At 40.7% G+C, this 107,032-nt stretch overlaps 1 protein-coding gene across 4 annotated transcripts; it reads right to left on the bottom strand.

Moving 5' to 3' along the window:
* Positions 1-21,813: 21,813 nt before the first annotated feature.
* LOC120933403 (zinc finger protein 665-like) lies at positions 21,814-84,675 on the bottom strand. Of its 4 annotated transcripts, XM_040346613.1 has the most exons (3): positions 52,488-53,752; positions 46,155-46,168; positions 21,814-23,379 (listed from the first exon to the last, which is right to left on the bottom strand). In XM_040346613.1, exons 1-3 carry the CDS (start codon positions 53,206-53,208, stop codon positions 21,814-21,816), a joined length of 2,301 nt encoding a protein of 766 aa, XP_040202547.1. In that variant the 5' UTR covers positions 53,209-53,752. The 4 variants fall into 4 exon arrangements, with proteins under 4 accessions (XP_040202547.1, XP_040202548.1, XP_040202544.1 ...); XM_040346614.1 differs by lacking the exon at positions 46,155-46,168 and having other exon boundaries at positions 21,814-23,431; positions 52,442-53,752; XM_040346610.1 differs by lacking the exons at positions 46,155-46,168; positions 52,488-53,752 and having other exon boundaries at positions 21,814-22,612; positions 22,697-23,787.
* Positions 84,676-107,032: the final 22,357 nt, after the last annotated feature.

The following is a 107,032-nucleotide window of genomic DNA, read 5'->3' as shown; positions in this document are numbered from 1 at the left end:
GCACCATCAAACAATGTATTGACCTGGAATAGTGTAGTATAGTTAGAGATATCTCAGCAGCTCCCTCTTCTCCTGACCAGTCTGTAATATTAGTAACTCACTGAGCTCTACCTCATCTTATATACAGTTTACCACCACTCACCAACATGAAGTGATATTAGATTTGCTATTTGTTAATAGGTTTAATTTACCTAACTAAAGGCATGTTTATTACTTCTTATTGAACAGTGCAACAATCCTTTGTTTTCATTGATCATCCCAGTCATTAGCATTTCAATACTGGGAGGGGATAAACAGTATCAGGAAGGATCCTTAAACTAAACAGTATAATAATTGGCTCAATAGATACCAATAACAAATAAAACAATGAATTCAATATTACTGGAAATGCTTAACACATACTTTCTGGTCTTTTCCAAAGATAGATTATTGTTCTATCTAAACACTTTTACGTAACATAGATATGACTTCTTGTAGTAAATAAAAACATTCAGACATACTGTAGAACCCATCCTGACCCCTATTCAGTTGCCCTATGTGAAATGTGGATAAATAATAGATTTAGTATGGTAACACATGGAGAAAAACCTTTGTTGAAAACAACACAGAGCTTACTATTGCAAACCTGAAGAATCACTTGTCATTTTGCTAACCCTCTGGATTAAGTCACTTTCCTATAATATATAACCTATCATAAAGATCAGAATTGCTAATCTGTATATCTACAGATTTTTTTTTATATACGGTTAATTATTTAAATATTTTCTTAACCACTAGTCGACCACCCAACGTCGTTACATGTCGGCTATTTGAAGAGGAATATTGTTGTTATGGCAGTACCTAGCTGCCATAACCCGGTATCCTCTTCTTCAGCAGGCGGTCGGCTTTCAGATAAAAGTGGTCTCTGCAGTGATTTCGCCGCAAGAACACTTTTATCTGTGAAGGAGAGGGGTCCCCACCCACCGTGGTTCGGTGGTATCCGTCGCTTACAAGACCTGTCGGTAGCAACAAAGCCAATAGCATCCTTCCTCCGTTTGGCTGGCTGCTGAGTAATGGGAAGATGGCCCCCACTTAGCTCCATAGCATTGACTGGCAGAAGCAACGTCAAACGTCACTTCCACCCAATGCTTTTAACGTTGTTTTATTTTTTTCAAATTACTTTTTTTATTGCATTTTAGTGTAAATATGAGATTTGAGGTCTTTTTGACCCCACATCTCATATTTAAGAGGTTCTGTCATGCTTATTTCTATTACATGGGATGCGCAATTTTGAAGTCTGACATGTTGGGCATCAATTTACTCGGCGTAACATTATCTTTCACAATATAAAAAAAATTGGGCTAACTTTAATGTTGGCTTTTTTTTTAATTAAAAAAAGTGTATTTTTCCCCAAAAAAGTGCGCTTGTAAGACCACTGCACAAATATGGTGTGACAGAAAGTATTGCAACAACCATCATTTTATTCTCTAGGGTGTTAGAAAAAAAAATATATATATAATGTTTGGGGTTTCTAAGTAATTTTCTCGCAAACAAAACTGATTTTAACTTGTAAACACCAAGTCTGAAAATCAGGGGTTGTAAACTAATTTTTTTTTAAATAACAAACATGTCATACTTACCTCCACTGTGCAGTTTGTTTTGCACAGAGTGGCCCCGATCATCCTCTTCTGGGGTCCTCCAGCAGCGCTGGTAGCTCCTTCCCGCATCGAGTGTTCACCTCGGGAGAAACGCTCCCCTTGGTGGACCCCTGTGCGAGCATGCTCCCGAGTCCTGCTTCTGCGTGTTTTCACACAGAGCAGCGGGACACAGCCTCTCCCCCTGGCGCCCGCATCATTGGATTTGATTGACAGAAGTGGGAGCCAATGTCTGCGCTGCTATCATTCTATCCAATCAAGAGCCAGGACCTCGGGCGTGGCTTGCACGCGCATGGCTATGGACGCTTGAGCTGAGAGCTCCGCAATCCGGACCGGACAGAAAGCGACTACCGGACACCTCCGCAGCCGTACCCAGCATCACAACCCTCCCGAGCCCTGCAGCAGCGATGACTCGCAAGCGATCGCAGGATCGCAGCCCTAGGAACCTGGAAACGTTCTCCTTCCAGCCCCGCCGTAAAATCCAAGATGGCGCCGCCGGAGGAACAGCGAGGCAGCTGTTGGATTTCACGGGCCTCCCTGGCAATCATCCACTTACCTCCGGGAACGCAAAGTCCAGCTAAATCCAGGATGAGGATGGATGTCTAGGACCAGGCCCCAACCGCAGTGAGTACAGGCCTGCATAATGATTCTGCTGTATGCTCTCTGCAGTCATCCATAGCGCAGTTTCCCACAACAGGGCAGCCAGTACTGGACACGACCATGAAGGACATGCTGGTGACTCTGCAGTCCTCTCTCATGTCAAACCTATCATCACTGATGAATACGTTTTCACTAGAAATGAAGCATATGGACAATAGGATGCAATACATAGAACACATAATGGAGGACTGCACTGAGACGGTCAATGAGTTAGTAGATGCTTACACTGAACAGAAAGATGACACCCTTTGGATCAAAGCAAAGCTCGCAGACCTTGAGGACTGCTCCAGACGCAATAACCTTAAAATCCGCGGAGTCCCTGAGTCCGTCCAACCCAAAGAACCGCTTAATTTTGCCAGAAAAATGTTTTCCAGCATGCTCCCTGAGCTTTCCTCAATTGAGCTGACAATTGACCGTATCCATAGACTTCCTAAACCCCGCCATCTCGATGCAGATATTCCCCGAGATGTTCTTCTGAGAGTTCATTTTTTTCAGGCTAAAGAGCAGATCCTTATGAAGGTGAGGGAAATCTCTCCGCTCCCAGCACCTTACTCAGATATCCAGCTATACGCTGACCTGTCCCACTACACGCTGGAGTCAAGGAGGCAGCTAAAGTCCATCACGAAAGCTCTAACTAATCACAAAATCACGTATAAGTGGCAGCATCCAGCGACCATCTTGGTCACCTAAAATGGTGTTCCTCACACTGTCTCCACCCTGGAAGGGGGCCTGAAGCTTCTGCACTCCTGGGGTATTCTCCCGGATCCCCCCCCCGCAACCAACCTGATCTGGCTGGAGTACCCAACATGTTTACCTTTGGTCTCGGCGGAGACAATGCAAAGAAACAACGCCCGGCTCCATGGCACTGAGCGACTATACCTGTCCGGTCTGGTCCTGCGCTCTTGCATTTGCTTTCTGCACTTTCCCCCACTTTTAGTCAGCTGCTCCATCGAGCTACCCGTTGCTGACATACCTGTTCTGTAACTGATCCACTGTTTTGCATTTTTTTTTATTTTGTTTTCTCTTTTGGTCACCCCAATTGCCCTGGGGACACGCAGTCTGACTGTACTATATCTAACGAGCTTTATTCTTGTTTTGCTCTCTGCTTCTCTAGCATCCGGATACTACTTTGATACTGGTACGGCTAAAGGCCCAACTCCATCCGCTGAAACCGCACTACCCAGCTTCCTCAGGTCGGGTATGTCCACACCTGCTATTGTGAGTACTTCCGAATCTCATTTTCCCTGTTATTCCTTTTCCACTTGTTGTTCCATCTCTCCACGAACTATGGGGATCAACATTTTGTCCCTCAATGCCAAAGGGTTGAATCACCCAGTGAAGCGTGCTTCGTTGTGGAAAACAGCACTTGCACTTAACTGTGACGTGTTATGCGTCCAAGAGACACACTTTGCCCTCGATGCTTCCCCCAAATGTCAGCATAGACAATTTCCACATGTATTCCAAGCCTCCTACTCCAAGAAGCAGCGTGGAGTAATGATCGCCATTAGAGACTCTGTTCTGTTTCAACTGCAGCACTGTGTCTTGGATCCGGAAGGGCGGTACATTTTCTTGAACTGTACAATTAACAATGTACCATATACTTTGGTGTCCCTATATGCACCAAATTATGGACAACTATCCTTTATTAGGAAAACTCTGAAAGCGGCCAGGAAGACCCTAACGGGTCATTTACTAATGTGCAGAGACTTCAATATGGTCCCGAATAATATGATTCGGGATCCAGGAAACGTACTCCCGCCTTAGATGCTTTCATATCTGCCAATGATTTGTTTGATGTTTGGAGGTGTTGTCACGCGAGCGAGCGGGACTATACGTTCCTCTCGCCGCATCACAACACCTACTCGAGAATAGATTTGTTTTTAGCTGATAGGAAATTGCTGCAGAAGATTTCCCATTCTATGATTCACACAACCACCTGGTCAGACCTTGCCCCTGTGAGTATCACTGTATCGGACGAATCGTCCCACCCCTCCTCCTACATCTGGAGAGCTAATAATTACCTCCTCAACACTCCTTGCTACTCCACACCCATCCGGCAGCACCTAGAAGAATACTTCTTACTCAACCAGTCCTCAGTGTCTGACCCGCTGGTGGTGTGGAACGCCCACAAAGCAGTTATTAGAGGGGTATTCCTCCAAATGGGAGCCAGGGCTAAGAGGAGGAGAACTCAAAGACTTGACGAACTCACGACCGGCATAGCCTCCGCGGAGGCTTGCAATAAGACTAGTCCCTCACCACACTTACAAGCAAAAAAAATTTCTTTAAGACATGAACTGCGATCCCTAATTCTTGAAAAGCACGAAAAACTATTCAGAATACTCAAAGCCACCTCTTATACAACAGGGAACAAAGCGAGTAAAGACAAAGATCCCATTTCTATATCATCCGCGTACTAATGAGAAACGTCTTAAACCTCAAGCAATAGCAAACGCCTTTAGTACATATTACGAGGATTTATATAACCTTAAAGATGACCCCTCCACCACCCAACCTCTCCCTGATACGATTAAAACATTCCTGGATAGTGTAAATCTCCCATCAGTCACTCCCCCACAACTCTCTAGGTTGAATGACCCTTTCACAATTAATGAAGTATTAGCGGTTATTGACAAACTTCCTTCCTCCAAATCCCCTGGCCCTGATGGCTTCACAGGGGAATACTTTAAACAATTTAAACAGATCCTAGCCCCCACTTTGTGCCAAACGTTCAATTTAGCGGCCAGGTCTGCTTCTTTCCCTGCTGAAATGCTCGCTGCTATGGTGGTGACTCTGCCTAAGCCGGGCAAAGAACCCGTGTCCCCGAAAAATTTCCGGCCTATATCATTGCTCAATATTGACTTAAAAATGTATGCCAAGCTCATAGCCAACAGACTTGAAGGACTTCTCCCATCCCTTATCTCTCCAGACCAATCGGGTTTTACCAAGGGACGCCAAGCCTCCAACGCAACTAGGCGAATTATCAATGTTGTTCACCACGCTGAGGTTACCGGAGTGCCTTATCTGCTTCTGTCTCTAGATGCAGAGAAGGCATTCGACAGGGTCCATTGGGGATATGTCTCGGCAGTATTGACCAGATTTGGCCTCACAGGTAATATACACAACGCGATCATGGCTTTGTATTCTACGCCATTTTTTTTTATTATCTACTTGTTTCCTTACACACTGTATACCTACGCATTAGTACCGCGATAGTCCAACAATGGCCCACAACTCCCCCCTAATTGGCTCTTTGGTTTGGGGACCTCGGAGCCAATACCCTATTTTTCTACGCCATCGGCCCGAGTATTCTCGGCGGATACCCTCTCACAACCCTTTCAAATCTCCAACGGCACGAGACAAGGGTGCCCGCTGTCGCCCTTAATATTCAACTTGGTTATGGAACCCCTCGCGGAAAGTATACGATCCAACAACAAAATCTCAGGTATATCGATAGCAGGTGTAGAACATAAAATCAACTTATTTGCGGACAACGTGATTCTAATGATCACCGACCCTGATCGTTCCCTACCTGAAATACAGAGGACGTTGACCTGGTTTAGTGATGTGTCTTTTTACAAGGCAAATGAGACGAAATCATACATACTAAATTTGGGGATAGACAAACCCACTAAAGAACGGATCAAGGTTCGATTTCCATATGTCTGGGCCGAAAATAGCATACCATATTTGGGGATCCAATTGCCTTCTTCCACGAAAGCGCTGTTCTCCTCTAACTATCTATCAGCTCGCACCAAACTACAAGCAGATCTCACCAGGCTGGCGTCCTTTGAGTTCTCCTGGTTAGGTCGCTTAGTGGCATTTAAATTGTGCCATCTTCCCCAAATGCTATATTTATTTCGGACCATCCCCATCCCTATACCCACAAACTACTTTAACTCATTACAATCCATTTTATAAAAATGTATTTGGCAGGGAAGGAAGGCCAGATGTGGTCACAGCCAATTAGTCAAGCACCGTTCAGCAGGTGGCATGGGGTATGTTAACTTTCACGACTACTACCTAGCGTCCATTCTCACACAAACACGGGAATGGTTTCTAACCTCCCCCTCCTACACTTTGGGGAAAAATAGAAGAATCCTTAGTCTCGCACAACAACCTTTCTTCCTGGCTACTCGCTGCCAACCTAGGCGCTAAATTACCTCCCCGCTTATCTCCGACTATTTTAGCGACTACTAGGGCATGGACCCGCTTCCTTCGGTTGTCCGCAGACCACCCCATACAAGCACTAGTTCCCATCCCTATAGAAGTCCTACGTCATTTGATGATCTCATCATCCCACGCCACTTGGAAAGACAAGGGAGTAACTCACCTATCTAATCTGTTTACCGCTGACAAGATCAAGTCGTTCTCTGAATTGCAAACCGAATTTCATATACCAAACTCTGATTCCTTCCTCTACTTACGCACAAAAATCACTGCCTTACCTCTCTGACACCACGGACTTGCACAATACCTCAACAAGCCTGGATCTACTTTAGATCTCCCAAGGTACATCAAAAGGGTATAACTATGTTTTATCAATTACTTCACTCTAAAATTGCATTCACTAGTTCTACTGCATTGACCAGATGGGAAAAATACCTGGGACAACAGTTCACACTAGATCAATGGGCAAAGGCCTGCAACTCCACCTATAAGGCCACGAGCTGCTCCACGCTTTGGGAGCTGGCATTTAAATACACCTACCGCTGGTATTTGACTCCTGACAGGTTAGCTAAATTTGACTCTTCACTTGAGAATACTTGTTGGAGGGAGTATGGGAAAAAGGGTGACCTACTACACATTCTGTGGGACTGCCCCAAACTTACCTCTTTCTGGCGACTGGTGTTTCACCTGATCTCTGCTGTTATGAAACTGATAGTAGACAAGCAACCGTCCTTGGCATTGCTCTCCTTAACTATAGAACGCTTCCCTAACCCATCGAGGCATATCATACTACACATACTCCTAGCCGCACGCCTTAGTATTACTAGGAAATGGAAAGACCCGGACCCTCCCACTCTTCAAGACGTGATCCATACCACACACACGCATTTCACGCATGAAACAATACTTACACTCCGACATCGTGACAGAACACAGACCCTCCGAAATTGGCAGCAATGGACTGACTGGACTAACTCCCCTGGTCTTGCTGAATCCTTTGATTCTCATCTTTGATTATTCCTATGCCCCCTGTTGCAGATTTGCGTTATAACGCCTGTGTAGCCCTCCGGGGCAGGACCTGCGGGGAGAGGGGGGGCGCCTTCTCGCGGGCGCAGTTTAGCGCCCTCTTGGGGTGCTCGGGGGGAGGCGCTCTCCTCTCCTGTCATGAACATAGGCTTCTCTATTCACCCTGGCTCACTGCGATGGATTATGTTATATGCGTGTTTCCCCGTTTTGCCTATCTATTGCTTTTTCTTGTTTATTGCATTACTTGCTCAGATGTGTGTGCCATGTTTCACCCGTTGCGCCAATTGATGGATTGATGTAATATCCCATATTACTGTCTTATTTGTTGTATACTTCTGAATGTGTGCCATGTAAACCATCCAATAAAAATCTATTGAGGAAAAAAAAAGAGCCAGGACCTCATGCAGAGAGGGAGAGCGTGCATCCGCCAAGAGAATGAAGGGGCTCAGGTAAGTTAAACGAGGGGCTGGGGGGCCTGTCACTGCCAGAAGTTTTTTTTTACCTTAATGCAACACCACAAGGGTTTACAACCACTTTAAGTGGTTAAAACAAAAAAATCACTTAAAATCTCCCAAAGTGCATCTGTGCAAAAAAGTCCAAAAAAATCCAAAACCCAAATCCCAGTTCTCAATCAAAAGGCTGAGACAGCGTGATCCAACACTTCTTAAGCCCCAAACACACTTTCAGTTTTCTTGTGGGTTTTTCTCTTCAGGTTTACCAAAACCATGTAGTGCGAGGGCCTGCCTGAGGGCGGACGGACGGAGAAGAAGACAGGAGAAGACAACGGGCAAGATGCGGGACCAGAAGGCTGAAGGACGGACAGAGAAGATAGAAGAACACGTCGGGCAAAATGTGGACGAGAAGACCCAAGAAGGAAGCAGCGGAAGAAACCCAAAGGAAAGAAGAAAAGAAGATTTTATTAAAAGATTTGTCAAAAACCGGCTACTGTCATTTTTAACACTTTTGGGGTGAAATGGTAGAGGTACAATGTACCCCATTACCATTTCACATAGGGGGGGCCAGGATCTGGGGGTCCCCTTTGTTAAAGGGGTCTTCCAGATTCTGATAAGCCCCCCGCCCGCAGACCCCCACAACCACCGGGCAAGGGTTGTGGGGATGAGGCCCTTGTCCCCATCAACATGGGGACATCCTCCCCATGTTGAGGGCATGTGGCCTGGTGCGGTTCAGGAGAGGGGGGCCGCACTCTGTCCCCCCCTCTTTTCTGCGGCCGGCCAGGTCAACGTGCTCGGATAAGGGTCTGGTGTGGATTTTTAGGGGGACTCCACGCCATTTTTTTTTTTAATTTGGGGTGGAGTTCCCCTTAAAATCCACACCAGACCTGAAGGGCCTGGAATTGATATTTGCCGGGAACCGCACGTCTTTTTTTTTGGTTTTTACGGCGGGGTTCCCCTTAATATCCATTCCAGACCTGAAGGGCCTGGTAATTTAATTTGGGGGAACCCCTACACATTTTGTTGTTTGTTTTATGAATGAATCCCTTTAGAATTGTCAGAGCCGACAATTCATTATAGCCGCGTGTGAATTTTTAAATGACTTTTTTCCTTCTGAATGTCATTTTGTGCAGGGGCAGTTCTAAGTGCAGAAAAAATGCGCTATTTCACATGCTGACATTACACCCCCCCTAGGTACGAAATTTAAAGGAATATTTCACGTTTATTGTTTCACTTTAAGCATTATTAATTTCACTGCTCCCGAAAAAACGGCCGTTTTAAAAAATAAAAAAAGCATTGATACATGTTCCCTGGGGCAGGACTGAGGTCCCCAAACAATTTTTAGGACAAAACTTGCAGATTAGCCTTTAAAATGAACACTTTTGATTTCTCCCATAGACTTCTATAGGGAGTTCGGCGCGGCTTTACATATTACTTTCAATGTGCCGGCTGCTACGCTGGTTCATGCGCCTAATTAAGGCTTCACCCGGAGTACTAATTAACGCATGAACCAGCGCAGCGCACAGAGCATAGTAAATCAGCCCCTTTGTGATGATGTTGTGCTCACAAAGAACAAAACTTTTAAATGTAAAATCTTCCTGATAGTAATCCAAATTCTAAATATATAATCCAGCCGCTTCCCAACCTTCAATGGTGGAAAAGTGCTGTAAATAGCATAGTGTGGATCAAAAAAGTTTTATAGAAAAAAAAACAATCTTTAAGAAATACCTGATACATTTATTATTTGACACAGTCACTTGGATGACATGATAATCCAGATATTTTGCCACATTTAATTCATTGCTTTCTGTATGGTTTTCTATATTTCTAGCTCTAATTTATATTGGCCATTGTTAATGTTCTGTGTTCTTCAAATATCATCCAATGTAGTTTAGTCAAGACAACAAGCATAATTTTGCTTGCAAAACTACAGAATTACAATTACCTGATATTACTTTGTTTAAAAGCAAGCCTATAATTACATTTCACACTTCACATAAAACTGAATCTGGATATACAGGGGTATCAGAGAACCCTTCTTCAACACAACAAAGTTTGATTCAGGGTTCTCTTCCGCTGTGCTTCTGTTTACTTATAGGTAGACTCCCCCTCACCAGAATACACTGATCAGCACTTGCAGCCATTGGCTGGTTTTCCAGCATGACTGTTCGACAGAAGCAAGCCATTAGACAAGCTTCTCTTGAACAGAAAGTACACACTTACAAAAAGTTGTCCGATTCCTGCTGTACCGGCAGATTTTCAATATGTGTGTACCAAGCTTGATTTGTCGTATTATTTGTAATTGACAAGTATCGCTTTCATGCCATTAAAATGTTACTAAACCCACAACAGTAAAATCAGTCTGTATATGCAGTAAATCATGCTTGTTATACACACTAGGGAACCTAAGGGGTTAATCCTCTGCATTGTGTAAAAAAGTCTGTTTGATCCTGTCTTCTCTGATCCTCCCCTTCTTCCACTGACTCCAGAACATGTCTGGATAAGACACAGCCTGTGGAGTTAGGCCGCACATGCTCAGTTTGGTGTGTATTGTTAGAGAGGATTTTTTTCTTGGGAGAGTGCATGTGATCAGCACAGGGCCAATCAGCACTGCCAGGCATGGGCGTCCGCTGAACTTTTTTCAGGGGGGGCATCATTTTAAGGTCACCCATGCTCGGTCCCTTTTTGACAATGACATGAAGGGGAGGGGCTTAGTCATTATCACATAAAGTGCAGGCATGCAAAGGTTTGAGAAACCTGATGCAGCTATCAAGGAACTAGCAACTTTGAATAACAATATCATTAAAAAGGGAGCCCCCCCAGGGAAATAACAACCCCCAGGATCAGTGCCAGTTTCTGCAATAACAATCTCCAGCTTTGCTGTCAGTTTCCACAATAAAAATCGGTAGCATTGGTGTCAGTAGCAATAATAACCCCCCACATCGGTGCAGATTTTTGGAATAAAAACTTCAGCATCTGTACCAGTGTACATAATAATGACCCTCAGCACTGGTGTTAGTTTCTGCACTAAAAACTCCCAGAATTTGGTGTAATTTTCTGCAATAATTGCTAGACATGTGCACAGAATTTTTTTTCGTTTTTTTTTGTTCTGTTTCGTATCGTTCCGTAGGTTCATTTCCGTTCGTTTTTCGTAAGACGCCCGTTTTCCTGTTCGTTCCCGTTCGTTTTTCGTACGACGAGATTTTTTCGTATTCTGATCGTTTCGTATTTTCGTTACCGTTTTATTTTGGTACATGCGGGATGGTTCATTATTCTGTTTAATTCATGTTCGTTACTTGTTAGACAATGATTTTCGTGAATTTTCGTAGTTTTGTACTTTCGTAAATATATCGCGGGATTCGCGGCTCATCCATATTAACTATTGTTAAGCCCCATACACTTGGTCAGACTTTTTTAACAACAAACATAAAAACGATCGTTTTACCGAACGTTCGTTCGTTTTTAAACTCCCTTCAGACGAAAATCCACAGAAAAGTTTATTTGGCTTTTCTGTACTACTGTACTCAGCACAAAAGAGAAGCTGCTTCACTAACTAACTACGCTCACTGCCCATTCAAAAAAAACGAAAATTACATCTTATAACAAAAGATTTGTATTCTGTATTTTGAAACCAAATTACGAACAGAAAAAAGGAATTCAGAATACAGAATACAAATCTTTTGTTATAGATGTCATATGAACATACGAACAGAAAAAGCATTCAAACAAAATACAGAATGAAAATCTTTTGTTAGATGTCATATGAACATACGACTGAAAATCAAAATACGAACAGAACAAGGATTCAAACAAAATATAATTTTCGTTCTTTTGCTGTTTTCGTTTTGTCGTATTTTCGTCGGATCGTTCGTTCGTATTTGCGGTTGTTCGTTATGCAGCTCATTCGTAATCCCGTCGTTTTCGTATTTGGGTGCTTTCATTTTTTCGTATGTACACATTATTCTGTGGGTACGAAAATGAACATTTTCGTACGAAAATAACATTCGTACGAACGGGAATGCACATATCTAATAATTGCCCCCAGCATAGATGGGAGGATATCAGGTTAGACACTTCCCTAGGAAGTTCCTAGGAACAGTAATGGATAATGGCCAACAGGCCCTCTTACCAGACCTGGTGAAACCGCAACAGTGATCCCTCTGGCTGGACGTTCGCTCACTCTGGGTTGCCTGGGGGGACTCTAGTCAGTAGTGTAGCATGCCTGTACCCTGGTAGCGGCTCAGTCTTTCTCCCTCTCTGCGTACAGTGGGGCTCCCTCTTTGGTAGTGTGGGTACAGCTGAGCTCTCTCTGGTGGTGCGGGTACAGTGTGACTCCCTCTCTGGTTGGTGCGGGTACAGAGTGGCTCCCTCTCTGGTTGGTGCGGGTACAGCGTGGCTCTCTGGTTGGTGCGGGTACAGCGTGGCTCTCTGGTTGGTGTGAGAAAGAGTAACCGCTCAGATGATACCAAGGAACCTTCTCACTGAGTCCAAACCATGGGTGCCAGCAATGCAACGATATGCAAAACTGAAGAGGAAAACTAGGACAGCCGCACTCCAAAAAACGTTCCTTTAATTAAAACTGGTCACAAAAATAACATGCCACAGCAAAAGGTAGACAGAAGCTGACGTGTTTCACACTGTATGTCAGTGCTTAATCATAGCTGGTTGGTGCGGGTACAGCGTGGCTCTCTGGTTGGTGCAGGTACAGCGTGGCTCTCTGGTTGGTGCGGGTACAGCAGGGCTCTCAGGTTGGTGTGGATACAGCGTAACTCTCTGGTTGGTGCGGGTACAGCGTGACTCTCTGGTTGGTGCGGGTACAGTGCGGCTCTCTGGTTGTGCGGGCACACCGTGGCTCTCTCTCTGGCTTCCCCCAGCATGAGCACAGTATTCTCTTTTTTCCTCTTGTAACCCCGCCCCCCAGCAGAGTGCTTGCATGCTGGGGGCTTTAGCATGGTGTCTGTGGACACGCAGGGGCCGCCACTCTTAAGGGACTACATTTCCCATGATGCCCCCAGTCCCCAGAATCTTCTGATTGGCCCTCTGCTGTGGTCAATCATGGCTAGGAAAGCAGGAAGCAAGGCGGTGGCATGGCAAATCCAATTAGAGCCGCTCTCTCCCTCTTCTAGCTTCAGCTGACAGAGAGGGGGAGGGGGCGATTGGGGGGATATACAGTACAGCCAGCCCACGGCTCTCCTCTCCCTGTCACAGCAACACTGCTCCATTTACCGGAGAACTCGGCAGCGGCACTGTGACAGGAAGAGGAGAGCGGCGGGCTGGCTGTACTGTATATATCCCCCGATCGCCCCCTCTCTGTCAGCTGGAGCTAGAAGAGAGAGTGGCTCTAATTGGATTCTCTGTGCCGCCGCCTTGCTTCCTGCGTGCTGTTTTTCTCCCCGGGGATCATGCCACTGATTTCTAGGGGGGCAAACGCCCTCCCTTGCCCTATGGAGCGGACGCCTATGCTGCCAGGGGTCCTGGATCCTTATAAGACAGCTCAGTGCAGTATGAAAACTCCTCCTACAATCTTTACTAGCATAGGCGTGCGCACAGGGTGTGCCAGGTGTGCCCAGGCACACCCTAATCACCCTGTGCAGCACAGATTCCCCCTACTGCCCTGGCTCCCCCCTGATTCCCCCCACAGCAATTCCGGGTTCCCTACTCTCCTCTCCCTCCAGCTGTTGCTGTGGGGATGTTTTAGGATGAGTGGGGGAAGGGGCTGGTATATATGTAACATATCGGCCCCTTCCCTTTCATCGTGAGTGATCGGTACTATGCGTTTGATCTTTAGGGTGCACACCTAACGCTTAGGCATCACTTAATTTCGAATTACTCAGTTTGTATTTTACATCATTAGAGACAACATACTGTTATACTCTCACTGTTATAATCCCTGCCAGATAAACTTCTATAGACATAAAAGGATCAGCAAAGCACAGCCTTTGTGCAGCACTAATAAAGAAGGAGCATCTACCTGTCTAATGTGTTATTATGGTTGACCCATATAGTATATTATTACAATGTATGCAATAAAAAGAGGTATTTTTCCAGCCCATAGTCAAAAGACGTCCTGTTTTTAAAGATGGATATCTCAGTAACGGCAGCAGCTGCTGCCACAACTGAGGTATCCATCTTTAGTGCCGACGGTCCTGTACACGATAACGGCAGTCTCCGCGGCAGATTCGCCGCGAGATCGCCGTTATCGGTGGCGGGAGAGGGGCCCCCCCTCCCGCTGCTGTCCCGCGCCCTCCGCCGCTTACCGGAGCCGTCGGTAGTGGCGGAGGGGATCGCGACCATCCGGCAGCTGAGCGGGGACGAGACTGAAGGAAAAATCTCCTTCGCCCGTCCCCCATAGCTCTGCTATGAAATTTTTTTTTTGTCATTTGAAAAAATGACATTTCCAATTTTTTTTTATTTTTTTGCATTTAAGCCCAAATATGAGATCTGAGGTCTTTTTGACCCCAGATCTAATATTTAAGAGGACCTGTCATGCTTTTTTCTATTACAAGGGATGTTTACATTCCTTGTAATAGGAATAAAAGTGATAATTTTTTTATTTTTTTTTATTTCAGTGTTAAAAATTGTAAAATAACTAAAAATAAATGCGAAAAGCAAAAAAAAAATTTTTTAAAGCGCCCCGTCCCGACGAGCTCGCGCGTAGAAGCGAACATATACGCGAGTAGCGCCGACATATGAAAACGGTATTCAAACCACACAAGTGAGGTATTGCCGCGATCGTTAGAGTGAGAGCAATAATTTTAGCCTTAGGCCTACTCTGTAACTCAAAAAATGCAACCTGTAGAATTTTTTAAACGTCGCCTATCAAGATTTTTAAGGGTAAAAGTTTGACGCCATGCCACGAGCGGGCGCAATTTTTAAGCATGACATGTTGGGTATCATTTTACTCGGCGTAACATTATCTTTCACAATATATAAAACAATTGGGCCAAATTTATTGTTGTCTTATTTTTTAATTTAAAAAAGTGAATTTTTTCCAAAAAAAGTGCGCTTGTAAGACCGCTGCGCAAATACGGTGTGACAAAAAGTATTGCAATGATTGCCATTTTATTCTCTAGGGTGTTAGAAAAAAATATATATATAATTTTTGGGGGTTTTAAGTAATATTCTAGCAAAAAAAAATGTTTTAGTCTCGTAAACACTGAATCTGAAAAACAGGCTCAGTAACGAAGTGGTTAAAACATTAAAATTAAATTGGCATTATATAAAAATGGGGTGTACATATTACCCTGTGATGATTTACCCATCCCATATTTCTTCTTGGACCGTATTTGAGGGTTAGATGTATATTGTTTAGGGTTAAAGAGAGTATTCTACTCTCCGCACTGTGGTTTTTGTTTATTTTGTATTATGGAAAATATAACTATAAAATGGTGGATCGCACAAAGGTTAGGGAGGCTCTAAGGCCCTGTACACTCGATCAGTCCAAACTGATGAAAACGGACTGAAGTTCAGTTTCATCGGTTAACCGATGAAGCTGACTGATGGTCTGATGTGCCTACACACCATCAGTTCAAAAACCGATCAAGTCCAACGCGGTGACGTAAAACACAACGACGTGCAGAGAAAAATGAAGTTCAATGCTTCCAAGCATGCGTCAACTTGATTCTGAGCATGCCCGGGTTTGGAACCGATGCTTTTGCGTACTAACCATCGGTTTTGACCTATCGGTCAGGCGTCCATCGGTCCAATTTTAAAGCAAGTTCTCTGTTTCTGGACTGAAGGACAACAGACCGATGGTGCCTACACACGCTCGGTTTGGACTGATGAAACTGAACTTCACTCCATTTTCATCACTTTGGACTGATCGTGCGTACAGGGCCTTACATTGCCAGAGCATCCATGAGATATAACATAGAGGCTCCGCTTGTAACTGAAATATCACTATTGTGACTAACAATTTAACTCGTACTAACATTAAAATATTCAGTCCAAGATAAATTACATGGATCGAAAATTAAATCTTTTTATGCTAATCTAATACTGAAATTATTATTCACATTTAATTTGATGAAACCAGCCTGCTGTTGGAGATGCCCTAGTGCTCCGGCAGGCTTTGTGCATATCTTTTGGGAGTGTCCACAGATTCAGGATTATTGGCAAGAGGTGACTCAATTTCTTTATAGGTTGACCACCTATCCCCCCAAAAGTCAGCATTTGTCTCCTTGGACTGGTGGATACGCTAGCGTTTGCTAGACTGACACATAATCTACTGGGTATTCTCCTATTTTATCCCAGGAAGGTTAAAGGAACTCAAATGGAAGTCAGCTAGGACCCCAACCTTGTCGCCCTGTATGCAATTTGTTAATTATGTGGTATCCCTCTACAAAGCAACATATTTATGCCGAGGATGTCCCAATATATGACAAGGTTTGGCACCTGTGGACTTCCTGAGTATCTACTTGGATTTATGGTGAACTGAGGTCTATGCTTGAGAAGCATGGGCAGTATTACAGGCTTGGATACTAGTGTAATAGCATTTGAAAACTGTTATTCTTGTAATATCACGTTTTGATGAACAGGAGGGAGAATGTTTCTTCAGGTAATGTTAAACCTTGCCATACTCCTAACTGAGGTGGATCTGAGCAAAGTGTGTTTAGAGTTATAAGATAAGTCATGAGTTGTACTCTGTTATGCACATGGTTATGTGCAATTGTTAGCCGGGGTAAGTCCCAATAGCTATGTTTTGTACCTTAACCACTTGCCGCCCACCAATGACAGATTGACGGCGGCAAAGCGGTTGTAGAATCCTGACTGGACTTCATATGACGTCCTGAGGATTCTGAGCCGCTGCGCGCCCCCGAGGCGCGCATCGCGGCGATCATTGTTGCAGGGTGTCAGTCTGACACCCCACAACACCGATCTAGGTAAAGAGTCTCTCACGGAGACTCTTTACCACGTGATCAGCCGTGTCCAACCACGGCTGATCACGATGTAAACAGGAAGAGCCGTTGATAGCTCTTCCTCACTCGCGTCTGACAGACGCGAGTAGAGGAGAGCCGATCGGCGGCTCTCCTGACAGGGGGGTTCGTGCTGATTGTTTATCAGTGCAGCCCCCCTCGGATCGCCACACTGGACCACCAGGGAAGCCCAGGGAAGGGCAAAAAAAGGGGCAAAAAATAAATAAAAGTCTTGCCAAAAAAAAAGCATTAAAAAAAAAAGATGCCCAATCAGTGCCCACAAATGGGCACTGATTGGCACACATGGGTAAATCAGTGCCACCCCACAGTGTCCATCAGTGCCACCCCACAGTGCCCAGTGCCACCCCACAGTGCCCATCCATGCCCAGTGCACACCTATCAGTGCCCATCTGTGCCACCCATAAGTATCCATCAGTGCCGCCCATGAGTGCCCATCTGTGCCGCCTATGAGTGCCCAGTGCTGCCCATGAGTGCCCATCAGTGCCGCACCATGTGTGCCCATGAGTGCCCATCAGTGCTGCCCATGAGTGCCCATCAGTGCTGCCTATGTGTGGCCATCAGTGCCGCCTATGTGTGGCCATCAGTGCCGCTTACCAGCGCCGCCAATCAGTGCCACCTCATCTGTGCCCGTCAGTACTACCTCATCAATGTCCATCAGTGCCATCTCATCGGTGCCCATCAGTGCCGCCATATCAGTGCCCGTAATTGAAAGAGAAAACTTACTTATTTACAAAAAAATACAGAAAAAAATAAAAACTTAATTTTTTTTCAAAATTTTCAGTCTTTTTTTAGTTGTTGCGCAAAAAAAATCGCAGAGGTGATCAAATACCACCAAAAGAAAGCTCTATTTGTGGGTAAAAAAGGACGCCAATTTTGTTTGGGTACAGTGTAGCATGACCGCGCAATTGCCATTCAAAGTGCGACAGTGCTGAAAGCTGAAAATTGGCTTGGGCAGGAAGGTGTGTAAGTGCCCTGTATGGAAGTGGTTAAACACATAATTTATAATAAAGAGAGTTGTCAAAAAAAATTATGAAACGGCAGGAATGATTTGTACAGATACACTTTTTATTTTTTAGACACATTTTGAGTACATCTACAGAATTTAAACATCTTTTTTTATATATTTGCAACTTAGTCATCCCCTTAAGCTTTATTAACCACTTCCCGACCTCCTCATGTACATTTACGTCGGCAGAATGGCACGGACAGGCACAATCACGTACCTGTACGTCCTCTGCTAGACGTGGGTGGGGGGTCCGATCGGGACCCCCTCCGGTAAATGCGGAGGTCGGGTCCGCTCGGGGAGCGATCTGGGACGACAGCGCGGCTATTTGTTTATAGCCGCTCCGTCGCGATCGCTCCCCGGAGCTGAAGAACGGAGAGACCTGTATGTAAACACGGCTTCCCCGTGCTTCACTGTGTCGGCTCATCGATCGCGTCATCCCCTTTATAGGGGAGACACGATCGATGACGTCATTCCTACAGCCACACCCCCCTACACTAGTAAACACATACACAGTGATCCCTAAATGTTACAGTGCCCCCTGTGTTTAACTCCCAAACTGCAATGGTCATTTTCACAAAAAACAATGCAATTTAAATGCATTTTTTGCTGTGAAAATTACAATTGTCCCAAAAATGTGTCAAAATTGTCCGAAGTGTCCGCCATAATGTCGCAGTCACGAAAAAAATTGCTGATCGCCGCCATTAGTAGTAAAAAAAAAAATAAAATGCTAAAAAACTATCCCCTATTTTGTAAACGCTATAATTTTGCGCAAACCAACCGATAAACAATTATTGCGATTTTTTTACCAAAAATAGGTAGAAGAATACGTATCAGCCTAAACTGAGGGAAAAAAAAATTTTATAAATGTTTTTGGGGGACATTTATTACAGCAAAAAGTAAAAAATATTGCATTTTTTTCAAAATTGTCGCTCTATTTTTGTTTATAGCGAAAAAAATAAAAACCGCAGAGGTGATCAAATACCACCAAAAGAAAGCTCTATTTGTGGGGAAAAAAAGACGCCAATTTTGTTTGGGAGCCACGTCGCACGACCACGCAATTGTCTGTTAAAGCGACGCAGTCCCGAACTGTAAAAACCCCTTGGGTCTTTAGGCAGCATTTTGGTCCGGGGCTTAAGTGGTTAAGCAAAACCAATTATTTTCATGGCATTCTCAACATTCTGTGTGTAAAGTAAAACGTGATATATTAACCGCTTTATGACCAAATAACACAGATATACGTCAGCAAGGCAGCTCTTCTGGATCCCATACTAGGCACTTGATCCAGCTTTTTTGGGTAGGGGGTGTGCACACTCTGCTGTGATTAGACACAGCAGATGCCGATCAGCAGGTGTCGGCCAATGGATGACCACTGGCACCCACCAATCATCTGGAAGACACAAAGGACAAAACTCTGTCAATGTAAACAAGGCAGAGTTTTGTCCTGGCAGTGGGGAAATTATGGATTTTTCTTTCCCTGCAAAAAAGAGAATACAATCCATAATTTCCCTTAGTAAAATCGGCACACAGTTTATACCACAACACTGGCTAGGCATACATTTAACACTGATCACTGTATTAATGTCACTGGTTCTCAAAAAGTGTCAGAATGTCCGCCGCAATATCGCAGTCCCGCTATAAGTCGCCGATCACCAGCATTACTAGTAGAAAGAAAATTAAAATGAGAATTCCGGTATATATCCCAAAGTTTGTAAATGCTATAACTATTGCGCAAAACAATCGATATACACTTATTGGGAATTTTTACCAAAAATATATAGCAGAATATATATTGGTCTAAATATATGAATACATTTTACTTTTATTTTTATGGATGTGTTTTATAGCAGAAAGTACAAATATTGTCAGTCTTTTTTTGTTTATAGCACAAATAATTAAAAAAATGCAATGGTGATCAAATACCACCAAAAGAAAGCTCCAATTGTTGGGGAAAAATATTAATTTTTTATTTTATTGGTCTAAATTTAGGAAGAATTTTTTTTGTTGGATATGTTTTATAGCAGAACATAAAAATATATATATTTTTTTTAATTGTCAGTCTTTTTTTGTATAGCACAAAGAATAAAAAAAAACACATTGGTGATCAAATACCACCAAAAGAAAGCTCTATTTGTATGGAAAAATATGAAAATGTTATTCGGGTACAGCGCTGCTCAATTGTCAGGTATAGTTTAGCAGTGCCGTATCGCAAAAAATGGCCTGGTCATTAAAGTGGTTGTAAACCCCATTCATGAAAGTTGAACTAAGCACATATATCTGTAGTGTTTACGTGTCTCTCTCTCTAAAGCTCTAAGGCCGCGTACACACCATCGGTCCAAACTGATGAAAACGGACCGAAGTTCGGTTTCATCAGTCCAAACCGTCCGTGTGTATGCCCAATCAGTCTTTTGTCCTTTGGACCAAAAAAGTTAGAGAACTTGCTTTAATATCAAACCGATGGACCGCTGACTGATAGGTCCAAACCGATGGTTAGTACACAAATGCATCGGTTCAAAACCTGCACATGCTCAGAATCAAGTCGACGCATGCTTGGAAGCATTGAACTTCGTTTTTTCAGCACGTCGTGTGTTTTACGTCAACGCGATCTGCCCCGATCGGTTTTTGGAACTATGGTGTGTACGCCATCAGTCTGCTTCAGTGGTGAACCGATGAAAATGGTCCATCGGACCATTCTCATCGGATGGATCGACCGTGTGTACGCGGCCTAAGGGGTTAGTTTACAAATCCACTTTGCACTACAAGTGCACTGCAAGTGCACTTGGAAGTGCAGTTGCTGTAGATCTGAGGGGAAGATCTGAAATGAGGGCAAAGCTCTGTTGATTTTATCATCCAATCATGTACAATCAAAAATGCTGTTTTTTATTTTCCTTGTATGCCCTCCTCAAATCTACAGTGATTGCACTTCCCACAGGAGTTGATTTACTAAAGACAAATCCACTGTACACTACAAGTGCACTTGGAAGTGCAGTCAGTAAAGAACTGAGGGGACATGCAAGGAAAATAAAAAACAGCATTTTTGCTTGGATTAGATGATAGAAAACAGCAGTTTCCCCTTATTTCAGATATACAGCAACTGCACTTCCAAATACACTTGCAGTGCACAGTGGATTTTCCTTAGTAAGTCAACCCCATTGTGTCGTTTCTCTCTGGTGCTTCGTTCCTCTGTTTTCAGCATGAGTCCCTTCTGACAAGTTCTCCTACACATAACATGAGCTAAAAATTTGTGTTGGGGAGGTTAGAGGGAGTTTAACAGGGATTTTGTGTATTCAGACTACAGCTCGGCATGTTCCTTTATTCCTCTGCCTATGTGGAGGAGGGGTATCCCTTTTCACCAATCAGTTCTCACACGGTGTAATCCCCACCCACCCCTATGTGCTGCTGAAAGAGGAGGATTGATTTTTAACATGATCTGTACTTTCCCAAGAGTGTAGAAAGCTGATGACAGCAAATATACAAGTAATACTTATGTACTTTAGGATTATTTGTTTCATCTCTGTATATCTCCTGAGGCTGTTCACGTTAAGGGGGGGGAATCTTTCGGAGATCAAGTGGTTAAAAATGTTTTATGCTTGTACATGTGCATTAGAATTATATGATTTTAATTAATACAACATTAAGAAGTCAGTTATAGCTTTAAAATCACGAGTCCCTAACATGAGTTCTGAATGGATGAGTACTTGTTTCTTATAATCTAATTTGCTCTATATATCGCTCCCCACCAAAAAAACTTTTGATGTGATTGTAGATTTGGATATGGCTTCTCTCCTGTGTGAATTTTCTAGTGTTGAGTAAGATGTTCCCTTTGTATAAAGAATTTGTCACAGTTTAAAGATGTAAATGGCCTTTTCTCCCATGTGAATCCTCTGGTATATATTAACATTAAAACTATGTAAGAAGAACTTTCTATAATCTGATCATTTAAATGATTTCTCTCTTGTGTGAATCCTTTTATGTGTATTAAGAATAGAACCTTGTGAGAAGCACTTGCCACATTCTGAACACTTAAATGGTTTCTCTCCTGTGTGAGTTTTCTGGTGTTGAGTAAGATTACCATTTTCTGAGAAGCATTTTCCACATTCTGAACACTTAAATGATTTCTCTCCTGTGTGAATCTTCTGGTGTTTAGTAAGAGCAGAACTATATGAGAAGCACTTTCCACATTCTGAACACTTAAATGGTTTCTCTCCTGTGTGAATCTTCTGGTGTTGAGTAAGATTACCATTTTGTGAGAAGCACTTGCCACATTCTGAGCATTTAAATGGTTTTTCTCCTGTGTGAATTCTCTGATGTATGGTAAGACTAGAACCTTCTGAGAAGCACTTTCCACATTCTAAACATTTAAATGGTTTCTCTCCTGTGTGAATCTTCTGGTGTTGAGTAAGATTGCCATTTTCTGAGAAGCACTTTCCACATTCTGAACATTTAAATGGTTTCTCTCCTGTGTGAATCCTCTTATGCATATTAAGTTTAGAACCTACTGAGAAGCACTTTCCACATTCTAAACATTTAAATGATTTCTCTCCGGTGTGAATCCTTTTATGAACATTAAAATGAGAATTATCTGAAAAGCACTTGCCACATTCTGAACATTTAAATGTTTTTTCTCCAGTGTGAATTCTTTGGTGTGTAACAAGACTTGACTTTAAAGAGAAGGACTTGTCACATTCTGAACATTTGAATGGACTTTCTCCTGTGTGAATTCTCTTATGCATACTAAGTGTAGAACCATCAGAGAAGCATATTTCACACTCTGAGCATTGAAAGGTTTTTTCTCCTGTGTGATTTCTGTGATGTCTTGTAAGACTAGAACCTTCTGAGAAGCACTTGCCACATTCTGAACACTTAAATGGTTTCTCTCCTGTGTGAGTTTTCTGGTGTTGAGTAAGATTACCATTTTCTGAGAAGCACTTTCCACATTCTGAACACTTAAATGGTTTCTCTCCTGTGTGAATCTTCTGGTGTTTAGTAAGAGCAGAACTATATGAGAAGCACTTTCCACATTCTGAACACTTAAATGGTTTCTCTCCTGTGTGAATCTTCTGGTGTTGAGTAAGATTACCATTTTGTGAGAAGCACTTGCCACATTCTGAGCATTTAAATGGTTTCTCTCCTGTGTGAATCTTCTGGTGATTAGTAAGATCAGAAATATATGAGAAGCACTTTCCACATTCTGAACACTTAAATGGTTTCTCTCCTGTGTGAATCTTCTGGTGTTTAGTAAGAGCAGAACTATACAAGAAGCACTTTCCACATTCTGAACACTTAAATGGTTTCTCTCCTGTGTGAATCTTCTGGTGTTGAGTAAGATTACCATTTTGTGAGAAGCACTTGCCACATTCTGAACAATTAAACGGTTTCTCTCCTGTGTGAATTCTCAGGTGTTTAGCAAGAAGATCCCTTTTTAAGAAGGATTTGTCACATTCTGAACATTTATATGGCCTCTCTCCGGTGTGAATTCTCAGATGAACATTGAGATTGGACTTAGAAGTAAATATCTTCTGGCACTCAGAGCACGGATACAAATTTTCTCCTCTTTGGCTCATCTTGTGTTAATGTCAATCAGTTTAGCTGTGATTCTTTTTTTTCAACAATAGATGTTCAATTTACAGCTGAGCTTAGTAATTTACCTATATGAAAAATAAAAAGAGATGTTTACACAGATGTTATTATTACCAACAGACTGAGAAGTATAGCTATAAAACTTTACTGATTTTTAGATTAATAATTAAGCGTGCACACTATAGTCCAAAATCCATTCCAGATCCTTCAACACAAAAAAAATGATGTGTAGATCATCCCAAAATATATACCAAACCCTCATATATACATGCATCCTGGCTGAACAGGAAAGGGGGGTATAAGTTTGCACCCCCTCCCAACCTTGTTCCCTCCAGAGGGCTGAAAAATCTGCAGAATTTTTACAATTGACTTTAGTGACATTGAGGTTCAATATCTCTCAATTCCAGAACATTTTGGACTTTTAGGTCTATGTGACTCATCTTGTGTTAATGACAATCAGTTTAGCTGTGATTTATTCAACAATAGGTGTTTCGTTTACAACTGAGCTTAGCAATTTTCCTGTATGAAAAATAAAAATAGATGTTTTCACAGATTTGTAATATCACCAACAGACTGATATGTATAGCTATACAACTTTACAGATTTTTAGATTAATAAGTAAAAGTGTACACTATAGTTTATCATTATGGTGACCATAGCGGGATGTTATTTATAATAATGACTAGTCATGATAAGTACTTATGATCCAATTGTCATTAAATCATAAAAGTTTATTTTTTATTCCAAGTATAACTAAAAGCAAAGCTTTTTTTTGTTTGTTTTAGAGTAAAGATGGATGGGAAAACTGTTTTAGTGCAGTCTGTTTACCTGATAGGGAAATTCACATTCCCTATTTCTCCTGTTTACCATTATCATTGAAAGTGAAAGTAAAAGGAACCCACATTTTGGACTGTCCCTAGAAAAGTAATGGAGGGGACCTGTGCACACCCAAGGAATTCACATAATTAGCAGGGATTTTCTTTAACTTCCTACTTGGCTATGGAACAAAAAGTGAAGGTAAATCTCCCCAATTGGAGAAACATGGCAAAAAATAAACGGACAGGGGTTATAACCCTCCCATCCACCAAGTCAACAGGTTTTCAGTTACCTTTATATGTTACAGTGCTACAGTAAAAAAACTGGGGGACTAATCTGTAAACTTCCAGTTATGTTTAAAGCTGAGTATATTCACTTAGGTTTTTTGTTCATCTTGTGGGTAAAATGAAAAAAGAATAAGTAGATTCTCCCTTCCACATAAGCGAGGTGAATGGAGGAATCCAAGTCACTGCAACATTGTATTCTGACAGTGGGGCTCTGCACTGTGAGAATACACTGATTATCACCTGCAGCCACTGATCACCAAAGGTTTTCTAGCTTGGCCGTTCAACAAAAGTTAATGGGCATAATTCATTAAGCGATATTTTGCCATATCCGAGAATGCGGTAAAATAATGCACAGTGTTTTTTAAAAAACTGTGTAAGTCACAAAGAAACTCTCCTCAACCATTTAAGGACCACCTCCTGCACATATACGTCGGCAGAATGGCACGGCTGGGCACAAGCACGTACAGGTACGTCCTCTTTAAGTGCCCAGCCGTGGCGCCCACATCAAGGTCCCTGAAGCTCCGTGACCATGGGACCCGCGGACCAGATCGCCGCTGGAGTCCCGCGATCAGTCTCCAGAGCTGAAGAACGGGGAGAGCTGTGTGTAAACACAGCTTCCCCGTTCCTCACTGTGGCGCCGTCATCGATCGTGTGTTCCATAATATAGGGAACCACAATCAATGACGTCACACCTACAGCCACACCCCCTACAGTTAGAAACACAGATGAGGTCACACTTAACCCCTTCAATGTCCTCTTGTGGTTAACTACCAAACTGCAATTGTCATTTTCACAGTAAACAATGCATTTTTAATGCATTTTTTGCTGTGAAAATGACAATGGTCCTAAAAATGTGTCAAAATTGTCCAAAGTGTCCGCCATAATGTCGCAGTCACGAAAAAAATCGCTGATCACCGCCATTAGTAGTAAACATTTTTTTTTATAAAAATGCAATAAAACTATCCCCTATTTTGTAAACGCTATAAATCTTGCGCAAACCAATCGATAAACGCTTATTGCAATTTTTTTGACCAAAAATAGGTAGAAGAATACGTATCGGCCTAAAATGAGGAAAAAAATGTTTTTATATGTTTTTGGGGGATATTTATTATAGCAAAAAGTAAAAAATATTGCATTTTTTTCAAAATGGTCGCTTTATTTTTGTTTATAGTGCAAAAAATAAAACCACGATCAAATACCACCAAAAGAAAGCTCTATTTGTGGGGAAAAAAGGAAGCCAATTTTGTTTGGAAGCCACTTCGCATGACCGCGCAATTGTCAGTTAAAGCGATGCAGTGCCGAATCGCAAAAACTGGCCAGGTCCTTTACCTGCCTTAAGGTCCGGGTCTTAAGTGGTTAAAATCATGTGTTATATTTCCGAATTCTGCCTCAAATACCGCATGAAATTGTGTGGTAAGTTATCGCAAGGATCTCAATTGTGCAAGTGTAAAAGTGTAAGGCAGCCAACAATTTAATCATGGCTGGTATGGCATGGCTGCTCTGAGTTGAGGGCTCAAGGTACCCTATGAGATGGGTATACAGCACCATGATTAGTATCTTGGATAAGCGGAACTTCTTCAGGGTATCAGCAGATTTCCTATAAAAGGACCACTCGAGATCTTCTCCTCCTCCTTTTGTGCATTACTTTGAATTCCAGAAGATTGGATTCAAAAGGCTCCATGTGTGCTATGAAATGCCTCCAGAGACAACTCCTGAGTAGAACCTAGCTGATACCTACTCCAGCATGTACTTTCCTGTCTATTTTTTTAAACCAATCACTTACCTCTAACCCAGGATCTGACCATTATCATAGTTATCGCAAGCTTGGACCAGTACTTATTACTTTTATGCAGTATCTAACAACAGTTTTAGTGTTTGCGCAAAATACAGCATACGAACAATAGTGACTTGACATGTTCATTATCACATGCGTTAAATTGTCACGTGACCAGTATAATGCATGAGATAACCTTTAGTGAATTGTGCCCAATATGTCAATTGACTTCTGTTGGAAAAGGAAGGGCTACACACACACATCAAAATTCGACCTCTCCCTGCTGAACTGACCAAATTTTGATCTGTACGCACCCACCTTTACAAAGGCCTGCTGAGAAAATGGAAGTTCAATATGCTGCTGTAAACTAAAGCCTTGTACACACGCTTTTATTTTCGGATGACCGAACATCCATTTTTTGTGGCATGCTAGGCTCATGTCGGAAGTGAAGAGGTTACTCACAATATGAAAATTTTCGTACGACAAAATACAACGTCAGAAGTGACGTAATGTGTTGAATAGTTTTGTATGTGTTCTTTTGCTTCTAAGCATGCATAGTCATGCTCTTATGATTTTCCTTGTACGAAAACTGCACTAATGAAACAAAAATTGGATGTTGAGTTCACATCGACAAAAAATTTATAGTCTGCATATACAGCTTTTATCTGAGGAAAAAGTGAAATTGTCTGTCAAAAGCACCGTACTAACGATCTGAAAATCAGCAGGTCGCTCGTCATACTAATTTTTCCATCCGATTTTCATATCGTTTGTACGGACCTTTAGTCACTGACTAATTTATAGATTCAATTAGGTACAAGTGAATTAATGATATAGGTTATAGAGTGGACATGATGGACTTGTGTCTTTTTTCAACCTCACCTACTATGTACTATGTAATGAGGCTGATTTGCTAAAGTAGTTGAGAATTTTCACTTAAAAATGTATGTGAATATTCACTTCAAATATTCCAACAAATATAAAACAAATTCATGCCCTTTATAAATATCTAATCAAGTGCTGATAAGTATACATAAATTTACTTTTTAAATGATTGGATAATTGAAGTGAATATTCATGCAATTTATAGAGTAGAGATCCTCAGCTCCTTTAGCAAGTAAGCCTTTTGCCTTTCGCAACTAAGCCTAAATGTCTTTTTACACATATTTTTAATCATAGAGAGTTAATCAGAGTAGATATTAGAAAAACATGTATATCTAATCACAACACGTAAAATGCTCTCAATAGAAAAACATCTTTGTATCTAATTTCTGCCTCACTTTCATTCCGATTAAAGTGCATCTAAAACCCAAATTGTATATGTTGCTGCTAACAAGTCTTTCATGTAATTTCCTGCATTAATTTTTTCCAGGCTATATTTTTTCCTTTTTTACTTTGTGATGTATATTTTGATATATTTTGAACGGTGCAACTATCCTTGTTTTTCATTGATCATCCCAGTCATTAGCATTTTAATACTGGGAGGGGATATACAGTATTGGGATAGATCCTTAAACTTAACAGTATGATAATTGGCTCAATAGATACCAAAAACAACTTAAACAAGGATGTCATTGTGAATGGAAATGCTTAGAAATGTTTTGGTCTTTTCCAAAGATTATTGTTTTATCTGAACACTTGTACATAAAATATGAATAGCTTGTTAAAAAAACATTGAGATATAGGACAAATCCTGTACCCAATTTAGTTGCCCTATGTGAAATTTGGAGAAAGAATAGTTTTAGTATGGTGACATATGGAGAAAAACTTTTGATTAAAAAACATAGAGCTTTCTATTGCAAACCTTGAATTGCTTCACTTCAAATATTCACTTCAAATATTCCAGCAAGTTTAAAACAAATTCATAACAATTCTGAATATCTAAGCGCCGATAAAATAGGTAAACATGAATTTTCTTTTTAAATGGTTGGATCATTTAAGTGAATATTGATGTAATTTATAAAGTAAAGATTCTCAGCTCCTTTAGAAAATAAGCCAAAGCCCCATACAGATGATTAGATTTTCTGCAGATTTTTGTCTTCAGATTTACCAAAACCATGTAGTGCAAGGTCCTCCCTGATTGCATACAAATTAAAACTCTTAAGGTTTGACCTCATAATATATGGTTTTGATAAATCTGAAGACAAAAATCTGCTGAAAATCTAATAGTGTGTATGGGGTCTAAGGCCCCATATAGACGAGACGCTGGTAAACTCGAGTTCAGAGGCATTTGGGCATTTTTTTCAACTGCCCCTGAACACATTTAATGTTATCCTATGTGTCCATGCACACATTCACGTTTTTTTGCGTTTTAAAGCAGTTGGGTTTAGGCTCGTTTTTTCAGACCCAAAATTTTGGGTTCAGACGCAAACGTTTTTGCGTTTCAAAGCCTTGGGAGGGTCTACAATGTCTTTGTTATGAACGCTGATAGCCGCAAATGCAGTAAAACGCCGCTAAACGCGGCAAAACGCCGTGAAATACGCGGCAAAAACGGGCGTTTTAAACGTCGGTTTTTGCCTTTGAAAACTTGAGTTTACATGTGTTTGCATTTGCTTCTCGTGTGCATGGGGGGATAAGGCTCCATGCACACTAGCATTTTTGTAAGCTCCTAGAAGCTAAATAGTGTCCATGCACACTACTTTAGGCTATTAGCATTTTTTGAGCTTCAGCTTCTAGGAGCAGGAAAAAAATTGTTTTTGTAGAGTTTCTTGGAGCGTTTTCCAGCAGAAATGCTCCTAACTGCTTCTACAAGCTAGGAAAAAGTTTCCATGTACACTGGGCTTAAAAAAAGTCGTTCTCTTGCAGTAAAATTGCTCATATAGAGCATTTCTGTACAAAGTTTAGATTTAATTTTTAGTTTTGGAGATTTTTACGTTTTTTCTGCCAGTACCGTATATACTCGAGTATAAGTTTTTCAGCACATTTTTTTGTGCTGAAAATGCCCCCTTGGCTTATACTCGAGTCACCTTTTTGCGCCTGATCTCCTCGGATCCGGTACCGGTACCTGGTAAATTTTGCACACATGTAGCACCACTCTTCCTCTACAAGTGTGCAAAGTTTGTTGTCTGGGGGACCTACGGCTGGGGAGCACCGATTTTTCAATGCCGGGCACCCCTTCCATAGACTTCCATGTTAAACGTCAGTCTAGTCATGGACACAGTGAGGCATGGGCATAGTGAGGCATGGGCACAGTGAGGCATGGACACAGTGAGGCATGGACACAGTGAGGCATGGGCACAGTGAGGCATGGGCACAGTGAGGCATGGACACAGTGAGGCATGCACATGGACACAGTGAGGCATGCACATGGACACAGTGAGGCAAAGTGAGGCACAGTGAGGCATGCAGATGGACACCCTAGGCTTATACTCGAGTCAATATGTTTTCCCAATTTTTTGTGGTAAAATTAGGTGCCTCAGCTTATATTCGGGTCAGAAAATTGGAAAGAGGACGGGGGTAACAAACCCCGGGACTTTTAAACGGTGTCAGTAAATGAAGAGAATATAATCAGTACAAAAATATAATTTATTGAATAAATCACATACATAAAAGTGGAAGTGAAAACAACCACAGATTAAACAAATATGCGTTAGTTCAAGGAGGAGCCACATTCATGGCTTGTACATGGTATGCCCATTGCCCAACATGTTTCGCCCCAAACGGGGCTTCATCAGGAGCTTAATACAAGGCATGCCATGGAGCAGCAGATCCAAATACGCAATGAAAGAGGTAATAAAATACAATAAAAGTTAAGGAAGGGAATAGGAGAAACCTAAATTCCCAACTATATGCCTCAAACGAAGGGGCCTCCAGGAATTAATCAATCCCACAGTGAACAGGATGGCTGACTGCAAAGAACAGGAGATCCACAGAGCTTAAATAGTCTCCATGGTCTTCCAAGGCAGAAAAAGCAGTCAGATCTGTTCAGCCTGAATCACTGGAATGATGGAGTGGTGGGAACAACGCTGCAACAGCAGCAATGAGAGTTTCCTGGGCCAAAAAACCCTGTCAGTCAGCTTCCTTTTGTGACTCTACTCTTCAAAGTACACTCTTTCAGCCATCCTGTTCACTGTGGGATTGATTAATTCCTGGAGGCCCCTTCGTTTGAGGCATATAGTTGGGAATTTAGGTTTCTCCTATTCCCTTCCTTAACTTTTATTGTATTTTATTACCTCTTTCATTGCGTATTTGGATCTGCTGCTCCATGGCATGCCTTGTATTAAACTCCTGATGAAGCCCCATTTGGGGCGAAACATGTTGGGCAATGGGCATACCATGTACAAGCCATGAATGTGGCTCCTCCTTGAAGCTACGCATATTTGTTTAATCTGTGGTTGTTTTCACTTCCACTTTTATGTATGTGATTAATTCAATAAATTATATTTTTGTACTGATTATATTCTCTTCATTTACTGACACCATTTAAAAGTCCCGGGGTTTGTTACCCCCGTCCTCTTTCCAATTTTCTGTTTGTTAATTTGGGATGTGGTGTCTTGACATTGATCTCCTATGCCTCACCTAAGTTTTTTATATTCGGGTCAGCTTATACTCGAGTATATATGGTAAGCTCCAATCAGAAACAAGAACCAGAAGGTTTTTTTTTCCTGCCTCTCAGGCTCCATGCACACTGGGCTTTAAAAAAATGCCTGTTCTCTCTGGATTAAAAAGCGCTCATATAGAGCATTTTTTTTCAAAGTTTAGACGAGTTTAGGGGAGTTTTACATTTTTTCTGCCTCCAAGCTCCAATCAAAAATGCGAATGAAAAAAATTAAAACTCTCCTAAACTCGTCTAAACTTTGTACAAAAAATGCTCTATATCATGGGTGCTCAACCTGTGGCTCTCCAGCTGTTGCAGAACTACAATTCCCATGAGGCATTGGAAGCCGCTGACAGTTACAAGCATGACTCTCGAAGGCAGAGGCATGATGGGACTTGTAGTTCCGCAACAGCTGGAGAGCCACAGGTTGAGCACCCATGCTCTATATGGAAGTTTTTTTCTTCAAAAAGAACAGACATTTTTAAGCCCAGTGTGCATGGAACCAAACACCTTTTTTAGCTTTTTTTCAAAATAATCTATGTACAGCAAAAATGCTAATGCTCCTAACTTCTAAAAGCTTCTAAATGCTCCTAAAAGCTACTAAAATTCTACTAGAAGCTGGAACAAAAATGATATTATCAGCATTTTTCATCCAGCATTTTTCTGCCATTTTTCTAGCTTATAGTGTGCATGGAGCCTAAATGTTTTTCACACATAATTTGTAATCTTAGAGAGTTAATCAGAGTAGATCTTAGAAAAATCTATATATATCATGACATCATGACTACAGTATACTTGTTATGGCCAGATCTGTTTCCCAGAAGAATTCTATTTTGTGAGAGACAAACTAAATAATAAAAAAGCATAATTTTATCTACAATTTCTGTTTCACTTTCATTCAGATTGAATTGTATTTAAACACCAAATTGTATATTTTGCTGCTAACAAGTCTTTCATGTAATTCTTGCATTCATTTTTTCCAGGCTATTTTTTTATGGGAATTGTAGTTCATGAACAACTGGGGGGCCATCGTTTTGAGACCCCCACCCTAGATTGTATACTTTTGGACTATTGCACACATTCCCCTCTGCTCATCTCCATAATACATGCATTATAAGAGCAATAATGAAAATTTTAAAAACAAAAGCAAAACAAATATTCTGCTGGACAGAATATATTATAATAATGCCCAAAAAATAGAAACAGAAACCTAGTGCTACCTATATATACACCAGATCAGTACATGAGAATAAAACTCCTCAGCAGGGCCACAGAGAACAATAAAAAGTCTCAAAGACTTTCATCCTACCTCCCCTATTAAAAAATAAAATTCTCCAGAGATACATCTTGAACACTAAATATCAAACCAATAACCAAATTCAAATGCAAATGATGAACAAGGGTAATGTACACAATTAGTGCAACATTTGCTTGAAAATAAAATAAAATAAGTCCGTAACACATTCAAGCTGAAATACATTTGTCAAAGTAACAAGACGTGTGAACGAGTAAATTAATTGCACCATCAAACAATGTATAGATACCTGGAATAGTGTAGAATAGTTAGAGATATCTCAGCAGCTCCCTCTTCTCCTGACCAGTCTGTAATACTAGTAACTCACTGAGCTCTACCTCATCTTATATACAGTTTACCACCACTCACCAACATGAAGTGATATTAGATTTGCTAATAGGTTTAATTTACCTAACTAAAGGCATGTTTATTACTTCTTATTGAACAGTGCAACTTTCCTTTGTTTTCATTGATCATCCCAGTCATTAGCATTTCTATACTGGGAGGGGATATACAGTATCAGGAAGGATCCTTAAACTAAACATTCAGATATACTGTAGGACCCATCCTGACCCCTATTCAGTTGCCCTATGTGAAATGTGGATAAATAATAGATTTAGTATGGTAACACATGGAGAAAAACCTTTGTTGAAAACAACACAGAGCTTACTATTGCAAACCTGAAGAATCACTTGTCTGGTCATTTTGCTAACCCTCTGGATTAAGTCACTTTCCTATAATATATAACCTATCATAAAAATCAGAATTCCTAATCTGTATATCTACAGATATTTTTTTTATATACGGTTAATTATTTAAATATTTTCTTAACCACTAGCCGACCACCCAACGTCGTTACATGTCAGCTATTTGAAGAGGAATATTGTTGTTATGGCAGCACCTAGCTGCCATAACCCGGTATCCTCTTCTTCAGCAGGCGGTCGGTTTTCAGATAAAAGTGGTCTCTGCAGCAGATTTGCCGCAAGAACACTTTTATCTGTGGGGGAGAGGGGTCCCCACCGTGGTTCGGTGGTCTCTGTCGCTTACAAGACCTGTCGGTAGCAACAAAGCCAATAGCATCCTTCCTCCGTTTGACTTGCTGCCGAGTAATGGGAAGATGGCCCCCACTTGGCTCCATAGCATTGACTGGCAGAAGCAACGTCAAACATAACTTCCACCCAGTGCTTTTAACGTTGTTTTATTTTTCTCCAATTAAACTTTGTTATTGCATTTTATTGTAAATATGAGATGTGAGGTCTTTTTGACCCCACATCTCATATTTAAGAGGTCCTGTCATGCTTTTTTTCTATTACAAGGTATGCGCAATTTTGAAGTCTGACATGTTGGGCATCAATTTACTCGGCATAGCATTATCTTTCACAATATAAAAAAAATTGTGCTAACTTTACTGTTGGTTTATTTTTTTATAAAAAAAAAGTATTTTTCCCAAAAAAAGTGTGCTTGTAAGACCACTGTACAAATACGGTGTGACAGAAAGTATTGCAACAACCATCATTTTATTCTCTAGGGTGTTAAAAAAAAATATATATATATATATAATGTTTGGGGTTTCTAAGTAATTTTCTAGCAAACAAAACTGATTTTAACTTGTAAACACCAAGTCTGAAAATCAGGCACAGTCCTTAAAGGGGTTGTAAACTCTCCTTTTTTATTTTTTTTAAATAACAAACATGTCATACTTACCTCCACTGTGCAGTTTGTTTTTCACAGAGTGGACCCGATCATCCTCTTCTGGGGTCCTCCAGCAGCGCTGGTAGCTCCTCCCCGCATCGAGTGTTCACCTCGGGAGAAATGCTCCCCTTGGTGGACCCCTGTGCGAGCATGCTCCCGAGTCCTGCTTCTGCGTGTTTTCACACAGAGCAGCGGGACATGGCCTCTCCCCCTGGCGCCCGCATGAGCCGGGACCTCATGCAGAGAGTGAGAGCGCGCCTCCACCAAGAGAATGAAGGGGCTCAGGTAAGTTAAACAGGAGCTGGGGGTCTGTCACTGCCAGAAGTTGTTTTACCTTGATGCATACCATGCATTAAGGTAAAACACCACAAGTGTTTACAACCACTTTAAGTGGTTAAAACAAAAAAATCACTTAAAATCTCCCAAAGTGCATCTGTGCTAAAAAGTCCAAAAAAATCCAAAACCCAAATCCCAGTTCTCAATCAAAAGGCTGAGACAGCGTGATCCAACACTTCTTAAGCCCCATACACACTTTCAGTTTTCTTGTGGGTTTTTCTCTTCAGGTTTACCAAAACCATGTAGTGCGAGGGCCTGCCTGATTGCATACGAATTGAAACTCTTATGCCCTGTACACATGATCGGTCCATCCGATGAGAACGGTCTGATGTATTTTTCCATTGGTTAACCGATGAAGCTGACTGATGGTCAATCGTGCCTACACACCATCAGTTAAAAAAACGATCATGTCAGAACGCGGTGACGTAAAACACAACGACGTGCTGAAAAAAAAGAAGTTCAATGCTTCCAAGCATGCGTCGACTTGATTCTGAGCATGTGAACAAGTTTCAATTTTTTTAACCGATGGATAAATAACCAATGGCGCCCACACACGATCGCTTTGGTCTGATGAAAACGGTCCATCAGACCTTTCTCATCGGTTTGACCTCATATTAGATGGTTTTGGTAAACCTGAAGAGAAAAACCTGCAGGAAAACTCATAGTGTGTATGGAGCTTTAGATTCAGATGGCTAATGTGCTCCTTTCATCAGAAAAGTTCTAAAAGATTAGTTTCATATTAGAATTTGAATTTTTTTTGACCGAATTCCTAAAAGGTGGATCAAATTTGAAAAATTCTATTAGATTAAAAAAAATCTACTGCATTCGAAAAAATTCTACCGCATTTGAAAAAAATCGACTAAATTTGAAAAAACTACCACATTCAATTTTTTTTTACATATAACCATTTTCCAAAATTTTAATTTCATATAGAATGAAATCGAATTGGAATTGAAAAGATTAGAATAGAATAGAAAACTTAATAAACTAGAAAAACAATAGAACAGAATAGAATCAATTATAATATATATTATATTTTATTCTATTCTCTTGTCTTTCTTTTCTATTCCATTCTAATCTTTTCTATTAAAATTTGAATTAATTTTATACGAAATTCGAATTTCTTATTGAATCAAATGGAATTTGAAGAGAAAAGATTATAAAAGATTAGTTTCATATTAGAATTTGAAAAAAATTTGACCGAATTCCTAAAAAGTTGATAAAATTTGAAAAATGTAATTAAATTAGAAAAAATCTACTGCATTTGAAAAAATTCTACCGCATTTGAAAAAAATCTACCGAATTAGAAAAACTACCGCATTTGAAAAAAATCTACTAAATTAGAAAAAACTACCACATTCGATTTTTTTTATGTATAACCATTTTTCAAAATTCGAATTTCATATAGAATGAAATCGAATTGGAATAGAAAAGATTAGAATAGAATATATTATATTTTTTTTCTATTCTGTTCTATTGTTTTTCTATGCTTTTCTTTTCTATTATTTTCTATTCTATCCTGTTCTGTGCTATTGTTTTTCTATACTATTCTTTTATACTATTATTTTCTAGTATTCGATTCTATGTTAATCTTTTCTATTCAAATTCCATTTCATTCTATACGAATTTCGAATTTCAGGAAATGGTTATATATAGTTTTGTTTAAATGTGGTAGCATTATTTCGAATTTGATAATTTTTTTCGAATTCGGTAGATTTGTTTTCGAATGCGTCAGAATTTTTCGAATGCGGTAGAATTTTTTTCGAATACGAAATGAATCCCGAAAACGAATGTAATGAATGCTACGAACTTAACTAAACTAATTTAATTAAATAACGAATTGAAACGAAACACATTTTTTCATCCTGCACATGTCTAGTGAATAAGCATTTGCACTTTATTTAAATTATTAAATAGAATATTTTTAGTTTCACTCTATTTCACATATTATCAATATTATTTAAGTCATTCCTCATATAAGAAGAGGGTAGATTGTTTCAGTGAATGGCTGAGATTTTTGAATCATATAAAGTCCATCTTTTTTAGAATTAATACATATTTGCTACAAATTGTTAACACAATTATGGATATTCCAGAGCTTTGCGCTGCAAACATATTTATTGCATTATCTACTAGTATTTTATTAGGATTGAGCAGCAGCATTCTCAATTGGGATCCACAATTGTCCAGGTAGTTCTGTGGCGCTGATTCTTCTTTTCTGTTGTGTCCTTTAACCACTTGCCTACTGGGCAATTTTAACCCCTTACTGCCCAGGCCAATTTTCAGTTTTCAGTTCTGTCATAAATTTTTATGACAATTGCGCAATCATGCAACACTGTATTTTTTAAATTGAAATGAAATTTTTATAATTTTTTCACTCAAATACAGTTTTTTTTGGTGGTATTTAATCACCCCTGGGTTTTTATTTTTTGCTAAACAAACATACAAGAAAGACCAAAACAATTTGAAAAACGTTTTTCATAGTTTGTTCTAAAATTTAGCAAACAGGTATTTTTTCTCCTTCACTGATGTGCGTTGATGAGTCTGCACTGATGGGCACTGATGAGGTGGCACTGATAGGCTACACTGATGGCCACTGATGAGGTGGCACTGGCGGTCAGGGATGAGACTGCACTGATAAGCTGCACAGATGGGCACAGATAGGTGGCACTGAAGAGCACTGATAGGCACCCATATGTGGCACTGATAGGCAGCACTGAAAGGTGGCACTGATGAGAAGGCACTGATGGGCCCTGATTGGCAGCACTGATGGGAACGTATTGACAGCACTGGTAGGCAGCACTGGTTGGCATTGATAGGCAGAACTGGTGGGCACTGTTGGGACTTGTAAATGTCGGTTATACACAAGCCGATTATCAGCTCTCCTCTCCTCATGCTGTCAGTGTAAGGAAAGGAATTTCCGATAACCGGCTTGTGTTTACATTGTGATGAGCTGTGATTGGACACAGCTCATCACATGGTAAAGGGCCGCTGTGATTGTCCCTATACCCAATCTGTGATCAGCAGTGTCCTAAGGAATCACAAAGCATGATCATGGGAGAACGTTATGTGACACCCTCCTGGCAAAGTGAGCTCACGCTGTAGCCCTCTTTTGGCTATAGTGTTGGTGAGAGGAGGTTTAATAACATGTTTGATTGATGCCCCAAACCTGCCTGTAAAGTGGCACACTTGTACTATGTCTTAAAAAGAAAGCGACATCTAAGTAGAAGAAAAGCATTTAAATCCATTTGCAGATAATTAGAGGTCTGATCCCCAGCCTGCTTCTGCATGTAAGCAAAGTGGCCAGGGGATCCCAGGGGATGTCATTGAATGTATGGTCAAATTTGTCAGCAAGAAAAACTAAAAAAAGTGAACGTACCCCAACAAAAAAAATAAATCTTACCAAACCCTTGTCCAAGCATGCAGCCTGGCTGGTAAGGCATGCACAGCAGTACTGTGTATGCTAGTCTGTGTATATATACATTTGGGATAGGGACCTTGGATTGTAAGCTCTATGAGGGCAGGGATTGATGTAAATGTATAATATATAAAGTGCTGCAAAAATTGGCATATATTCATTCATGTAATAATATTTACAGGTAAAATTTGCTGAAAATATTTATAAATTTCAGCGTGGTGGAGCTTCAATTACCCTTTGTGATGACGTTGTGCTCACAAAGAACAAACTTTTAAATGTAAAATCTTCCTGATTGTAATCCAAATTCTAAATATATAATCCAGCCGCTTCCCAACCTTCAATGGTGGAAAAGTGCTGTAAATAGCATAGTGTGGATCAAAAAAGTTTTATAGAAAAAAAAGAACAATCTTTAAGAAATACCTGATACATTTATTATTTGACACAGCCACTTGGATGACATGATAATCCAGATATTTTGCCACATTTAATTCATTGCTTTCTGTATGGTTTTCTATATTTCTAGCTCTAATTTATATTGGCCATTGTTAATGTTCTGTGTTCTTCAAATATCATCCAATGTAGTTTAGTCAAGACAGCAAGCATAATTTTGCTTGCAAACCTACAGAATTACAAGTACCTGATATTACTTTGTTTAAAAGCAAGCCTATAATTACATATCACACTTCACATAAATTAAAATGTCTTGCAGAACTGAAGCTGGATATACAGGGGTGTCAGAGAACCCTTCTTCAACACAACAAAGTTTGATTCAGGGTTCTCTTCCGCTGTGCTTTTGTTTACTCATAGGTAGACTCCCCCTCACCAGAATACACTGATCAGCACTTGCAGCCATTGGCTGGTTTTCCAGCATGACTGTTCGACAGAAGCCAGCCATTAGACGAGCTTCTCTTGAACAGGACGTACACACTTACAAAAAGTTGTCCGATTCCTGCTGTACCGGCAGATTTTCAATATGTGTGTACCAAGCTTGATTCGTCGTATTATTTGTAATTGACAAGTATCGCTTTCATGACATTAAAGTGTTACTAAACCCACAACAGTAAAATTAGTCTGTATATGCAGTAAATCATGCTTGTTATACACACTAGGGAACCTAAGGGGTTAATCCTCTGCATTGTGCAAAAAGGCTGTTTGATCCTGTCTTCTCCGATCCTCCCCTTCTTCCACTGACTCCAGAACATGTCTGGATAAGACACAGCCTTTGGAGTTAGGCTGCACATGCTCAGTTTGGTGTGTATTGTTAGAGAAGAATTTTTTCTTGGGAGAGTGATGTGATCAGCACAGGGCCAATCAGCACTACCAGGCATGGGCGTCCACTGAACTTTTTTCAGGGGGGGGCATCATTTTAAGGTCATCCATGCTCGGTCCCTTTTTGACAATATGTATGGATGAATAGGAATGGTGGCGCTGCCTAAGTGTATGCCTGCGTCTGTGTAGGCCTAAAGGTGGTCCACACTGACCAGGGTGAACTGTGGAATAGCCCAATAGTCCCAGTTGGGCTAGGTGGGAGCTACGCTGGGGAGAGTCCCAAAATTCCACAAGGACTTGAGAGCAACGGCTCTGAGGCTGTCAGCTACACTTAAAGTGCTCTGTGGATATTCCCTAATGCTAGACGCCGACAGAGATATACAAAAGGTGTGCTGCTAGACAATGGGATGCCTGAAGATGCCAGAGTGCGCCTGAGTTTAAAACGAGAGGTGCTGCCTCTATCTAGCAGAAATACCAGATATAAAATTCCAAAATATAGGCGGATGCCTGTATGGGAAACAGTGATATAAGACAGGTGTCTTGTACCAATGTGTGCAAATGAAAGATATGTCAGGTTATGAATGGGTGTATACCAGAAACCATCAATAATATAGATATCACAGTAAATAACAGCAAGGTGTGTAGCAGATGCACAAATCCCAGTATCAACAGACCAGCCTGTGATCAAGCCAGGCAAGTATACTCAGTATTGTCCGTGGTCCTAGAATATGGAGGAAAAAACTGGTGGTATATAGCAATCTGTAGCTGTCACATATATAGTCCATACATGTCCATTAAACCATTAAAGCATAGGAAATAGAGAAATGAAGGAATCTTGGTAATGCAATGGGAGTCCGATATAAGAGTATAGATGTGGTATAGAGGTGCTCCTACAACACACTGCGGCGTGGTCCCGGTGCTCCCCTCAGGGTTCCCCACTCACCAGATAGAGGTCCCCTCTTGGGGTGGCGTGCATGTATTGTGGGGTCTTATATCCGTTGCTCCGCTCCAATCCTTTCTCCAGAGAGATATCAGGCTCCCGATGTTCCCAGGACTCTACTTCCTTGTTTCCTCAAAAGAAAAATCCAAAAGCTCCAATGGTGTGATAAAGTATGAGACCACGTGGTATAGCAAAAAGATGTGGTATTTATTGGTAGATAAAAAATATAATATATATATAACCTGCTGTGGGGCTGGTTGCTGCAGCAGTACAAACAATGCCAATGACCACACTACTCCAATAATGGAGTGTACAGGTGAGGGTAAAAAATCATGTTAAAATGTTTATCATAAAATAACAGATGCAAAAAGCAAAAAGCAAAAAACAAAACCAAAAAAACAAAAAAAGGGGAAGATCCGTGGTCTACAGCGAGCAGCGCTAAAGGCTGCAAGTAGCCAGCGTGTGTCAGCACTAGCTTGTCTGTGAGGCCAACGTGTGCTGCCTAGGTGTTTGGCGTGCGCTCCAACCAAACCACCTGCCGTAACCCGGAAGTGACGTAGCACGTGACGTAGCCTGACGTACGTTTCGAAATCTAGTTCGTCTTCTGAGGCTTGTCAATGTAACGTCAGTTCTTGGTATTTATGGGAGTCGCCGGGCCGCAACGTACCACCCACCCACTGTGGGCTCATCCAATGATATTACCCTGTTGGCGCGCAACAGCCAATGGTCGGATAGGATTGATGGGGGCTAGGTACACCCTGGGAGTTAAATATCCGCGGCACGGCGTGTCCCATATACATACTCATAAAAGGAACTATAAAAGGGTATAGTAAATCTATGCAGTATTGTCTAGCAAAACGCAACTGGTGACATCTAATATATGGGGAAAAAGTTTCTGTCAGAGTGTTTGTTAGACTATTAGGGGTGGGGACAAATCCAACCTATGGAAGTATTATTATATGCATACGGAATATACAAAGAGTGTTATAAGGGAGTCAATTAGAGAAATACCTGTGTGCAAAGTAATGTACACCCCTCTGGGTGATCATGAGGTAAGTATTGTCCATGGTTATATGACGGATGTCCCATAAGCTGACAAGAACAGAGGGTAGTATGTACATAAGTGCTAACAGTGCACTAAGAGTGCATATCTATGTACTCATAGTATGAGTCTATGATAGATAAGTGAATAAGCTCATATTTAGAGTGTGTCCTAAATAATAATCAGAAACATATTGTGAACTCAATACATTATTTATCCTAGTGATGATTCTACACGTGATTAGAAATCATAAAGGTAGTGCTAAATGTACTGCCTCTATGTCCTCTGCTGGAAGAAGAGTTATACTGTGTCACATAAGGACATGAGGCACATGGTGTTCAAATACTAAGTGTTGGTATCACACCTTAATAACAAAGGTAATAAGTGAATGACTCTATATAAGAGCTGGTGCTAATAAATAAACACTATTGTGTGTAGATAAAGGTGAAGCCTCTTAGGGCGTGAACATAAATAATAAACTAGATTAACCAGCAATAATATCTGTAAAAGATCCTCAGAAAGTATAGGTAGGAGTAATGAGTGGATAATCAATAAACAGAATAAGCAATAAACAGAATTAGTAGGAAGGTAGCATATGTGAATGCCCCCAAGGGACAGCAGGGGGGGTTTAGGGGTTGGCTAAGAAACAGTTAAGATCTATATCCACATTGAGGCCATGTGGCACCAATGTCCCCAGTCGATAAATCCAGCTCGTTTCGTTTTGCGAAACGGCTATTTCTTTATTCCCTCCCCTCCAGTTATCTTTAATGCTGCCTATGCCATAGAATATGAGGCCTGAAGGGTCCTTATGATGGAACTCCTCAAAGTGCCGATACAGGTGATGTTTTGAGGACCCTTTCCTAATGAGATTAATGTGCTCTCTTATCCTAATTCGCAGTTCCCTGGTGGTTCTACCTATGTACTGCATATGACAAGGACACTCAATGGCATATGTGACATGGGTGGTGTTACATGTAATGAGATTTCGGATCTTGAACACTTTCTGGTCATTCCTCGATCTAAATTCAGTTTTTCTCCGGGGTTGAGGTTTGCTAACTCTGCACGCTAAGCACCTTTGACATTTAAAAAAACCCTTAAGATCTGGGCATATCTCAACTTGTTTTGGGGGGTTGATAACATTGTGTACCAAATGGTGCCTGAGGGTGGGGGCCTTTCTGTAGATGAATGAGGGCTTATTGGGAAGGATTTTGGTTAGTATACAGTCTTCCTTCAAGATAGGCCAGTATTTTTTAAGGATATTTTCAAATTCCTTGTACTGGGAATTAAAACCTGTAATGAAAGGGCAATTATTCCGGCTTTGGCCTGTTGATGTTTTCTGCTTAAGGAGATCTTTGCGATCTTTCTGTGAGACTTCAGTTTGCAATTTTTCCAGGCTTTCAGAGTTATACCCCTTCTCTTTAAATCTACCCACAACGTTTTGGGCTTGCCTTGCATAATCCTCATCTGAGTCACAATTCCTTCTAAGCCTAAGCAGTTGTCCTTTAGGAATATTGGCCTTCCATTTCGGATGGTGGCAGCTGTTGATAGGAATGTATCCATTCCTATCGGTCTCTTTGAAAAATGTTCTGGTGTGTAATGCTGTACCACTCTTATAGATTTCTAGGTCTAGGTATTCAATCTTCTTGGTACTAAACTTCCCAGTGAACTTAAGGTGGAACCTTATGTTGTTAAGATTGCCTAGAAATTCTTGTAAGGCCTCTACTGTTCCATCCCAGAGGATGAGGAGGTCATCAATGTAACGACGGTACATCATGATCTCCTGATGGTTCCCATTGTAGATGTACTCGTCCTCCCATACATTCATCATGAGGTTGGCAACACTGGGGGCATACCGTGCCCCCATTGCCACCCCCTTGGTTTGTACATAGTACTCATTAGCGTACCAAAAATGGTTACACTCCATCGCTAGTTTCAGTCCTTCCAGTATATACTGTATCTGTTCTTGTCTGTATGTGGTCTTTTCATACAGGGCTGTGGCCACCCCAAGATACCATCCTCCTGCTCAATACTGGTGTACAGGGAGCTGACGTCTATGGTGACTAGCACCAGGTTGTCCACTCCCTCTACCTCTCTGAGTTCTTGTATCAGTTGGAGGCTATCTCTAAGGTACGATTTTCCTTGTTTGACCAGCGGTTGCAAGAAGGTGTCTAGGTACTCTCCAAGTCGTGAAAAGATGGAATTGATGCCACTAATAATTGGCCTTCCAGGTGGTTTTGTCATATTTTTGTGGACCTTTGGGGTGTAGTATATGACCGGCGTCTTTATGGAGTTGGAGATGAGGTATTCTGCCTCCTTTCCACTAAGTATTCCTATATCTTTTCCTTTTCTAACATATTTTTCAAGCTTCCTTTGGTATTTATGTTTGGGGTTGCCATTCAGTTTTAGGTAGGTGTTGGGTACTGAGAGAAGGTTCTTCATTTCTTCCTCGTAGTCACTAAGGCTTAAAATGACTAAACCCCCCCCCCTTATCCGCCGGGCGGATGACCACTTCGTGCTTATTCCCGATATCTTTAATAATTTTCCATGTACTTTTGCTCTTCCTATTGATCTTTCTCTCCAGTTTTCTGAGATCATTTTCCACCATTTTTTTGAATGCAATCACACATTGGTTCCCTGGGTTGGTAGGGTTGAAAATGGAGTTATTTTTTAAACCTGTTTGTTTATACCGTGAGTCATTTATCACGTTCTCCTCTTTATTGTTAGCAAAATATTTCTTTAAATTGATTTTCCTTAAAAAATTTTGAAAGTCAATATAGACCTCGAATTGGTCCAGGGGCTTATCAGGGGCGTATTTCAGCCCAAGGTCCAAGATTTTAATTTCCTCTGTAGTGAGGGCTACCCCGCTCAGATTAAAGATGCCCCTACCTAATGGTGTCTTGGCCTTTTGTTTCTTTCCTCCCCTACACCCTCTGGGCCGCTTTCTCTTTGTGGATGTCTCTGTGGTAATCCTCCTGGTTGTACCATCTGTCTGTTGTCCCATGTTGGGTCCCGTTGGTCCATTCGTTGTTGTCCTGTCCGTGGTTCTCGATGGTCGTCCTCTCTTCGGGTATTTCCACGGGTAGCCCCTCGGTTGCCATTCCCCCTCCAGCCTGGATTGTTGTTCATTGGTCTTCCTTGTCCACGGCCCGGGGGTCTGTTTCGGGGCCCTCCCCTGCGAAAATCCCTACTGTCTCTACCTCTCGTATAGGGAGAGGCTCCCCTACCTCTCTGTTGTTGCCCACTATGACGATTCCCTGTTGGGGGGTATCTTGATGTGTCTTCATACTCATCAGAATACTCATCAGAAAGTGATGAGTATCTGTTGTGCGTACTTGGTGTCCGTCTTCTGTTACCCAGGCTCCTAATGTCCTGGTATCTCACTTTTCTTCGTGGTCTTTGTAGGTGCCATCCCTGGTTTGCCGCCACCTGATTTCTGTCTCCCGGTGTATTCATCAGTAGTGGAAGGTTGGCGCCAGGGGTGGGGGAGTCTTCTAGGTTAAGGGATGTTGGATCCATATCACTGGCTTCCATCAAGGTTTCATCCAGATCCTCATTTGGATCTTCCATAGATGCCTGCCATTTGTATACTCTAAGTTCCTTGTAATCGATCACGTCCCTTATAAATTTCTTCTGTTTCTTTGCCTGTATGTCTCCATCATATTTCTTAATGATATCTTGGAGTTCTACCATCTTGTCTTTATAATCTTGTTGGGTTGCATAAGGTGTCAGTAAGCTCTTAATTTCAACAATACTAGACTCGATGATTTTAAGTTTAAAACGTCTTCTACTAATGATCTTATGTAGTAACTCGTTTTCACATTTATTGAAAAACGAGTACCATTCTTCCATAAGCCCTGCATTCTCGATGTTATCGTTTGGGTGTATGTCCCACCTTAATCGTCTCGGGGTGATTTTTTCTTTAATATACATCTCCAATGAGGCAATGTCCCACCACACTCGGAGTTGTTTCTCCATCGTGTGCCTAAGGGATTTCATCAGCCCCTGCATGTCCTGTCTGTTGGTGATGTCTTCCTGGCTGAAAATCCCCCCTACATCTATCTTTCTGTTGCTCATATAACCAAAGATATCCATAGCTGCACGGAAGAGTTCTCACCCTAGGTCCCCAGTTGGGACTATTGGGCTATTCCACAGTTCACCCTGGTCAGTGTGGACCACCTTTAGGCCTACACAGACGCAGGCATACACTTAGGCAGCGCCACCATTCCTATTCATCCATACATATTTACCCTGTCCCCGAGGGGATAGTCTTTTTAGGAAGGCAGCAGCCTTAGACCTCTGATATCCTAGCGCAGGTTTCTTTACATTCCCTTTTTGACAATGACATGAAGGGGAGGGGCTTAGTCATTATCACATAAAGCTCAGGCATGCAAAGGTTTGAGAAACCTGATGCAACTATCAAGGAACTAGCAGCTTTGAATAACAATATCATAAAAAAGGGAGCCCCCCCCAGGGAAATAACAACCCCCAGGATCAGTGCCAGTTTCTGAAATAACAATCTCCAGCTTTGCTGTCAGTTTCCACAATAAAAATCGCCAGCATTGGTGTCAGTAGCAACAATAATAACCCCCCACATCGGTGCAGATTTCTAGAATAAAAACTTCAGCATCTGTACCAGTGTACATAATAATGACCCTCAGCACCGGTGTCAGTTTCTGCACTAAAAACGCCCAGCATTTGGTGTCATTTTCTGCAATTATTGCCCCCAGCATAGATGGGAGGATATCAGGTTAGACACTTCCCTAGGAAGTCCCTAGGAACAGTAATGGATAATGGCCAACAGGCCCTCTTACCAGACCTGGTGAAACCGCAACAGTGATCCCTCTGGCTGGACGTTCGCTCACTCTGGGTTGCCTGGGGTGACTCTAGTCAGTAGTGTAGCATGCCTGTACCCTGGCAGCGGCTCAGTCTTTCTCCCTCTCTGGTTGTGCGGGTACAGCGGGGCTCTCTCTCTGGTAGTGTGGGTACAGCTGGGCTCTCTCTGGTGGTGCGGGTACAGTGTGACTCCCTCTCTGGTTGGTGCAGGTACAGCGTGGCTCTTTGGTTGGTGCGGGTACAGAGTGGCTCTCTGGTTGGTGCGAGAAAGAGTAACCGCTCAGATGATACCAAGGAACCTTCTCACTGAGTCCAAACCATGGGTGCCGGCAATGCAACGATATGCAAAACTGAAGAAGAAAACTAGGACAGCCGCACTCCAAAAAACGTTCCTTTAATTAAAACTGGTCACAAAAATAACATTCCACAGCAAAAGGTAGACAGAAGCTGACGTGTTTCACACTGTATCTCAGTGCTTAATCATAGCTGGTTGGTGCGGGTACAGCGTGGCTCTCTGGTTGGTGCGGGTACAGTGTGGCTCTCTGGTTGGTGCGGGTACAGCGTGGCTCTCAGGTTGGTGTGGGTACAGCGTAGCTCTCTGGTTGGTGTGGGTACAGCGTAGCTCTCTGGTTGGTGCGGGTACAGCGTGACTCTCTGGTTGGTGTGGGTACAGCGTGGCTCTCTGGTTGTGCGGGCACACCGTGGCTCTCTCTCTAGCTTCCCCCAGCATGAGCACAGTATTCTCTTTTTTCCTCTTGTAACCCCGCCCCCCCAGCAGAGTGCTTGCATGCTGGGGGCTTTAGCATGGTGTCTGTGGACACGCTGGGGCCGCCACTCTTAAGGGACTACATTTCCCATGATGCTCCCAGTCCCTAGAATCTTCTGATTGGCCCTCTGCTGTGGTCAATCATGGCGAGGAAAGCAGGAAGCAAGGCAGTGGCACGGCGAATCCAATTAGAGCCGCTCTCTCTCTCTTCTAGCTTCAGCTGACAGAGAGGGGGAGGGGGCGATTGGGGGAGATATACAGTACAGCCAGCCCGCGGCTCTCCTCTCCCTGTCACAGCAACGCTGCTCCATTTACCGGAGAACTCGGCAGCGGCACTGTGACAGGGAGAGGAGAGCGGCGGGCTGGCTGTACTGTATATCTCCCCCGATCTCCCCCCCTCCCCCTCTCTGTTAGCTGGAGCTAGAAGAGAGAGTGGCTCTAATTGGATTCTCCGTGCCGCCGCCTTGCTTCCTGCCTGCTGTTTTTCTCCCCGGGGATCATGGCACTGATTTCTAGGGGGGGCAAGCGCCCTCCCTTGCCCTATGGAGCGGACGCCCATGCTGCCAGGGGTCCTGGATCCTTATAACACAGCTCAGTGCAGTATGAAAACTCCTCCTACAATCTTTACTAGCATAGGCGTGCACACAGGGTGTGCCAGGTGTGCCCAGGCACACCCTAATCACCCTGTGCAGCACAGATTCCCCCTACTGCCCTGGCTCCCCCCTCATTCCCCCCACAGCAATTCCGGGTTCCCTACTCTCCTCTCCCTCCAGCTGTTGCTGTGGGGATGTTTTAGGATGAGTGGGGGAAGAGGCTGGTATATATGTAACTTGTCGGCCCCTTCATTTTCATCGTGAGTGATCGGTACTATGCGTTTGATCTTTAGGGTGCACACCTAGGGTCAGATTCACAGAAGAGATACGACGGCGTATCTCCTGATACACCGTCGTATCTCTTGTCGTATCTATGAGGCTGATTCATAGAATCATTTCCGCATAGATAGCCCTAAGATCCGACAGGTGTAATTGACTTACACCGTCGGATCTCAGGATGCAATACTTCGGCCGCCGCTGTGGGGATTTCGCGTCGTATTCCAGCGTCGGGTATGCAAATGAGCATTTACGGCGATCCACGAAGGTTTTCGCGTTCGTTACGTCTTCGCTAGTAATTTTTTCCCGTCGCAAAGTTAGGGCTCCTTTAACATGGCTTAATTTTACTCGAGTCATGTTAAAGTATGGCGGTCGTTCCCGGGTCGAATTTCAATTTTTTTTTGTTTTGGCGTAAGACGTCCGGGAATACGAATGGACGCTACGCACGTCGCCGTTCTAAAAAATTACGTCACTTCGCGCAAAGCACGGCGGGAATTTCAAAACGGAGCATGCACAGTACGTCCGGTGCGGGAGCGCGCCTAATTTAAATGGTACACGCCCCATTTGAATTGGGCGGGCTTGCGCCAGACGGCTTTACGTTACACCGCCGCAAGTTTACAGGTTCTTTGTGGATCGGGCACTTACACTGAAAACTTGTGGCGGTGTAACGTATAGCCGATACGTTACGCCGCCGCGATTCTACGTGAATCTGGCCCCTAATGCTTAGGCATCACTTAATTTCGAATTACTCAGTTTGTATTTTACATCATTAGAGACAGCATACTGTTATAATCTCACTGTTATAATCCCTGCCAGATAAACTTCTATAGACATAAAAGGATCAGCAAGCACAGCCTTTGTGCAGCACTAATAAAGAAGGAGCATCTACCTGTCTAATGTGTTATTATGGTTGACCCATATAGTATATTATTACAATGTATGCAATAAAAAGAGGTATTTAAAACATTAAAATAAAATTGGCATTATATAAAAATGGGGTGTACATATTACCCTGTGATGATTTACCCATCCCATATTTCTTCTTGGACCGTATTTGAGGGTTAGACGTATATTGTTTAGGGTTAAAGAGAGTATTCTACTCTCCGCACTGTGGTTTTTGTTTATTTTGTATTATGGAAAATATAACTATAAAATGGTGGATCGCACAAAGGTTAGGGAGGCTCTAAGGCCCTGTACACATGATCAGTCCAAACTGATGAAAACGGACTGAAGTTCAGTTTCATCGGTTAACCGATGAAGTTGACTGATGGTTTGATGTGCCTACACACCATCAGTTCAAAAACTGATCAAGTCCAACGTGGTGATGTAAAACACAACGACGTGCAGAGAAAAATTAAGTTCAATGCTTCAATCTTTTTATGCTAATCTAATACTGAAATTATTATTCACATTTAAATTGATGAAACCAGCCCTAGTGCTCCGGCAGTCTTTGTGCAAATCTTTTGGGAGTGTCCACAGATTCAGGATCATTGGCAAGAGGTGACTCAATTTCTTTATAGGTTGACCACCTATCCCCCCGAAAGTCAGTATTTGTCTCCTTGGACTGGTGGATTCACTAGCGTTTGCTAGACTGACACATAATCTACTGGTTATTTACCTATTTTATCCCAAGAAGGTTAAAGGAACTCAAATGGAAGTCAGCTAGGCCCCCAACCTTGTCCCCCTGTATGCAATTTGTTAATTATGTGGTATCCCTCTACAAAGCAACATATTTATGCCGAGGATGTCCCAATATATGACAAGGTTTGGCACCTGTGGACTTCCTGAGTATCTACTTGGATTTGTGGTGAACTGAGGTCTATGCTTGAGAAGCATGGGCAGTAGCACAGGTTGGATACTAGTGTAATAGCATTTGAAAACTGTTATTCTTGTAATATCACGTTTTGATGAACAGGAGGGAGAATGTTTCTTCAGGTAATGTTAATCCTTGCCATACTCCTAACTGAGGTGGATCTGAGCAAAGTGTGTTTAGAGTTATAAGATAAGTCGTGAGTTGTACTCTGTTATGCACATGGTTATGTGCAATTGTTAGCTGGTGTAAGTCCGAATAGCTATGTTTTGTACCTAAAACATATAATTTATAATAAAGAGAGTTGTCAAAAAAAATGATGAAACTAAGGCAGGAATGATTTGTACAGATACACTTTTTATTTTTTAGACACATTTTAAATACATCTACAGAATTTAAACATCTTTTTTTTATATATTTGCAACTTAGTCATCCCCTTAAGCTTTATTAAGCAAAACCAAGTATTTTCATGGCATTCTCAACATTCTGTGTGTAACGTAAAATGTGATATATTAACCGCTTTCTGACCAAATAACACAGATATACGGCAGCAAGGCAGCTCTTCTGGATCCCGTACTAGGCACTTGATCCAGCTTTTTTGGGTAGGGGGTGTGCACACTCTGCTGTGATTAGACACAGCAGATGCCGATCAGCGGGTGTCGGCCAATGGATGACCACCGGCACCCGCCAATCATCTGGAAGACACAAAGGACAAAACTCTGTCAATGTAAACAAGGCAGAGTTTTGTCCTGGCAGTGGGGAAATTATGGATTTTTCTTTCCCTGCAAAAAAAAAGAATAAAATCCATAATTTCCCTTAGTAAAATCGGCACACAGTTTATACCACAACACTGGCTAGGCATACATTTAACACTGATCACTTTATTAGTGTCACTGGTTCTCAAAAAGTTTCAGTGTCAGAATGTCCGCCGAAAAGTCGCTGATCACCAGCATTACTAGTAGAAAGAAAATTAAAATGAGAATTCCGGTATATATCTCAAAGTTTGTAGATGCTATAACTGTTGCGCAAATCAATCGATATACACTTATTGGGAATTTTTACCAAAAATATATAGCAGAATATATATTGGTCTAAATATATGAATACATTTTACTTTTATTTTTATGGATGTGTTTTATAGCAGAAAGTACAAATATTGTCAGTCTTTTTTTGTTTATAGCACAAATAATAAAAAAAATGCAATGGTGCAATTAGTACACAAATGCCTTGGTTCAAAACCCGCGCATGCTCAGAATCAAGTCGACGCATGCTTGGAAGCATTGAAATTCGTTTTTTCAGCACGTCGTGTGTTTTACGTCACCGCGATCTGACCCGATCGTTTTTTTAAATGATGGTGTGTACGCCATCAGGCCATCAGTCTTCTTCAGCGGTGAACCGATGAAAACGGTCCGTCGGACCATTCTCATCGGATGGATCGACCGTGTGTACGCGGCCTAAGGGGTTAGTTTACAAATCCACTTTGCACTACAAGTGCACTTGGAAGTGCAGTTGCTGTAGATCTGAGTGGAAGATCTGAAATGAGGGCAAAGCTCTGTTGATTTTATCATCCAATCATGTACAAGCAAAAAGGCTGTTTTTTATTTTCCTTGTATGCCCTCCTCAAATCTACAGTGATTGCACTTACCATAGGAGTTGATTTACTAAAGACAAATCCACTGTGCACTACAAGTACACTTGGAAGTGCAGTCACTAAAGAACTGAGGGGACATGCAAGGAAAATAAAAAACAGCATTTTTGCTTGGATTAGATGATAGAAAACAACAGAGTTTCCCATCATTTCAGATATACAGCAACTGCACTTCCAAATACACTTGCAGTGCACAGTAGATTTGCCTTAGTAAGTCAACCCTATGGTGTCGTTTCTCTCTGGTGCTCCATTCCTCTCTTATCAGCATGAGTCCCTTCTGACAAGTTCTTCTACACATAACATAACATGAGCTAAAAATTTGTGTCGGGGAGGTTAGAGTGAGTTTAACATTGATTTTGTCTATTCAGACTACAGCTCGGCATTTTCCTTTGTTCCTCTGCCTATGTGGAGGAGGGGTATCCCTTTTCACCAATCAGCTCTCACACGGTGTAATCCCCACCCACCCCTATGCGCTGCTGAAATTGGAGAATTTTTAACAAGATCTGCACTTTCCCAAGAGAGTAGAAAGCTGATGACAGCAAATATACAAGTAATACTTATGTACTTTAGGATTATTTGTTTCATCTCTGTATATCTTCTGAGGTTATTCACGTTAAGGGGGGGGGTAAATCTTCCGGAGATCAAGTGGTTAAAAATGTTTTATGCTTGTACATGTGCATTAGAATAATATGATTTTAATTAATACAACATTAAGAAGTCAGTTATAGCTTTGAAATTATGAGTCAGTAACATGAGTCCTGTATGGATCAGTACTTGTTTCTTATAGTCTAGATCAGTGTTTCTCAACTCCAGTCCTCGGGGCGCACCAACAGGTCTTGTTTTCAGGCTTTCCATTATTGTGCACAGGTGATTTTATCAGTTTCACTGCCTTAGTAATTACCACAGCAGTTTGATCTGAGGGAAATCCTGAAAACATGACCTGTTGGTGCGCCCCGAGGACTGGAGTTGAGAAACACTGGTCTAGATTGCTCTATATATCGCTCCCCACCAAAAAAAACTTTTGATGTGATTGTAGATTTGGATATGTCTTCTCTCCTGTGTGAATTTTCTAGTGTTGAGTAATGCCCCGTACACACCATCACTTTATGTGATGAAAAAAAACGACACTTTCTGTGAAGTAAAAAATGACGTTTTTGAAACTTCAATTTTCAAAGACGAAGTTGCCTACACACCATCGTTTTTCTCACAATGTTCTTGCAAAGTGAGGTTACGTTCCACCACGTTTTACCATTGAAGTAGCTTCTGGGCATGCGTGGATGAAAAAACGTCTTACAAAACAACGTTTTTTGCTACACACGGTCAATTTCTGTGAAGTAAAAAGTGCACTTTTGAAAAACGACACATAAAATTGAAGCATGCTTCAATTTTTTTTGGTCGTTTTTTACAAGACATAAAACGACGTTTTCCCCCACACACAGTCAATTAAAGTGACGTTTTTAAAAACGTCATTTTTTTTCATCACATAAAGTGATGGTGTGTACGCGGCATAAGATGTTCCCTTTGTATAAATAATTTGTCACAGTTTGAAGATGTAAATGGCCTTTTCTCCCATGTGAATCCTCTGGTATATAGTAACATTAGAACTATGTAAGAAGCACTTTCTATAATCTGATCATTGAAATGATTTCTCTCTTGTGTGAATCCTTTTATGTGTATTAAGAATAGAACCTTGTGAGAAGCACTTGCCACATTCTGAGCATTTAAATGGTTTTTCTCCTGTGTGAATTCTCTGGTGTATGGTAAGACTAGAACCTTCTGAGAAGCACTTACCACATTCCAAACATTTAAATGGTTTCTCTCCTGTGTGAATCCTCTTATGCACATTAAGATTAGAACCTACTGAGAAGCACTTTCCACATTCTATACATTTAAATGGTTTCTCTCCGGTGTGAATCCTTTTATGAACATTAAAATGAGATTTAACTGAAAAGCACTTGCCACATTCTGAACATTTAAATGTTTTTTCTCCAGTGTGAATTCTCTGGTGTGTAACAAGATTTGACTTTAAAGAGAAGCACTTGCCACATTCTGAACATTTAAATGGTTTCTCTCCTGTGTGAATCTTCTGGTGTTGAGTAAGATTACCATGTTCTGAGAAGCACTTTCCACATTCTGAACATTTAAATGGTTTCTCTCCTGTGTGAATTCTCAGGTGTTGAGTAAGATCAGAACTATGTGAGAAGCACTTGCCACATTCTGAACATTTAAATGGTTTCTCTCCTGTGTGAATTCTCAGGTGTTTAGCAAGATAATTACTTTGTAAAAAGGACTTGTCACATTCTGAACATTTATATGGCCTCTCTCCAGTGTGAATTCTCAGATGAACATTGAGATTGGATTTAGAAGTAAATATCTTCTGGCACTCAGAGCACGGATACACATTTTCTCTGCTTTGGCTCATCTTGTGTTAATGTCAATCAGTTTAGTTGTGATTTTTTTTCCAACGATAGATGTTCAATTTACAGCTGAGCTTAGTAATTTGCCTATATGAAAAATAAAAAAAGATGTTTACACAGATGTTATTATTACCAAGAGACTGAGAAGTACAGCTATAAAACTTTACTGATTTTTAGATTAATAATTTAGCGTGCACACTATAGTCCAAAATCCATTCCAGATCCTTCAACAAAAAAAAACGATGTGTTGATCATCCCAAAATATATACCAAACCCTCATATATACATGCATCCTGGTTTAACAGGAAAGGGGGGTACAAGTTTGCACCCCCTCCTGAACCTTCTTCCCTCCAGAGGGCTGAAAAATCTTCAGAATTTTTAGAATTGACTTTAGTGACATTGAGGTTCAATATCTCTCAAGTCCAGAACATTTTGGCCTTTTAGGCCTATGTGACTCATCTTGTGTTAATGACAATAAGTTTAGCTGTGATTTATTCAACAATAGGTGTTTGGTTTACAACTGAGCTTAGTAATTTACCTATATGAGAAATAAAAATAGATGTTTTAACAGATTTGTAATATCACCAACAGACTGAGATGTATACAACATTACAGATTTTTAGATTAATAAGTAAAAGTGTACACTATAGTTTATCATTATGGTGACCATAGCGGGATGTTATTTATAATAACGACTAGTCATGATGAGTTCTTATGATCCTATTGTCATTAAATCATAAAAGTTAATTTTTTATTCAAAGTATAACTAAAAGCAAAGCTTTATTTTGTTTGTTTTATAGTAAAGATGGATGGGAAAACTGTTTTAGTGCAGTCTGTTCACCTGTTAGGGAAATTCACATTCTCTATTTGTCCTGTTTACCATTATCATTGAAAGTGAAAGTAAAAGGAACCCACATTTTGGACTGTCCCTTGAAAAGTAATGGAGGGGACATTTTCAAATGGGGACCTGTGGACACCCAAGGAATTCACATAATTAGCAGGGATGTTCTTTAACTTCCTACTTGGCTATGGAACAAAAAGTGAAGGTAAATCTCCCCGATTGGACAAACATGGCAAAAAAACATACAGGGGTTATAACCCTCCCATCCACCAAGTCAACAGGTTTTCAGTTACCTTTATATGTTACAGTGCTACAGTAAAAAAACTGGGGGACTGATCTGTAAACTTCCAGTTATGTCTAAAGCTGAGTATATTCACTTAGGTTTTTTTGTTCATCTTGTGGGTAAAATGAAAAAAGAATGAATAGATTCTCCCTTCCACATAAGCGAGGTGAATGGAGGAATCTGCGTCACTGCAACATTGTATTCTGACAGTGGGGCTCTGCACTGTGAGAATACACTAATCAGCACCTGCAGCCACTGATCACCAAAAGTTTTCCAGCTTGGCCGTTCAACAAAAGTTAATGGGCACAATTCATTAAACAATATTTTGCCACATCCGAGAATGCAGTAAAATAGTGCACAGTGATTTAAAAAAACTGTGTAATTCACAAAGAAACTCTCCTTAAAATCATGTGTTATATTTCCGAATTCTGCCTCAGATACCGCATGAAACCGTACGGTAAGTTATCGCAAGGATCTCAATTGTGCAGGTGTAAAAGTGTAAGGCAGCCAACAATTTAATAATGGCTGGTATGGCATGGCTGCTCTGGGTTGAGGGCTCAAGGTACCCTATGAGATGGGTATACATCGCCATAATTAGTATCTTGAATAAGCGGAACTTCATCAGGGTATCAGCATCCATGAATTTATCCAGAGATTTCCTAGAAAAGGACCACTCGAGATCTTCTCCTCTTCCTTTTCTGCATTACTTTGAATTCCAGAAGATTGGATTCAAAGGGCTCCATCCTCTGTGCTTTGAAATCTCCAAGCCTCCAGAGACAACTCCTGAGTAGAATCTAGCTGATACCTACTCCAGCGTGTACTTTCCTGCCTATTTTTTTAAATGAATCACTTACCTCTAACCCAGGATCTGACCATTATCATAGTTATCGCAAGCTTGAACCAGTACTTATTACTTTTATGCAGTATCTAACAAACAGTTTTAGTGTTTGCACTAAATACCGCATACGAACAATAGTGAATTGACATTTTCATTATCACATGCGTTAAGTGGTCAGGTGACCAGTATAATGCATGCGATAACCTTTAGTGAATTGTGCCCAATATGTCAATTGACTTCTGTTGAACAGGAAGGGCTTCACACACCCATCAAAATTTGACGTCTCTCTGCTGAACTGACCAAATTTTGATCTGTGCGCACCCACCTTAACAAAGGCCTGCTGAGAAAATGGAAGTTAGATAAGCTGCTGTAAACTAAAGCCTCGTACACACGCTTTTATTTTCGGATGACCGAACGTCCATTTTTTGTGGCATGCTAGGCTCATGTCGGAAGTGAAGAGATTACTCACAATACGAAAATTTTCGTATAACAAAATACAACTTCAGAAGTGACGTAATGTGTTGAATAGTTTTGTATGTGTTCTTTTGTTTCTAAGCATGCGTAGTCATGCTCTTATGATTTTCTTTGTACGAAAAGCGCACTAATGAAACAAAAATTGGATGTTGAGTTCACATCGACAAAATTTTTATAGTAGGTATATACAGCTTTTGTCTGAGGAAAAAGTGAAATTGGCTGTTGAAAGCACCATACTAACGATCTGAAAATCAGCAGGCCGCTCGTCGTACTAATTTTTCTATCCGATTTTCATATCGTGTGTACGGTCTTTAGTCACTGACTAATATATAGATTAAAGCGGAGTTCCATCCAAAATTGGAACTTCCGCTTAACCCACTCCTCACCCCCTTACATGCCACATTTGGCATGTAATTTTTTGGGGGGGCAGTGGGGGCTTCAGGAGGAGTGGGACTTCCTGTCCCACTTCCTCCTTCAGCCAAGGGGCTGGTAAGGCGAATAGCTTAATCGCCTTACTGCAGCACCTCCCTGTAGGCGATCGCCTGGGACACATGACAGGTCCCATGCGATCACCTGTCCAATGAGAGAGCATAGCGCCGCTCGCACATGCGCAGTGGGTGCCCGACCGTGAAGCCGAAAGCTGTCACAGCCAGGTGCCCACACTTAGGATGAAGACGCCGGCCGGGGAGGGGGGGAGGAGCGGAGCCCTGGCCGGCGCATCGCTGGAACGTGGAGCAGGTGAGTGTGTGTTTATTAAAAGCCAGCAGCTACACTTTTTGTAGCTGCTGACTTTTAATAAACACAAAAAATGCCTGGAACACCCCTTTAAATTAGGTACAAGTGAATTGATGATATAGGTTATAGAGTGGACTTGATGGACTTTTTTTCAACCTCACCTACTATGTACTGTACTGTACTATGTAATGAGGCTGATTTGCTAAAGTAGTTGAGAGTTTTCACTTAAAAATGTATGTGAATATTCACTTCAAATATTCCAACAAATATAAAACAAATTTATGCCCTTTATGAATATCTAATCAAGTGCCGATAAGTAAACATGAGTTTTCTTTTTAAATGATTGGATAATTGAAGTGAATATTCATTCAATTTATAGAGTAGAGATTCTCAGCTTCTTTAGCATATACCAGTAAGCCTTTAGCCCTTCGCAACTAAGCCTAAATATCTTTTTACACATATTTTTAATCATAGAGAGTTAATCAGAGTAGATATTAGAAAAACATGTATATCTAATCACAGCACGTAAAATGCTCTCGATAGAAAAACATCTTTGTATCTAATTTTTTCCTCACTTTCATTCAGATTAAAGTGTATCTAAAATCCAAATTGTATATGTTGCTACTAACAAGTCTTTCATGTAATTCTTGCATTCATTTTTTCCAGGCTATATTTTTTCCTTTTTTACTTTGTGATATATATTTTGATATACTTTGAACGTTGCAACTATCCTTTGTTTTCATTGATCATCCCAGTCATTAGCATTTTAATACTCGGAGGGGATATACAGTATTGGGAAGGATCCTTAAACTAAACAGTATGATAATTAGCTCAATAGATACCAAAAACAACTTAAACAAGGATGTCATTGTGAATGGAAATGCTTAGAAACGTTTTGGTCTTTTCCAAAGATTATTGTTTTATCTGAACACTTGTACATAAAATTTGTATGGCTTCTTAAAAAACATTGAGATATAGGACCCATCCTGTACCCAATTAAGTTGTCCTATGTGAAATTTGGAGAAAGAATAGATTTAGTATGGTGACATATGGAGAAAAACTTTTGATGAAAAAACAAAGACCTTACTATTGCAAACCTTCAATTGCTTCAATTCAAATATTCCAACAAGTATAAAACAAATTCATAACAATTCTGAATATCTAATCAAGTGCCGATGAAAGAGGTAAACGTGAATTTTCTTTTTAAATGATTGAATAATTTAAGTGAATATTGATGTAATTTATAAAGGAAAGATTCTCAGCTCCTTTAGAAAATAAGCCAAAGCCCCATACACATGATTAGATTTTCGGCAGATTTTTGTCTTCAGATTTACCAAAACCATGTAGTGCAAGGTCCTCCCTGATTGCATACAAATTAAAACTCTTAAGGTTTGACCTCATAATATATGGTTTTGGTAAATCTGAAGACAAAAATCTGCTGAAAATCTAATAGTGTGTATGGGGTCTAAGGCTCCGTGCACACTAGCATTTTTGTAAGCTACTAGAAGCTAAATACAGGGTGGGCCATTTATATGGATACACCTTAATAAAAATGGGAATGGTTGGTGATATTAACTTCCTGTTTGTGGCACATTAGTATATGTGAGGGGGGAAACTTTTCAAGATGGGTGGTGACCATGGCACATCAGTGTCTGTCCTAGCTTCATTCAGCAAGAGCCTACAGCGTAGCACTTGCCACATGTCACTGGAGAGCACATTGAACACATTTTATAAGTGGTCAGAAACTTGTAAATAACTCATGAAAGACTAAAGTTATGTTAAAACCAAGCACACCATTGTTTGATGTGTCACATGACCCTCTTCCTATTGAAAAAACAAAAGTTGGATTCAAAATGGCTGACTTCAAAATGGCCGCCATGGTCACCACCCATCTTGAAAAGTTTCCCCCCTCTCATATACTAATGTGCCACAAACAGGAAGTTAATATCACCAACCATTCCCATTTTATTAAGGTGTATCCATATAAATGGCCCACCCTATAGTGTTTTCCTATGTGTCCATGCACACTACTTTAGGCTATTAGCATTTTTTGAGCTTCAGCTTCTAGGAGCAGGAAAAAAATGTTTTTGTAGAGTTTCTTGGAGCGTTTTCCAGCAGAAATGCTCCTAACTGCTTCTACAAGCTCCTAACTGCTTCTAAAAGCTAGTAAAATGCCACTAAGTTTCCATGCACACTGGGCTTAAAAAAATTCTGTTCTCTTGGCAGTAAAATCGCTCATATAGAGCTTTTTTGTACAAAGTTTAGATGAGTTTTGGAGAGTTTTATTTTTTTTCTGCCAGTACCATATATACTCAAGTATAAGCTGAGTTATTCGGCACATTTTTTGTGCTGAAAATGCCCCCTTGGCTTATACTCGAGTCACCTTTTTGCACCTGATCTCCCAGATTTTGGGGACCTGGTAAAGGCCGGTCAAACGTCCTCTGGACCCCAATCATCGCACACATGTAGCCCAACTCTTCCTCTACAAGCGTGCAAAGTTTTTTGTCTAGGGGACCTACGGCTGGGGAGCACCGATTTTTCAAAGCTGGGCACCCCTTCCATAGACTCTCATGTTAAACGTCAGTCTAGTCATGGACACAGTGAGGCATGGGCATAGTGAGGCATGAACACAGTGAGGCATGGACACAGTGAGGCATGGGCACAGTGAGGCATGGGCACAGTGAGGCATGGACACATAGAGGCATGCAAATGGAAACAGTGAGGCAAAGTGAGGCACATTGAGACATGCAGATGGACACCCTAGGCTTATACTAGAGTCAATAAGTTTTCCCAGTTTTTTGTGGTAAAATTAGGTGCCTCGGCTTATATTTGGGTCGGCTTATACTCGAGTATATACGATAAGCTCCAATCAGAAACATGAACCAAAAGGTTTTTTTGTTGCTGCCTCTCAGGCTCCATGCACACAGGGCTTTAAAAATGCCTGTTCTCTCTGGAGTAAAAAGCGCTCATATAGAGCATTTTTTGAACAAAGTTTAGACGACTTTAGTGGAGTTTTACATTTTTTCTGCCTCCAAGCTCTAATCAGAAATGCGAATGAGAAGGTTTTTTTTTTTGCCTCTAAACATTAAACTCAAAATATGCCTCTTAATGTCCTAATGTGCATGGGCACATAGGATAACATTGAGCTGCTTCTACATGCAAAACACAAAACTCCTGTAGAAGCAGCATTTTTTAAAACCAGTTTGCATAAACAGCTTTTTTTAGCTTTTTTCAAAAAAATAATCTTTATGTACAGCAAAAATACTAATGCTCCTAACGTCTCCTAAAAGCTTCTAAATGCTACTAAAAGCTACTAAAATGCTACTAGAAGCTGGAACAAAAATGTTATTATCAGCATTTTTTATCCAGTATTTTTCTGGCATTTTTCTAGCTTATAGTGTGCATGGAGCCTAAATGTTTTTCACACATAATTTGTAATCTTAGAGAGTTAATCAGAGTAGATATTAGAAAAACATATATATCTCATTACATCATGACTACAGTATACTTGTTATGGCCAAAACTGTTTCCCAGAAGAATTCTATTTTGTGAGAGACAAACTAAATAATAAAAAAGCATCATTTTATCTATAATTTCTGTTTCACTTTCATTCAGATTAAAATGTATCTAAACCCCAAATTGTATATGTTGCTGCTAACAAATCTTTCATGTAATTCTTGCATTCATTTTTTCCAGGCTATTTTTTTATGTGAATTGTAGTTCCTGAACAACTGGGGGGCCATAGTTTTGAGACCTCATCCTAGATTATATACTTTAGGACTATTGCACACATTCCCCTCTGCTCATCTCTATAATACATGCATTATAAGAGCAATAATGGAAAATGTAAAAACAAAAACAAAACAAATATTTTGCTAGACAGAATATATTATAATAATCCCCAAAAATCTAGAAAAAGAAACCTAGTGATACCTATATATACACCAGATCAGTACATGAGAATAAAACTCCTCAGCAAGGCCACAGAGAGCAATAAAAAGTCACACAGACTTTCATCCTACCTCCTCTATTAAAAAATGTAAATCTCCAGAGATACATCTTGAACACTAAATATCAAAACAATAACCAAATTCAAATGCAAATGATGAACAAGGGTAATGTACACAATTAGTGCAACATTTGCTTGAAAATAAAATAAGTCTGTAACACATTCAAGCTGAAATACATTTGTCAAAGTTACAAGACATGTGAACGAGTAAATTAATTGCACCATCAAACAATGTATAGATACCTGGAATAGTGTAGTATAGTTAGAGATATCTCAGCAGCTCCCTCTTCTCCTGACCAGTCTGTAATACTAGTAAGTCACTGAGCTCTACCTCATCTTATATACAGTTTGCCACCACTCACCAACATGAAGTGATATTAGATTTGCTATTTGCTAGAAAGGTTAATTTACCTAACTAAAGGCATGTTTATTACTTCTTATTGAACAGTGCAACTATACTTTGCTTTCATTGATCATCCCAGTCATTAGCATTTCAATACTGGGAGGGGGGATAAACAGTATCAGGAAGGATCCTTAAACTAAACAGTATGATAATTGGCTCAATAGATAACAACAACAAATAAAACAACGATTTCATTATTACTTGAAATGCTTAACACATACTTTCTGGTCTTTTCCAAAGATAGCTCATTGTTCTATCTGAACACTTTGACATACAATAAGTATATTTTACATAACATAGATATGACTTCTTGAAGTAAATAAAAACATTCAGATATACTGTAGGACCCATCCTGACCCCTATTCAGTTGCCCTATGTGAAATGTGGAGAAAGAATAGATTTAGTATGGTAACACATGGAGAAAAACCTTTGTTGAAAACAACACAGAGATTACTATTGCAAACCTGAAGAATCACTTGTCTGGTCATTTTGCTAACCCTCTGGATTAAGTCACTTACGTATAATATATAACCTATCATAAAAAATCTGAATTTCCTAATCTGTATATCTGCTGATTTTTTTTATATACAGTGAATTATTTAAATATTTTCTTAACCACTAGCCGACCACCCAACGTTGTTACATGTCAGCTATTTGAAGAAGAATATTGTTGTTATGGCAGCACTAAGCTGCCATAACCCGGTATCCTCTTCTTCAGCAGGCGGTCGGCTTTCAGATAAAAGTGGTCTCTGCAGCGGATTCGTTGCAAGAACACTTTTATCTGTGGGGGAGAGGGGTCCCCACCCGCCGTGGTTCGGTGGTCTCTGTCGCTTACAAGACCTGTCGGTAGCAACAAAGCCAATAGCATCCTTCCCCCGTTTGGCTGGCTGCCAAATAATGGGAAGATGGCCCCCACTCTGCTCCTTTTTTCTATTACAAGGGATGCGCAATTTTGAAGTCTGACATGTTGGGCATCAATTTACTCTGCGTAACATTATCTTTCACAATATAAAAAAAATTGGGCTAATTTTACTGCTGGCTTATTTTTTTATTTAAAAAAGTGTATTTTTCCCCCCAAAATGTGCGCTTGTAAGACCACTGCACAAATACGGTGTGACAGAAAGTATTGCAACAATCATCATTTTATTCTCTAGGGTGTTAGAAAAAAATATTTATATATAATGTTTGGGGTTTCTAAGTAATTTTCTAGTGAACAAAACTGATTTTAACTTGTAAACACCAAGTCTTAAAAATAGGCCCAGTCCTTAAAGGGGTTGTGAACTCTGCTTTTTTATTTTTTTTAAATAGCAAACATGTCATACTTACCTCCACTGTGCAGTTTGTTTTGCACAGAGTGGCCCCGATCATCCTCTTCTGGGGTTCTCCAGTGGCGCTGGTAGCTCCTCCCCGCATCGAGTGTCCACCTCGGGAGAAACGCTCCCCTTGGTGAACCCCCATGCAGACATGCTCCCGAGTCCTGCTTCTGCGTGTTTTCACACAGATAACGTGACTCGGCCCCACCTCCTTGCGCAAGTGTCATTGGATTTGATTGACAGCAGCGGGAGCCAATGTCTGCGCTGCTATCAATTTACCCAATCAAGAGCCAGGACCTCATGCAGAGAGGGAAAGCGTGCTTCCGCCGAGAGAATGAAAGGGCTCAGGTAAGTAAAACGTGGGGCTGGGGGGCCTGTCACTGCCAGAAGTTTTTTATTCTTAATGCATACGATGCATTAAGGTGAAAAACCACATGGGTTTACAACCACTTTAAGTGGTTAAAACAAAAAAAAACACTTAATATCCCCCAAAGTGCATCTGTGCAAAAAAGTCCAAAAAATTCCAAAACCCAAATCCCAGTTCTCAATCAAAAGGCTGAGACAGCGTGATCCAACACTTCTTAGATTCAGGTGGCCAATGTGCTCCTTTCATCAGAAAAGTTCTAAAGTGACTCACCAACAGTTGTGGCTGGTAAAATTATAATCCAGCAATTACACAGAATTAAATATTTGGATTATTTCTACTCTGTGGACTCCAACTTATCAGCCTGTTAGTATCTCCTCCAACCCATGTGGATGATATGTTTCCAAGTCTGCAATAGCGTGATGTTGTATCTCTCTCCACTCTACTGATTTCAATCTCTCCACCTGTCAGTATTTCACCCACAATGAACCACCGACAATTAAGGGGAAGAAGAAAGAAAAACTTACAAAGCGTAATCTTGTTTTACAACTTGTAACATTTATTAAAAACTGTTGAAAATACACTCACATTTCCTAAGGCTACTTTCACACTGAGGCACTTTACAAGCGTTTAAGCGCTAAAAATAGCTCCTGCAAAGCGACTCTTCTGTCTCTCCAGTGTGAAAATCCGAATGCTTTCACACTGGAGTGGTGCACTTGCGGGGCGTTAAAAAACAATCCTGCAAGCAGTATCTTTGGGGCGCTTTAGGAGCACCCCAAAGATACTAGCCAGCGGCCAAAAAGCATTGCTAAAATGACAGTAATGCTGCCTGTAAGGTTCGGTTCTGGTTCCGTTGCCTAGGCTGGACCTTGGACAGGTGGATTGGTATAACCCCCTCACCGGTCGGTCAATTGAAACACAGACACCATATGCTGTATTAAGAATTGCAACTTGCTATATTTGTTACAGAGTTTTATACACACACACAGATACAGAAGTTCCCTCCTCTTTACATGTTCAGAGAAAAGGGGAACAAGTTCACAAGTTTCAGTCTTACAAATTTCAGAGAATTTGAGGAACACTTGTTAAGCTTCAGAGAATTTGCGGAACACGTTACTTGCATACAGAATGCCTGCGCCGGAACTAGCCGTTTAACACATAATCTATTTGTATCTATGACAAAACCGCAAAACTTAAATGATAGAATAAAAGCAAAAAAATAAAAGTACATATTGCAATGTCTCTAAGAGAACTACGTTATACAAAATGGAACCCTAAATCTAAAATGGAGTAGCTAATGTCAGACACATAATATTCCATTATTTCACATTCCTTTCAATTCCCTCCTTTGATCCCAAGGATATTTACTTTCCTGGGATCACTCACTATACCAAATTTGCCTTTTCAGCATGAACGACTTCTGGGAATCTTGGCTGGATTCTGGATTCTGCTTTATTTTCAATCCTGTTGTTTTCCCAATTATACAGAATATTATTTTTATTGAAAGGAATGCGCACAAGGCCAGGAGCAAGATCATTATAATGAATATTCCTGCCTTTTTAAAGAAACCCACAATACTAGGCCACAATCCTCCCAGAGATCCAGAAAAAGGATCCCAAGCATCTCCCATGTGTTGCATTTGGTTCACCAGGGACATTCTCTCATTGTGGTGGGCTTCTATTTGGTCATGGTAATCAGGAACAGTAATCTCTCCAATAGCCTTAGTAAGATTTTTCATGAATGTGCAACACATATCTGCTTGTTCATGTAATATACATAGCCCTGCAACAATATTGCCCATCTTTTCCAATTGTAGGTTTGTCATTTCTTGCAACAGTCTTATTTTATAAGTTTCCTCATTTAGATCAGTAATGTCTTTGTCAGTTTTATTTATCCAAGACATTACCAGACTTGAAAATTCATCTACTCTGGTTAGGGCATTAATACTTCCTCCTGGGAGTAAAGTCAGTAATTTTTCCCATAGACTTGTTACATCTCGTTTGGATCTTATTTTCAAACTCCCTGAAGGTTTATTCATTTCCATCATGGTTTCTCCACTTGCTACTCCCATATAAGGAACCATGTACATAAGGGAACACCATCCCCCTGTGTTTCTATCGGTGGGATATGGGATGGTGGTATGACAAGCCAGTCCACAACAGACCATAAATCCCTGGGGAAGGTGTGGTGCTTCCACCACCTCCTCCCCATCCATAGGAGTTCGTAGACCCGTTAGGCACATCCAATCTACAAGAGGTACAAACTCAGATTGGGGAATATCCACGGAGTACTTACATTATGTAGGGAGGAGAGAACCTGGTTGACAGTGTCATTGGGCTTCCTCATCCTAAAACAATGGCTTATGTTATACAAACTCATATTTCCTACTCTCTCATCTCCGTTATTCATCTCAGTAAGTTTAATTCCCAATCCTTCAATTTCTAAGGACTTGTCCTCCTCCCATGCCGCACACTTCCATGGTGCCTATGGTCATCATCGGGAATACCCCCGTCCCTGGAAGTTGTGGAGAAACTTGGGGTTCTGCTTGGACTTTTACTTGTGTGAGGGCGATATGTTTCATTTCTTCCTCCAAACTTGGGGCAGTAATCTCTTCCTCATCACCACTCTCTCTGTCAGGTTGCTGTTCTTGTATAGTTTCAGCCTGTTGAGCTGTCTTGGCAGCCTTAGAGGCTTCTAACTTCTTTGAGTCTGTCCTAGTCCGAGGGGCAGTAAGCACCCGCTGTGCTTCTATTAAACGCAACTGCTCCTGTTGTTCCCTAGCAATTTTCTCCAACTCAAGTTTCCTTTGGTCGAGGTCACTTTTTCGTGCCAAAATCTCCTCCTTTTCCCTCTTAAGTTGCTCCCCATAGTCCCTCACCTCTTGGGCCTGTGCATCTAGACTTTGTTTATGTTCATTCATCTGTTCGTGTTTTAATTTTATTTCCCTCTGCTGTTCCCGAAGGCGTCTCGCGTCTTCTTCTATTTCATCTCTCTTATTTCTCATGTCTGCTATCCTTGTTTGAGTACTAACTGAGTCTAAGTCCCTTTGCAACTCCTCAAACTCCCTTTTTATATCCGCTCTTCTCTGGGCTTCTCTTATTCTCCTGTCTTCTTCAAATGCCCTTTTATCTGCCTCCTCTTTAACAAAAACATAAGACGGTGGAGTTGGCGCGGTTGGCACTGGGGGTGGGCGCCTGGTAAAAGGTGGAGGAACTTCCCTAGTAAGGGCAGTACCTTGGTCCAACTCCGCATATTTCTTTTCATATTTTTCCACTAAAGGTCTCCACTTCTTACAACATTTTTTCATATACTCCGTATCCCAGTCCCCTGGTGGATATATGTTCTTTCCTATTCCACACATTTTCTCTACCTCATACCATTGTTCCCTATTCGTGGGACCCACGGGACTATATCCTGACATATGCAACTGGTGGCTTCGTTTCATTATCAAGTCCCAAAAAGGATCACAATATACAATTGGTATTTCACTCTTAACAAACTCTATAGGGGAGGGTTGATTCAGCTTACCTTCTGAATCTTCCTTCCCAAATTTATTACCCATGTCGGTACTCTGTTTTTCAAGTCCTCCTAAAATATTTGGGACACTGGTAAAGAAAAGGGACAGACAACTAAGGTTTGTCCTGTCCTTTGTACAATCTCCTTCACTTCGCCCGGGGACAGGCCTTCTCTAAGACCTTCCTGCGGGGTGAACGGTATTTGATTGTGTATATTCACTCGTTGCACTCTAGTGCAGGGGGACTGTTTTTTGGGATTAAACGGGTAAAATCTCCTGTTGCCTAATTGGGTTGGACTTCTATGTCCTCCCGGCCATACAGAGATTAGGGATAACTTTGACCCGTTTGCTAAGAAAGTTAAACCTGTTTTGCACTGAATACAGGAGGTCTTTGGCACAGAGTATGACATGCAATCACTGTTTAAAAAAAAATAACAACAATCAATCTTATATTATACAATACATTGTGTTCTATATCATTCAAAAGGTTGCAACAGATTAAATCACATCAAATTCAAACAATACAAAACAAGAAATGAGCTCTTTTGTACTTGGGGCTCCACTCTGTCCGTCCTTCTTCAGGGAGCAATCTGCTGCTACCCTGAAATATTCTTATAATAGTTTATAGTCAGACAACCCGTCGGACTCTCCCTATCCTTTATAACCGCAACCTCTGCAATGCGCACAACAGAACTTTAAAACTAAAAATTAAAAATTATCCGAGGTGCTACTGAGCCAGGCAAAGAACACAAAAACACCCAAATATTAAAATTCGAGAATAAGTGTGCGGCCTTACCTGGTCAATCAGTACCCCACTTCTGGTACCAGTTCTGTAAGGTTCGGTTCTGGTTCCGTTGCCTAGGCTGGACCTTGGATAGTTGGATTAGTATAACTCCCTCACCAGTCGGTCAATTGAAACACAGACACCATATGCTGTATTAAGAATTGCAACTTGCTATATTTGTTACAGAGTTTTATACACACACACAGATACAGAAGTTCCCTCCTCTTTACATGTTCAGAGAAAAGGGGAACAAGTTCACAAGTTTCAGTCTTACAAATTTCAGTGAATTTGAGGAACACTTGTTAAGCTTCAGAGAATTTGCGGAACACGTTACTTGCATACAGAATGCCTGCGCCGGAACTAGCCGTTTAACACATAATCTATTTGTATCTATGACAAAACCGCAAAACTTAAATGATAGAATAATAGCAAAAAATAAAAGTACATATTGCAATGTCTCTAAGAGAACTACGTTATACAAAATGGAACCCTAAATCTAAAATGGAGTAGCTAATGTCAGACACATAATATTCCATTATTTCACATTCCTTTCACTGCCGATGCCCCCACCACCTCAACGTGAATGTGCCCTTAGTGTCTACCCGACACTAGAAAACAATCATGTGTTATGATCCTCTGCTCCTGGATATGTTCCAAAACCCGCTCCGTGAGGAAGTAAATACAACAAAACTAGCAGAGCGGAGTATAGGACGCATTATTAGAGATCAGGCTCTCGTGTTTTGGAACATAGCCAGGAACAGAGGATCGCATTATTAATAACATGCGATTGTTACCTAGTGTCGGGTAGACACTTAATAAATGTGAGTGTTATTTCTTTGGAAGTTTTCCTTTCTTCTTCCCCTTAATTGTCGGTGGTTCATTGTGGGTGAAATACTGACAGGTGGAGAGATTGAAATCAGCAGAGTGGAGAGAGATACAACATCACGCTATTGCAGACTTGGAAACATATCATCCACATGGGTTGGAGGAGATATAAACAGGCTGAGAAGTTGGAGTCCACAGAGTAGAAATAATCCAAATATTTAATTCTGTGCAATTGCTGGTTTATAATTTTACCAGCCACAAATGGTGAGGTTGGTGAGTCACTTTAGAACTTTTTTGATGAAAGGAGCACATTAGCCATCTGAATCTAAGGCCTCGTACACACGACCGAGTTTCTCGGCAAAAACCAGCAAGAAACTTGCTGGGTTTTTTTTGCCGGGGAAACCGGTCGTGTGTACATTTTTCGACGAGGAAACTGTTGAGGAACTCGTTGAGTCAAAAAGAGAGCATGTTCTCTATTTCCTTGACGGGAATGGAGAAAATTGGCTTGTCGAGTTCCTCGACAGCCTAACAAGGAACTTGACTAGCAAAACTATGTGTTTCGCCCATCAAGTTCCTCGGTCGTGTGTATGAGGCCTCAGAAGTGTTGGATCACGCTGTTTCAGCTTTTTGATTGAGAACTGGGATTTGGGTTTTGGAATTGTTTGTTTTGATTGAGAACTGAATTTTGGGTTTCGGAATTGTTTGGACTTTTTTTGCACAGATGCACTTTGGGGGATATTAAGTGATTTTTTTGGTTTGTTTTTGGTTTAAGAAAATATTTCCATAAATAACCATATATAGAAAAAAAATGTACTCATAATTATGGCACGTATATGGTCATGCACAGTTTAAAGATTAGGGGCCAGATCCACAAAAACGCCGCGCAACGTAACTTTTCGGATTTAAGTTACACCGCCGCAAAATTCCCAAGTTAGGTGCCGATCCACAAAGCACTTACCTGGAAATTTGCGGCGCTGTAACTTAAATCCGACCGGCGCAAGGCGTTCCTATTCAAATGGGCGAGTCCCATTTAAATTAGGCGTGCTCCCGCGCCGGACGTACTGCGCATGCTCCGTCGGGTAACTTACCCGACGTGCATTGTGCTAACTGACGTCGCTCCGGCGTCCAGCGCCATTCACGAACGTCTTACGCAAACGACGAAGAATTTAAAATTCGACGCGGGAACCACGGCCATACTTAACATGGCTTAAGAGAACTAAGGCTGAGCCCTAGTTTTACGCGGCGTAACTCGACGTAAACTACTTAGATTTAGAGCGACGGGCCCGTCGGAACGTTCGTGGATCGCCGTAAGTGTTCATTTGCATATTCTAGGCCGGCCGCAATGGCCTCGCCACCTAGCGGCCGGCCTAGAATTGCATCCTTAAGATCCGACAGTGTAATTCAATTACACATGTCGGATCTTCTGCCTATCTATGGTAAACTGATTCTGTGGATCAGTTCCATAGATAGAAACAGGGATACGACGGCGTATCAGTAGATACGCCGGCGTATCCCTTTTGTGGATTACCCCCTAGGTGTATATAAATTCAGTATTTTTCTTGAGTTTTATACACTTATTTTTTTTATTTACCACATGGTAATTAACATTTTTTTTGCAGTTACATTTTTTTTTTTTTACACACACTATTATCTATGGATTTGAGAGTATTGTTTTCAACACATTGAATGTTACGTTATCACAGACATTTATTCAGTGAATAAGCACTTGCACTTTATTTAAATTATTAAATACAATATTTTTAGTTTCACTCTATTTCACATATTATCAATATTATTTAAGTTATTCCACATATAAGAGGAGGGGTAGATTGTTTCAATGAAGGGCTGAGATTTTTGAACCATATAAAGTCCATCTTTTCTAGCATTAATACATATTTGCTACAAATTGTTAACATAATTGTGGATATTCCAGAGCTTTGCACTGCAAACATATTTATTGCATTATCTACTAGTATTTTACTAGGATTGAGCGGCAGCATTCTCAATTGGGATCCACAATTGTCCAGGTAGTTCTGTGGCGCTGATTCCTATTTTATGTTGTGTCCTTTAACCACTTGCCTACTGGGCAATTTTAAACCCTTACTGCCCAGGCCAATTTTCAGCTTTCAGTTCCGTCACATTTTGAATGACAATTGCGCAGTCATGCAACACTGTACCCATATGAAATTTTTATCATTTTTTTCACTCAAATAGGATTTTTTTGGTGGTATTTAACCTCCCTGGCGGTATGATTCTTTCAGAAAAAACATGCTAAAAGCGGTACCATTATTTGCAAGGAAATTTGGCGTTTTATATTGTAGGTCTGTAATTTTTAGAAATAACTCACTTAAATCTGACCAAACAAGATTCTAATAGGCATCCCGTGTATTACATTTTTTTAAAAACAAAATTATAAATTATAATATAATAAATAATTATAAATAATTATAACAAATAATAATATAATTATAATAAAAATTATTCAATAATGTAATCAAATCAAAATCACTGAAATTTGCTCAGTTGCAGAATTGTCGCTGTCATTACTTTTATTTTTTTATGACGAATTTCCCCACAAATCGCTATCGCACAATTCTGCAAGTGATTATAATTTATTATCGCTGTTTTTTAGCTGATCTAAAACTATTTTTGACATAAAGGGACACTTTTGGTTGCTATGGACAATCTACAGTTTGCAGGGAGAAAAAAAGGTTTTTATTATATAAAATGACATGCAGGACACTGGGCAGACCACTAGGGACAGGGGGGGTGTGTTTTTTTTACATACAGTACTGTAATCTATAAGATTACAGTATACTGTGTGTATAGTGTTTGTTTACGTTTTTGAATTTGGCGCCGTTCTCCGTCCCCGTGCGTCGTAACGTCGCAGGGAACGGAGATCGGCGTCACACGGAGGCACTATGTGAATCGAGCGAGGTCCCGCTCGCTCACACAGCGCGGTGGCATCGCTGGATCCAGGGACAAGGTAAGTAAAAAGTGCCTGTGGATCTAGCGAGGCAAGCCCGTGACTGACACGGGGTTACCGATAGTAGCAAGAAAATCTAACCCCGTGTCAGTCTCGGGAAGACCGCCAGGGAGGTTAATCACCCATGGGTTTTTTATTTTTTTGCTAAACAAACATACATAACATGAATAATAAAACATCCATAGAGTATTACACTGTTGTAGTTTCTATATTCACATGGGGAATCACTAACCGAGAGGAAAATTTTGTATATTAAGCGCAGAGGACTCAGGAGTGTCTGCAGTTTACCAATAGGAGACCCAAGGCTGGGGTGATCATGAATAAGCACTAATTGGAGTGTGAAACGTGTAGGCTGTTTTCCTTGAGTTCTGCTGGTTTTGTAGTGCATTTTTGATCCATTTTTTAAAATAAAGACAACCTTATGTTTTTTCTGGAGTGCGGCTGTCCATCCCATCTTTCCTCATATCAATTGCTTCGTGCATTGCCAGCACCATTGATTTCTTAAATTGCTGCTGATCTTCTCAACACACCCACCTGGAGTGGTTACTCCCTTCTCTTGATCAGCCACATGCGGTTACGGTAAGTGTCTCTGATATCAAAGGTGGAGGACCCATTTCCCTATTTGTCATCACTTCTTCTTGGGTGCATATCTGTTTGAAGTCTCCAATAAATAATAGATTGACAAACTGTCTGCTATAACTGTATTCCATCGCTTGCAGTGTGGGACTCACCATTGATGTTTTAGTGTGAGGTTCACTGTTTGTGTTCCTAATTGACTTTAGTGACATGGACATTTGGTATGTCATTCATTTTTGTTTGATGGAACTCGCATGTATCATTTTGGTCCAATAGTGTCTTGTCACACATTTTTGGTTCTAATTGATTATTTTTACGATTCAATTACATTTTTGTATTACTTTTATTATTGTAGATGTTTCTTTCACTCCAAGTATCTATCATACGATGCAATATAAAGTGGAGTTTCCATCCCAAATTTTTTTTTCATTATCGTGCTCATTAGACCTAAAAATGAAAAAAAAATGTTTTACTCATCTGGAAATGCCTGTCCCACGAAATCTGCCTTTGGAATCACCTAGGATTCTGACATCATCTCCCTCTAATGCTCCTAGGAAATGTGTGTCATCATTTTCCAGGATGCAGTGCGCTACCCAATCATCACTCCCCATCCAAAACTTCCAGGAAGTAAGTGCTTGTGGGCTTCACAATGCCCACAAGCAAAATGACAATGGTGTGGACATAGTTTTATAAACTATCTGTTTTGAATAACTATGCGGAGCGGTGGCGGATTGTAAAATAGTAAGTGACCGGATTTATATTATAAAAACGCATGATGAAAGGACATACATTTAAAAAATGCTAATTGTGGTTGGAACCCCGCTTTAATATAGTAGTTTGTGCATGTGATTCACATGACATTTGCACTTAGTAAGTTGCAGCGCAGCTCGGTTTGTTTATATCTGTTCTGGTGTGTGTATCTCACATTAGAGTTGCAGCAGCACATTCACCAAATTTATCACTCTATACTTTACATATGGTGTCACTTTAGACAGTGCAGTATTTCACTTTGAAACATACAAGAAAGACTGAAAAAAATGAAAACCTTTTTCATAGTTTGTTATAAAATTTTGCAAACAGGTAATTTTTCTCCTTCACTGATGTGCGTCTGTTGAACAGAAAGTACACACATACAAAAAGTTGTCCCATTCCTGCTGTACCGGCAGATTTTCAATATGTGTGTACCAAGCTTGTTTCGTTGTATTATTTGTAAATAACCACTTCCATACAGGGCACTTATACACCTTCTCGCCCAGACCAATTTTTAGCTTTCAGCGCTGTTGCACTTTGAATGACAAATGTGCGGTCGTGCTACACTGTACCCAAACAAAATTTTTATAATTTTTTTACCCACAAATAGAGCTTTCTTTTGGTTGTATTTGATCACCTCTGGAATTTAGAAAAAAAAAATTTTTTTGTTTCTATTATAAAACATTGTAAATAAGTACGTTTTCTCCTTCACTGATGGGCACTGATAAGGTGGCACTGATGGGCACCGATGTAGTGGCATTGATGGGCACTGATGATGGGCACTAATATGCGGCACTGATAGGCGGCACGGATGAGCACTGATAGGCGGCACGGATGGGCACGGATAGGCGGCATGGATGGGCATGGATAGGCGGCATGGATGGGCAAAGATCGGCAGCACGGATGGGCAAGGATAGGTGGCACGGATGGGCATGGATAGGCGGCATGGATGGGCATTGATAGGTGGCATGGATGGGCACTGATAGGTGGCATGGATGGGCATAGATGGGCACTGATAGGTGGCACTAATGTATGTGTTGTACTAATGAATGCCAATCAGTGCCAAACAATGCCTGCCAATCAGTGATGCCCATTGTGGGCACTGATTGGCATCCATTATTTCTGTCATTGTCATCCCTGGTGATATAGGGTGGCATACCTGTGTTTTGCCTCCCTGGTGGTCTAGTGGCATCCCTGGTGGTCCAGTGTGGGCATCCTCGGGGGGCTGTGCAAATAATCGATCAGCACAAAACCCCCTGTCAGAGGAGCAGCCGATCGGCTCTCCTCTACTTGCGTCTGACAGACGCGAGTGAGGAAAAGCCGATTACCGGCTTTTCATGTTTGCATCGTGATCAGCCGTGATTGGACACGGCTGATCACGTGATAAAGAGTCTCCGTCGGAGTCTCTTTACCTAGATCGGTGTTGCGGGGCGTCAGACTGACACCCTGCAACAACGATCACCGCGATGCGCGCCCCCGGCTCAATATCCTGAGGACGTCATATGACGTCCACTCAGGATATTGAAACCACTTTGCCGATGTCTTTTTGCATAAGGCGGGTGGCAAGTGGTTAACAAGTATCACTTTCATGCCATTAAAGTGTTACTAAACCCACAACAGTAAAATCAGTCTGTATATGCAGTAACTCATGCTTGTTATACACACTAAGGAACCTAAGGGGTTAGTCCTCTGCATTGTGTAAAAAGGCTAAAATAATTCACGAAAATATAGGCATTGGTGACTCATCCAAGGCAGTCAGAGGTAGGTGGCAAAAAGCAATCCTGCATTAGTCACACTAACCAAATCATCTTATCCAATTTGATGGTAGTCATAGATATAATATTAAATACTACTATCTGCATTCCTCTGAATTAATACTGCATATCAAAAATGGGAGAGAAAGAATTGGTCAGAAAGGAATAAGGATAAATATGACTGCAATTTATTAATTATCCACATAAAAACACATTAAATAACACAAGAAGTGCCAGTATCTCCACAGCACTAGTAAAATTAGACGTTAGTCTACACAAGGACAAGTGGCCACCACAACCATACACACAGCTTACATACACCTACAGGAATCAAAGAACTGGGGCATGATAAAGAATATATAAATCACAGGGCTAGATTGAGGATAATATAGCCGCAAAAAAATCTATGAAGCTAGTTACAGTTCCAATCAATTCTATCACCAGTTCATAGAGGACTAATTCCACATGGAGATGAAGTAGAATAAACTACAATTCAATGGTAGACAGTAGCAAGTGAGTCATTGGAAACACTGCTAGTTTGGCAGTGATAGGTGTGATTACCATATAGTAGGATCTGTTTGAACCAAGCAAGGATTGCTGTAGAGGCTGCAATCAGCAAGATGTACCATACTTCGGTACAGCTGAAAACAAGATCACAATATCAGAGACTGCTTATTGCTTAGATCTTACCACCCTTGGAAAATAGTCAGTTTCTGTAGATTTCAGAAATTCTTCTGGTTACAGAAGCCGGCGTTTTTGCAAATTCCTTCAGCAGTAGGATAGGAAGTGCGCCTTCAATTCAGGTCCTCTGCATACAAAAACCAGAGGGTTGAGTTCCAGGGTGAATAGATGCCTTTGTAATGTCTTTGAATGCCAGTAGATGGCAGTGTAGATAGGCAATAAGAAGTCAGCATGCAGTTTCAAATACTTGCTGTATATCTCAAGGTAATGTCCATGCAGTGATGTATGCTGCAGTGTAAATAAATTCTCAAGTTGGGAGAAAAGGCCCCCAGTAAGGATATAATCAGGTGGCTGAAATGGTGGTCAGTCCTGCTTCATCGCTGATAAGCGTAATGCTTACATGTTTCGATCCTAACAGATCTTCATCGAAGCATAGATGTGTGTTCAAGATCTCCTATTAAGTAGCCCAGGGTAATTAGTAATTTTTTGATTTCAGCTGGGTTAATTAGAAATCAGATACATCCAACACAGTGACATTCAAGACAAACAGACTAACTAGTGGAGTGATATGGTAGCATATTGCCCGAATTTTTTAAAAACCCAAATAAAAAATAAAAATAGTGAATATAAAGAATAATTATCTTATCACATTAGAAATAAAGGTTGTATAGCAGGATATATCCTGTTAATTGGGAGAATGACACTGGTTTGAGGAAAAATTGTATAAGTAAATCTAGGGGGTATATCAGCCAATGAGGTTATTAACCATTTAAGTCGCAGAGGGATATTTTACATAGATTTCCATTCCTCACTCAGTGCCATATCTCCCAATTTTGCACACAGGTATTGCATATAGTCTGAAGGCACTCAGGTATAGGTCTCATATACAGACAGATCAGGAAAGGGAGAGGGGGGGAGGAGATGGAGTATTGTGGGGTGAAGTGGGGCAGGGGGTTTAGCCATAATAGAATAACAGATTGTCAGTAATAGATGCCTTTTTCACCAAGACATACATAATACTTAGATTGAACGTTTTTTCCAAGTCATCCCATTAAGGGGAGTGTATATATAGGCAAAAGATCAGCTAGACTTAAACAGGATAGGATGATCCACAGTAGTATTCTATTCAATATGGCAGCATAGGTCATGTACCCTAGGTAATTTAAGCTGGGCATAGAGGGTATTTCAACAACCATAGTATTACCTGGGACCCATCAAAGGGGTCTAAGGGGTCTAAGGGTCCAAGAAGACCGCTAGATTGCATTCATTGTTTAACCCCTGAGGCTGGAGACTGCCTATATTGAGATATACAGCAAGTATTTGAAACTGCATGCTGACTTCTTATTGCCTATCTACACTGCCATCTACTGGCATTCAAAGACATTACAAAGGCATCTATTCACCCTGGAACTCAACCCTCTGGTTTTTGTATGCAGAGGACCTGAATTGAAGGCGCACTTCCTATCCTACTGCTGAAGGAGTTTGCAAAAACGCCGGCTTCTGTAACCAGAGGAATTTCTGAAATCTACAGAAACTGACTATTTTCCAAGGGTGGTAAGATCTAAGCAATAACCAGTCTCTGATATTGTGATCTTGTTTTTCAGCTGTACCGAAGTATGGTACATCTTGCTGATTGCAGCCTCTACAGCAATCCTTGCTTGGTTCAAACAGATCCTACTATATGGTAATCACACCTATCACTGCCAAACTAGCAGTGTTTCCAATGACTCACTTGCTGCTGTCTACCATTGAATTGTAGTTTATTCTACTTCATCTCCATGTGGAATTAGTCCTCTATGAACTGGTGATAGAATTGATTGGAACTGTACCTAGCTTCACAGATTTTTTTGCGGCTATTTTATCCTCAATCTAGCCCTGTGATTTATATATTCTTTATCATGCCCCAGTTCTTTGATTCCTGCAGGTGTATGTAAGCTGTGTGTATGGTTGTGGTGTCCACTTGTCCTTGTTTAGACTAACGTCTAATTGTACTAGTGCTGTGGAGATACTGGCACTTCTTGTGTTATTTAATTTGTTTTTATGTGGATAATTAATAAATTGCAGTCATATTTATCCGTATTCCTTTCTGACCTATTGTGTAAAAAGGCTGTTTGATCCTGTCTTCTCTGATCCTCCCCTTCTTCCACTGACCCCAGAACATGTATGGATAAGACACAGCCTTTGGGGTCAGGCTGCACATGCTGAGTTTGGTGTGTATTGCTAGAGAGGTATGAAAGTAGTTGGATGAATCCGCGCAACAGAACCAGAAATATAAATATATGTCCAGCGAAAAAATATATATATAGAAACAGAGATAGAAAAAACCCTAAATATATATAGTTCAAATATAAAATGGGTGAATAAGTTAAAGGAATTTTTTAGGTGGCTGCTTATCCTACCTAGGTGGGATAATGAATGGAGTTGAAAAAGCTAGTAGAGTTGGCGCCAGCCTAGCAAATTCTTATAGTGTGAGTGTACTTTCCAAATGCGTGCTCTAAAATGACCATAAATATGGAAAAAATTTATAAATATAAAATAACTATAAATATAAAGAGTAAATGATGAGAGATTAAATTAAATTAAATACAAAAAGTGCATGTGAATAGTGCTATGAATAAAAACAGTCCATGTGCAACTGTGTTCTCTTTAAAGGAGTGCTGGATTTTGCATAGTAAAAAGTGCTTTGTGCCAAATTCAATGCTGTTGACGGTGCATGCCCTGTGCGGCACTTCGGCAATTTCTCGTCCCCTGTGTTGCTGCTGAGGTTTCCAATGTTAGCTCATATAGAAAAGAGAGGAATCCCAGTAGTGTGATACCATTTAAAAAACGTTTTGCCTTTATTGATAAAACTAGGTACTCACAATTTAGGCAGATTTAACAAGCGATGTAAAAGACCGTTTTTCGGAAGTGTAAACCACCCGGGAGGCCAATAATAAGTGGAATCGATTCGCTATTTTCCAGATTAGGAGCCTACATTGATCAGTTTTTACAACCACTAGTGAAGGAGGGACAATCATATCTTAAGGACAGCAGACAATTAATCAATGAATTAAAAAGTGTGGAGGTGGAGGAAAATTACATACTGGTTACAATTTATGTAAATTCATTGTACACAAATATAGTTCAAGAGGATGGGACACAAAGTGTTAAATGGGCCCTCTATAATCAAACCAACATTAAAGAAGAACACATACAGTACATCATAGAAGGCCTGAGGCTGGCAATGAGCCATAACTATTTCTGGCATAAAGGGGAATTTTTTACCCAAACTAAAGAAATGGCATTGGGGGCCAAATATGCCCCCAGTGTAGCCAACATTTTTCTAAACCATTGGGAGGCTGAACAAATATACAGCACCCAAAAGACAAATCTCAAACTGTACCGTAGGTATATAGATGATATTTTAATCATTTGGCGAGGCACAGAAGAAGAATTACAATCTTTCTTTGATGAAATCAACCATAACGCCTATGGGATCACTTTCTCAGGTACTTGGAACAAACAGACAATCGATTATTTAGACTTACAATTGTTTAAGGAAAATGGAAATATATATATATTCCAACCAAGAGCTGTCACCATAAACAGTGGATAAGCAATATCCCAAAGGGACAGCTAATGAGGATCTACAGAAATTGCAGTAATGCCAAGGATTATGAAACCCAGGCAAACTCTATCATAAATAGGAATGTGACCGTAAAGGGCAGTGCCCTGACACCCAGCCGCCACTGCATTTACCCAGTGCGCTGTTAGGGAGATATAACGTCCCTGACCATGCTTACTGGTCCACGTATCCGTAGTTAGGTGGACCTTGGCACAGATGGCGTTGCGCAGTGCACACCTGATTTTGTCCCCCACTTGGTTGTGAAGGGAAGGGATGGCTCACCTTTAAAAGTAGTGGTGGCTGGGCACGACGTACTGTGGGACAGCCAATGCCATCAGGCTTTTAAAACTCTGCGTCTCCACCAGACGGAATGACAGCATTTCAAAGGCCAGTAATTTTGAAATGCTGGCATTCAGGGCCAGGGATCGCGGGTGGGTAGAGGGGTACTTCCTCTTACGCTCCAGTGTTTGGGAGATGGAGAGCTGAATGCTTCCATGGGACATTGTGGAGATGTTTGGTGACCCAGGTGGTAGTGTTGCTTGCCGGTCCTCCAATTGAGGGGTGGCAGGTGGCACTGTCACAACGTTTATGCCTCGCTTCAGGCTCTGATTGCACAACGTGCAAACCACGCCTGTCTTGTCATCAGCATATTGTGTGAAGAACTGCCACGCTAGGGAACTCCTTGGACCTGGCTTTGGTGTGCTCGGTCCCTTGCTGCATTGGGCAGTAGCAGGCGTACTGTCTAGGGGACGGACGCTCCGCTTTGGCACCCTGCTCCCTCTTCTGCTGTGCTGGTGACTCTGTGCGACCGCCGCCTCTTCCTCCGAACTGCATGGGTCACCTGCATGACGTTGATTCCATGTCGGGTCGAGGACCTCATCGTCCTCCACATCATCTTCCACCCAGTCTTCACCACTGCCCTCCTTGTCGGTCTGCACAATTGCAAAAGCACCAGCTGGCAACTGTGTTTCATCATCATCATGCAAGACGTGCTGTGATGGTCCCCCCATGAACTCATCCTGAAATATAATTGGTTGGGCATCGGTGCACTCAATCTCTTCCCCTTCTGGGGCTGGGCTAGGTGGATGGCCCTCGGAACACATGCTAACAGACTCATCAAAAAGAAGAAGAGACTGCTGCATGCTTTGGGGCTCAGACTGCTTGGCTGATTTGCAAGGGGGTGAGGTGAAAGACTGATGGTGGACATCGGCTGCAGGCGCCAACTCTGAGCTTTCAGCACAAGACTGGTTGGAAAACAATGTGAAGGAACTGGAGGCACTGTCAGCAACCCAATCTACTACCGCCTGTTCTGCTCCTGGCCTCAACATTCGTAGAGCTGGATTAGGCCCGACCAAATACCGCTGCAGGCTCTGTCGGCTACTCGCACCTGAGAAAGGTGTTTCACTTGTGCTTGTAGCTGGCACAGATCGACCACGTCATCTCCCTGTAACAGGAGCTCCACCAGCAGCACCACGACCGTGGCCACGTCCCTTATTTGATGTTTTCCTCATATTTCTCAAATTTAGGGTCTTGCCCTAATTTTGAGAAATTTTAAATACAAAAAAGTGTAAGCTGGTGAAATAAGCAGAGATTCACCTATATATTTCTCTAGCTATAGCAATAAGCAGGAAGCCAGCACTAAACAATTTACTGCACAGACAGTATATCACAGGGGAAAGGTGGAGTGCTGGTGAAATGGGCAGAGATTCACTTATATATTTCTCAAATTTAGGGTCTTGCCCTAATTTTGAAAAATTTTAAATACAAAAAAGTGGGGGGGGGGACAGGTGCAGTGCTGTTGAAATATACAGTCACCTATAGATTGCTGACTGCCCCTATAGGAAAAATATTTCAGGAAACTCTCCCTGACTATGTACTTGACAGAAACACAGTATATCACAGGTGCACAGGTGGTGTGGCAGGTGTAGTGCTGTTGAAATACTCAGTCACCTATAGGAGTGCTGACTGCCACCATAGAAAAAATATTTCAGCAAACTCTCCCTATGTACTTGACAGAAACACAGTATATCACAGGTGCACAGGTGGTGTGGCAGGTGTAGTGCTGTTGAAATACTCAGTCACCTATAGGAGTGATGACTGCCACCATAGAAAAAATATTTCAGCAAACTCTCCCTATGTACTTGACAGAAACACAGTTTTTTACAGGTGCACATGTGGTGTGGCAGGTGTAGTGCTGTTGAAATACTCAGTCACCTATAGGAGTGCTGAGTGCTGACTGCCACCATAGAAAAAATATTTCAGCAAACTCTCTCTATGTACTTGACAGAAACACAGTATATCACAGGTGCACAGGTGGTGTGGCAGGTGTAGTGCTGTTGAAATACTCAGTCACCTATAGGAGTGCTGACTGCCACCATAGAAAAAATATTTCAGCAAACTCTCCCTATGTACTTGACAGAAACACAGTATATCACAGGTGCACAGGTGGTGTGGCAGGTGTAGTGCTGTTGAAATACTCAGTCACCTATAGGAGTGCTGACTGCCACCATAGAAAAAATATTTCCGCAAACTCTCCCTATGTACTTGACAGAAACACAGTATATCACAGGTACACAGGTGGTGTGGCAGGTGCAGTGCTGTTGAAATACTCAGTCACCTATAGGAGTGCTGACTGCCCCTATAGTTGAACAAAATTCCTAAACTATATGAAGCACAGCAGATGTCACAGGAATAGAGTGCTTGTTGATATTTCTGGAGCAACATACACCTAAAATTGTCCCTATGATTCAGCAACCTTTCCCTCACATAAGTGAAGCAGTGACGAGCCAGATGCCATAAGATGATGCAGATATCAAAGCAATAAAGTGTGCTTCTTGATATTTCTGGAGCAGTATAACAGCATAGACCTAACACTGTCCCTGAGCAAATTCAGCAACCTTTCCCTCACATAAGTGAAATACAGTGAAAACGAGCCAGATACACCTAAGACTTTCCCTAAGCAGCAGATTCCAGCAGCCTTTCCCTATCTAGAGTGAAGCAGAGTGACGATCTGTGCTGTGTGCCTCTATCTAATATAGACGCACGTCACATGATGGGTCACATGCTGCACTGGCCAATCACAGCCATGCCATAAGTAGGCATGGCTGTGATCAGTTCCCAGTCACAGTAGTAACACGAATGGCGATTGGCTGCCGTGCCAAAACATACCCGAACTCCGAACCCGAACCCGGACTTTTTCCAACTATTCGGGTCCGGGTTCGGGAAAAACCCAAAGTCTGTACCGAACCCGAACTTTACAGTTCGGGTTCGCTCAACCCTAATTACTGGTTCTCAAAAAGTGTCAGTGTCAGAATGTCCGCCGCAATATCGCAGTCCCACTATAAGTCGCTGATCATCTGCATTACTAGTAGAAATTTTTTTTATTGAGAATTCCGGTATATATCCCAAAGTTTGTAGATGCTATAACTATTGCACAAACCAATCGATATACAAAAATATGTAGCAGAATATATATTGGTCTAAATTTATAAATACATTTTATTTTTATTTTTATGGATATGTTTTATAGCAGAAAGTACAAATATTGTATTGTTTTTAATTGTCAGTCTTTTTTTGTTTATAGCACAAATAATACAAAAAATGCAATGGTGATCAAATACCACCAAAAGAAAGCTCTAATTGTGGGGAAAAACATAAAAAAATTATTTTATTGGTCTAAATTTATGAAGAAATTAGCTTTTTGTTTTTTGTTGGATATATTTATAGCAGAACATAAAAATATATAATTGTTTTAATTGTCAGTCATTTATTGTATAGCACAAAGAATAAAAAAACACAGTGGTGATCAAATACCACCAAAAGAAAGCTCTATTTGTGGGGGAAAAAATTCCAATTTTATTCGGGTACAGCGCTGCATGACCGCTCAATTGTCAGGTATAGTTTAGCAGTGACGTATCACAAAAAATGGGCTGGTCATTAAAGTGGTTGTAAACCCCATTCGTGAAAGTTGAACTGAGCACATATATCTGTAGTGTTTACGTGCCTCTCTCTCTAAAGCTCTAAGGGGTTGGTTCACTTTGCACTACAAGTGCACTTGGAAGTGCAGTTGCTGTAGATCTGAGTGGAAGATCTGAAATGAGAGGAAGCTCTGTTGATTTTATCATCCAATCATGTACAAGCAAAAATGCTGTTTTTTATTTTCCTTGTATGCCCTCCTCAAATCTACAGTGATTGCACTTCCCATAGGAGTTGATTTACTAAAGACAAATCCACTGTGCACTACAAGTGCAGTTGGAAGTGCAGTCACTAAAGAACTGAGGGGACGTGCAAGGAAAATAAAAAACAGAATTTTTGCTAGGATTGGATGATAGAAATCAGCAGAGCTTCCCCTCATTTCAGATATACAGCAACTGCATTTCCAAGTACACTTGCAGTTCACAGTGCATTTGCCTTAGTAAATCAACCCCATTGTGTCGTTTCTCTCTTGTGCTCTGTTCCTCTGTTATCAGCATGAGTCACTTCTGACAAGTTCTCCTACACACAGGGCTGCCATTAGGGGGGTACAGGCAGTACACCTGTAAGGGGCCCGAATGGCAACCCCCTTTTTTTTGTAAGGGATCTATTTTTTTTCTTAAAGGGCCCAGAGGTCCCGGATGGCTACCCCCCCCTTTTTTTTATATATATATATATTTTTTATTTCTTTCTTTTGTAGAAACCCCCCCCCCCCCGCTTCTCCTCAATTCGCGGCAGCCCCCCGCTTCTCAATTTCAGGCGGCAGCACCCCCCAGTTCTCTGCTCTAGGGGGCCATGCCTGAAGCTGTGTAAGGGGCCCCATAATTCCTGATGGCAGCCCTGCCTACACATGAGATAACATGAGCTAAAAATTTGTGTCGGGGAGGTTAGAGTGAGTGAGTCTATTCAGACTACAGCTCGGCATGTTCCTTTGTTCCTCTGCCTATGTGGAGGAGGGGTATCCCTTTTCACCAATCAGCTCTCACTCGGTGTAAGCCCCACCCACCCCTATGTGCTGCTGAAAAAGGAGGAATGATTTTTAACGTGATCTGCACTTTCCCATGTGTGTAGAAAGCTGATGACAGCAAATATACAAGTAAAACTTATGTACTTTAGGATTATTTGTTTCATCTCTGTATATCTTCTGAGGCTATTAACGTTAAGGAGGGGTAAATCTTCCGGAGGTCAAGTGGTTAAAAATGTTTTATGCTTGTACATGTGCATTAGAATGATATGATTTTAATTAATACAACATTAAGAAGTCAGTTATAGCTTTAAAATGAGTCCCTAACATGAGTCCTGTATGGATCAGTACTTGTTTCTTATAGTCTAATTTGCTCTATATATATCCCCCCCCCCCAAAAAAAAACTTTTGATGTGATTGTAGATTTGGATATGGCTTCTCTCCTGTGTGAATTTTCTAGTGTTGAGTAAGATGTTCCCTTTGTATAAAGAATATGTCACAGTTTGAAGATGTAAAATGGCCTTTTCTCCCATATGAATCCTCTGGTATATAGTAACATTAGAACTATGTAAGAAGCACTTTCTATAATCTGATCATTGAAATGATTTCTCTCTTGTGTGAATCATTTTATGTGTATTAAGATTAGAACCTTGTGAGAAGCACTTGCCACATTCTGAGCATTTAAATAGTTTTTCTCCTGTGTGAATTCTCTGGTGTGTAAAAAGATTTTGCTTATAAAAGAAGCACATGTCACATTCTGAACATTCAAATGGTTTCTCTCCTGTGTGAATCCTCTTATGCATATTAAGTTTAGAACCTGCTGAGAAGCACATTCCACATTCTAAACATCTAAATGATTTCTCTCCAGTGTGAATCCTTTTATGAACATTAAAATAAGAATTATCTGAAAAGCACTTGCCACATTCTGAACATTTAAATGGTTTTTCTCCAGTGTGAATTCTCTGGTGTGTAACAAGACTTGACATATAAGAGAAGCACTTGTCACATTCTGAACATTTGAATGGTCTTTCTCCTGTGTGAATTCTCTTATGCATACTAAGTGTAAAACCATCAGAGAAGCACATTTCACATTTTGAACATTGAAATGTTTTTTCTCCTGTGTGAATTCTCAGGTGTTTAGCAAGAAGATCACTTTGTAAAAAGGACTTGTCACATTCTGAACATTTAAATGGTTTCTCTCCTGTGTGAATTCTCAGGTGTTTAGCAAGAAGATCACTTTGTAAAAAGGACTTGTCACATTCTGAACATTTAAATGGTTTCTCTCCTCGGTGAATCTTCTGGTGTTTAGTAAGAGTACCATTTTCTGAGAAGCACTTGCCACATTCTGAGCATTTAAACGGTTTCTCTCCTGTGTGAATTCTCAGGTGTTCAGTAAGTTTAGAATGATATGAAAAGCACTTTCCACATTCTGAACATTTAAATGGTTTCTCTCCTGTGTGAATTCTCAGGTGTTGAGTAAGTTTAGAACGATCTGAGAAGCACTTGCCACATTCTGAACATTTAAACGGTTTCTCTCCTGTGTGAATTCTCAGGTGTCTAGCAAGATGATCACTTTGTAAAAAGGACTTGTCACATTCTGAACATTTATATGGCCTCTCTTCAGTGTGAATCCTCAGATGAACATTGAGATTGTATTTAGAAGTAAATATCTTCTGGCACTCAGAGCACGGATACACATTTTCTCCTCTTTGACTCATCTTGTGTTAATGTCAATCAGTTTAGTTGTGATTTTTCTTTTCAACAATAGATGTTCAATTTACAGCTGAGCTTAGTAATTTGCCTATATGAAAAATAAAAAGAGATGTTTACACAGATGTTATTATTACCAACAGACTGAGAAGTATAGCTAAACAACTTTACTGATTTTTAGATTATTAAATTAAGCGTGAACACTATAGTCCAAATCCATTTCAGATCCTTCAACACAAAAAAAATGATGTGTTGATCATCCCAAAATATATATCAAACCCTCATATATACATGCATCCTGGCTGAACAGGAAAGGGGGTACAAGTTTGCACACCCTCCTGAACCTTCTTCCCTCCAGAGGGCTGAAAAATCTGCAGAATTTTTACAATTGACGTTAGTGACATTGAGGTTCAATATCTCTCAAGTCCAGAACATTTTGGCCTTTTGTGCCTATGTGACTCATCTTGTGTTAATGACAATCAGTTTAGCTGTGATTTATTCAAAAATAGGTGTTTGGTTTACAACTGAGCTTAGTAATTTACCTATATGAGAAATAAAAATAGATGTGTAAACAGATTTGTAATATCACCAACAGACTGAGATGTATACAACATTACAGATTTTTAGATTAATAAGTAAAAGTGTACACTATAGTTTGTCATTATGATGACCATAGCGGTTGTTATTTATAATAATGACTAGTCATGATGAGTACTTATGATCCAATTGTCATTAAATCATAAAAGTTTATTTTTTATTCGAAGTATAACTAAAAGCAAAGCTTTTTTTGTTTGTTTTAGAGTGAAGATGGATGGGAAAACTGTTTTAGTGCAGTCTATGCTTCTGTTAGGGAAATTCACATTCTCTATTTGTTCTGTTTACCATTATCATTGAAAGTGAAAGTAAAAGGAACCACACATTTTGGACTGTCCCTAGAAAAGTAATGGAGGGGACATTTTCAAATGCGGACACAAGTTCTGGTGACCTGTGGACACCCAAGGAATTCACGTAATTAGCAGGGATTTTCTTTAACTTCCTACTTGGCTATGGAACAAAAAGTGAAGGTAAATCTCCCCAATTGGACAAACATGGCAAAAAATAAATGGACTTCCACCAAGTCAACAGGATTTCAGTTACCTTTATATGTTACAGTGCTACAGCAAGAAAACTGGGGGACTGATCTGTAAACCACTAGTTATGTCTAAAGCTGAGTATATTCATAGTATATTCACAGTTTTTTTTTTGTTCATCTTGTGGGTTAAATGAAAACAGAATTAATAGATTCTCCCTTCCACATAAGCAAGGTGAATGGAGGAATCCGCGTCACTGCAATTGAAGTGAATATTCATGCAATTTATAGAGTAGAGATTCTTAGCTCCTTTCGCAACTAAGCCTAAATGTCTTTTTTACACATATTTTTAATCATATAGAGTTAATCAGAGTAGATATTAGAAAAACATGTATATCTAATCACAACACGTAAAATGCTCTCAATAGAAAAACATCTTTGTATCTAATTTCTGCCTCACTTTCATTCATATTAAAGTGCATCTAAAACCCAAATTGTATATGTTGCTACTAATAATTCTTGCATTGATTTTTTCCAGACTATATTTTTTCCTTTTTTACTTTGTGATATATATTTTGAACGGTGCTATCCTTTGTTTTCATTGATCATCCCAGTCATTAGCATTTTAATACTGGGAGGGGATATACAGTATTGGGAAGGATCCTTAAACTAAACAGTATGATAATTTGCTCAATAGATACCAAAACAAGGATGTCATTGTGAATGGAAATGCTTAGAAACGTTTTGGTCTTTTCCAAAGATTATTGTTTTATCTGAACACTTGTAGATAAAATTTGTATGGCTTCTTAATAAACATTGAGATATAGGACCCATCCTGTACCCAATTAAGTTGCCCTATGTGAAATTTGGAGAAAGAATAGATTTGGTATCGTGACATACTAAATCTATTTATATACACATTTTTGATAAAAAAAACAAAGAGCTTACTATTACAAACCTTCTGAACATTCATATGCTCCACTACAAATATTCACTTCAAATATTCCAACAAGTATAAAACAAATCCATGCCCATTCTGAATATCTAATCAAGTGCCAATAAAACAGGTAAACATGAATTTTCTTTTTAAATGATTGGATAATTTAAGTAAATATTGATGTAATTTATAAAGTAAGAATTCTCAGCTCCTTAAGCCAAAGCCCCATACACATGATTAGATTTCCTGCAGATTTTTGTCTTCAGGTTTACCAAAACCATGTAGTGCAAGGTCCTCCCTGATTTCATACAAATTAAAACTCTTAAGGTTTGACCTCATAATATATGGTTTTGGTAAATCTGAAGACAAAAATCTTCAGAAAATCTAATGCCGCGTACACACGATCGGTTAAACCGATGAGAACGGTCTGATGGACTGTTTTCATCGGTCCAAACCGATCGTGTGTGGGCGCCATCCGTTATTTAACCATCGGTTAAAAAAAGGGAACTTGTTTTAAATTTAACCGATGGATACCTAACCGATAGAAAAAAAACGATCGTTAGTAGGCACGACCATCAGTTAAAAATCCACGCATGCTCAGAATCAAGTCGACGCATGCTTGGAAGCATTGAACTTTATTTTTTTCAGCACGTCGTTGTGTTTTTACATCACTGCGTTCTGACACGATCGTTTTTTTAACTGATGGTGTGTAGGCACGACGGACCATCAGTCAGCTTCATCGGTTAACCGATAAAAACGGTCCATCAGACCGTTCTCATCGGACGGACCGATCATGTGTACGCGGCATAATAGTGTGTATGGGGTCTAAGGCTCAATGCACACTAGCATTTTTGTAAGCTCCTAGAGGCTAAATAGTGTTTTCCTATGTGTCCATGCACACTACTGTAGGCTATTAGCATTTTTTGAGCTTCAGCTTCTAGGAGCAGGAAAAAATTGTTTTTGTAGAGTTTCTTGGAGAGTTTTCCAGCAGAAATGCTCCTAACTGCTTCTACAAGCTCCTAACTGCTTCTACAAGCTCCTAACTGCTTCTAAAAGCTAGTAAAATGCCACTAAGGTTCCATGCACACTGGGCTTAAAAAAAGTCTGTGGGAGCTGCGGTGGCTCAACGCGATTGGCACTGCGCTGACAAGCCATTCACCTCTGCAGCTAGGGGTTCAGATCCCACCCCCTCCCACAAAAACCACCACACTTACACGCACTCGAAATTGGGTTAACATGCACGCACTTTGACCACGCGGTCTCTAAAATGAGAGGCAAAGGACTAAGGGGGCTGGTTGAGCAGGCTAGATCCTCTCACTCCCTTATAGGGAGTCCCTCTGCCCCGTTGGGCTTCAAAGCGGAGAAAGTAGGGCGTGCTGTGTGGGAGGACCCCCTCACACACCCGCCATTGCCACCCGGGGCATGGAGAAAGGTGGCAGATTGCCTCTGGGGGAGGCCTGCCTACCCCCAACTCCTGCAGTCCGGCTCCTCTCTCGAGTACACGCACGAAATACACTTTAAAAAAAAAAGAAGTCTGTTCTCTTGGCAGTAAAATCGCTCATATAGAGCATTTTTGTACAAAGTTTAGATGAGTTTTGGAGAGTTTTAAATTTTTTCTGCCAGTACCGTATATAATCAAGTATAAGCCGAGTTTTTCAGCACATTTTTTTGTACTGAAAATGTCCCCTCGGCTTATACTCGAGTCACCCTTTTGCGCCTGATCTCCCAGACCTTGGGGACCCGGTACACATGTAGCCCAACTCTTCCTCTACAAGCGTGTAAAGTTTTTTGTCTGGGGGACCTACGGCTGGGGAGCACCGATTTTTCAAAGTCGGGCACCCCTTCCATAGACTCCCATGTTAAACGTCAGTCTAGTCATGGACACAGTGAGGCATGGGCATAGTGAGGCATGGGCACAGTGAGGCATGGGCACAGTGAGGCATGCACATGGACACAGTGAGGCAAAGTGAGACACAGTGAGGCGTGCAGATGGACACCCTAGGCTTATACTCGAGTCAATAAGTTTTCCCAATTTGTTGTGGTAAAATTAGGTGCCTTGGCTTATATTCGGGTCGGCTTATACTCGAGTATATATGGTAAGCTCCAATTAGAAACACGAACCAGAAGGTTTTTTTTCCTGCCTCACAGGCTCCATGCACACTGGGCTTTAAAAAATGCCTGTTCTCTCTGGAGTAAAAAGCGCTCATATAGAGCATTTTTTGTACAAAGTTTATGGACGTTTAGGGGAGTTTCAAATTTTTTCTTCCTCCAAGCTCCAATCAGAAATGCGAATGAGAAGGATTTTTTTTTCACCTCTAAACATTAAACTCAAAATATGCCTCTTAATGTCCTAATGTACATGGACACATAGGATAACATTGAACTGCTTCTACAGGCAAAACACAAAACACCTGTAGAAGCAGCGTTTTTTAAAACCAGTTTGCATGGAGCCTAATGCCGCGTACACACCATCACTTTATGTGATGAAAAAAAATGACGTTTTTTAAAAACGTCACTTTAATTGACTGTGTGTGGGGGAAAACGTTGTTTTATGTCTTGTAAAAAACGACCAAAAAAAATTGAAGCATGCTTCAATTTTATGTGTCGTTTTTCAAAAGTGCACTTTTTACTTCACAGAAATTGACCGTGTGTAGCAAAAACGTCGTTTTCTAAGACGTTTTTTCATCCACGCATGCCCAGAAGCTACTTATGAAGCAAGCTTCAATGGAAAACGTGGTGGAACGTAACCTCGCTTTGCTAGAACATTGTGAGAAAACGATGGTGTGTAGGCAACTTCGTCTTTGAAAATTGAAGTTTCAAAAACGTAATTTTTTACTTCACAGAAAGTGTCGTTTTTTTTCATCACATAAAGTGATGGTGTGTACGGGGCATAAGGCTCCATGCACACTGGAATAAAAAACGAGGCTTCTACAGGAGTTTTGTGTTCTGCCTGCAGAAGCAACACATTGTTATCCTTTGTGTCCATACACATTAGGCTCCATGCACACTGGACTTGCACACTCTACAACGTAGATTCTACAGGCGTTTGACGTTTTTTTCTCCTGCCTCTAGAAGCACTTCTATTGTGCTCTTTGTGTCTTTGCACATTATTGACTGCTACTGGCGTTTTCTGTCAGGGACGTTCAGAGGCAGGGAAAAAAAACCTTCTCTATCGCGTTTCCTGGAGGAGTTTAGGAGCTGTAAAAACGTCAGTCTCTCCTAAACTCCTCTTATCTCTTCTGAACGTCAAGTGCCAACGTTTTTTTAGGTGTGTTGTGGGAGTAAAAACTTTTGCAGAGGGGAGTGTAGTGCAAAAAACGCCTATAAACTAAACTCTCATAGACTCGCCTAAACTTTGTACAATATGCTTTCATTTTGCGTCTTTTATGCCACGTTTTTCAAGCTAAAAACTTTGACGTTTTTTCTGCTCCTAGTGTGCATGGAGTCTTAGGATGTTTACAGGCATATTTTTTAGAACAACGTTAAGGCTCCATGCACACTAGACTTAAAAAACGTTGATTCTATAGGCGTTTGACGTTTTTTTCTCCTGCCTCTAGAAGCACTTCTATTGTGCTCTATGTGTCTTTGCACATTATTGACTGCTACAGGCGTTTTCTGTCAGGGACGTTCAGAGGCAGGAAAAAAAAACCTTCTCTATCGCGTTTCCTGGAGGAGTTTAGGAGCTGTAAAAACGTCAGTTCCTCCTAAACTCCTCTTATCTCTTCTGAACGTCAAGTGCCAAAGTTTTTTTAGTTGTGTTGTGGGGGTAAAAACTTTTGCAGAGGGGAGTGTAGTGCAAAAAACGCCTATAAACTAAACTCTCATAGACTCGCCTAAACTTTGTACAATATGCTTTCATTTTGCGTCTTTTATGCCACATTTTTTAAGCTAAAAACGTTGACGTTTTTTCTGCTCCTAGTGTGCATGGAGCCTTAGAGGCAGAAAAAAAAACCTTCTCATTCGTGTTTCTGATTGGAGCTCACTGGCAGAAAAAACGTAAAACTCTCCTAAACTCGTCTAAACTTTGTACAAAAAATGCTCTATATGGAATTTTTTTTCTCCAAAAAGAACCGACTTTTTTAAGCCCAGTGTGCATGGAACCTAACACCTTTTTTTTAGCTTTTTTCCAAAAAATAATCTATGTACAGCAAAATGCTAATGCTCCTAACTTCTCCTAAAAGCTACTAGAAGCTGGAACAAAAATTATATTATCAGCAATTTTCATCCAGCATTTTTTTGCCATTTTTTTAGCTTATAGTGTGCATGGAGCCTAAATGTTTTTCACACATAATTTGTAATCTTAGAGAGTTAATCAGAGTAGATCTTAGAAAAACATATATATCTCATGACATCATGACTACAGTATACTTGTTATGGCCAGATCTGTTTCCCAGAAGAATTCTATTTTGTGAGAGACAAACTAAATAATCACTTTCATTCAGATTAAATCTAAACCCCAAATTGTATATTTTGCTGCTAACAAGTCTTTCATGTAATTCTTGAATTCATTTTTTCCAGGCTATTTTTTTTATGGGAATTGTAGTGAACAACTGGAGGGCCATAGTTTTGAGACCTCATCCTAGATGATATACTTTTGGACTATTGCACACATTCCCCTCTGCTCATCTCCATAATGCATGCATTATAAGAGCAAAAAATTTAAATTTTAAAACAAAAATAAAACAAATATTTTGCTGGACAGAATATATTATAATAATTCCCCCCAAAAAATAGAAAAACAAACCCAGTGATACCTATATATACACCAGATCAGTACATGAGAATAAAACTCCTCAGCAGGGCCACAGAGAGCAATAAAAAGTCACAGAGTCTTTCATCCTACCTCCCCTATTAAAAAAAAATATTCTCCAGAGATACATCTTGAACATTAAATATCAAAACAATAACCAAATTCAAATGCAAATGATGAACAAGGGTAATGTATACAATTAGTGCAAAGTTTGCTTGAAAATAAAATAAAATAAGTCCGTAACACATTCAAGCTGAAATACATTTTTCAAAGTATCAAGACATGTGAACGAGTAAATTAATTGCACCATCAAACAATGTAAAGATACCTGGAATAGTGTAGTATAGTTAGAGATATCTCAGCAGCTCCCTCTTCTTCTGGCCAGTTTGTAATACCAGTAACTCACTGAGCTCTACCTCATCTTATATACAGTTTACCACCACTCATCAACTTGAAGTGATATTAGATTTGCTAAAGGCATGTTTATTACTTCTTATTGAACAGTGCAACTATCCTTTGTTTTCATTGATCATCCCAGTCATTAGCATTTCAATACTGGGAGGGGATATACAGTATCAGGAAGGATCCTTAAACTAAACAGTATGATAATTGGCTCAATAGATACCAACAACAAATAAAACAATGATATCATTATTACTGGAAATGCTTAACACATACTTTCTGGGCTTTTCCAAAGATAGCTAATTGTTCTATCTGAACACTTTGACATAAAATAAGTGTCCTTTACATAACATAGATATTACTTCTTGAAGAAAAAAAAAACATTCAGATATACTGTATTACCCATCCTGACCCCTATTCAGTTGCCCTATGTGAAAATTGGAGAAAGAATAGATTTAGTATGGTAACATATGGAGAAAAACCTTTGTGGAAAACAACACAGAGCTTACTATTTCAAACCTGAAGAATCACTTGTCTGGTCATTTTGCTAACCCTATTGCTTAAAGGATCAGTAAAGAAAATGTATTTATTTTTTTAAATAACAAACATGTTATACTTACCTCCACTGTGCAGCTCGTTTTGCACAGAGTGTCCCCAAACTGTTTCTTCTGGGGTCCCTCGGCAACTGTCTCGGCTTCTCCAGGCAAGCACTCCACACCTTAATGCGAGCGAGCTTGCATGGTGTGGAGTCCTTGCGGGTGCTATTGACGCTCACTCTATCACACGACCCCGCCCCCCCCCCGCGCGCCGCGTCATTGGATGTGATTGACAGCAGCGCGAGCCTATGGCTGCGCTGCTTTCAATCCATCCACCCTACCCAATCAATGGCCAGGGTGAGCGACGAGGAAAATGACGTGGACGAGCGCGGGACTTTTGAGGGCTCAGGTAAGTATAACGGGGGGCTCGGGGGGGGGGTGGTATTGTCAGAAGTTTTTTCACCTTAATGCATAGGATGCATTAAGGTGAAAAAACTTTTACCTTTTCAACCCCTTTAAGTCACTTACCTATAATATATAACCTATCATAAAAATCAGAATTCCTAATCTGTATACATTTTCTAAATTAGTGGCATGAAGAATTTAAGCCAGCAAGAGTGTAGACATGTGCATTCGTTTTTGTCCGAATGCATTTTCGTCTGTATTTCAGGTATTTTCCTTATCGTTTTAACAAACTAAAATAAACTTGCAGAATCCGAAATCCGAAAGATCCGACATAAAAAAATGCTTTATTTTCATTTTCGTTGATACAACAGTTCGATATAGATAGGAGATTCGACATGACGCTGACAATAGCAATGCATGTCTATCGAATCTGTGGTCGAATGTGCCTAACCTTAACGCTATTAGTCCAAGATTATTCTACATAGAGAGGAAAGATTCAACATAAAGAGAAAAGATTCGACATTATAGAGACAGTGTTGGGGTAGACCATTCGACACGAATGACGAAGATTCGACAAAGCAGCTAAAAACATACAAACTTTGAATCTGTCATTAAAGGCTTATGGTTTCTGTCGAAAGTTCTTAGAAAATTTGACGGAGCAGCTAAACTGTACGACGCTGCGATCACATATTTGCAGTCAAATGCTCGGCCCATAGGCTATAGAAGCATTTGAATGTTGGTTGACTAATAATAATAATTTATAAATATAATTATTACTAGTGTCATACAACATTAGAATTCTTCTATAGCTTGTAGGTGGAACATTCGACCGGAAATGTACAATTGCGGCGTCGTACAGTTTAGCTACTCCATCAAATCTTCTTAGAACATTCGACAGACACCATAAGCCTTCAATGACAGATTTTCGGACGAATGCATTTTTTAACAAAACTAAATAAATAAAAATTAATTTCGGAAGTAACTAAATACATTTATTTTTCGGACGAAAACCAAATTTCCGAAACAAAATATTTCAGTGTGCACATGTCTACCAGAGGGTCACAGTTCTAATCGGGGGAATGGTATATGCTGCAAGGAAGACTCAGTAATGGAAACTTTTTGTTTCTCACAAAATAGAATTCCTCTAGGAAACAGCTCTGCCCATAACAAGTACTGATTATTACAGCAGAAATAAAAACAAGAAAATCTCTGTGAGATGGGCCAATACGTACCGTAATACTAAATATCTTTCATTAAGTTCTTGTTGGAAAAAAATATTTTAAGCAACAGACAGCATGAATTCATGAAAGACAAAAGTTGACAAACAAACCTAATTTATTTTTATGAGGTGGTAAGTAAAACCTTGGACAGAGGGGTGGCGGTGGACGTGGTATACTTGCATTTTGCAAAAGCGTTCGATACAGTTCCCCACACAGGACTAATGTGTAAGGTAAAGACTACAAGCTTGAAAATATTAATTTGTAAAAGGATAGAAAATGAGTGGTGTACCCCAAGGTTCAGTGCTGGGACCCTTACTTCTTAATATCATTATATTTGCTATCATTCTACTAGTGTGACTCAGGGCCTACATAGTATTCGACAATTCGGAAATTCTAACATTCGTAAATCCAGAAATAAGAAAGGAAAATCTAAAAATTAGAACTAAAATACAAAAATTGGAAATAATAACTAACCAATAATAACTTACTAATAAATTATAGGTATTGGACGTAACAAATACAAATTTATCTGAAGTTACAAAATATCTGAAATAAAGAATGCCGCATCTAAGCAAATGGGGCGAAACAAAATTTGTTATTATGGATAATTTGTAACTTTGGATAAATTCGTATTCGTTACATTCACTAACAGCCAAATTTGAAAGGAAATTACAATACCTATAATTTAATAGTGAGTAATAGTTAAGTGATTATTAGTTAGTTATTTTTTCAGATTTTCGAGTTTTCAGGTTTTTTAATTTTTTAATTTTCATTGTTTTGAATTTCGGATTTTCATTCTTATTTTCGAATTTCCGAATTTCCAGATATTCAAATTTAGAATTTCGAAATTTCAAATATTCGCATTTTATAAAAACCGAATTTCCAAAATTTCTAATTTTTGAATTTCCAAATTTCCGTAATTCCGAATATTTGGAAAAATGCGAAATTTCGGAAATTCTGATATTCCCGAATTAAAGAATTTGTCTAAATTCGCTAAAAAGTGAATTTAGAACTAAACAAATTGCACAAAAAATCAGTCCTTGTGGGCAGCCAAAATGGGGAAGCCGACATTTCATATTCCTGATATGTGTCTGTTGTACCACTTACTTGAGTTAAAAATGATCTTGTTCTCTTTGTATTGTTGTGTGAAATACCTGATTCTGCCATTCCCCCTGCTTTCTTATGGCAAGCTGACCATGCTGAGCATGAGAGCACATCCTTCCAGGTGTGGTCAGTTTTCTGGTTGTGCTGGCAGCACAGTTTGCCTGTCTTTCAATGACCACACTTGTCACCCCCCCCCCCCCTGCACAGACATAGCTCTCTAAGTTCCCTACTCCTTACTGAGAACAGAGATTATCTGATCACTAATAGAAAACAAGTATTTAGAATGTTTATATAAATATATTAAATGTTTTGCCTTTAATTTCTATTTTTAAAACAGATAGGTTGTTTTCAAAGTAGAAGTTCTCATATATTTTTGGTCACAAATATATGCACAGAAAATATGAAAGTTATATCTGCAAACGTCAGGATGAGAGCAATAATTCTAGTACTAGAGTTCACAGTTAACTCTAAACTGATGAGCTGTAAAAGCTTTTAAAGCGTTGCCTATGGAGATTTTTGGGTACCGCTGTTTTTTTGAAATAGCAAGGGTGCCAGTGGCGTCACTAGGGTTGGTGTCACCTGGTGCCCCATATAACACTGCCCTGGGGACATCAGACAATGGCATCATTGGCATTGATGTTTTCATTTGGATTTTGGAACTGACCTGCTGACACGGTGTGTTGCTTGCTGGATGGAAAATTAAGGCCGCAGGGAAGATGGCAAGATGCTGTGAGCTGCCGACAACAAGGTGAGTTGCTTGCTGGACCGTGGGCATGGTGGACGGTATCTGATGGCTTCCGCCAGGGAAGAAGAAAAATGCTGCTGTAAACCTTCTGCTTGCTGGATGGATCTGATGTGGGTGTGGGTCACTGTCTATCAACACTGGGCTGCGGACACACCACCCCCTCTTAACAGACCAGCTGAGAGTGGCTCAACTACTATACATGGGCTGGGGACACAGCAGCACCCCCCCCCCCCATTCCTGGTTATCAGACCAGGGCTCAGGTAGATTTACGAAATGCCTGGGCGGCAGCTGGAGAGGACGCACAGTGTGCAGCCGCGCTGCCCAGGTGGAGGATAGGTAGTGACACAGGCTCAGGCATCAGCGCAGGAGTGAAGAGAGGAAGACGAAGACACAGGCTGCGGCGCTGGAAAATAAACTGCCTAAGGGACCCAGGGTATTTTCAGCCTCGGGATGGTGTCACCCCTCTAGCGGATGTCACCCGGGTGCGGATCGCACCCCCTAGCCCCCCTAGCAACGCCACTGATGGGTGCACCCAATTTTTATACTTACCATGTTATTTACTCGATGTAACCTTATCTTGTATTTTTAAAAACGAGGGGGGGAACATTTGGAACTTTGAATGAGACGTAAAGAAAACGTTTACGCCTTCATCCCTGTGCTATGTGCAACATATGAGGGGGGAAGGCAGTGGGACTTTAAATGAGGTGCATGTGTGGTGAGACCAAACACATCCTGGAAGTAAAAACATGTATGTGTTTATTACTAAACCAAAAAATGGCATAACATGCTATAACGTATCATGTATAGTACAGGTGTCAGTTTACGTCAAAATAATTGTTTATCACATAGCACATGACAATGAAGGATATGCATACTGGATATTAGGCAGAGTGAGGTGTGGTAGATACACAAATTGATAAAATCATATAAAATATCAATATACATTGGATGCATCATGGTGGGCTCAACGTGTTTCATGGGCTGTATCCACTCGTCAGGAGCCATGCATCCATGTTCTAAAAAAGGAAAAGATAGATGACCATTATAGTCTATTGGGTTGCTAAAAGTTTGTTAGCCATACCTAAAAATACTCACATATGAACTCAGGCGTATGGTGGCATGCACAAGGGGCCGGCCAATTTTGTCTCACCCGGGAGCTGAGAAGGGGGTCCGATAGGAAATGCCAGGCGCACAGCCGCAATTCCCCATACAGAGTGAGTGTATCGTGTGATGGTTTAATGGGAATTCTAGAATATGTGAAAATAAAGTATCTTGTATATTTTACCCAAAAATTGTGTAATATATTGTGTTTGAACTAAAATTCACATTATTATATTGTTTCTGAAATTATTTTTTAGCATGCACTTAATAGATTAAAAAAAAAGCAAAGGGGTTTGTTTCCTCTCTTATACTTTTTATTTTATTTTTTCTGGCTGCCGCTGCTGATCGAGAATTTGTTTTCATTAAGTCCCAGAAGTCAATCAAATGATCAACTTCAGAATAAAAAGAATCTTCAAAAAAAAAATCGACTTCAGGCAAGTGTGGATCCCTAATTGAAATTTTGATCAGTGTATTACCAGCTTAATATGCTTAACAATGCACTACCAAAAATGCTGTATGTAGAAGTTATTGTTGTGCTAATGCACCACAATGGTTTAAATAGGCCCTGAATATATTCTTTAATATTAAAATTTTGTTTAAATGTATCTATTCTCCAAATTCTTAAAGCAGAGTCCACCCAAAAGTGGAAGCTCCATTTGGCACCTTTCAGGGGGGAAGGGGTACCTGTTTTTGACAGGTACCAGTCCCCAGTTCCGGGAGACTGGGCCGTGGTGACGTCCCTCGGAAGTTCGGCCCCACCTCCTCCTTCTCCCACCTCTGGGCCAGTTAGAAAGCGCAGCGTGCTTCACGCATGTGCAGTAGGGAACCAGCTGTGAAGCCAAAATGTTTTAATGCCGGTTTCTCTTACCATGAATGGCGGCGGCAGCGCCTGAGAGCTGATCTGAAACTCAGCGGGGGTACCAGCATCGTGGCACCTAATATTAAAAGTCAGCAGCTATAGTTTTTGTAACTACTGACTTTAAGTTTTTTCATGGGGAAGGGAAAGCATAACAAACATGTTATACTCCTCTTCTCGAATCCCCCAGTGGTGCTCCTGGCTCCTCCTCTTCTTTGTGTGTCCCCATAGCAAGCTGCTTGCTATGGAAGCACACAGGGGTTGATTTACTTAAACTAGAGTGCTAAATGTAGTGCACCTCTGCATATAAACCAATCAGCTTCCAGGTTTTATTGTCAAGGCTTAATTGAACAAGCTGAAGTTAGAAGCTGATTGGCTACCATGCACAGCTGCACCAGATTTTGCATTCTCCAGTTTTAGTAAACCTACCCTAGTGTGTCTGCACGCTCCCGAGTTGTGCGTCTATGCAATCGCACTCCATAGACTTTCACAGTGGGACGTGGCCTCACCCCCCACTTTATTCTCTCTGCATTTGATTGACAGCAGCAGGAGCCTATGCTGCTGCTCGAGTGCTATGTAAAGAGGAAGAGAGGGGAGAATAGGTAGAGTGTTGGATCTCTTTTTCACGCTTTTGCCCATGACACAGGGAAAGGGGGAGGCAGAGAAATAGAAAATGATTTTTTTTAACCTTAATGCAAGGAATGCATTAAGGTAAATAAAAAAAAATAGGTTTAGTATCACTTTAACATTATTTTGTACAATAATAGCAATCATTTAGATTTTTGGTTTTAATTTCCATTACTATGAACTATATAGCAATCCCTTTCAAACCTTTATCATGAATGATATTTTTATATATAAATGGGAATCACGGATGATCAAAAGAGACACAAACAATGCCTATAGCAAAGGCAAAGGCAATGGCCCGGATTCACAAAGCACTTACGCCAATGTATCTCTAGATACACCGCGTAAGTGTAAATATGCGCCGTCGTATCTATGCACCGTGCCCACAGAACTAGATACGCCTGAAAACAGGCTTCATCCGACCGACGTAACTTTCCTACGCCGGCGTATAGTGGGTGCATATTTACGCTGGCCGTCTCATTGCAAATATGCAAATGAGGGAGATACGTCGATTCACGAACGTAGATGCGCCCGGCACATAATATACGCGGTTTGCGTAAGGCTTACGTCCGGCGTATAGTTATTCCCCATCTATGAGGCGCAACTCATGCAAAGGTATGGACCAGGGAGCAGCCGTCGTATTTAAGTCGTTTACGTAGTAGTACGTGAATAGGGCTGGGCGTAGGTTACGTTCACGTCGTAGGCAGTGATCCGTCGTATCTTAGGGAGTAGTTTCGACGTGATTCTGAGCATGCGCACTGGGATACGTCCACGGGACGGCGCATGCGCCGTTCATTTTAAGTACTTCTATGACACTTGGCCCATCATTTGCATGGGGTCACGCCTCATTAGCATGGCTCATGCCCACTTCCACCTACCCTGGCTTATCTTTAACAGCGAGTGGGAGCGAGTGCTTTGTGAATGCAGGCTATCAGATTATCAGCGTCTTGGGCTTCCTATCGGACATCATCCATCTATGTCTCTTACCATGCTGTGTTTGATCTCTTATAATTTGGAGATCATTTCCATTCGGTAAGAGGCCATATATAACCTTGGTTATGGATTCTTGTGTGGATTTGGTGTATACACTTGGGAAATTGTTTATACGAATTTGCCTTTGTGGCGGACTGATCACTCATTTGAACATTCATGTGTTTATAGTTCACTTATTTTTGCACATACTTAGCGCGATCTCCTCCTTTTTGCATATTGTTTCAAGTGTGGTATAACACTTTTAGATCGCTGCTTTTTCATTTAAATAAGCGCAATATTTTTTCTGTACTATATAGTTCTTATACTTATAATTGCTGCTGTTTTTTTCTTGTCACTGATTTATTTATTATTTGTTCTTTTATTCATTTATCTGGACCGATGGATATTTTTGAATTCAGAGCCAACCGTGTGGTTAACACGGAAGGTGTGTTTGAGGCCTTTAAGGATGGGGATGGCGACCTGGGGGGTCTCTTTATGAGACTAAAAAATCTCACTGTTTCAGAGTTGCATACCCAGTGGCATATGGTCTTTCTGGATACATATCTAAAACAACAGATAGTACCCCGTAGCCTCCGATGGGAAATTGCTCCCCAAAAAGGTGAAACTGACCTCATTGGTTGGTATACGTTTTTTAATGATGCTGGTTTAAGCTTGCTTAAATTCTTAGGTGAACGTAAGGCAAGTAAACTAAGTATGTATAAATAAAGTAATAATGCGCAACCCACAAACATAAAAGTGCAGAAAAAAAGGTGCACACCTGTGAAACTAAACCAGCACAAAGTCTGCAGTCAAATTTCCCGTGTAGAAAAACACATATATATAAAAATAAAATAGTCCAAAAAAATATAAATATGAACTGTTAAAATCAAATGCAAAAAATCATATATAGTCCAAGAAACTTCCTAATTTCTGACACCAAACGATCAGCTTGCTTCTGTATGCTTCAGTATAGACAAAGCTCTACATCCATATAATATGGGTGAAAACAGTGGAAGGTGCAGATAAATAAGCCTCTTACCAGAGAGACGGTTTCATAGACATGTCATCCCCGTCCTGGGAGCTGTGGTTCATGCAAGCCGACAGGATCTGGCGTTCTGAACTTCAGGTGCAGCAGTGCTTGTAAATCACTCCTCAGCGATGAGATGACCAACTCTTCAGCAGTGGACTGATTAACATGTGCAGCTCTCCCCGGGTGTTTTAGGAAACAGTTAGCAACAAAATAAAAAAAGAGAAGAGGGAGACTTCATAGTGTATTACTTAGTAGCAAAACACTTCTTTAATAAAAAAAGGTTTCTGAGTACAAACAACACAGTTTGATACGTGTGAAGCAACAGTTTACACAGAAACAAAAAAGCAGTATCTTTAAAATCAAAAAAATAGCTCCGGTGACAACCAGAGAGCTAAAATATGGCAATGTCTTTTGAATAAATGTAGACTCCAACCTACGCTGCGTTTCGCTTTTGTAATAAGCATCAACTGGTCTCCGTTCCCAGTTGATGCTTATTACAAAAGCGAAACGCAGCGTAGGTTGGAGTCTACATTTATTCAAAAGACATTGCCATATTTTAGCTCTCTGGTTGTCACCGGAGCTATTTTTTTGATTTTAAAGATACTGCTTTTTTGTTTCTGTGTAAACTGTTGCTTCACACGTATCAAACTTGTTCGTATCAAACACGTTATCAAACGTGTTGTTTGTACTCAGAAACCTTTTTTTATTAAAGAAGTGTTTTGCTACTAAGTAATACACTATGAAGTCTCCCTCTTCTCTTTTTTTATTTTGTTGCTAACTGTTTCCTAAAACACCCGGGGAGAGCTGCACATGTTAATCAGTCCACTGCTGAAGAGTTGGTCATCTCATCGCTGAGGAGTGATTTACAAGCACTGCTGCACCTGAAGTTCAGAACGCCAGATCCTGTCGGCTTGCATGAACCACAGCTCCCAGGTCGGGGATGACATGTCTATGAAACCGTCTCTCTGGTAAGAGGCTTATTTATCTGCACCTTCCACTGTTTTCACCCATATTATATGGATGTAGAGCTTTGTCTATACTGAAGCATACAGAAGCAAGCTGATCGTTTGGTGTCAGAAATTAGGAAGTTTCTTGGACTATATATGATTTTTTGCATTTGATTTTAACAGTTCATATTTATATTTTTTTGGACTATTTTATTTTTATATATATGTGTTTTTCTACATGGGAAATTTGACTGCAGACTTTGTGCTGGTTTAGTTTCACAGGTGTGCACCTTTTTTTCTGCACTTTTATGTTTGTGGGTTGCGCATTATTACTTTATTTATACATCCTTAGCTTGCTGAATATTCCAGCGAATTTCACTATTGCAGCACCTAATTGAAAACTTTTTTTCACCTCAAACTTTCACTTAATATTTTTTTCTATTGGAACCCTATGGTATCCCAACTAGAATCATAATTTTTTGTTTAACACTCACCCTTGCATTTGTCAACACGTTTTTTTATTTATTTTTTAATATCTGATACCACTAAGGTGAAGCGCAAATCTACCTTGCTTTACATACAAGTAAACTAAGTAGGTTGGATGCCGAAATTAAGTTAATTAAAGATAAACTTGTTCCGTTTATGTCATCTGATGAATATTTAGAAAGATCTAAAAACCTGCTTAAAGTGCTGAAAAAAGAGGAGAAGGAACAAAAAAAAAAAAAAAAACAAGAAGAAAAAGAAATATAATAGGGATATGGCAGATTACCACTCGGTTCTTGTCTTTGACTGGCAAAAAAACTCTAAGCAGAGGAGCAGGGTTTGGCCAATCCAGCTATGTATACTGTTCCTCTAGCTGTGGGTCCTAGTGGTATGGCTGGTACCAGTATTTATTCCAATAATAACAGTGGAACCCAAGGGCGACCTAAAACTGGGGGTACCCCGGGAGGGCCTCCTAAGAAAGGCAAACGATCTTTTGTTACCTATCCTAATAACATGGGGAATAACGGAGGGGGACAGAGAGGCATCCCTTTCCCCCTCCTGGTTTTTGCCCTCGAGGTGGGGCATACCCTCGCTCGGGAGGCACGGGTGCACGTGGTAGAGGGGGGAAGTTTCGCCTACCAACACCTGCAAACTATTCAGTCGGCAACCAGTCAGGAAATCAGTATCAGGACTACCAGGGGTCAACACAAGTTAGAGCACCCAATCACAATGTATTACCAATCTATAGAGATAATGATGTTGTTCATTATACAGGTGACTACGAAACTGGCTATAATGTGTTAACACACAATAGTTTTTTGCCCCTGGGAAATAATGTAGACTCAGAAGGGACTGTTTATCAGACCCCGGTGGCGACCTATGGAGACAATGGTGCCAGTGGAGGGCATTACCCTTTTGAGGATATCCAGTTGGATGGTCAGGGACAACCACAATGGGGTTTTCCCCGCGTAGGACAAGGCATAAAAAGGCTGGGAGAACTAAAAGAGGGACCAGAGGGGGGTGGCGTATTCAGTCCCAAAAGACCGAGAATGTAGGAGGTGCGGGCATTTTCAATCTTAGTGCCCATCCCCTAACCGGCCCTGAACTGGCTGTTTTAGATAAAGGTCTAAAGTATGCCCCCCCGAAAAATTTAAACAAATTCACCACCTATATGGACATACATAAGTATGTTCGGAAGCTAAATGTTCAACGCTATATAGCTTCCAATCCTTTCAATCCCTCTCAAACTCTCCTTCATAACTATGTCCACTCAGGTCTATCAAATGCCTCTACCTATAATCCCCCTGGCCACTTAGCGCCTGCATTAAAGGTTTTTAGAGATCTTACTTTGAAGGATTTGGAGGACATCCAAGTCAAAAATGTGAGGAATAAACAGAATATTGAATTGGGTATAGAGTCCCTTTGTGCCAATAAAAATGTTATCATCCGCCCGGCGGATAAAGGAGGGGGCATTGTGGTCCTCAACAAAGAGGACTACATGCAGGAGATGTACCGCATTTTGGCCGATACTGACACCTACACTCCCCTACCTCTCGATCCGGGTGATAAATATAAAAAGAGGCTAGTCAAACTTGTCTCTAAGGGTTTTAGCCTTAATATTCTCAATAAAAAAGAAAAGGCATTTTTGATCCCTGAGTCTCCCTGGACTCCAATTATATATTACCTCCCGAAGGTACATAAGAACCCTACTTGCCCCCCGGGACGGCCTATAGTAAGTGGAATTGATTCCATTACCTCCCGGGTGGGTAAGTATATCGATTTTTATTTACAACCTTTGGTGCGTAACATGCCTTCATTTGTCAAAGACACCAGACATATTATAAATTTGTTGAAGGATCTCACACCTTCTGCCAACCTGTGGATGGTTACGGCGGATGTTACCTCATTATATACTGTGATTCCCCATCAATTAGGCTTGGAGGCAGTCCAACACTTTTTAAAAAGAGATTCAGAGCTACCTAATAAACAGGTTCTGTACATTATGGAGTTGTTGGAGTACGCCGCATCCCATAATTACTTTTGGTTCAATGGACAATTTTACAGGCAGGATAGGGGTGTCGCCATGGGGGCTAAGTATGCCCCCAGCCTGGCGAACCTATTTATGGCCAAGTGGGAGGAGGATGTCGTCTGTGTGGATGCTAGGCCCCAGATAGTTCTGTGGGCCAGATACATAGACGACATCCTCCTCCTATGGGATGCACCAGGGTTGACTTAATGCAATTTTTGGATTCTCTGAATGTGAATGACAGAGGTATCCATTTTAACCGAGAGGTGAGTCAGGATAGGGTTAATTTCCCGGACTTGACCATTTCTGTTATTATTGGTGGTTTCGTTACATCAACATTTTTTAAGGCCACCGACAGGAATGCATTCATCCCTAAAAACAGCTGTCACCATGCATCGTGGCTCAGATCAGTGCCTAAAAGCCAATATCTTAGGTTGAAACGTAATTGTACTGAGGATACTACCTTTGTTGAACAAGCTGGGGTTCTCACCCAAAGTTTTTTGGAGAAAGGCTACTCAAGTGATTTTTGTCCAATACTCTAGCCGCAGTCCATGACGTCAGCAGAAGTGATCTGCTGACTGTTAGGACTGATAAGGTTCATGATAACAAGTTTCGTAACCCCTTTATTACTAACTATTCTTGCCAACATGCAAACGTGAAACATCTAGTTGGTAAGCATTGGCACATTCTGAAAAATGATAGGATCTTAGGGGGCTTATTACCAGATAAGCCACAGGTGGTTTTTAGAGGGGCACCTTCCTTAAAAGATAAATTGGCTCCCAACATCTTAAACCCCCCCAGTATGGATTCAAAATTATTTTCTGGCCTTACAGGGTATTATAAATGTGGCAAATGCCAGGTTTGCTCCCTTAATGGTTGTAACTCTAGAAGAATCACTACGTTCACTGCTTGTCAAAAAGCTATGCCATTGAACCGTTCATTACGTGTTCCACAACCGGGGTAGTTTATATGCTCCAGTGCCCTTGCGGGCTTCAGTATGTGGGCAGGACCAAGCGCCCCCTATAGGTTCGTTTAAATGAACATATTAACAACATTCGACTAGGTTATACCAAACATTCTGTGTCCAAACATTATTTAACTGCACACAACAGAAATCCCAAGAATACGATCTTTTTGGGTATAGACAAATTTAGTCCCCACTGGAGAGGAAGCCATTTGGTGAGAACCATTTCCAAGTTGGAGATGTCTTGGGTTTATAAGTTAAAGTGCTATACGCCCTTCGGCCTAAATATAGAAGTGGACGTCAATTGTTTTATAGCCAATTCATAAATTGGTTACTGTATGTTTATTTATGTTTTTTCCTCACTTATGTTTTTATTTTATTTTATTTTAAATTAATGATTTTTAACTAACTTTTTCCCATATTATATATGGGAAAAAGTTAGTTAAAAATCATAAGTAATATTATATATACTTAATATAATATAATATATATATATATATATATATTATATATAATATAATATAAGTAATATTCAATATGTATGTGATTGCAGATGAATGTGAGCTCGATGTGGTGTCTGACAGGTCAATCCCTATTTTGATGGCAGATTCATGATTCAGTAACATCCACCATTCATCTGGTGATCGTTTATAACGTTTTATTAAATTTGATGCCTAACCATTATGGTGCAGTACCTTACGGGTTCTATGATATTCATATTTTCCCTGTTGAAGCCAATTGGTTAGATTTTTGTTATTTACAGTTTTTCTCTATTGGTTTGGCTCATTTCTTGAAACAGAAATGACATTCTCAAAACTCTAAGATCATTTGGCAAAACAGTCTTACAGTTCAGCACAACACTATAACTCACGTGCAAAAGCTCATATCTCTCCCAAAACTGTTCACTCATGCTTCAAAACCATATTAATTTCCCATATAAAGAGTCAGTGCCCTCAAAATGGCAAATATTTTTCTCAATTGCTTTGGCTCATTTCTTGATACAGACCGGACGTTCTCAGCTCTCTTGGTACTTTTGCCAAAATAACCCGGATGGTTCGGCACAACACCATGGTTCACCTTCAAAAGTTCATATCTTTCCCAAAACAGTTCACTCATGTGTCAAAACTAAATTTCTTTCTCATTCAAATAGTCAATGCCCCCAAAATGCTTCATCCCTTTGGCATTGTGTAAGCACTGCAAGCCAAAATGTTTAGATTTTTTGTCTCTATGGCAGAGGACCATTGAAATATCCCTCATGTCCACCTTTCAGTCTTAGCCCAGTCCTTCATTGACAATGGTTACTGTACAGTTTTTGTCTAGCTCACTGAATACAATTGTGTATAAAACTGAAAAAAAAGAAAAGATTTTAGGGTAAGAGTCGCCTCCAAGGTTTGACATCACACACTGCCCTCATACTGCCAAGGAAAAATTACTTTACAGTATTGTAACCATTATCATTCACACACAAAGTACCGTATTTATCGGCATATACCACGCACTATTTTTCCCTGAAAATCAGGGCAAAATCGTGGGTGCGCGGTATACGCCGATACCCGCTTTCCCGCCACGAGTTTGAATACTGCGCCGGCATATACCGAGCGCAGTACACTCGTGTATCTTTGGGCAGTCTCGGCGCCTCTCGCGCTGACGTCCTGAGCGTACAGGACGTCAGCGCGAGAGTTGCCGAGCCTGCCCGACGATACACGAGTGTACTGCGCTCGGTATATGTCGGCGCAGTATTCAAACTCGACGCGGCAAACGAGCGGGGAGGAAGCGAGAATGCCGCAGAAGGACGCCGGACCCGACGAAGAGGACACCCGAAGCCGCAGACGGACGCCGGACCCGACGAAGAGGACACCCGAAGCCGCAGAAGGACGCCGGACCCGACGAAGAGGACACCCGAAGCCGCAGACGGACGCCGAACCCGACGAGGCCGCCGATGGACGCCGCGCAAGACACCAAAACTTTTTTTCCACAGGATTCGGGGCAACTTTAGGGGTGCGCGGTATACGCGGGAGCGCGTTATACCGCGATAAATACGGTAACTTCCATACTTCAGAGTAAAAAGAAAATGTATACAGCATAATATATACGGAAATATAAATGCACAAACATGAAACAAGGAAAATTACATTTAGCCTACAATGCTGTAAATAAAGCTGGAGTTTTACAACTACTGTAACATCTCTTCACTGGTCGCTGTCCTCACCCTCCCTCTCCTGTCCACCGTCCTCACCCTCCTGCCCATCCACACGCTGCTGTCTGTCTGGCCACA

Source organism: Rana temporaria, chromosome 3 (assembly GCF_905171775.1).
Source record: "Rana temporaria chromosome 3, aRanTem1.1, whole genome shotgun sequence".
NCBI lineage: Eukaryota > Metazoa > Chordata > Amphibia > Anura > Ranidae > Rana > Rana temporaria.
The sequence above is the reverse complement of the archived record's forward strand: the minus strand, read 5'-3'. Positions and strand labels throughout refer to the sequence as shown.

What these genes read in the sequence shown, in the direction of transcription:
- LOC120933403 (XM_040346614.1), bottom strand. Translation starts at nt 53,208, where the DNA reads ATGAGCCAAAGCAGAGAAAATGTGTATCCGTGCTCTGAGTGCCAGAAG. An exon ending in ACACATAAAAGGATTCACAC is followed by an intron (nt 23,432 to 52,441) that starts AAGAGAGAAATC and finishes GATGAGCCAAAG; the next exon opens with AGGAGAAAATTTGTATCCGT.